At 41.5% G+C, this 144179-nt stretch overlaps 6 protein-coding genes and 2 pseudogenes across 8 annotated transcripts in view; all 8 read right to left on the minus strand.

Annotated features, from left to right (window-relative positions):
• Window positions 1–7506: 7506 nt before the first annotated feature.
• On the minus strand, window positions 7507–15319 carry LOC121158423 (glutathione S-transferase Yc-like). Its single transcript, XM_040983128.1, has 6 exons — window positions 15233–15319; window positions 13429–13480; window positions 11885–12017; window positions 9285–9426; window positions 8433–8564; window positions 7507–7626 (listed from the first exon to the last, which is right to left on the minus strand). The coding sequence occupies exons 1-6, from the start codon at window positions 15317–15319 to the stop codon at window positions 7507–7509; spliced, it is 666 nt and encodes a 221-aa protein (XP_040839062.1).
• A 20054-nt stretch (window positions 15320–35373) lies between these two features.
• On the minus strand, window positions 35374–45080 carry LOC121158424 (glutathione S-transferase Yc-like). The gene is made up of 6 exons (XM_040983129.1): window positions 44982–45080; window positions 41744–41795; window positions 40399–40531; window positions 39284–39425; window positions 36335–36466; window positions 35374–35493 (listed from the first exon to the last, which is right to left on the minus strand). The coding sequence occupies exons 1-6, from the start codon at window positions 45066–45068 to the stop codon at window positions 35374–35376; spliced, it is 666 nt and encodes a 221-aa protein (XP_040839063.1). The 5' UTR covers window positions 45069–45080.
• An 8224-nt stretch (window positions 45081–53304) lies between these two features.
• On the minus strand, window positions 53305–64820 carry LOC121158428 (annotated as a pseudogene).
• Window positions 64821–72747: 7927 nt separating this feature from the next.
• Window positions 72748–80922, minus strand: LOC121158315 (glutathione S-transferase Yc-like). The gene is made up of 6 exons (XM_040983012.1): window positions 80836–80922; window positions 78348–78399; window positions 77339–77471; window positions 76372–76513; window positions 74185–74316; window positions 72748–73289 (listed from the first exon to the last, which is right to left on the minus strand). The coding sequence occupies exons 1-6, from the start codon at window positions 80920–80922 to the stop codon at window positions 73203–73205; spliced, it is 633 nt and encodes a 210-aa protein (XP_040838946.1). The 3' UTR covers window positions 72748–73202.
• An 18739-nt stretch (window positions 80923–99661) lies between these two features.
• On the minus strand, window positions 99662–120398 carry LOC121158673 (glutathione S-transferase alpha-3-like). 3 transcript variants are annotated; one of them, XM_040983547.1, is made up of 7 exons: window positions 120104–120398; window positions 108362–108468; window positions 106358–106409; window positions 105373–105505; window positions 103508–103649; window positions 100814–100945; window positions 99662–99903 (listed from the first exon to the last, which is right to left on the minus strand). In XM_040983547.1, the coding sequence occupies exons 2-7, from the start codon at window positions 108446–108448 to the stop codon at window positions 99784–99786; spliced, it is 666 nt and encodes a 221-aa protein (XP_040839481.1). In that variant the 5' UTR covers window positions 108449–108468; window positions 120104–120398; the 3' UTR covers window positions 99662–99783. The 3 variants fall into 3 exon arrangements, with proteins under 3 accessions (XP_040839481.1, XP_040839480.1, XP_040839482.1); XM_040983546.1 differs by having other exon boundaries at window positions 120096–120398; XM_040983548.1 differs by lacking the exon at window positions 99662–99903 and adding an exon at window positions 99949–100461 and having other exon boundaries at window positions 120096–120398.
• A 4896-nt stretch (window positions 120399–125294) lies between these two features.
• On the minus strand, window positions 125295–135721 carry LOC121158674 (glutathione S-transferase A6-like). Its single transcript, XM_040983550.1, has 7 exons — window positions 135598–135721; window positions 133844–133950; window positions 131837–131888; window positions 130840–130972; window positions 128992–129133; window positions 126263–126394; window positions 125295–125533 (listed from the first exon to the last, which is right to left on the minus strand). The coding sequence occupies exons 2-7, from the start codon at window positions 133928–133930 to the stop codon at window positions 125414–125416; spliced, it is 666 nt and encodes a 221-aa protein (XP_040839484.1). The 5' UTR covers window positions 133931–133950; window positions 135598–135721; the 3' UTR covers window positions 125295–125413.
• Window positions 135722–137207: 1486 nt separating this feature from the next.
• Window positions 137208–139725, minus strand: LOC121158429 (annotated as a pseudogene).
• A 2324-nt stretch (window positions 139726–142049) lies between these two features.
• Window positions 142050–144179, minus strand: part of LOC121158672 (glutathione S-transferase alpha I-like) — a 7749-nt gene continuing 5619 nt past the window's right edge. The window contains exons 5-6 of the mRNA XM_040983545.1: window positions 143403–143534; window positions 142050–142175 (exon numbers count right to left, since the gene is read on the minus strand). Coding sequence (XP_040839479.1) covers window positions 142050–142175; window positions 143403–143534 — 258 coding nt within the window. The remainder of the gene's footprint in view (window positions 142176–143402; window positions 143535–144179) is intronic.

A 144179-nucleotide genomic window follows, 5' to 3' on the forward strand; every position in this document is an offset into this window, starting at 1 on the left:
TGCTCTGAACTCAGCAAGAACTCACTGAACTCAGGTCATTGCACTGGTTCCCACAGGAAAATAATAGCGACTGTTGCATCGTATGGGTCAAATTAGGTCCTTGTAGCCCTCAGACCTAACCATCAACAGATTCTGGCAAGATCAGCACCATCAACAACCTAGCTATATAGGACACCTGTTGTCTCCCTAATCCTGGGACCTGCTTGAAACAAAAGTGGAAGAAAGGTTGTAGAGACAACCTCAGCACTGTATTACACCATGTGAAGACTGGTAAGCTGGGGCAGAGACCTTGGTGGAAATCTAACATAAGAACCCAGACCTGCGTCTCGCTGGAGGGAGTTGCACAACTGACTGCAAACAAATAACCATGTACCAACTGCAATAGGTAAAATCGAACTGTAGGCCTGTGGGTGGCACAGCTTAGAAAATTGCTGCCAGAGAAAAATCTGGCAACCAGTGCAATGACCAAGAGCAGAAGAAGAGACAAAGGCACAATGAATGTCACTGAAGACTCCCCTGCAAGGGAAAATCTTAGGGCCTATATAACTGTATCATAAAATGATAGTAACAAGAAGAAATTAAAAAAAAAAAGAGCCAGGCAGCATGCATTCATGCAAATCTCTCTGATCATTTCTGATTTCTGGAGCATGAATCAGATCCTTTAAATTATTTTTGATCTAAGTCTTCATCTCTCAATACCGCCTCTTCTTATAAGCTGTGCATCCTTATAACCTATGTACCTAGAATTGTGTTTCTTCCATCCTCCTCACTTCATGGTTCAGCAGTATCTGCAAGCCTCTGTCTCTGGGATGTGTCTATGGACTGCATTGTGTCTATGGTTCACACTCTCCTGAATCCATTACCAAAATACTCCACTCAACCTCAAAGGACGCTGCTACAGTAGAACTCAGTGCATGCACATATCCCCATTGCTGTGGATTCTAATCCCCTGACATGTTCCTCCTCACTCATGTCATCCTTGTGTTATCTGCTAATGTAGGAACAGAAATGCACCATACAAGGCTCTCTCCTTTATGTCTTTCCCATAGAGGTTGTGTTTGTTGGCAATGTAGTTGAGAATGGCTCTGGTTTGAACCAGCTTTATCCCACCAATCTCAACCAGGGGCAATTGCTGGAACATCAGCACTCCATCTTTTGAAAGAAAAAAAGAAAGTAAAATATCTTTGAGTCAAGTCTTTCAAAACAAAGAAACAAAAAAATACTTGCTAGAAAGACTGAGTGGGTAAAGTGAAATCAGAAGGATAACCTAGTTGGCTTTCACATGAAATAAACTTTTGTTTTTAATTTCCTGCAGTCCTTCTTTTGCTTTTGAACTCTTATTTCATTGAAGTTTTAACTTCAACAAGAGAGACTGCAGGCACTCTTTTTGGAATTTACTTCATCTCATGCAAATGCTTTGCAGAATTGAGAAATGTTACAACTGGGAAACATTCAGATTCCATATAATAGGAAATTATCAAGTTCTCAGGCTGTTTGTGACATCAAGGCCAGCTCAGAGAAACATTTTTACATGTTGCTCTTAAAATAGCTGCACTGCATGTCATGTGCAAGGAGCCCTTGTGATCTTGAACCGTGGCAGCTGGTCCTTCTCCTTTTCCTGTTTTACACTCTGATCTGGACTTAGCTAATTAAGTGTTCTAACGAAGCCCAAAATATTTCAAAGATATTGCCTTGCCACATATGTGATAGTAAATAATTCAGGGTACCTGCTAGTCCTGCAGTTCCTCATTTTATCTAACGCACATGTGCTTGTGTTCTTGGATAGCGAAGCCAATGTGGCAGCCTGAGGAGTTCTCATGTCATTCACAGTGCAAACAACAGGGAAAGATAAAAGAGAGTCATCCCAGGGTATCGGGACATGCATTTGTTTGATACTCAGTTAGATCTCGTTGTATTTCTCTTTGTGGTTTCAATATAGCTAGAAATTGCAGAACTAATCTGAAAGGCATCCTCGGCCGAGGCATTTAGATGACTGTCCTTACCATTTCTAATCTTCTGCAAGTCTTCTCGAGAGGTGATGAATTTCTCTTCAAACTAGAAGCAGAAAGAGTCAAAGGATCCTTGTTATTTCACTCCATAACATTACAGGTTGTTAAGCAAGGATGGTCCCTCTCTGGCACCTAATATGGAGAAGGTGGGAATCTGCACACGGCCCTGGGATTTTAGATGAGCTCCTTGAAGGAAAAGGCATGGGCATAGCCAATTGCTGCTTGTTTAGGCAGCTTCCTTCACCTCTACTCTGACCCATGGCCATTCAATAGGCCTAGATTTGGGAGCAAATGTCATTGGAATAGAAAAACAGATGAACTTCTGGTGATAGAATTTCTGTTCTTGGGGATGCCTTGTTTTCCTATGTGGTAAGAAAGGACTATGATGGGCCCATCACAAAAGCCTAGTGGTTAAGTCCTTGCTTTGCATGGGCCAGGACCCAGTACAGTGCTGGTTCATGTTCCAGCTGCTCCACTTACACTTCCCTTCCAGCTCCCAGCTTGTGGCCTGGGAAACCAGTGGAGAACAGCTTAAAGCTCCTGGACCCTGCTCATTCATGGGAGACCCAGAAGAAGCTCCTGGTTCCTGGCTTTAGATTTGGCTCATCTCCAGCTATTGCAGCCATCTGGTGAGTGAACCAGAGGATGAAAGATCTTTCTCTGTTTCTTCTTTGTGTAAATCTACCTTTCCAATAAAAATAAATAAATCTTAATTTTAAAAGGAAACCTTAGTTGCTGCTAACACGGAATACAACATGGAGCAATGGACACCAAAGTTCCTGGCATCAAATAATCCTGCCCTAATTTCTGTCACTTCATTCCCAGGAGCCCAGACCTGGATGAAATGGGTCTTGGTTGTTACACACCCTTGACTTTCAGAATGGAAAGTCTTAAGCTGCAAATGTTTGACTCATTGGGATGGAATGACCAGGTTTATGGGGGGAAAAAATCCTTAAATTCCAAACCTTACTTCTGGCCTTGGATTTGAAGGCACAGAATCTCATCCAACTGTGTGTTTTGCTCTTGCACAACACCAACTGAACAACTTCAGCCAATGGCCTGAATTCGGGACCCCAATGTTCTAGATAATCTTGATGACTTCCTCTGACAGATTGGCAAGCGGTCAGAGGTTTCCTATGCCCAACCTCTACTTATATTCCTCCTTCAGACAGCGCTTTTCTTCTATTACACGACTCTATGTCCATAGTTGAATCTGGATGTGTCCGCTGCCTTCCTAACACCTTCTCACTCACTGTCTGAGACCCCGAGTATCCACTCCTCTTCTGCAAAGGGGACATTTGAATCAAGGTTTCTGTGAGCCTGGCTTGTTCTCCCACTCCATCCCTGCTCCATGTCCTTGATTACTTTCCTGCCTTTTAAGTAGATGACATTCTTGCTATGAAGCAATAAATTTTATTATTGCAACTTTTACAAAAACAGGAAAGAGCAAATGCTGGAAGAAATTTTTTAAAAATACAGTGTGACTTGATAAGAAAGAGCAGGACAGACTGTGCCTGAAAGCTTGAGTTCACAGACTGCCGGTGCCTGACATCAAGGTCAAACTCTGCCGGTGATGGTCTGCAGCTGGACAATGATTCAAACCACATCACTGTGTGCTTTAACATATCCTTGAGACAGTCACGTACTGACTTCTGTACTTGGGTCACACTCTGGTTTTTTGATTATCAAGCATTGGCTGGTTAACATCAACATGAGATGAGCTTTAAGTACAGAAAAAAAGTCAATACTGTAGAGTACTTGTTACTCAGAGGAGAGCTATTGAAGACCCAGGAAAAGATTCAATGAGGTTTCTATTTTTGAGCATGATGCTTGGTTTCCTAAATTCATTGTTTTAAATCTTTCAGGTTGGAAAAGGGTAGAAGTAATGCTAAACAACAGGGTAAGAAGTTGCCTTCTTTAACTTTTTCTTTGTGGGTCCATGTAAATCAGGTCCTGGAACCTTGTAGCTAGAGGAGAGGGGGACGCCTGTGAATCAAGGAAAATTGGCTTTTTCTCACCCGTCACTAGTCTGTAACTGCTCTGACTCGAAGAGTCCATGTTGTTTCACTTGCTAAATTACGGACGTTTCTCTGACCACACATTTAATATTTCTGCTCTCTTTTTTTGTCAATGTATGACTTGGTAAACCACAGAGCCCTCTGTTTGTCACTGCCATAAAATGTGTAAAGATCTATAAAATTCTGCTATACTTCCTAAGATGATATAAACTCTAAATTATTGTAAATTATGCTTAGTTTAAGTCTTTTAACATCCATGATGTGATTCTCAAAAATATTTATGTCTTTTAGCAAAACATTTGTTGGTATTAGGCTGAAATGTCCTGTCTTGTAGGCTAAATATTTCGCTGAAATGCTGAGATAAAAACACTTGGGTAGAGTATAGTTATGTAAAAATTAATTCTTTATTTCCTACCTGGATTAAAAAATTTGCTTAAAAGTATTCAAATATCAAAGCTTATTTAAACTAAGTATGGATCTTACACTTTCCAAGTGCTTACACTTTCCAAGTGCTTTTGAAACCTAGCTTAACAGGACTTGCCTCTAGTCATGGCACTTGCCAGCTGATGCTGTAACAAAGCCCAGCCAGCCTTCACTTACTCTGGCTCGTGCATACGCCAGTGGACAGTCACTTAGTCTCGCCTGTCTCTCCCACTATTCCAGATCACATGTAGACCAACAGGTGTTGCAATCCTGTTTAGCCTGTTCTGTCCCTGGTCCCTGTTCTCATGCTCACTAGTAGGAGCAGTCTCCCAGCAGGGGAATCCCCACTGTCCCCAACTGGATCCGTCACCCCCACTGGGAATCTCATGTGTATGCTGGTGGGTGCTGTAGCCCAGTCTGGCATGATCCGCCTCACCTTAGCATTTGCTGGTGGGTGATGCAACCTGGCCCAGCCTGGCCTGTCCCTCGCTCCAGCTTATGCTGGCAGGTGCTTCAGTCCAGCCTAGACTGCCACAGCCTTGCCCCTAATGTAAACTGGCTGGTGCTGTGGCCCAACCCAGCCTGTCCTGCACCCCATTGTGGTTCTCACATCTGCCAATGGGTGTTATGCACTGGCCCAGTTTGGCCTGCCACAAACCTGAGCCACACTGAGCCCGGTCTGGGCTGCCCCTAGCCTTGGTTGTTGTGCTCACTACAGGGATTGCATCCTAACAGAGGAGTTCCCCAAGCTCCTCTATCAGATCACCTCCCAATGGCAGATCTTGAGCACACTGGTTGGTCATTGGCCCAGACTTACTTATTCTACCTCCTGTCCTGGCAGAAACAGTAGCCTTACCCAACCAGTACATACCCAATCTGTCCCTTATTCTTGAGTGCTACAGCCCAGCCACATCTGGTCCATACCCAGACATAGCTCTTACATGGTTCAGCAGGGGCAGGGACCTAGCTAAGCTTGTTCTACAACCACCCTGGCTCTCACGAGCACCAGCAGGTGCTGGAGCTTAGCCTAGACTGGCATACCGCAGACCCAGTTTATATCCATGATGAGGTATACTGCAGTCATGCCCATTTCAGTTCACCACCCCCCATTCTGGCTCTTGCCCTCACCAGTGGAAACCATAACCCAGCTGGGTTGTCCCCTTAGCTTTCCAACCAGCTCTCTTCCCAGCCACAGATCTTGTGTATGCCAGAGGTTGCTCTAATCCAGCCTGGAAAAAACCCTCCCATCTTGGCCTTTGCCATCAGATGCTGCAGCCTGGCCTCATCTCAATCTCAATACTCTCTGGTGGGTGCTGCAGCCAAGCTCTGCCCAGTATGCCCTATTCATGGTTTTCATGCAAACTGGTAGGTGTGATAACCTAGTTCTACATGGCCCACATGCCGTTCTGGTTCATGCCCAAACCAGTATGCTAAGGCTTGGCATGGCTTTTCCTGACCTGTCCCCTACCAGAACCAACCCACACACTTGTTGACAAGTGGAGCTGCCTTCCCTGGCCTGACCAACATTCAGCCTTGACTCACTCACCAGTGGGAGCTACAGCCCCACCAGGGAAATTTCCCAAGTTCCCCTACCAGACCCATCCCCAGACCCAGATCTCACATGTACCAGACAGTGCTAGGCCATTACCAGATGTAGTTAGTCTGCCTTGTCTGTCTCAGCCTCTGTCTGTTTTGGTGGATGTGTAGCCCACCCTACCCCACACCCTAATCTTGGGTGTGCCTCTGGGTGCCACAACCTGGACCAACCAGCCTGTTTCCAACCCCAGTACCCATGAGTGTCAGAGGGTTCCATGGACATGTCTAGCTCAACCTGGCACTATCCTCAGCTTTTGAGCAAACCAGTGGATATTGCAGTACTACAGGAGTGAGCCCACAAATCTCCCATAAAAACTGCTCCCAGACCTGGTTCTTTCACATGCTGATTAGTGCTATGCTCAAGCCTTACATTTTTGTCCTCTGTTATATAACTCTGACTGGTAGATACTGTGATCTACAAGGTAGGCTCCCAGTCCTAAATTCAGTGTGTGTCCATGAGTGATGTCAGTGTTGGTTGATGTTAACTAGCCCAACTCAGGTCTCCCTTGTGGACAGGTGCTTTGGTATGACCCAGAAAGGTCCTCCAGCTTCCTTCCTCCAAACTGGTCAGTCTCTTCCCCCTCATTTATGTGCAAGTAGAGTGCCTTTTTAATGGGAGTGCTGCAGCAGTCATTCCTTGTCTGCAATCTTCTCCCTCAGTATTCCTCTCTCCCATACCTTTCCCAACTCCTTATCCATAGTCCCTGCTCTCTGGAGTGTATGGGATCTCCAGGTCATTCTTTCCAAGCCCAGTCTTCCCATGGGGTGGTATGTTGGCCTGAGACAAGGCTTGTGGGTGTGGACTTGATGGTGTGCTGCCCACCAAACTCATAGATTGGTTCCCAGACGTGGTCCTCTGGTATTCATGCTTGCATGGGATCCTACCCCTCTGCCCACCTGAGACTCAAGCATGTTCACTGTTCCCCAAGCCTGGTCCACCAGCACAACATGTCAGCATGCTACCTAAGGCAATCCCCGACCCACCCCCACTCCATCCTGTATCAAGTATTTGACAAATTCCTCAGGCTTGCTCCACCTCCCTGGGTTTCGAGCCCTCAGGTCTCCACATGCCTGTATCCCCCAGCCCCATGAGCCTGCTGGTGGAAGCCAGGTGCTCGTGCCAGCAGAAACCCAAAGATGAATTTTTCAACTTGATAGACATTAGCAAATATACTTGGAAAAAGTAAAAAAAAAAAAAAAAAGTTAACACTTTTCTTCTCCATTATGTAATATCAAAAAAGATACTATAACACATTGGAAATCTGATTTTATGTCAGACAATAGTGAAAAGAAATATATTCACATTCATTCTTTTCTGAAGAGTTTATTGCATTATCAACACATTTGAAACACTCTGATGGCATCATAATAGCCAGGAGCAACATATAAGGGATTCTCTTCATTGGTGTGAAACATCACAAGACAAGTTTGCAAAGGATTATTTTTAACACCCACTTAACTTAATGTAAAATCTTGATTATTTCTTGTCTAGCTTTCTCATCCGGAGAAGGTTTCCTCTGGCTGCCAGGCTGCAGGAACTTCTTCACGGTGGGGAGGTTGCTGATTCTCGTCTTCAGAGCCTGCAGGGCACAGATCACAGCTTCAGGGACGAGCAAAGAGCACCCACCAGAGGCACAGCCAAGGAAGATAAAGACCAGCTGAGTCCCCTCCATCAGCACCAGCCTGGAAGCTGGGAAATAAATTGCAGTGGGAATGAAGAAGGAGGTAATTCAGTGAATATTTTCTAAGAAATCACTAAGTCTTTATATCCAGTTTGTCCCTGAATTATTACTTACACAGTAAGTCTCAAACTTTATGACTCTCTTACAGTGAAAATCAATATGTCAAACATCAGCACCTAGAAGTCTCTGGCATGACAAATTAAAATTTGTGGAAAATGGAGTTGGTATACGAGACATGAAATATTACAGGTTCTAGAAAGGAGTGGGACAAGCATTTCACTGAGAGAAATACAAGCGCCAACAACAGCTGGAGGCAGAGCTGACCAAGCAAAATCACATGAGGAAACCTGCTCCATTAGCCTCCGTTCAGAAAGACAACGACCACGTGGGTAGAAGGGAACCACTGAGAAATCAGGCATAGAGAGTACAGTGGAAGATGCCATTCTGGAGAGATTAGTGGGGTACTGGATCCTTCCCTTAAAAGGCTAATATTTGAAGAGTTTCAGGGACCTCCATCAAATATTTCCTTCTCAGCACAATTTCTTCTTGCACTGAACTAAGGTCTTGAAGCTCATTTTAGAGTTCCAGGAGGGAAAGAGGAATAAAGGAATGAATGCTGAAATGTCCCCAACCCAGATGCTAGATATTATGTTCTAAAATGGGATATGTGAATCCTGCCCTCACATGACTGTGAGGTAGGTCACCTGAAGCAGAGGAAAGTTGGCTGTGGCACTGGGGTCAATCTCTTCCACGTTGTAGATAAGTTCAACCAGGTGGATGTCAGCCTTGCTCAGCTTGTTACCAACAAGGTAGTCTTGTCCGTGGCTCTTCAATACCTGGTGATTGTAAAGAAGCAGATCTTGGTCACAGGCACGATCAGGCTGAGACTCTGCCTCTCCCTTGCACTCTCCAACCTTACTCACAGCTCCTACTGCCTCACTGAGAGGTAATGAAATTCAGAACACTCTCCAGAGCCACCACTGCATGAGAGAAAGTGGAAAATAGGTTCTGTCTACAATTCAGTAAAAGCTCAGTTCTCACTCTCCCTCCCACATCCCTGTGGCAGCCCCACTGCTCACCCTTCTCAGGGCTTAGCTCCTGAAGAATGCATTAACTTCTCCTCATTGAATGTCAGAATGAAAGATATCACGCTGTGCAAGATAGGAGTTAAGCAGCTGATCCTTCATCCACAAATTTCTTGCACATCTTGCAAGTATATTTTGATTTATCAATTTTGTTTAGAGAGGTATGATCATGATAAATTATTTTACATTCCAGCAGGAATTTCAGGAAATTCTCTTGGCCTCTCTACCATGCTAGGGCCTTGTCAGTAGTTCTTCATTTATGACTCAAGAAGAGGTCCTAAGCAGACCTCATGTTCTGCAGGTATCTTGGATTTGCACACCTCATCTCCAGAGCTGGAGAAGCCAACATCTAGGTTGGAACCCATTCAGTCTGGGACATTTTTGCAGTATCAGTCCACTCTGCTAAGACATGTTCTTGGGACTGAGACAGCCTATAAGCCCCTCAGCTCCCCTTAAAGGTGAAGCACCTACCTTTTCAAACGCAGAAAAGTAGCGGTTTTTTGTTTTATCCTTGATCTGAGCAAGGTTTGTCTCTTGTTCCACAGGTGGAAGAAATGGGTAATGAAGAACCATTATATTCAAATCTGCTATGCCTTCTGTGTACATATCGATCCTGAGAGACAAAAGGAACCTAATTGTCCAGTGCCTCCCATGTTAGAATTTATAGTTTAAAAAAATTAGTAGAATTAGTAGTAACATAGGGGACCCGAGTAATTTGTCTTCCATATGGGCCTTTCATCTGCTAGTCATTGTGCTATGGCTTTTTACTTACACATTCACATTTATTTACGAGGCAAACTAAGAGTCTCAAATATTTCCTACACTCGTGGTCAAATGCAGTTCCAAAAACGTCAGTGACCTACTCATAGCTACAGTCATGAGAGCACCTGGTGGGTCCCTGAGTGTGACCACAGATGCTACACTTAGGGTTTGCATCTCCACTGTACTGTGTCCTGTGCACAGACATACCATGACTGAACAATTGCTTGTTCTCATCTCAGAGGACTTAACCCGGCACACCATCCTGACGCATGTTCCTCCTTCTTGCACGTTACGTTTCCCACAATACTTTATGCACAATATTATAAATACATCCCATTATTCCATTGACTTACTTCTATCTATTTCAAATGCAAAGAAACACACAATAAGGGAGAAAAAAGAGATTCTCTGTACACTAGTTCATTACCCAAATTTGGCAACATTCTGACCCTATTATGCAAAATGCAGAACCAGACCTCTGTTACATATGTGACAGGATCCAAACTACTAGAGTCTTCTCATGTTGCCTCCTAGAATGTAATTCAGCAGGAAAATCAAATCAAAAACAAACTTGAACCCAGGTGGTTCTTCTCTTTCAAGATATACTACCTTTAAAATGTAAATAGAGTGGACAAATTTCATCTATCACTTTATAGATTGAGGAAGTTACTGGCACTTCCCATCTCACTCTTCCTCCTGCCTGCCTTTTCCAACCTATCCTTCTTCCTCCTTATGTATTTTCCCCCTAGTTTTTACATACTTTCATTTTCTTTGCAATCACTGGTTTAACAGTCATTTAGGTCAAGTTATCAATACCTGGCAAGTAGAAAGTGATAACATAACACAGAATAAAAAAACAAACAAACAAAATGTCACAAGCCTACTGTTGCTCAGGAGTATTAAAAAAAGTAATATACTCTATTCATACTCTATAATGTCATCTGCATAAATAGATTGTATTTTTGTACTCTGTATGTTAGTTATCTCAGATTAGGGGGAAATATGATATTTTTCTTTTTGAGATTGGCTTATTTCACTAAGCTTCATGATTTCCAATCATATCTGTTTAGTTGCAAAAGACAAAAACCCCTTCTTGTTTATGACTGTAGTAGTATTCTATAGTGCATATATGCCATATTTTCTTTATTCAGTTATTCATTGATGGGCACTTGGGTTGGTTGCATTTCTTAGGTATTGATGATTGAACTGCTATAAACATGGGGGTACTCTCAGAAGGTGATTCCTTTACTTGGATAAATTCCCAGGGGTGGCAGAACCCAGGCAGCCTTATGTGGGATATAGACAACACTAGTGCATTTTAACTTCTACACAATTTTGTGGGCATTTTATGCGACACAGGTGACTCATATAATGTACTGTTCTGTTTGATTTTTTGTTTGTTTTTGTTTTTGCAGTGTGAAGTTCTCAAGATTCATGTGCTTTGTCATGCCCATCAGATATTCATCACTGATTGTGGAAAAACTCCTCAATAACTGTATAATTTATCAGTGCATTCCACATGAATATTTGATATGTTTGTCATTGAAAGATGATAGATAATGCTGCCAAGTACATTTCTGTCCCAAAACTAGATAGGAAGTATTTTCATTTTTCTTGAGCAAAAATCTAGAAGTAGAATGTCATGTTCCTGGTGACAAAATGCTTAAACTTTATGAGCAACTGCCAATAGTTTCACATAAGACTTTGTCTTCAGTCAAGCAGTACCATCACATCCAGAAGGTGATTCCTCAAACTTTGTAGCATTGATTCAGTTTGACTACTTGAGTCCTGAGTGAAACGCTTCAAATCTCTGGAATCTTGGGCACCACACTCTGCTGTTTTCTCTCCACTTATGCATAAAACAGGCACATACTATACATTCATGAAAGTCTGATAGTTTCTGGAGCATGATCATCAATCCTTTAAATTATTCCTGATCTAAGTCATCATCTCCTGACTCTCACACATTGACTCTTCTCACCAGCGATCCACACTACAACCTATGAAACTGGAATTGCGTTTCCTCCATCATCCTCATTTCATGAATCAGCAGTGTCTGGAAACCTTTGCCTCCAGGATGTGTCTATGAACTGGACTGTGTCTATGGACTGCATTGTGTCACATTCTCCTGAATCCATCCCCAAAATACTCCCCTCAACCTCAAAGGACGCTGCTACAGTAGACCTCAGTACAGGCCCATATCCTCACTGCTATTGGGTCCTGTTTTAACTTTCTGCAGTCCTCACTCAAGTGTGGTCCCACATCATCCCTGTGATATTTGCTAATGTAGAAACAGAAATGCACCATACAAGGCTCTTTCCTTCATGTCTTTCCCATAGAGGTTGTATTTGTTGGCAATGTAGTTGAGAATGGCTCTGGTTTGAACCAGCTTCATCCCATCAATCTCAACCAGGGGCAATTGCTGGAACATCAGCACTCCATCTTTTGAAAGAAAAAAAGAAAGCAAAATATCTTTGAGTCAAGTCTTTCAAAACAAAGAAACAAAAAATATTTGCTGGAAGGACTGAGTGGGTAAAGTGAAATCAGAAGGATAACCTAGTTGGCTTTCACATGAAATAAACTTTTGTTATGAATCTTCCGCAGTCTTTCTTTTATTTATGAATTCTATTTTTGCTTTACATGATATAAACTTTTTTTTCAATTTGTTGCAGTTCTTCTTTCGCTTATGAACTCTTTTTTGCTCCTATTTTGTTATTTCATTAAAATTTTAATTTCCCATTTAGACAGACTACAGGCCCCCCATTTTGGTATTTCATCTTCACGCAAATGCATTGCAGAATTGAGAGATACAACAACTGGGAGCTATTTAGATTCTATTTATAGTAAGAAATTTCCAAATTCTCAGGCTGTTCATCACATCCAGACCAGCTCAGAGAAATATTTCTACATCATGCTGTGTAAGTGCACTTCAAATAACTACACTGCAAATCATGTTGAAGATGTCCTTGTGACCTTGATTCAGGACAGCATTTCCCACTTTACACTCTGATCTGGACTTGCTTAATTAAATACAGTATTCTAACCAAGCCTGAAATATTTCAAAGTCATTGCTTTGAGACATATTTAATAGAAAGGAATTCTGGGTACCTGCTAGTCCTACAGTTCCTCCTTTCATGTAATGCACATGTACTTGTGTTCTTGGATGGCAAAGCCAATGTGGCACCCTGAGGAATTCTCGTGTCATTCACAGTGCAGACAGCAGGAGAAAATATGAGATAGCCTTCCTGGGACAGTGGGACATTCACTTCTTTAGTACTTGGTGAGATTTGCAAGCTTACCTTGTGGATTCCTGGGGAGGAGATGCGACCGAAAAGAAATGGGGGACATGGCTCTCTTAGGCAACTGACAAAGATTATTTCTTATACACTTGGTAAAACAATAGTTCAGACACAACTGAGAATTAGATCATGCCTGGGAGCAGAGCTCAAGGAGGCTAATAAGACAACTTGGTCAAAGCATTATTGAAGTTGGAAGTAGATAAGGGATACTGTCTGTCTTCGACTAATTGACTAGATAGAGTACAGATGTTCTGTCATCAGGGAGCGCATGAAAACACATCCAAGGACTCACTGGGGGCAAGAGGGTACTTTGGGTGAGAGGCCCTCTGCCTCCTTTTTCCTGGAGCCTCATTTCAACAGGATCCCACAGGCCTTTGCTGTCCTCACTATCCTGTTGCATGCATTCTGACAGAGATTATCTGTTTTTCTTCCTTAGAGGTTTCAATATTGGTTCAATAAACCCATGCCCACTTTCACTCCCAGTGTGTGTTCATCCTCAAATACTACTTGGTGAATATCTAGAAATTGCACAACATTCAGATGATTATCCTTACCATTTCTCATCTTCTGCAAGTCTTCTTTAGAGGTGATGAATTTCTCTTCAAACTAGAAGCAGAAAGAGTCAAAGGATCCTTGTTATTTCACTCCATAACATTACAGGTTGTTAAACAAGGATGGTTCCTCTCTGGCACCTAATATGGAGAAGGTGGGAATCTGCACACGGCCCTGGGATTTTAGATGAGCTCCTTGAAGGAAAAGGCATGGGCATAGCCAATTGCTGCTTGTTTAGGTAGCTTCTTTCACCTCTACTCTGACCCATGGCCATTCAATAGGCCTAGATTTGGGAGCAAATGTCGCTGGAACAGAGAAGCAGATGAACTTCTTAGGACAGAGTTTCTGTTCTTGGGGATGCCTTGTTTTCCTATGAGGTAGAGGGGAATCTTGAGTGCTGCCAGCATGGAGTATATGATGGGGAAATGACCACCCAAGTTCCTGCCACAAAATAAGTCTTGCTCTAGTTTCTGTCACTTCATTCCCAGGAACTCAGTCCTGAATGAAATGAGTCCTAGTTGTTGTACAACTTTAATTAATTGCAAATGAAACTTCTTCAGCTGCAAGTGTGGGACTCAGTGAGATGGATTTCGCAAGCTACGGGAGAAACTAGAATTCTCACACTTACTTGCTTTTCACAAATTTTTTTGCTTTCTAGTCTGATAAAGCACTTAATATCACTACATTTATGTAACAAAATCTCGACCTTTGTCACACTGCTATTTATGATCCTAACCCTGGAGAGGGCTAAACTAATGTATGTGTTTGTGTCTTAGGTTTTATCAAAGAAGGGTTAAAAATAAAGAAATACAAAGAAGAAATTTTAAGCTTAAAACTGAATACAGAGAAACAAACAAAAAAAGAAAACCTTTTATATAGCTGGTAACATATTTGTATTTTAGGCTAAGAGACATTAGAAGGAGAGAAGCTTAAAAATTAGTGCATTAAGTAAAAATGTGACAGTAAGCTGAGGTTAATTTATTAATACAGAAAAAAATGTTTCATGAATTGAGTGTAGCCCAGGTTCAAGTGTTCAACAGATCTACAGTAGTGTACAGAAATGTCCCAGCTTCACACTCATTCACTTACTGACTCACCCAAAGCAACTTCCATTCTAGAAGTTCTACTTAACCTCTGTTCTAGAAATTTTAATCATGTTCAGTGTCATATATAGCTGTACTATTTTTTGAGTCTTTAGTAACCTGTTTTATGTAATATTTTTATATTTATAGATGATTAGGTAGATGGTGCCTACTGTGATGTTCTAACTTCCTGAATGATTCATGCAGTAACTTCCTGCACAGGCTTGTAGCATAGAAGCAATGGACTATCCCCGTGACCTATCTAGTAGTTTTACTTTTAGGCTTGTGTGGGTACACACTTTGAGGGTCTCCTTATGAAAATGAAAAATACATTTCTCAAATATCTCTGTTACTAGGAGACACGTGACTGCATTTTATACTTAAACATTCAATGTGTCTTTGTAAACATTAAGAACTGCTAGGCATAACCACTAAATAATTTTCTAATATCATCCATAGTTAATCAATATTATTTATAATTACTATATAAATGATTAGAACTGTTTTTAATGCTTTATGAAATTCAAATCTACATATTAGGACTAGTATCTTAAATTTATCAAACATGTTCCTTGGTGAGAAGAAATAGTAGCAACTTACCAGATCAAATCTGCTCATCACTTTATAATTAGTAGTTTATATTTAAGTCATCAATTTTTCAGGTCATTCCTGTTTATGTGCAGCCAATTTTGTACAACTGAAGATGACATAATGCAGAACCTACCTCTACTCCAGCTGCAGCCAAAAGCCACCGGATGGACTCCGCCCTGCCCCGGGCATCCAAGTAGTGGAGCACAGGCTTTCCCGCCATGATAGCAGTTGCTCAATATCCCTAACACGAATAAACAAATGAAATTATGAAATAAAAATGTATTTATAATGTGATTAAATAACACTAAAAATACTAGAGAAATATCTGTCTTTTACATTTTTTGTATTTTTTTATTTAGAAGACAAAGGCAGAGATTAATAGAAACATATACCCGAAGATTGTCCATGTGCCATTTTTCCTCTCCAAATGTGTGAAGCATGCAGGGGAGAGCCAGGCCAGGATCAGATACTGGGAATTCAATCTAGTTCTCCCACAAGGGATTCAGGGAAGCAACTATTGCACTTGCCTTTCCCAAGTTTTACATCAGCAGGAGGTTCAAAATGGGATGGACAAGGGAATCACCAGTGGTACTTTAAAAAATAATAAATTTAAGTTAGTTATTAAAAAGACAGAGTTATAGAGAAGCAATGGAAGAGATGGAGATCTTCCACCTGCTGATCCAGTCATTAAAGGGCTCCAGTGTTCAGAGCCACACCATGACAATCCCAGGAGTCAGGAGCTTCATCAGGGTATCCTATACGGGTTCACAAGCCCAAGGACTTGAGCCATTTTTGGTGCATCAGCAGGGAGCTGGATCAGAAACGGAGCAGCCAGGACCCTAATCATGACCACATAGAACTCATTAAATGCAGATGACCTAGGGAGCAACAGTTGCAGTTTCCTTTCAAACCTAAATACTATAATAAAGATTATTGTTTAAATTGTTGCTGCTGTTGTGTTTGGAATGAACATATGCTTGTATTCACCTTTTTGATAGGTATATGTGAATTTAATTTTAGAGGTTAACATGCTGTAAATATCCACTTTTTAAAATATGAAGCATAGGAGAGTTCCTTGCAGGAGGAGTTAAGAGGCCTCTTGGGACACCCACATCCCATACTGCAATGCCTGGGTCTGAGTTCCAGTGCCGATCCCAACTGCAGCTTCCTCTAATGTGTACCCTTGAAGGAAACACATGAGAGATTCAGTACTAGAGTCCCTGCCATCCATGAGGAAGACCCGGATTGAGCCCTGCACTCATATTTTAAACCTGTTCATTTAGGGGTCAAACAAGCAAATGAAAGATCTCTCTCTCCTTTCTCTCTGTGTCTCTTCTCGACTCTCCCTCACAAGTGTATTTGTGTGTGGCTTCCTTTAAAAAAAAAAACAATGTTTAAAGATCTTTTTTAGTGTTGGACTCAATAATCTAACCTTCGGAAAAGTTAAAGTATTTTATAAACATGCACAAATGATTGGGCTTACAATTGGAGGTGATGCATACGCTGCTTCCTGTCAGGAAACAGAAGTGGCATAGAACAACAAATGAAAGAGAGAGTGAAGCTCACCCTAGTTTATGGTTCTACAATTGTGAGTCCAAAGTTCACAGAGTTAATGATGCTGATACTTTATCTGTCAACTGAGGATCATGTTATAAAGGCAAACGGGATTTGCTCTCCTATAATATTCATCATAATTGATCTCTAGATACATAGCTATATTCCCTTTTTGAAAATGAAGTTACACTGCTTTCAAACAAAAGATGGATTCCCAATGAAACTGTAGGGCATGTGTAGACAATGGGATGCTGGACTGTCTGACATTGTCTGTACCAATAATGTTGGGGTAACTAAAATAAGAGATTGATAGAATTATGATTTCTTATGAAGAACTACACTATTGTAGTAAAATGGGAAAAATCTGTCAGGGTGTGAGTTTGTGGTGGGGGGAATCCCAGCCTATACAAAATTGTACCACATAATTCAAAATTCAAAATAAAAATCTATTTTGAAAAATGAGGTTACATAAACCTGGCCAAGAATAAGACAAAGGTCACCACAAAACACTGTTGGGTCAGAGAGAATGAGAAGAAAAGAAACTCCCACCTTGGTCCTCCTTCAGGGCCAGCCTCTAGGCAGTGATTCTCTGCAGTATAGTAATCATGGGGAAAAACGCCTAGTCTTCCCCACAGAGAAGTCTGAGTATCAGAAACAAAGCAGCTCCCCAGCCACACCCTGCGTGGTACTGGGCCAGTGAGAACTCTTGCTTCTGACTTTTAGTCCGGCCTCTGGGCTTCTCTCTGGGGATCTGTTTTGTGTCTTCCCATTCCCACAGTTTAATATTGGAAGAGAGAATAAGATAGGATCATGTAATTCCAGAGCTGATAATATGTTAGAGACTCTAGAAATTTAACTGAAGGGTAAAACAAAATAAATGTGCTTCTCACTTTACTTTTACCATATGAAAAACTGAAAAGTGAGACTACTTAGAGTTATATCTCAAGTAGAAATGGACCTCTCTTGAAAGATATGTGGTATTTCCTAATTAGAATAGTAACATATGAATTATGTTGGCCAGACAGATCCAATTGACTATTTCTTAGCAGAAAGAAGGAAGACTTACAAATAAGTCACAACTCATCCTTCATGATGTGCATAAATATGGTGGATTTTTAATATGATTCTCCTTTATTTTTTCAAAAGTAGACATAGTTATTGCTTTCTTTTTTTATTGGCTAGGAAGAGAGAGCAGTAGAAAGAGAATAACAGACAGAGAGCACTCCAATGTACTTGTTTACTTCCAAATGCACACAAATCTAAAAATATCTCAGGCTGAAGTCAGCAGCTAGGAATAACACTAGAGGCAGGTGTCTCCCAGTACCAGCATTAACAGTAAGCTTAATTTTGGAGTCTAGATTCAAACTTACATTTTTAAAGATGAAATATAGGCATCTTAACCAACATTTTACCTGCCAGGTCAAATTCCTCCTCCTGTATCTAACTTTGAGTACTGTTGAGAACATTTAATGATGTGATGCATATAACACTCACAACAATAAGTCAATAAATAAGTGTTCCTTCTTATCCCAAATCCTGGGAAAATGGCAAGTCTCTTAACATAATGCAGCATATGTCTTCCCTTTCATATCGGTGTCACTGACTGGCCAGCTTTAATCTCCTCACCATTCCACAACCTACCCATCCATGTATTCATTCATATTTGCAATTTTCTACATTCTCTCTATATATATTCATCTATCCAAATATCGCTCCCTATCACTCTTTCTATAATTTTCTCATTAATCTCCAATAGGAATGAAGCTTATGCCTACTCAGATGCTTTTGAATACAAAATTTAGAAATTTTTTTGATAAGTTTTACATGTTTGAATAGGATTCAAAGGGCTTTTTTCCTTCCTATATCTGGGGGAAGGGGAGCTACAAGGAAAGCACCACACCCAACCTCCTAACATCACAGGGTCCCCGATGTGGGGCATGTTCCGAGGGTCCTGTTTAAGTGGTTTTAATAGTTCAACAGTTCTGTATTGCTGCTGATCTTACCACTCCAATCACAATAAAATCTCTCCAAAATCCACTGGCTGACATAGTTTACCTTAGAGCCTCTGTTTGCCCAGGTATTCACTGACACTTTTGGCTGGGGTAGTTGATTGAATTGTTTGACTTCCCCCACCGCCCCCGTCCTCTGATAAGGTACCAGGTGTCCTCTGCACGTTCCAATGTACTGCCATATCATCCATGTGCATCTGGATATGCTGTCTACTGCTCCATCTAAGCCATTGAGGAGGTCCAGCTGTGATAACGCAGCCCATAGTCAGACCATGGAACCTGCAATTCTCTCCATGGTTGAAACTCTTGGGTCCAGCAGTTCAGTTGGGGGGATTCCCAAAGAAACCTCATCTGAAGTGATCCCAGACCTGGTTCTTTTGTGTGTGCATGCCGTTATAGGGTCCAGCACAGTCTGTCACCCAAATTAGCAGATGCACACACTGGTAGTTGCAATTGCTGGGTCAGTTCTGTTTCCAGCCCTGTCTTCTATACAACCGAATGAGGATTGCAGTCAAGCCCAATCCTGCCCACTGCACATTTGTCCCTCACACAAACCAGTGGGAGCTGCAGCCTAGTTAGAGCAACCCACAATAACCCTAACCAAACCCGCCCCTGCCTTGGTTTCTGTGCTTGCCAGTATGTACAGCAGACGGATCCAGTCTATCCCACATCCCATTTCATTCTCATACATGTCAATGGGTATTGAAACCTAGTTCAACCCAACCAGGCACCTATCCAGCCCACATACATGCCAGTGGGTGCCACTCTCTGTCTAGCCATTCCTGTCCTAGCCCTTGTTTCTATGCTCACTAGTGGGAGTTGTGGCCCATCAGAATGGTGCCCACTATTTCCCTAGTGGGCTCACTCACACTCTCAGATCTTGCACTCCTCAGGTGGCACTACAGTTTAGCTTGACAGAATTTGTCCCTCATGCCAGCATCTGCTAGCTGATGCTGTGGCAAAGCCCAACCCACCCAAACCCACTCTGGCTTATACATGTACCAGTAAGTACAGTCTGCCCAGCCTGGCTTTCCCCTAATCCAGCTCACATGTAAGTCAACAGGGGTTGTATTCCTGCCTGGCCTGGTCTGCCCCCAATCCCAGCTCTCACTCTCACCAGCTGGGGTAGCCCTCCACATTCCCCCTACTGAGTTCACCTGCTCTCCTCCAGATCTCACATGTGCTGGTTGAGCACTGTGGCCCAGTCTGACATGGCCTGCCACATCTCAGCATCTGCCAGTGTGTGCTGTAGCCTGGCCCAGCCTAGAGAACCCCCAGTTCCAGCTCATACTGGTGTAGCCTACTGCCTAGCCAACCCAGCCAGCCCCCAGTCTCTGCCCGAATGTGAACTGACTGATATTATGTCCTGACCTGGCATGACCCAGACATTATTCTGGGTCTCAGATTTGCCGGCAGATGATATGAACTGGCCCAGTCTGACTCATCCCAGACCTGAGCCAAAGGTAAGCTCATGGGTAACCTTACCTGGCCTGATCTGGGCTGCTCCCTATTGTGGTTCTTGCACTCACCTGCAGGGATTGTGTCCCTACAGAGGAGTTCCCCAAGATCCTCCATCAGAACTTCTCCCAATGCCAGATCTTGAGCACACCAGTGGACCCATGGGCCAGCTCCGCTTAATACACTTTTTGTCCTAGCAGGAGCAGTAGCCTTTGCTGACTGGTCTTCACCCATTGTGATTCTTACTCTTGGGTGCTACAGCTGAGCCAGCCTAGTCCACACTCAGACACAGCTCTCGTATAGCTCAGTAGGGGTAGAGGCCTAGCCCAGTCTGTCTTGCAGCCACCCTGATTCTCATGAGCACCAAGGGGGCTAGAGTCTAGCCCAGTCTGGCACACCCTAGACCCAGCCCACACCCGTGTCGAGGACACTGAAGCCATGTTAACATGAGATCACAGCCATCACTCTGGCCCTCATGCTCACCAGTGGGAACCACAACCAAGCCAGGGTATCCCCTTAGCTCCCAACCAGGCCTGTTCCCAACCACAGATCTCGTGCTTGCCCATGGTTGCTTTAACTCAGGTTGGCATAGCCCTTCACCTGTCTTGGTTTTTGCTTTTGTTTGCTGCAGCCTCGTCTGGCCCAGCCAGCCCCCAGACCTCTCATTGGCAGGTGCTGCAACTTGGCCCTGCAGTCTGCTCCCATTCCTGCTCATGCAAGCTGGTAGGTGTGACAGCCTAGCTTGGCATAACTTGCACTCCATCCTGGTTTCTGCACTTACCAGTGGGTTATGATTTGTTCAGCCCAGCCAGGTCCGCCCCCTTCCAAAATCAACTTGCACATTGGCTGACAATGGAGCTACCCTGCCTAGCCTGGCAACACCCAAGTCTGAACCATGTGCTCACCAGTGGGAGCTATGACCCACTAAGGGAGTTTCTCAAGTTTTCCTGCTCGGGCCACTCCCAGACCCAGATCTCACACATGCCAGTGGATGCTAGGTTTTTACCCAGCATGGCCTGCCCCAGCCATCTCAGCCTTTGTATGAGCTGGTGGGTGTTACGTCTTAGCCCACACCACACCCTGTTTTAGGGTGCTCACATGAGCACTGTAGTCTGGACCTTCCTCACTTGTTTCTAGCCCCAGTACCCACGAGTTTTGGTGAGTTCCATGATCATGCCTAGTTCAGCCCATCACCATCCCAACTCCTCAGCTAACCAGCAGGACTTACCTGGCCTATCCTAGCAGGAGCGGTAGCTCCAAAGGATTGGACCCACATATCTCCCACAGAATCCACCCCTGGACCTGGTTCTCTTACATGCTGGTTGGTGTATTGGTCCAGCTTAATGTGACCCATCCCATGATCCAACACTCAAATCCTGTACTGGAATCTAGCTCCATCATACAGGTCCCCAGCAATAACTTGCGTGTGGGCTGGTGTGTGGTGATCAGCAATGTTCCATGCTGACAAGCCCAGCTTAGGTCTCACATGTGGGCAGGGGCATTGTTCTGACTGATAAAGGTTCTTTGATCTCTCCCCTCCAAACCACCATGTCTCAGTCCCCTTGCTTACCTACGAGTTCTGTGGCCTTGACGCTGGTAGTCCCTCAGGAGTCATTCCTCACCTGCAAGATACTCCCAAGATGGTCTTCCATACCCCAAAGCCCCTTACTCCTTTCCCTAATCAATCCACAATCCTTGTGCCCAGCCCAGCCTTCTGAAGTCCATTGGGTGGTGTGCTGGTCTAGTGCTCTGCTGCCCACCAGAGTCCCAAGCTCCTGGCACATGTACTGGCCTGGTGCCTTACCCCTCTACACACCCAAGATCCATGCCCATTGAAGTTTCCATGCCAGGTCCGCCAGCACACCAGAGCAGCATGCTGACAAGGGGCTCTTCTCTTTGCTCTCCTCACCTCACCCAGGACCAAGCACATAAGGAAATTTCCAGTTTCGCTCCACCTGCCTAGAGGTGAGCTCCCTGGTCCCCACATGCCAACTGGTGTTACGCCCCTAGTCTTTCCCTGACTCAAGCCTGCATCTTCAGACCCATCGCCACCATTCTCTGGCACCCTCAATATAACCTTATCCTGGCTGTTTCTTTTTATTTCTGTGTTAAGGTTAATGATATTCATTAATTGCAATCAGAATGAGGAAGAAACTTTTGATTAGTGTTCCTAGAGATATGGCACCTATTAACACAGAATTCCATAGCTCTGAGAATACAACAGGTTACTAATACAACTTTCCCTGTCTCTTCAGATGCAGCATCTTGTGTCACTCGCCCCTCTGTGCTCACTCTGAACCATTCCATGTTTTCTGTAATTTAGATTCCAGCCAAGGGACTATGGAACACACTGTCTCTATCTCAGGCTATTCAAAGACCAGTGTTGGAATCTCACCTCTGGCACTTAATAAAAATCATCTGTTCTCTTTAAAAATCTGTTCTTTACTGGGAAATGCACTTCCTTCATTTCCTTGTTTTTATTGTAGGTCAAAATCTTTCTTATAAAAGGTTCCAATAAAATCTACTAAACAATATTCATTCAGCTGATTTAACTATTAAGCCATAATGAACCTTGGCAAGTAATAAGACCCCAATCTAATTTGTCCCCTTCTCTAAAGAAGCTTAATCTGGTCAGCACCATTGGCTTGTAGACACCTGCACAGCAAAATGTGCTTGACATTGACTTCACTCAGTGGGTTCCTGGAATTTCAACCCAGGAATGGCAGTTGTTTAGCAAAGCAAATCAGAACAAGGTGAGAGAGCTGCCAGTGTAAAAGAAACTAGGACCCTGGCAGTGTAGCCAGGGTAATATCCCAATCAGATACTTCAGTGGATCTCATACCCTCTAATATTTTCCCACCTCTTCTTTAGAGTACAATCTCACCTTTTATTCATCTAACCAGTTATCCCTAAAGCATCTTTCTACTGCCTTTATTCATTAATATTTTATTAATATTTCTCCTAAGATTATTATTTCCTGGAAATTATTAGATTCTGGTTCTCTGACAACTGAAATTTCAGTGATATCACAGTGTTTTCTTTATAAGAATTTTTCCAATATTATCAGTTATTTCAGGACACTAGTGATTCCAACATTCTAATTTTACTAACTTGTGCATTGCAAAATGGTGTTTGCATGGCTTTTTTAAAGTAGTTACGTGCTTCAGTGATTTATTTTTCTAATTCTTTTCTCAACTATTCTGTGTTCGAGCACTTGGGTCCTATAGTCCAGTGGTTCTCAATAAGGGGAAATTTTGTTTCCTGACACCAGAGAACATTCAGTGCTTTAGCTACCATCACATGAGCAATGGGAAGGGTGCACTGCTCTGCTGGAGCACTGGATGCCGAAAAGTCAGGGAAGCGTCTAAGCATGAAAAGACAGCTCTCCACATAAAGAATTAACCAATCAGAAAAAGGAAGCAGTACTAAGTTTCAGTAACCCTGCCTCAGCCATTCTCCAGGTTTGTCATGATTTGCTTGAATCTCAGAGAGAGAGAGAGAGAGAGAGACTTGTCATATAACTAATTGGTGGCTAAGGAGGAATTAGAATCTAGCTCCACATTCAGAGTAATCCATTCCTACTAATATTGACTTTAATTTAAATCTTCCCAGCCTAGGGGCTATTGCAGCATCATAATTGTGTTGACTACTGCTATAGAGATAGCACTTTTAAAACAAACTCTCATACCTCCTGCTTAACTCATGTTCTCAGTTGTCTAAAAGGCTACCATCATTTTTCTCCTCATAATGTTGATGTTGCTATACTTTTACTGCTTCATGCTTAGTTTTCTGCATCTTTCGTGTTTGCATTTCTGAATTATATGTATTCAACAGAAAAGAACAAACTGATGCATGAAATATTACATAATCACAGTAAGCAGGTACAAAGGACATATTTTCCCCCAATGCCCACAAGACACATATTTTTAAAATATTTTTCTGTACCTAGAGAGGAAAATAAGGAGAAATGTAGAAAAATTAAAAAGATCAACACTCACCTCACAAAAAGCTGTCTCTGCCTTGGCCCAAAATCTCAGTATCAGTTTCTCATGTATTGATGGGCTATATATTCATTTCAATAACTCGCTTCCTCTGAAAGCAGTTTGGTCAGTTAGAATAAAGCCACTCCCTAAGTATAGAGGGTACAGAGCTTCTCACTTAACTGAAAGGAAAGTGCAAAGTCATGCTGCTATCAGGATATACCTGATTGGTATGTTTCCTTTAATTACTGACAACAAAAGCTTAAGCAAACTGCTTTTCGCAATCACGGTAATGGCTTTTTGAAGAAAGAAATCTTCATGGGATGAGTAAAGGACAAACATGGAAAATTGTGATTATAAGCTTAGATGGGAGAGGACGGTCTGTGAAGAGTAAAGAACCACATATTGAAAACTTCATACTGGTTTGCCAGGTAAAATAATGAATATTCAAGTATGGGTGAATTCTAACCAAGTAATAAGTAGCATTTGGGTAACTATGTAGTTACCTTGTATGGTAAATCGTTACACTGAAAATATTGATTGTTTCAAATTCACCTTTGCCTGGCTAGCTTCTATTTTATCTGTAAAATCTAGCAATGTTACTCACATGGTTCCTGATGTAGCCTGTCTTCCTGACCTAGCCTAAGATCTTTGCACACACTTTTCATTCTGATTCAATTTCCCTACCTACACCTTCTATTTAACTTTATTCACATGTTTTTATCATTATTTGCCTCTTGTATTTCTTATCAATTTCCTCCATAGACTTTGAGCTCTTAGTGATATCACATAACTAGGCAAATACTTTGAGTTCAGATGTGCTGGGATTCTTGTACTCCTGAAATGTTAACCTGTCTCTTTCATCAGTAGGGTTAATACAATCACCTCCCAGGATGTACCAGTCATTCCTGGCATCAGGAAACTTGCTAAGATCCCAGATCATTTGTATATCTGATTGGTGCACTCATGCCTTCTTATAAAAGAGGTGGAGAAAAGGGGAGATGTCTCAATTCACTAGGGACCATGCTTGGAAGCACAGATCTCATTTTCACCTTCTCCCAGGTCATCCTCTTGATGTGATGGTTATTTCTCTGTAAGGTGGCCCACACTTTCTTGTGAATGTATGTTCACTACTTTATTATGAAAGAAATCCTGCTCATATTTGTACACATTATTAATCTAAACTTAGCATTTTTATTACTGTGAGAGATAAGAACTCAGGTTGGAAATTAATATGCTCATTACCCACATATCATTACTGATGAACCAGCAGTCAGGAGTTTGCATTTGTTAGAATAGGAGTAACCCCCCAAAAAGCAGTGCATGAATGAAATCCCATTCCCCCTTTGGTGGCAGTTGTCTCAGGTTTTGCAGAAACAGCTTGGTCAGTATTGGGTATATTTCTCTGTTCTTAAAGCCATCTACAGGCCACCAATTATATGTGAGTACCCACCATCCGGCAACAATGAGACAGTGTCTGCTAGAATTTAGGTCAGCTTTTATTTATTTATTTTTTTTTTGCATTTTTTTTTTAATTTTTATTTTATTATCATTGTATTATGTGAATCAGTTTTATAAGCATTGGGGAGTCCCCCCGCCCCTCCCACACCCCTCCTCCCATAGTGGATTGCTCCATCTTGCTGCACAACGGTTCAAGTTCAGTTGAAATTCCTACATTGTGAGCATGTACCTAGCATAAAGTCCAGCGTCTCATTGTCCAGACAAGTTCAGTGGCCTCTTGGGGAGACCCTCTCTGGTCTGAAGGTAGAGCCAACAGAGCAAAGTTCCGGTCAGTTAAAACCCCCAACAAAACTTCAGCGTCGATATACAATGTTATGGGGTTAATTGGTATAGTGTTGAGTGAACAATATGTTAAAAAAAAAAAAAAAAGTTCAATTCTTCCACACCTTTGGGTTTAGACAGTATCAGTGACAGGTTCAAAAAAGTAACAATCAACCAAGCATAAATTACAGGTTAAATCCAGGCAAACATTAGGTGTCTGACATAGTGTTGAGTTGACATTATGTAAAAATTACATGTAAGTTCTTGATTACCTTCTACAACTATTTCGATGTCACCTCCTCAATTGAGGTGTGTAACGATTTTGGGGGGTGTTGCAGAGAAATCTCTCATACCTTGCTAATGAGTTCTTGTTCTTTATGTTCCATCTAATAGTATATGAGTGAGTCCTTGGTGACCTATCTTTATTGTTCTTTGGTAATCTCATCCTATTAGTGTGTGTATATGAGTGTGTGTGTAAGTGTGTGTGTGTGAAGGGGGGAGGGGGGTTTAGGAGGAACCTTGTTGGTCATTATAGGGGGTGGAGGCCCAGAGCTTAAACTAGGTAAGGACTGGAGAGGATTCCTCCCCCACTGTCCCGCCGGAAGTTTATTGATCTTCTGGTTCTGATGACCAATCGTGGTTCCTAGTCGTTGTTCTGATGTCGTTGGTTCCTGTGTGGAAGGACTCGGGCTTCCTCCATCTCGTGTAGTTGGTCCAAAGAGAGGGGGTGTCTGTCCTCTGGGTTCACAGCATTCGAAAGCATTCCAGGTCCCCGTATTCTCTTTGGCAGTTGCGTTGACGTTCTTGTGTCCGTTCTGATAGACCTTGGTGAGAGTCTGGGAGTCCTTACGGGTGGGGGATAAGCCTCCTCCAGTCCCCCTGTTCCGCTCTGGGGTTCTCCCCTATTCTGTGCATATGACCACTTGTTAATAGACTGTTTGGGTCGTTCCTAATTCCCCTGTGTGTCGTTGTAGCTTTTGCTGTTGTCTAGTGCTGATCTGGATCTATCAACTTTAAGATACTTATCTAGTTCCCGCAGGTTACACTACGTGGATTCCTAGCTTTTTCAAGGGAAATGAGAGATTTCTCTGTATTCCCACCCAGTTACTGTGTATCATAAGGAATTGGCATTGTATTGGGAGTTACAATCATTCGGAACTTATGGAGTGAAACCATGATAGCAGCAGATTCGTCTGAGGGAGATTTACAGCCATTGGAAAATTTAGGGTGGCTAGGTGTCCCCAAAACGCTATAGCTTCAGCATGAAGCCGTCTTGAGCAGCATACAGAGAACCAATTTCTCAGGGCTCTCTGGCCGGGCGGCCAGCAGGCGAAGCCTGGCGCCAACTGGCGCACTGGCCGCCCCAAAGCAGCCTTCCTAGTGGGCGCGAAGACTGCTGGGAAAACTGAGCTATGAAAGCAGAACTACATATGTGTGACTCTTTGGCCTACATATTGTCTTCACTTCAAGATGCAGATACTTAGGAGGTGGAGGGTAGAGAAATCATTTCCTGTTACCTAGTAACTACATCCAGGTGTTGGAGATGATACTTCCTACTGTAACAGAGATTGCTCTGTCATGCTGTATGGGAAAGAATTCCTGCTTTAGAGGAAGTAAGGTAGCCATACTTCCCTTAAGCTGTGGGGCAGTAGCCCAGAACTTGTCATGTCTGGGTGCCAGCCATCCTATTCACAGTCTAGCTGGGGATTGAATACCATACAACTTCTGCTAGCAGATGTCTAGTAGCAACAAAGAAGGCAGGTTTAAAATACAGCTGTCTCTGACTCCTGGCCTGTGTATGTGGCTTTTGCTGACAACCCAGACCCAATATTCTCTATTTGAGTCCTTGAACCATTACTTCAGGGGTCAGCTTTGAGAAATCTGAATGCTGGGTTTCCTTGGTACCAACACCCATAAATGCTAGGATGAGGTGCAGACTCTGTAAATGAGTTCAATATTCCCTAGAGATCAAAATTCCTAATTGTGGTGGTGTAGGTGGTATAGGCTCACAGAACATTCAGGGAGCTGGGGCTTTGGGATTCAAACAACTAAGTGCTGGTTTTAGCTTCAAGCATGTCTTGAAGCTGGTACAACCCTGAAGCATAAACTAAAGGCCTAGATGATGTTCCCTAAAATTAGAAGCTCTAGGTGCTGTGGTGCAACCCGAATATATCTAGGACACTGAAAAGACACCTGCATTGCAGGTGCTCAATGATTACCTTCTCATGTTCACCACAAATTTAGGGCACAGTGGTGCTGCCAACTGGAAGCATAGGTGATGACAGATGTCACAGATAAGGATATTAGTTTTTCAATAAGAGTCACTCTGTACTAACTTCCCATACACAATCCTAATCTTCAAGAACTTTGTTCTTATTGGAACTGGTGGTGACCTTTGTTCTCAGAGTTTTACTACACCCTTAGTTTGTCAAATAGAAAATTGATTATCTCTCACCAGGGTTGGTGCTGACTGTCCCATTGTTTCGCTTGTGAAAGATTTATCATCATCCCTAGATACTTCTCTCAAGTCAGTTGTTCCCAAGTTCAGGTTGTTGTTTATGATGTTAGGAAGCACTGAGGCATACCCCAGCCTGGATGACCCTCCTGTTATAGTAAGATATAGAGTAAGTTCTCAAGTCTGGAATCATGCAATACCTAAAAGGTCTACCATGCTATTCCTGCTGGAGTCCTCATAAAAGACAAAATGTCTTTTCCTCATAGTACCAAATAAAGCCAGAAATTAAATTAAGGTTGGCAGGTTCCAGCCTTAACTGATATGTTTCTTAAACATGGAGTCCTGGATCAATGCCAGTCTCTCTATAATATCCCAGTTCTAACTCTACTGAATATTTGAGAAAAAAAAAAACAAAACAAAACACAACATGTTCATCTTACCTAAAGAGGGATCCCACATACACTCTGTCTTTTACCAATTACATTCACCTTTATTGACAAATTTGTTTCCTTCGGAGCTCAACAACTTCCCAAAGTAAAGATAAGCATACAGGAATCTCACTCTTTGGAAATAAGTTATAAAAATTTCCCAGCCCTTGAGGCAGACTTGTGGGATGAGATAAACAAAGGTTTTCATACCCAGAAATGGCAAAACCTACGGTACTAATCAGCAGTAAGCAGCTCTATAAAATGGAACTTCCTCTTGAAACCTCCTCTTAAGATTTAGCAATGAAAATCTGAGAATCAAGAATAGGGTAAGGACATGTTTAAATGATGGAAAAACATTTAATCAGGATGAAGCAGAGAGGACACATTCCAGGAAATAGGAGAGGACACAACAACAGCAGAGGGGCCCCTCGAAACTGACAGACACAGGCAAGCAGCGGACACCACAATGTGGTATTGCAGTGACTGATACTCCAGCGGCATTCAGCTAACAGCGATCAGAACTCCACCAGCAGTCGGAATTTCACCAGCAACCAGGTGGGAAAGAACTTTCAGTGGGAGCCTGGGAGGTAAAGCCAGACAAAAAATTATCCATCCTGCTGGTTTGTTTGATTTGACCACGAGCAGAGACAAACAGGCAGATCCCAGAGGGGCAGTAGGAGAACAGGGTGGATTTCACAGCCCAGTCACCCCCCTAGAGCCATTTTGGGAGACATTTTGCTTAAGAAGGCAGCCAAGTGAAAGGACTGAGCATATGCTGAGCTGAGAGTGAACTCATTTCTGACTCAGTGAACTGTATCAATGTGGCTTTCTGCAGGTTCTACCCATGATAGGTCTGGGTAGTGCTCAGACCTGAAGGCCAGCAGATCAAGAACTCTAGTAGTGGTACGCCAGGTACCATTTTATACACTGTGACAAAAGCTTTAGGACTGCAGGGGACAACAATGAACTGCGCATGTGCTGAGCTTGTGAGAACTCACTGAGTTCAGCGGATTGCACTGGTCCCACAGGAAAATAATACCAACCGTGGCACTGTATGGGTCAAAATAGGTCCATGTGGCACCCAGACCTAACATCTAACAGGTTCTGGCAAGTTCAGTGTCACCAACAACCTAGCTATATAGGACACCTGGGACCTGCTCCAACCAGAAGTGGGAGAAAGGTTGTGCAGACAACAGTGCAGCCTCAGCATGGAATCACAGGAGGTGGAGACTGGTGAGCGAGGAGTTGGGGCTATGGAGACCATGTGGAAATCTAACATAGGAACCCAGACCTGTAACTTGCTGGAGAAAGTGACACAAGTGGCTGCAAGCAAAGAGTTGTGTAGCAACTGCAATAAGTAAAATCAAACTGTAGACCTGTGGGTGACACAGCTTAGAAACCTACCCAAGGAGAAGTTCTAGTAACCAGAAGTGCAATGACCAAGAGCAAAAGAAGAGACAAAGGCACAATGAATAGTACTGAAAACTCTCCTGCAAAGGAGCAAAACCCTCTGCCAACCCCAGAGTTCACTGAAGAAAACATCGAGAAAATGGGGCACACAGAATTCAAAAAACTCATTATAAATGTTCTGATCAACAATGAGAAGCACATACAAGAGTTCAAAGAATTTAAGGAATATATTACACAAGCAATAGCAATAATAAAGCAAATCAAGGCTGATATATCAGAAATTAAGAATACAGTAGGGCAAATTGAAAGTACAGTGGAGAGTCTCCAAAATAGAATGAAGCAAGCAGAAGACAGAATCTCAGAATTGGACGATATTTTCTGTCATCAGGGGGAAACAAACAAAAAGCTGGAAACAGAGCTGGATCAGGCCAAAAAAAGTATTCAAGAATTGAAAGACATTATTAAGAGGCCAAAAAGAAGAGTTATGGGAGTCCCACATGGTGCAGAAAGAGAAACTTATTTTACAAATATATTTAATGAAATAATAAAGGAAAATTTCCCTAATCTAGAGAAAGAATTGGGAAACAACATCCAGGAGGGCACAAAACTCCCAACAGGCCTGATCAAAAGCGATCTTCACCACGACATATGATCATCAAGCTCTCTTCAATTGAACATAAGGAAAAGATCCTTAAATGTGCATGTGGAAAAAATCAATTGACATATAAAGGAATGCCAATTAAACTCACAGGAGATCTCTCACAGGAAACTCTACAGGCAAGAAGAGAATAAAGAGACATAGTCCAGATTCTAAAAGAAAAAAATTGTTAGTCTAGGATAACATATCCAGCAAAGCTTTCTTTTGTCTTTGAAAATAAAATAAAATTCTTCCACAGTAAAGAAAAGTTAAAAGAATTTGCCTCTTTCAAACCTGCCCTACAAATAATACTTCAAAATGTTCTCTTGACAGAGAAGAGGAATAGTACCCAACAAAACCAAAGGCAAACAGGAAGAACATCCCAGTAAAATGACAACAGAGGACTAAACTAATGAACAATCCTTCCCTAAAATGACAGGACCAAAGTACCATCCATACATATTAACCCTGAATATAAATTGATTAAGCTCAATCAAACATCATAGATTAGTAAGCTGGATTAAAAAACAAAACCCATTTATTTTTTGTCTGGAAGAGACACATTTCACCAACAAAAAATCAGCAGAAATGATATTGCATGGGTTTTGATGTTTTCTGTTAGTTTCATCTCTTCAAAAACACTTTCTTTTGATTGAATTCTTCAATGACTCACACATCATACAGTAGCATCATTTTCTTCGAGAAGGTTTTTGATTTTCATTTCTTCAGCTACATGCTAATCATTTAGTAGCATGTTATTTAACTTCATGGTGTTGTTAATTTCTTTTTTCTTCCTGTTGTTGATTTTGTTTTGTTGCCTTTCATTTAAGGTTTGTTATAGTAGTTGTGCAATGGAGACTGTCATATCTAGTAACATGTTAATGGCATTGTAAATTTCTACTTTTCTTTCAATTGTTGATTTTGTATTATGACTTTTCATTTAAGGGGATGTACAATAGCTATGAAATGGAGACTAACATCCAGATGTGAGGATACAATGTAGTATGCATTTCTACCTCCTGACGAAGATGGACTTACAATGAAACTGTTTACTATACCTTGACAATAGGCTGTTAGACTCTGCCATTGTCCATGCCTGCAATGATGGACATATGACTGTGTATGAAGAACTATACTGTAGTAATGATATAGAGGAACTAGGTGATGGGGGAAGGGGAATTTGGGGTTGGGCTAAGGGAAATTCCAGTAGCCTATGGCTCTGTATCATAAAGTGATAATAATAATAATAATAGTAATAATAATAAAATGTGAAATGTAAATAAAATTTAGTAATGAAAATCTCTACGAGAGAAATTATGGAATACTACCAGGCAGTTAGTTAAAATTAAGGTGAGCTGAAATTGTGGTACTTTGCAGTGTAATCCTGTTACTTTAACTACTAGTTAGATATATCCATCTCCCCAATATGCACCTGTCACATCTGGGACCTGGATGCATGCTAAAAATGTATCCCCTATCCATGTACAACTGAGGTACTTCATTAAGAGAGGTTTAGAGCAGAGGCAACACCTCAGTTCAACAAGTACCATGCTCACTGATATTGTCATTCTCTTCCTTTCCCAAGAAATCTTCCAGCCCACATCATTGAGTGGGTTCAGTCACAAAAGCCTCCTCAACAATGAGTTCATGTTTCAATCCCTTGCAGTACTTTGTTGTTTTGTGTTTGTGTTTATGTGTGTGTACATGTATGTGCATGTGTCCACATGAATGCGACCTTATCAGGGAAGAGAATTTTTTCAGATATCTTTTATCAGAAAAGATTATCCTGAATTATTAGTGAAGATACTATATCAGATCACATATACTCTGATAATGTTGAGAACAGAGAAAACAAACAGGCAAAAGAGAGAAGGTAGAAGGCAGAGACTTGATTAGTGTGATCTGGGGATAGACTCAGGAGCCACGGAGTGCAGTAATCATTAGAAGCTGGGAGAAATTAGAAGGGACCTGACCTAAAGCTTCCTAATTTTTGAGACCCCACCAACACTATCTTCTTCGTCTTCTCAGGGACACGGTATGGCTGAACACAGCTCTGGATTCTCAACCACCCAACCTAAAACAAGACATCCAAGAACCCCTTAACCATTCCCAGGGATTTTTCCCCATCACTGTGAGATTATTTTGAAGCAATACCAGATATCATAGAACTTTGCCTACAAATCCCCTTTTTTACCTTTTAAAAGCAAGCATTTTCTAAACAAAATCACTCTGTTATGCTATAACAATATTGCATAATTCCTTGAAGTCATGAAATGTGAACTATCCTAGTTTCCTCAGTTGTGTTATACTGATTATTTTACCTTTGGTTTACTAGCATTGGCATCTTGTAAATGTCCAAAAATCATTTGACATATATGAATAAAAATTTTTATAGGAAACTGAGTGGTTACAGAGAATCAGGACATGTAAGGAATCCTCAGCACCCATAAGCTTGTGCCTGTGCCCTTGAGCTGTGCATGGGCTTGTGCATGCTGTCGTTAATCACTTGCGATGAAGCAATTGGGACACATTTGCTGTGATCAACACCACAAGGTCGCAGAACAATGAGACAGGCATGATGGTCTACAGAAGTACTCTGGTGTTCAATGGAGGGCAAAGATGGGAGAGCAAGGCTCCCTGGGAAGTAATGAGGTGGGGAGTTAGTGTGACCAGGTGAGAAGGACCAGCCAGGTAGGGGTGATTGACATGACAGTATCAGAGGGAAAAGGCTTGCAGTGAGGTGCATTTTTTAATGTTAGGAATTTTGAATGTAAGTTAATTGGTATATAAATCATGATTGATATGACTCTGCTTTTGTAGTGCTAACTCCATTTTGAGCTTTTAGTTGTAACACAAGCTCTTAACAGAGCCCAGGGGCCATCTGATGGCAAGGAGGCCTTGTGCTAACATTCATGCACTGATAAGCCCACTCAGTCATGTCCTACATGCACATTAGGTAGTTGAGGTCCAGGAAATTCCTCTCCAAGACATTTGGTAGCTAAAAGGATACACTTTCTCAGACAATAAATGATGGAACCCTCAAACTGTACCTTGAGACATGATTTGCTCTCACTCAACTTCCTGTGAGAATTCACTCTGAGAAGAAATCAGTTTGCAGGAGGCTCTGTAAGGGTCAAAGTCCTTTCACTTCAATGTTAGTGTCTGGTTGATATCTGGAACTCAGGAACACCGTCTTAAGGAGTGTTCCCCTAAACCACTTGGACCGTTTCTTCAGTACTTGATCACTATAAGTACTCAGAGATTAAGTATTTTTTAATCTATATTCATCTATCTTTTCATTTGCTCTTTTTCCCCATTTGCACACCTGCTTTATTGTGCATTTCAATTATTAATATATTCAGAACTGTCTTTGCTTTATGTGGCTCATTATTTGATTGAAGGATAAAAAAAAGTCTGGCACTCTTGGAAACATATAATTTCTGAGGTTGAAATTGTCACCAGATACTTCAGAATCCTTGCCAATCTGGCTGGTCTACCATGTCAAGGCTATACAAGGCTAGTGAGGGATTAGAATGGGGGTCAAGGAGTAAGGAAGAATGTGAGGTCACATTAAAGAAACATGAACTCACTGAAGGATCTAAGGAAAGCAGAAATATTGACACACGTGCACTGTAGGCAAACCACTTGGTTGGTAAGTAGAGAGGAGACTGGGAGGAGTTAAGCTTGCAGTCAGCATGCATCATGAGTTTGCTCACTTGTCCCCTTTCCCTGTGGGGAAACCCACTCTGGAGAAGGAGAACTCTATGTGCCACAGCCCAGACTACCTGAGAGAAATGAACGTGGGTTCAGTTTGTTAGGGAGGCGAGAAATTGCTCTCTACCTGTGGATTCTGGCCCAAACACATGCCAGGGGAAATGGCTGTTACATCCACATTCTTTACACATGTTCTTATAAAGAATATGTGTCTTGGAAGCCCATGTTTGAGTGACACAAGGAATTGAGAATAACACCTATGTCTGTGCCCCACTGAACATTAAGGGACACAGTGAAAGATTAGATGCACATGCACTGCGATGGACCACAGAATCACCTGAGATCACAGTTTTGGTTTGTATAACTTTGCATTTCCCAGAATACTGAAGAGTTCATGGTTGACAAAACAGATTCTTAAAATTTAGCAAGAATAACAATTATTGCTATCAAGACTGAAGTAGCTTTTCAAGAAAAAAAGATTATAATTATGTAGTTCTTCAGATAACTATAATGCTGTGCTTCTCTAAGAATTTCAAAAGTGTATTTCTATACTTGATTCTTCATTATCATATACCATATTATCAGAGTAAACCTGGAAAGCTTAAAGCAAATACTATATATTTTTCTTCTTGTTGTTCTTAAAAATGCCAAGAAAGAGATAGACATTGGAAATTGGATTTAATACTAGATCCTAATAAAAACAACATATTTTAATTGTCTATTCAGATGATCTTATTTTATTATTAATATCATTTGAAACAGTTTATTGATGTCACAGTAGAGCATCCGTTTCATTCTTGTAAAGCTTCAGAGGACTGATTAAATGGGCTGTGAGTCCACACCAACTTTACATGAAAATCTTCTTCACTTCTTCTCTGAGTCTATCGTCTACAGGTGGCTTCCTCTGGCTGCCAGGCTGCAGGAACTTCTTCACAGTGGGGAGGTTGCTGACTCTTGTCTTGAGTGCCTGCAAGGCACAGATCACAGTCTTAGAGAAGAACAAAGAGCACCCACCATGGGCACATCCCAGGAAGACTGCACCTTGCTAGACAAAGACCAACTGAGTCCCCTCCATCAGCACCAGAATGGAGACTGAAAAACAGACCCTACTGAGATTAGATGAAAGGAAGAAAACATAGCTTGATAACATATTCCCTAAGGCATTATCAACTCTTTATATTCCAATTGTCCCTATATTCTTACTATACACTATGCACCAAACTAAATCTTTAAAATTATAGTGAAGATCATTGTGTCATATCAACACTGAGAAGTTTCCAACATGACAAATGAAAATTTACAAAAATTGATTTGGAATTAGAGGTATAAAATATTAAAACCTAACCAGGAACCAGTCACAATCAGAAATTCACAATGAAAGAGAGACAATTTTAAGACAGGAGATTGAGGAGAAAAGCTTACAGAGAGAAACACAGGGCTGAACACTGGATACAAAACTGAGAGAAGCAAATCACAAAGAAAGAGAACTGCTGATGGCCTCAGTGTAGACAGACAAGGACACATCTGAGATGCAGAAAATCATAGAAAGGAGCCAGCTGGAGAGAGCTGGGTCAGTGTCATAAAATGCTAATATTCTGCTATGTCAACCACCAACTATTTTCAACTACTTCTTTCTTAAAAGGGCTTTCCTTGTGCCAGAACTAAGCTCTTGAAGTTTATTTTGGAGACCCAGGCGGGAGAATTCACAAAAGCACTAGGGCTCACAGTATCTCCAGCAAAGTTCTAAACATCAAATTTTAAAATGTGAAATGTGAATCCTGTCCTCCTAGGATGATGAAGTCCGTCACCTGAAGCAGAGGGAAGTTGGCAATGGCACTGGGGTCCAGCTCCTCCACATGGTACAGAAGCTCAACCAGGTGAATGTCAGCCTTGCTCAGCTTGTTGCCAACCAAGTAGTCTTGTCCGTGGCTCTTCAACACCTGGTGAATTAGAGGAATCAGAACATGATCACAGGCACAGTCAGTCTGGGATTCCAACTCTCCTCCAGCCCCGCAAGTCTGTACAGCCAAAGGATTCTACCTCTGCTGCTCACTGGAGAGTTCAGAGATGCAGAAATTCCTCCATGGCTATTGTTATATAGAGCAGATTGGGTTGTTCTTGCTTAAAGTTTGGTGAAAGCCCAGGCTCCCCTTTCACTAGTTTCCACATCACTATGGTACAAACCAGCAACTTTGACTCCATCTTTTGCATGTGCCAAAGACTTAGCCCCTGCAGCCCCAAGTCCTGTTTGCCCCATGCCCTAGAGGGTGCAGCCTTGTTTGGTACCTCAGGCTCAACCTCTGCATTCTGATCTCTTTCCAGCATCCCGTGGGCAGCTGCTCTCTCTTCACCACTACTCTCTTTTCACAAAAGACTAGTTAAGACTCTAATATTCTCCTTTTCCTGCTTTATGTCTGGAATTTGAAGTTATCTAGGCAAATGTGAATTCATCACTACATTTCAGCATTGTCTCTGACCCTTAATTTGCACTGCTGTGTATTTTCAGCTGATTTGTCCATGAGTAGATTGCATTACTTCCTGAAACTACTTTAAAATGGAGAAATTGTGCAGTGTTCAACTGATGGAGAGGAGCTGTAAGGTTAGGGCATGTGAAGAATCAAGCATAATGGGTTTATTTTAAGTGGCAGGAATCTAATGTGTCCACTAAACATTTCTTTCAACTTATCATTATGTATTAAACATCTCATAAAGTGGTTCTGGGATAACATTTGATGTTTGTGAAAATAATCCAGCAATATCTAAATTGGAAAGAATAAGAAAGAAAAGCAACCAAGGCATCAGCAATATAGATAATGTTTGGCAAAGAAAGACCCCATTGGGATTTGTACACATGGCAAAGCTTAAAGAGTCATTTGATACCAAAAACACAACAATATCAAACACTACATTATAATATACTATGTTCTCTCATGACTCTGGATCTGATTTTCTTATGTACCATTATTAAATTCTGGAAGCTACAGACCTGTCACTATGTGAATATGCCCTAAACTGTTAGTATCACCAATAAGGGGGTCTACTTGAGGAATCAACTGCTCTTAAATTCTTTATTTCTTCATAAGCTCTGATATCTGAACAGTGAATTTATTTCTGTTAAATGGATGACAGAGAAAATTATATCTTACTTTTTATTCAATATGATTTCAGGTAGGGATAATCCTGACATGTTCTTTTAAAGAGTGATTTCGGTTATGATATATGCTATGTGGCACATATATATCAACTGATGAAATGACAGAACTTAATTTTCATTTTTTTACACAGTATTCCAACGATTCTGAGTGCCATGTCCCAGATTCCATCTCCTATCCCTCCCTTAGGTGCCATTATATTTGGATCTATACCGTCCCCTCCTGAAATATTACCACATTCGGACAGGTAGCTGCTCTCCTGTATCTCTGCATATGGTGCCAGAAAGCTTTATAATGTTCCTTTCATCAAGCAGAGTGTCCACATGTTCATCCTCAATCTCTAGTCTGACTCTAAGCCTTCTACAGAATAAGTTCCAGAAATGTTCTTGAAATTCTAAAGAATTCTAGATTGGATCCTAGTAAATTGCATTTTATTGACAAAGTTTAACTGACGGTATTCTACTTCAACTGTGTTTTTATACAATTTATTGAGCATTCCTGTGTTACACTAATACTAAGGGAAGTCATTTGACAACGAAGGTCAATGCTCCAGAAAAGCCAGGCAACTGTTTCTATTTGTCTTTCGTAATAGACTGGATGTCTGCGTCCCAATAAAACCATATGTTGAAATTCTAATTCCCCCAAGGTGTTGTTGGTAGCTGCAGCCTTTGGAACATGATTAGGTTTGGAGGGTGGAACCCTCGTGAATGGCATTAACACCTTTATGAAAGGAAACCCCGAAGAGCTCCCTTGGCCTCTCCTCCATGTTAGAGCACAGCCAGAAGTTGGCAAGGAACAGGCCCTCATTGGATGCTGGATCTTTCAGTGCCTCAAACCTGGACATCTCATCTCCAGAACTGGATAAGTGTACTCCTGAAGTTAAAGCCACTCCATCTCTGTTGAAGACTTGATCCCCAAAAACCAGACCACCTGCCCTGAGGACCCCAAATCTCAAATGTTTCCGGCAGACTGAGAATTCTGCTGGAAGTAAACTTCCTGCTGAGATTCTGGGCCACCTAGCTAGTAAAGCGTGACTGAGGAGGTGTGAGGCATCCTTACCAACTACTTCTTTTAGTGATTGTGGCATAAACATATCCAAGTACAAACAAAGTTCTGTTAGATTCCTTTTCGAGTTAGATCCGGGTTTTGTTTGTTTGTTTGTTTGTTTTGTTTTTGTTTTGTTTCGTTTTGTCTTTTTACAAGTATTGGTTCCTGGTAACTCATACTTACTTATCTTATTGTTTGGAACCTGGTGATTGTTTCCCAAATTCCTTGTGATCTATCATTGGAGTAGCTTGTATGCTATTGTTTAGTTAACTAGTAACTTTTGCCTACCTGCTTGCCTTGCAAAAATCGTGGCATAAGTTGCACAGTAAAACTCAATAAAGTGCGCATTGGTTCATCTTGCCTTTGCATACCCTGTATCCCAATTATTCTAGGCGCGGTCATCACACCTCAAGTTCCGGTCGCCACTAGAGGAACCCCCAAAACATCTCTGCTGTTTTCACTGTACTGCTCTACACTGCAAGACTTACCACTTATTCTTAGGACTAAGACAACATCTAAGCTCTTAGTGCCTTGAAATGTGAGGCAGCTTCCATTTACCTTTTCAAAGGCAGGAAAATAACGGTTTTTTGTTTTTTCTTTTATCTGAGTAAGACTTCCTTCTAGTTGCTCTTGTGGAAGAAATGGATGATGAATAATCAGTTCATTCAAATCTGCTATGCCTTCTGTATACATATCAATCCTGGATGTAAAAACAACCAAATGGTCCATTGCACCCATGTTAGCATTTGCAGTTTTAAAATGTAGGTGGTACCACAATGATTCATCACCTGCAAGACCCTTTCATGCCAGGCTTTTACTTATTTATGTCATTACTAAGGAGTAAATAAATATCTTGAATTATTTTTATACCCATGGCCAAATGGAGTTCCAAGGTGTCAAAGTACTATCTAGAGCCATGATTATGCAAGGAAGTGGTTGAGCTCTGTATGTGACCATTGATGCTACAAAAGGGGTTTGTATCTACTACGTCTGGTGCACAAATACATCATGGCTGCTGACTCACTTTGGTCATCATCTCAGGAAGCTTCCTTTTCACATCCACTTGATGTGTCATGTCCCTCTTACTATGTGCTGTCCATAAAGGCTCATTCTATGCCCCAAATGAAAAATCTTCATGGTTATTTCACTCACTCACTCACTTACTCACTCACTCACTCTCATTCATTCATTCATTCATAATCAATGAGAAAGAGAGAGACACAGAAAGATCTTCCATCCATTGGTTCAGAAAAATCTGCAATCTTTCATGTCAAATCCGGGAGCCTGGAATTTAGTTCCTCTGTGTCTCTCAATTGTGTGCTTTAAAAGAAAACTAGAATCAAAATCAGAGGGGGAACTTCCATTCCAGACATTGACTCTTCTCACAAGCTGTCCACCCCTATAAGTCTGTGCACCTGAAATCATGCTTCCTCCATCCTGCTCACCTCATGGCTCAGCAGTGTCTGGAAGCTTCTGTCTCTGGAATATGTCCATGAACTGCACTGCATGTATGGTCACAGTTCCCTGAATCCACCCCACAAATACTCCCCTCATCCCCACAAGACTTTGCTACAGTAGATCTCAGTGTGTGTCCACATCCCCACTGCTGTGGGTCCTGCTCACTCAATAGACCCTATGTCATTACCACGTCATCTGCATAAAATATACCGTACAGGGCTCTCTCCTTCATGTCCTTCCCGTAGAGGTTGTGTTTGTTGGCAAAGTAGTTGAGAATGGCTCTGGTCTGCACCAACTTCATCCCATCAATCTCAACCATGGGCACTTGCTGGAACATAAAACTAGAATCTTTTGAAGGAAGAAAAAAAAGAGTAAAATGTCTCTGCATTTCATTGTCTCAGAAAAAAATTAATCACAATTAAAGTATAAAGATTACCTTATTGCCTTTCAAGTAAAATAGCCTTTTGTTTTTATCCTCCTGAAGTCCTTCTGTTTCTCCTATTCTGTTATACTACTGATATCTATTTCTTATCTAAATACATTGTAGATATTTGTCTTTTTTTATGATTCATGGAGATCATACGTGGAGTTAGGAGGTGCTGCAATTGTAAGTCATTCAGATGCATTTTTAATAGGAAATTCTAGTTTTGAGGTGATTCTAACATCAAGGCCAGTTCTGAGAGTTAATTTTGTGTGAAACTTTCATATATTTCTTAAGTAGTCAGTACGTGCAAAGTGGGCCTGTGTGCTTGACCCTAAGGCAGCTAGCCCTTTCTTTTCCTCTCTCCTCACACTCTGATCTGAAACTTCAACTAATTCTGCATGGATTACAAACACACTTAATATATTCCATGAATATTACATTGTCACAAATGTAATAGAAGTAACTCAAGATACCTCGGGACTTCTTTCTCCTCTTTTTTTCAGCTAATGCACAACTTGTGGGTTCTTGTATATGGTTGACAGTGTGGCATCCCACTTGCTTGCATCATATTTGCAGTGAAGAGAACAGAACAAAGCAAAGAAAGGGCAGTTCTGGGGCCTACGTGATATCATTTCTTTTGTAATCACAGAGGTCTAGCTCTTTTTTCTATCCCTCAGACTTTAACTAGACTCCTTCTGTGTCTCTCCACACCCAGATGTGATGTTACAAACCCATAGGTCTTTAAAGATTTATTTATTTTTATTGCAAAGTCAGATATACAGAGAGGAGGAGAGCCATAAAGGAAGATCTTCCATCTGAAGATTCACTCCCCAAGTAATCTCAACGGCCAGTGCTGGGCCAATCCAAAGCCAGGAGCCAGGAACCTCCTCCACATCTCCCATGTGGATGCAGGGTCCTAAGGCTCTGGTCCGTCCTCCACTGCTTTCTCAGACTACAAGCAGGGAGCTGGATGGGAAGCGGGGCTGCCAAGATTAGAACTGGCACCCATATGGGATCAACGCAAGAACTTAGGCCACTAGGCCACCACGCTGGGCCCAGGAACCCATAGGTCTTATATGGCTCTCAATCCTCTGCAAAATACCCTTATTAGTAGTCATGTAGATGATTGTACTTACCACTTCTCATCTTTTGCAAGTCTTCTCGAGTTTTTATGTATTTCTCTTCAAACTGGAAGAAGAAACATGTTAGTTCATTCTATAGCATTACAAACTATTACAATTGAATACCTGTCTGATACATACTGTGTACAAAGTAAGAATCTGATAATGGCCATTGAGAATTTGAGATTAGACCCTTTTAAGAAAAGTCATGGTCCAGAGCCCATTGATACTCATCTAGGTGGTGTCTTTCCTCTCCCCTCTAACCCTGCCACTGACCAAGGTTAATTCCAGATTTGGGAGATGTCACTGGAGGGAAACAACCAACCTGGAATGGCACTACACTTTGCTTTCTTGTATACTGTTTCTTCATAAAATTGAGAAAAGATGTAGCTGAAGTCCCACATGGCATGAAGCAATCAAGAAAGACCAAGCAAGCTCCACTTCGCTGGGAGGCTGCAGGAAGGGCTCTGGGACTTTCAGGTGCAAAGTGCCACATCAGAGATGTAGTTGTGGCTGTGGTCACTACTTGAAATGTCCATATCATGTATCACAGTGCCAACTGAACTTTTGCTTACTTTGCTTCTAATCCAGCTTCCTACTATTTTTATCGCTCCATCTTCTTCCATCTATAAATTCTGCCTTTCCAGTAAAAATAAACAAATCTTTAAAAAAAAAAAAGTGGGGGAAGGCTACCATGATAGCTTAATTGGCTAATCCTGCTCGACCTTACACTTTGTGAGCACTGGGATCCTGTATGGGTGCAGGTTCTTGTCCCAATTGCTCTACATTCCATCCAACTCCCTGCATGTGGCCTGGAAAATCAGTTGAGGGTGGGCCAAAGCCTTGGGACCCTGCACCCACATGGGAAACCTGGAAGAAGTTCCTGGCTCCTGACTTCAGATTGGCTCAGCTCCAGCTGTTGTGGCCACTTAGGAAGTGAACCAGTGGATGGAAGATCTTTCTCTCTGTGTCTCCTTCTGTCTAAATCTGCTGTTCCAGTAAAAATAAATGAATCTTTAATCTAACTTCCTACTAATGCATCCCGGGAAACAGTAGTTGGTAGCTGAAGTACTTGGATCTGCCACCCACATGAGAGATCCAGATGGAGTCCAAACCTAGCTGTTGTAACTGGGGAATGACCAAGATACAATATTTTGCTCACACTCATTCTATTGCACATTCTTTCAGTTAACAGTTGGAGAATCTCTCTCCCCCTTTCTCTCTCCCCTGCCCTAATTTTCAAGTAGATTTTTAAAAATAAACAAATTAGCTTTAAACAGATACCAGTTGACCAGGAAATCCTCCTTTTCTGCTGCCATCTGGGGCATAAGAACTCCTGGGACTGACACATTTGAGTTCCTGTGGTCTGAGCTAGATTTCTGTTTGTAGAGGGCAGCACTTGGCAGGGTCACTCAGACATCTGCCCGCATTGCCTATTTAACAGCAGGAAGAATGACAGTTTAACACTTGGGTTTCTAGTTGTCCTGCCTCTCATGTGAGCCACTGAATCAACTTTCTGCAGCCTGGTGTGCATACAGGCCAAGAGCAGGGACCTTATTTTCTTCCACAGCCTTGCACTTAACTTGTACCCTACACAATGATTGTGGAATGAATGGATTTCTAAACAGTTTGTTACAGTCTATTACCTCCTGCCTCCCGTTCATTACCTGCAAGTTAACTTTAATAACATCCACTGCCTACACATCACCTATTGATTATCACCAAATCCACCCACTGTCTCCTTGGTAATCATTTGAAGGGCATTCTATATGTTCTATACAGACATGCAGGGCACAATGACATATCTGTCAATCACAAATGACACATAAGATGGATGATCAGAAACTCAAAGGAAAAAATGCATTCATATTTTACAACTTCAACATTTTATAAAATTTAAAACTTTTGCTTGAGGATAAATTACCATTTAATTTCACCTTTCCATGTACTTCTTGGACAATCCTTATACAATGGTTTCCTATAAGATTATAATAGAACTAAAAAATTCCTGCTTGTCACCTATACAGAGGGAAGAGTAATGAAAATATGCAAAAAAAAGTGGGGGGATGAAAAAGCTCCAACAAAATTCACAGTGGAGGGTTTAACAGAAAAGAGTGACACATTTCCAAGAGTCTCACGAAGGTCCTTCAGAAGGGACCCAGAACAAGACATGACAACCACAGGCAGCAGTCCCATGAATGCTATTACCTGGAAATCTTCCAGTAGGACCAGATATGGACATGGAAAATTATGACAATGGTAACCTTGACCCTGGATAGGTCTAGGCCGATGTGTGTGCTTGTGTCTTAGATGTTTAAAAATGTTTTAAAAGTAAAAGAATGCAAATAAACAAGACATTTAAAATTAAAAATGTTGATAGAAAGAGCATGTAGAGAAAAATTTTGAATAGACCTTCAATGTGCTTATAGTTTAAGTGAAGCATTATTGTCACAAAGCAATGATAAATTTTTGAAAATTGAGTTTAAACAGCAAAAGAGCTAGCTAAAGTGAAAGTTAATCTACTACCGAAGAAAGACGTTCTTATGAATTGAATGTAGCCCAGGTTCAAGTGCTGCTCAGCCTCAGAAATGAAGAGCAATGCTTCAGCTTTCACTTACACTTAGTGACTCACCTAGAGCCATTTCTGGTTCTGGAAATTCTACCCATAGGAATTGCCCTATACAGGTTCGTAACCTTTTTGTTTTTTGTCTTTCATGTATCTTTAACGTATCACTATGTTGCAACTGACTAAATGATCAGTACAGAATCATCCTTAACATACTGTATACAACCATAGCATAGGAAAAATAGACTGTGCTGTATGATAGAGGGATGTAATAGTTGCATCATCTAAATTTATCTGAACATACACGGTGACATTCCTATGAAATCACCCAATGACACATGTCTCAGAATGTATCCCTGCTGCCAAGATTTCATCCTTAAATAATCAATGTGTTTCTCTACACTATTAAACTGGTTAACAGTTATGTAATTGCAAGAACTATTTGACATTATCACACTTTAAATATGAATAGTAATTCTTCAATGCCATTAATATTCTATTCATATTATACTAATTATTATATGAATGAAAATTATTTTTTACTATCTCAAAAACACAAATTCACATAACACCACATATTAAGAACAGTGCATTAAATTCATTTTATTTTTAGTTATCAGACCATTCCAAGAAAAAACGATTCAGTCAGTCTTAGATTCTCAGAAAATGAACCAATGCAGCACCTACCTCTACCCCCGCTGCAGCCAAGAACCATCGGATGGACTCCGCCCTGCCCCGTCCGTCAAAGTAGTGAAGTATGGGCTTCCCTGCCATAATAATAGTATCCTTGTTTCTATAACATAAATAAATGAAAGAATGAGTGAAACTATGGAATGAAAAGTGTATTTGGAGTATGCTTAAACAGCAGTACCAATACTTAAGAAATATATTGCTTTTTTAATTTTTAAAATATTTGTTTATTAAAGATTTGCTCATTTTATTTGACAGACAGCTAAAGAGGGACACACACAAATACACATCTATCTGCTGGTTCATTTTCCAAATGGCTGCAATGGTAGAAACCAGGAACCAACAATTTCATCCAGACCTCCCACATGGAGACAGGGAGGAGCTCAAATACTTACGCTGTTGCCTGTTACTTTCCCCGGTGCATCATCAGTAGCCTGGATTGGAAACAGAGAAGCCAGGACTCCAGCTAATGCCCATTGTGGTGTCAGTGTTGCAGTTGGCAGCTCAATCCACTACCACACAATTCCAGCCTCACAAAATTTGATTCATTTGAAAAATAGAGACTCAGAGAGACAGGGAGAGAGGAAGAGAAAGAGCTCCCATTTGCTGGTTCACTCTTCAAATGCTTGCTGCAGTCATGGTTGAGCGAGGCCAATGCTAGAAACTGGGAATTCACTCCTATTCTCTCACTTGGTGGCAAAAACAAAGCTACCCGAACCATTGCCTGCTGTTATCCAAGCTGAGCCTTAATAGGAGTATGGAATCTGGTGTTGAGCTGGTGCTCTCTAATGACGAATGTGAATATCCCAGCAGTGTCATAACCATATTATGAAGATTGGAGAAGCTCCTGGAAGGTCTCTCTTGGTTCAAATTATTACCAATCAGTAGCCGTGCTCACATAGACCAGACTAGTCTCAAGACCCCATTGCTTACAATATGACTGTTCCTGGGTAGTCAATGCATGAGACTTTGTGGTGACAGTGCCATATGGGAATTAATAGGAGGAAAAGGAACTAGAAAATGATAATTTTTGCAGATGAATTAATAATAACTGCTACAGTCATTGCCTTTTTTGTTGCACTACTTATTTAATCTTCAAAACAGTCTTCCTGAACTAGATAATATGGACTCCAATATCCAGGTAATGAAATTGTTAGAGAGGTCACATGCAACATACACCATCATACTCTCTCAGTGATAGACACAGTCATCCATGCAAAGAATAAAAAGAATGTCCAAGTCCACAAAAGTGAATACCCTGAGACTCTGGAGTGTTTGAGGTCAGTTGGTCTCTGATAGGGAGGGCCAGAAAGAAGCAAAGTTCCCCTTCAGCTCTTTGGCTACGAGGCCACATTTCATCAAAAGTAGAAATTAGGATCCCAAGTTGCCTTAAATATAGCTCACCAAATCCAAAATCTTTAGAGTAACAAAGTATACTAGTTCATTTCTCCTTTTGCAATATATATGCAATCTGCAATGTAGCTATTTTATTTTGTAATCTAGAAAAAAAGAGACACCACTAAATTGGCTGCTGCATGTCATAATGAATGGAGCCAGCCCTTTGATTAACATCTATTACCCCATGCATAGTCTAACAGACATGTCTTCATTCAGTCTAACCAGGATCTCCAAAGGTGAGGTGGACCTAGTACTGCAGGAGATGATACTACTGCTTCATATGCCTTCATTCCACATCAGAATGCTGGTTCAACTCTTGGTTACTCCACTTCTAATCCAGTTTCCAGCTAGCACAACCTGGGAGGCAGAAGAAATGCCTCAAGTGCATGGGCCCCTGCTGTTCACACAGGAGATCTGAATGGAGTTCTGGGATACTATCTTGCCCTTCCCCAATCCCAGCTATTGTGAGTCTTTGGGGAGTGATCCAGAAGATACAAAGCTCTCTCTCTATATCGTATATATATTTTTAATTACCTATAGTGAATTCGGTTCAAATTCTAATTATACAGATGTGAATGCCAATGATTCTGGAGTAACTTATTCACAGTAAGTGGCAGGCGGGCATTCAAACTTTTCTATTTAAAACCAAAGATTAAGATAATTTTTCTCTGTTGGTATCTTGCAAAGTATGCATGACAATACTTCAGTGCATGAAAAGCCAATAATTTTTTTGATTTATTTATTTTTATTACAAAGTCAGATATACAGAGAGGAGGAGAGATAGAGAGGAAGATCTTCCGTCCGATGACTCACTCCCCAAGTGAGCGCAATGGCCGGTGTTGTATCGATCTGGAGCCAGGAGCCAGGAGCCAGGAACCTCCTCCAGGCCTCCCACATGGGTGCAGGATCCCAAAGCATTGGGCTGTCCTCAACTGCCTTCCCAAGCCACAAGCAGGGAGCTGGATGGGAAGTGGAGCTGCCGGGATTAGAACCGGCGCCCATATGGGATCCCTGCACATTCAAGGCGAGGACTTTAGCCACTAAGCCAATAATTTTTAAAGTTATGTTATGGGTGTGAATAAAAACATTAAGTGTAGGAGTTCCAATGTCAGGATATAAGGAGGAATAGCTGGATTTTCTCTCCAAACCTTAAGCTCTATTAGAAATATGAAAATTAGGCTTCAAATTTTTCTGTTGTTGATTATTTTGAAATAAAAAAATATATATATTTGTGCTTATCTTTCTGAAGAGATGCATTTCTAAAAATAAAAAGCTTTATATGACTTGAATTTTAAACCTTAAGCTGTTTTAAACAGCTACATTTTAAAATGTGGAATGCAGGACAGTTATTTGATATAGGAATAAAGTACCACTTGGGACACTGCATCTGTATTGTTTTGCCTGTGTTTGAGTTCCAGCTATTCCCAATTGCAGCTTCCTATTAAATGCACGCTGGGAGGCTGCAGGTGACAGCTCAAGATCTTAGGCCAATTTTTGCCACCCATGAAAGAACTGCATTGAGTTCTGGGCTTGTGATTTCAACCTGTCTCAATTGGAGACATTGCTGGAATTTGGAGAGTGAACAAGTGGATGAAGGATATCTCTCTCTGTCTCTCTCCCTCTGTTTTTTCAAATTAAAAAAAATTATTTCTTAATGTGGAGCTCAATAATCTAATCTTTATAAAGTAAAAGTCTTTTAGAATTATAATCATGGGGCCCAATTAGCCTGGTGGCTAAAGTCCTCACCTTGCATACCTGAGATCCCATGTGAGTTCCGATTCTAATCCTGGATGCTCCACTTCCCTTCTATTTCCCTGCTTGTGACCTAGGAAACAGTAAAGGATGGCCCAAAGCCTTGGGACCCTGCACCTACATGAGAGACCCGATAAAAGCTTCTGGCTCCTGCCTTCGGATCAGCTCAGTTGCAGCCATTGTGGCAACTTGAGGAATGAACAAGTGGATGGAAGATCTTTCTGTCTCTCCTTCACTCTGTAAATCTGATTTTCCAATAAAAATAAATCTTTAAATAAATAAATAAATATAACCACATAAATCATCACTCTTACATTTGAGATGATGTATCCTGTGCTTTCTTATAAACTGAAGTGACACTGACTAGCAGAACGAAAAGGACCATTGAGACTCATACCCAATTAAACTAAGTGTTTAGTTGTGAAGGTCCAGAGTTCAGGGATTACTTAATCTGCTTCCATGATAAACTTCCTTTTGAAAGTAAATAGAACTTGATCTTGCTTAATATTTATGATAACATTTTTATCAGTAACTTTCCAGTGCTTCCAAATATGAGATTTCCAAAGATCTGGCAAAGAATTTGGCCAAAGGTCAGTGCAGTCTTGGTAGATCAACAATGAAGGAGCATAGCTTGAATATTTTGCCATGAATCACCCTCCCATGCTGCTCTTTCACAGAGGGCTGCTGTGGGGTGGCTTTCCACTCTACTACAACTCTGGGTCATCAGCTCCTAATATCTTTCTTGCTCAGGGGTCTCAAAATTGAGAGAGAGAGAGAATGAATAGGTGGTACTGGAAGTGGAAGCTAACTCCTTCTGATTCCAGACTCGGGGCTTTTCTGCTCATTATGGAGACTTACACATCCTCTCTGCTTCTCTCAAATGACCTGCATTAAGTTTTCACATCTAGAACTCATTAACCAACTTACAGTTGGAAGCAGAGCAAAGACAGGGTCATGCCGTTCCTGAGTCTCAACCTGTTAAAGAACTCTTTAAAAGCTTCATTGAGGGCCCAGCATGGTAGCCTAGTGGCTGGAATTCTTGCTTTGTACTCACCAAGATCCCATATGGGTATAAGTTCATGTCCCAGCTACCCCACTTCCCACCCAGATCCCTGTTTGCGGCCTGGGAAAGCAGTAGAGGACAGCCCAAAGCCTTGGAACCCTGTACCTGCATGGGAGACCCAGAAGAGGTTCCTAGCTCCTGGCTTTGGATCAGGCTCGGCCCTGGCTGTTGTGGACACTTGGGGAGTGAATCAGTGGATGGAAAACCTTTCTCTCTGCTTCTCCTCCTCTCTATATATCTCACTTTCCAACAAAAAAAAAAAATGAGAAATTTTATTAGCCTGCTACAATTCCTTATTTGTGCTGTATAGGGGAATTCAATTTATTCTTTTCCAAAGTTCAAATAAAACCCTGCTCAATAACATTCATTTAGCAGTTCCTGTGTATCAAACTGTAACAAACATTCATAAGGAACAAGATACCAGTCTTGGTATCCTGCCCCTTGTGTCCAGGTGATCCTGACCTGCCAGGTTAATATCTCAACCAGCAGCTTCAGTAGATTTTGCACCTATGAATGTTTCCCTTCACTCCCTTCAAACTAGGATCTTCACTAACAAACATCTTACAACAGTTTTTTCTTCACTGTCATTTCAATAAATGAGTGCTGTGTTTTTCCTGTGAATTGTTAGACTCTAGTTGTTCTGATATATAGATTTTCAATGAATTTCACTTTCGTCCACAATATTTTCTTTCTAAGAACTTATTTTTTTCTTTCTGATATCACAGGTTATTTCAGGACATTGCTGACTCTAACATTCTAATTCAATTATACATTCAACTTTTTTGTATAATTTTTTAAAAGTTATATGCTCTAGCAGTTTTCTTACTTCTCTCCTCATCTATTCTGAGTCTGGGCACTTAGCCTGGTGATTCTTAGCAAGGGGTGATTCTGCAACCAGAATGCCAGAGGATGTTTGGCAATGCCTTGTGACATTTTTTGATTGTCATAATAAAGGGATATGAATGGTTGTGGCACTACAGAATCAGATGGAGAGAAACCAAGGTAACATCTAACCATGTTACTATGGACATATCATACCTCTCCCCAAAAAATTAACCAATCAGAAAATGGTAATCATACCAGACTAGAAATACCCCACCTTAACCATTCCATAGGTTATCCAAGAATTGCTTGAATTTCAGAGAGAATTAAACTTGTCATCTGATCATTGGCTAAGGCTGAATTAGAGTCTAGCTCTACATTCAGAGCAATTCATTCTTACTAGAAATAATTTTACCTTTGACCCATCCCAGCCTCCATAGCGTCACAATATCACAGTTTATAACTGTTATAGAGAAAGAACTGCTATAGCATGAACTCTCACATTCTTTTTGCTCAGGGAGTATTCTCAGTTGTCTAAAATGCCATTATCTCTTTTTCTCCTAGTCTCATGCTCTAGTTTCCTACATTTTTATTTTTTTAGATTTGTATGAAGATTTATTCAATAGGGGAAGAAGAAATAGTGTTTGAAATACCTTGTAAAGATATAGAATAACCATAAATAACCTTTCCTTCTGCTAAGAACATATTTTAGAGTATTTTTCTGGGTACCTTGAGAAGAAAATGTAAGGAAACACAGGAAAATTTAGTAGCCAAGTACTTACCTTATAAGAAGACTGTCTTTGGCCAAAAACTCATTAGCAGTTTTCTGATGTGCTAATCAGCTATTTATTCACTACAGTAAACCATCCTCGTTGCAAGGGGCAGAGTCCAGTTAGAGAGAAACTGCTGGGCCACAGGATTTCTCATTGGAGTGGAAGGAAAATGCTAAGTCATGTTCCTATCAGGAGAAAGCTAGTTAATATGTTTCCTTTCAAGGTTAGCAAAAAAAGTTTTTAAAAAAATCAGATAAATTGCACTACTTTTGCCATAAGGAAGGGTTTGGCTTTTTTTGAAAAAGACTTTGGTGACTTCATGAGGTGGATAAAGAGCTAAGATGAAAATCACCATTGTTAGCAAGGCTGGAAGGTGAACACCTGTAGAAGACCACTGAGGCCTCTTGCTTAACTCTTGTCCTCATGGTGTGAACACTATCTGAAAATATAGAGCCTGTAATTAAAATAATTCAAAAATTTGGGGTAGAAAAATTCTAGCAAATATGAAAGAAGGAAAAATAACTCACATCAGCAATTGCTGATAAACTTTTTCATTCTACCTAAGAATGGGTTCATTCTAGTAACCCCTGGAAGATAAATCCTGTCAAAACCCCACGAGTATGTGCATAAGTGTGTGTGTGAATGAACTTATCTGGGAAAGTAGCCTTTTCAGATGTAACTTTTATGGAAATTAAAATAAGATTATTTTGGACTATCAGTGAAAGCAGTAAATCCAAGGTCAATTGTGCTTTTAACAGATGGCAATGAATACCCAAAAAGGTTAGGTGAGGAGGTGGAAAAGAATGATGTGTGTAATATGGCCACAGTCTCAGAAACATGGAATGCAAAGGTCACTAGATCTGGGAGAAGCTGAGAAGGAGCTTCCACTAACACTTTTTGTAGAATGAGTGCAGTAGTGTCAGTCTTCTAGCCTTCACTCACCATTTATTCCAGCCCTAAACTGGAGCAGTCTGTGACTAAAGCCATAAAAGCTTCAATTATGTTGTACAGATTATGTTACAATCAGATTATTAGCACTGGTACCCAGAAACATCCAGGCATAGCTTTTGATATGTGTGAATAAACACACATTATAGAATAACAGAGTATCCAACATGGTAGCATATATACTATCCTCTGCCTAGAGAGTCACATCTCATGTGGGCACCAGTTTGTGTCCTGGCTGCTCTAATTTTGATTCAGCTCTCTTCTAATGTCCTGAGAAAGACGTAGATGATGGCCCATGGGAAAAACCTGGAAGAAGTTCCAGGCTTCTGGATTTGGATAAGCTCAGCTCTGGCTGTTATAGCCAGCCAATTGAGGGGTGAGCCAGAAGATGGGAACCTCTCTGCCTCTTCTCTCTCTGTAGAAGCAGTTTTTTCAAATAAAAATAAATAAATCTTAAAAAAAAAAAAAGGAATAGCAAGATGACTATGGAATCAGGCAGAGTGTGTATGTAGCTTATGTAAGGAACTTTCAATGCCTCCATGCTTCTCCCTAGGTGTTTGCATGAAATTGAGCTTGGTGTCATTACCCAGTTGTGACAAAACACTGAAGACACATACAATAGAACTAAAAGTACAGTAAAGGAGACTCAGTGGCCTTCAAGTATTAGTAGAGGTTTCCTAGTGATCTATGAAGGCAAAAGGGGAATACTAAGCTCCTTGGGAAGTAACAAGATGGGTAGTTGAGTTGGCCAGGTGGGAACAACTAGTCACCTAAGGAGAGCAATGTACCAGGGCCACAGAGGAAAGTGATCCATAGTGATGTATGTTTTGCTGTTAAGTATTTCTTGAGACTAAGTAAACTGTTAATTATGATTGATGTGACCATGCTTTGATCATGCTAATTCCATTTTGAGTTCCATGTCTATTTAATCGCTTATCCTGTCTCCCACTGCAGGGAACCTCACTCTAGAAAAGGAGAACTCGAGGTGCCAAACCCAGACATTCTCAAAGGGGTCAGATGCACATGCATTACAAGGGAGAATAGGATCACCTGAGAGCAAAGGTTGTATCTGTTAGATTTCTCACCTCCTAGAGCATTGAGTCCATGGATAACCTAACAGCTTTGATATTGAATAAGAAAACATACTTTTAGTATTGGAAAGATATCAGGAAGCTTTCATTATGCCATTCCTCAGAATGGAAGGCATATCCTGGGCATACCTGAGACTTTCAGAAGCGAATTTCTACACTGGATTCTTTCACTGACCATATGCCAGACATCATCGGTTAGTATTAAGAAAGTTAAAGCAAATAGTCTGCATTTTCTTTCCCCCTGCAATATTTATTTCAATAAATAGGACAGAAGGACATTGGGAATCTGATTTCACATCAGGTCCTGAACAAAAGGAATAAATTTTAATTAAGTGTACTCAGAATGAGTATTTCATTATCACCACAATTTTAACCCATTTGTTAGTTTCTCAATAGCAAGAGTCAGTGTACAGAGGGACTGGACCTCATTGACACATAACTTCAGAAGATTGTTTTGTGAACTTGTTTTTCTTTCACATGAAAATTTTCTTTATTTCTTCAAATGTCTTCTCATCCACAGGCGGCTTCCTCTGACTGCCAGGCTGCAGGAACTTCTTCACTGTGGGGAGGCTGCTGACTCTGCTCTTGAGGACCTGGAGGGCACAGATCACACCAAAGAGCACCCTACCCCCAACATGGGCACAGCCCAGCAAGTGTGATCCATCTTAAACACAGAACAGGGCCCCCCTAACAGCACTATTATGGAGGCTTACAAACAAATCCCCAAGGAGAATGAAGATAAAAGAAAATATAGCTCTGCAGCATATTCCACCAATGCGTCATTAAGACTTCATGGTCCAGTTATCCCTAAATTCCTCCTTACACATTAATTCTGTACCTTCTGGGCTCTTTCAGAATATAGTGAAGATCAATAGATCAATGTGTCAGATACCAAGACCTAGAAGTCCCCAACATTGCTATCTGTAACATGAAAAATTTTAAAGAATTGATATGGAATGAAAGATACAAACATTAAAAGCTAACCAAGGGCCAATCACAACCAATGCCCACACTAAGAGGTGGAGGCAAGGTTTGTAGGATTGGAGAGTGAGGAAAGTCACATACAAGGGCTGACTGTAGGAGACAGAGCTGAGAAAGAGAAATCACATGGAAAGAGACATGCTCAAACAGACACCCCGGGATGGAAGGAATCACAGTGAAATACAGAACAGGGAGCAGAGCACAGAGGAAGAGGGAATAAGGGAAAGACATGGTGGGCCCTGAGTCTTTTTCTTAAAGGTTGATGTTCTAGGATGGTTTCCCTTAACAGTTCCCTTGCTCAACAAGATATTTCATGCAACAAAAGTAAGACCTTGAAGCTTGATTTTGGAATCACAAGGAGAAATGTGAAGAACTGGAAAAGCCTTAGTCCCAGACCCTCTCCACATTCTGAGATTTCAAGTGGGAGATGTGAGCCCTATCTTCCAGAGGTTAGGAGTAAAATCACCTTCAGAAAAAAAAAAGGATGATTGATAGATAGATAGATAGATAGATAGATAGATAGATAGATAGATAGATAGATAGATAGATCACCTGCAGCAGAGGGAAGCTGGTCATGATGGTGGGGTCAATCTCTTCCATGTGGTACAGAAGTTCAACCATGTGAATGTCAGCCTTGCTCAACCTGCTACCAACCAGGTAATTTTGTCCATGGCTCTTCAACACCTGAATTAGAGGAATCAGAACATGGTCACAGCACAAGCAGACCGGGGTGCTACTCTTCTCTGATCTCTTCCAGTCTGTCTCACCTCTGTTGCTTCCCTGTGTGGTGTGGAGATGCAGATCATTCTTCAGGTCCCTGTCTCATGAAGGGCAGTGACAAAGGAGCTGTGCTTATTCCCTAGTGAAAGTTCAGACTTCCCTTTCACTCTCACTCCCTCCTCCTTGTGACATCCACACCACCCACCTTCACTTGCACCTTCCCAGTGTGCTAAGGGCTTAGCTCCTGCTACACTAGGCCTGCCCCATGCCTTGAAGGGTGCAGCCCTGGCATTTTGGGATGCACCTCTTCACTCTGCCCTCTCTCCAATCTCCCATGGATAATAGCTCCTCCTCCATTACAGATCTCTCCCCGTAAAGAATATTTCAGATTCAATAGTTTTATCTTTTTCCCACTCTGTCTCTAGGTTCTGAAGTAGATCTGGGTGCAATTTATATTCATCATACTTTTTCACTACAGTGTTACTCATCTGCAGCTTTCTTGTCTGTGAGTGAACTGCATTGCTATCTGTAACTGATTTTGCAGTGCTTGAAACTACAGCGTTTAATTGAAGGAGAAGGACAGACTAGTTGGAGATCTCCCCAATCAAAATGCTGGACTCAGAACCCTAACCAAGAAAAGAGAGAAGACAGAACAGGTCAACCAACCATCTCAGCTACATCTTGGCAGCGAAATATGGGGCAAACAGAGACTCTATGATGGACCAAGTCAATCAGTGGATTCTTCAAGAACCTCATAGTGCTTGGAGTGGCAAGATTGGCAGCAATTCATAACTGGTGAAATATCAAATCCACTTGAGCAAGAACCTCAGAGCATACCCTACATGCGGGACCTGGGGAGGGTGGGAAATTGAATGGGCCTTCTCCCTTAATGCCCCCCTTAAAACATGAAGGAAACAATATGGAAAAAATAATAAGTAAATAAGCAAAAAGTCAACAAAATAGGTTAATTTTGCTACTTAGGCAGTTGGTATCTTGTGTTTATTAAACTTTGCTTTTAATCTCTCTAGCCTAGATGTGGTAAGACTTTATAATAAATTCTGGCTAGACTAACATCAAATGTTTATGAAAACACTCTGACAATATTTAAATCACAATGAATAGGAAATTAAAGTAGACATCATCATTAGAAACAATTACAAATAATGTTTGGCAAAGACCTTATTAGACTCCATGTACAGAGAAATACTAGTTATTTGGTACAAAAACAGATCAGCCCCATGTGCTATGTTGTAATATATTTGTTCACTTACGTTCTGGGGTTTAGATTCCAGAGAATGTTAGTAATAAACTGTGGCTACTGGAGGCTCATCATCATGTGAGCATGCGCTAAATCGTTAGTACCAGGAAAAGAGCTGTATTTGAGGATCTGGCTCCTCTTCACTTTTTCATCCCTTCATTCACTGTGCAAGGTCTAATACCAAACAATGAACTAGCTTCTTCTCAATGTATGAAGAAAGCATTGATTTCATGCTCTATCCCTTAGGAATTAAACAGTTGGCCTTTCATTCATAAATCTCACATCTCTTGCAAAATATTTTTGGGTTTGTGACTTTCACACAATATAATTTCTTGATATATTCGTTTACCTCAAGATAGAAGATATAAAGACTATATAGAAATTAACTGGTGAAATTACAGAACTTTATTTCCTTATTTTGGTACAACTTTTCTAAAACTCTGACAGCTATGTCGCCAGATTCTGTAGATAATTGCCCTGAATATCACTTCATCCATCCCCTTGACTCTCTCTGCAAACTTCCCTATTTAGACTGCAGTGTGTATTCCTGAAACAGTATCAGGAATGGACAATATCTGACACGTGGGCCATATAAAGCTGGCCAAATCATTTGGTTTGACTCTCCCAAGGCAACCAAAGGTGAGACCCAAATTCAATAAATCCATAGCAGTTAATTTCAAGATAAAAAAAAAAAATTTCTATGGCCTGTGAATCATGTTTCAAATATCCAAATTACCTTTCATAAAAAAAAATTCCAACATTTGGAATATTTTCTCCTGATGGCCAGCTGCTCATCTGTCTCCCTACACATGATATTTGCATATTTTGTGATGTTGCTTTTGTCACATTGCCTTGACTCAAATAGTTGGGTTTCTACATGGTCTATCCCAACCTCTCACATGATTCAGCAACTTCTACACTTCAAATTCTAGCAATACCCTCAAAATCTTATCTAAAAGAGTATTCTACATTGGTTTCCAGTAAATTAAATATTACTGGCAAAATTTAACTTTAGCTTTTCTGATACAATTCTTTTTCAAGTGCTATTCTTTTTCTTTTTCTATGCTATTTCCTGGGAATTTGTGCTAAATTGATATTAAGGAAGGTCCTGGAAATCCAGGTCACTGTTTCTCTGTTGCCTTTTGTGATCAACTGAATTTCTGAGTCCCAGTGACATCCTGTGTTGAGATCCTGACCTCCAAAGGGTTGCTGTTGGTAGGTGGTCAGATTTAGGGGATGAAACTCTTGGGAATGACATTAGCACCCTTAAAAGAAGGAAAGAAAGAAAGAAAGAAAGAAAGAAAGAAAGAAAGAAAGAAAGAAAGAAAGAAAGAAAGAAAGAAAGAAAGAAAGAGAAAGAGAGAGAGAGAAAGAAAAGAAAAAAGAAAAGAAAGAAAAAGCAGCGGGAAAAGACTGCTAGAGGGCTCAGCGGGGTGGCTCAATGGCTAAATTCTAACCTTGCATGTGCTGGGATGCCCTTTGGGTGTCAATTTGTGTCCTAGGTACTCTACTTCCCTTCCAGCTCCTTCTTGTGGCCTGGGAAAGCAGTAGAGGATGATCCAAAACCTTGGGACCCTGTACCCACATGGGACACCCAGAAGAAACTCCTGGCTCCTGGCTTCTGACTCCAGGCCTCAGATCGGTTCAGCTCCAGCCATTGTGGCCACCTGGCAAGTGAACCAGTAGATGGAGTATCATTGTCTCTGTCTCTCCTTGTCTCTCTAAATCTGTTCTGCCTTTCCAAGAAAAATAAATAAATCTTTTTTAAAAGCCTGTAAAGAACTCTGAGCTCTCTACCATGTTAGGATACATCCAGAAGTAAGCCATCTGTGAACCAAGAACAGGCACTCATCATGTCAGATGTCAGTGCCTTGACCTTGCAATCACCTCCAGAACTGGAGAATTAAACATCCATGGTTAGAGCCACCCAGTCTCCAGTACTTTCAGTACAGTAACTCACATTGTGAAGATATACTTTTCAAGACTAAGACAACCTCTAAATTCTTAATGCCCTTAAAGATGAAGCGCTTCCACTCACTTTTTCAAAGGCAGGAAAATAACGGTTTCTTGCTTTATCTTTAATCAGAGCAAGGCTTGCCTCTTTTTCCTCATGTGGAAGGAATTGGTGATGAAGAATTAATTCAGTCAAATCTTCCATGCCTTCTGCATACATATCAATCCTACAAGATAATAACAGTCACATGCCTCTTACATTAGAGTTTACAGTTAAAAAAAAACTTAACAGAATGATATATAAGTAGGTCAAAAGGAATTCACCTTCTGAGGGACCTTTCTTATGCTAATCATTATGCCACAGCCTTTACTTACACATTAATATTTCTGAGATGACATAAAGAATAAATAAGTATATAAAATGTTTGCTATGCCTGGGACAAATATGCAGTTCCAATCAGTGTCATAGGAAAATGTGGCAGAATCACTCCTTATAACCAATGCTACCAGTAGAGATTTCATCTCTGCCGTGCTGTGTCTTATACACAAATATAGCATGGCTCATACAGTCGAAGACCCGGCCTCCAGCTCATTCCATGCGGGATTGCCTGCCACAGTATCTCACATATGCTGTCTTTCTGTCCCATTGGATATGCATTTGATGGTCATTAAATGCCCAGGATTAGAAGTCTGTCTAACTTTCTTTTTTAAGATTCATATATTTTTATTGAAAATGCAAATTTAGAGAGAGAAAGAGAGACAGAGAGAATGATACTACATCTGCTGGTTTACTCGCCACACGGCCGCAATTGCTGGAGCTGAACCAATCTGAAGCCAGGAGCCAGAAGCTTAATCTGGGTATCCCACATGGACACAGAGTCCTAAGGCTTTGGGTCACCCTTTACACCCTTTACTGCTTTCCCAGGTCACAAGTTGGGAGCTGGATAGGAAGTAGAGAAGCCAGAACATGAACTGGTGCCAATATGGGACCAGTTGAAAGGTGAGAATTTAGGGCCCGGCGCGGTGGCGCAAGTGGTTAAGTCCTCGCCTTGCACGCCCGGGATCCCATATGGGCGCCGGTTCTAATCCCGGCAGCCCCGCTTCCCTTCCAGCTCCCTGCCTGTGGCCTGGGAAAGCAGTTGAGGACGGCCCAAAGCTTTGGGACCCTGCACCCGCGTGGGAGACCCGGAAGAGGCTCCTGGCTTCGGATCGGCATAGTATCGGCCCGTTGTGGCTCACTTGGGGAGTGAATCATCGGATGGAAGATCTTCCTCTCTGTCTCTCCTCTCTGTATATCCACCTTTCCAATAAAAAATAATAAAAAAAAAAAAAAAAAAGAAAGGTGAGAATTTAACCATTGAGTCAATGCACTAGGCCTCTTCCAATTTTCTAATTATTTATTAATCTATTATTTGTATATAAAAGGCAGAGATAGAGAAAGGAAGAAAAAGGAGAAGAGAGGCAGACAAAGTAAGGCATTGTTTCCGCTGGTTCACTGCCAAGATGTCCACACCAGTCTGGGTTAGGTCACATAAAAGCTCAAGAACCCAGAACTCAATTTAGGTCTCTCACATGTATGGCAGAAAACAAGCCTTTTGAGCCTCCAACAGCTCTCTCTGTGGGTATGTATTAAAGAAACTTGGAAAGAAAAGCAGGGTCAGAACTTGGACTCAGGCATGGTTATATGTGGTGTTGGGAACCCGAGTATGATCTCACTGCTGTGCCAAATACCTATACCACTCAAATTTTTTTCTCATAAAATGTGACGCATAGTTCTTTGCACAGCTATAAACCTAGAAGTAGAATTTCTGTGTTATTACTGACATTATGTGTCATTTTTAAAGAAATTATACAGATTTATTTCATTCAAGCAATATTGTAACAAAAAGGAGATTCCTCAAGCATTGGCAGTGCTCAGCTTGACTTCCTCAGTCCTGTATGAAATTCTTCAAATATCCTGCAGTAACTTGGACTTAGTGCTTGCACTACTATTACCTACTCACTCATCCATGGGATAGGCTGGCGTCGTGGGTGTCTAGAGATCACTCTGATAATTCCTAGAAAACGAAAATTAGCAACTTGGATTTTTTCCCTCTGGAAGTAGGGGAAAGAAAAGAGATTATTCACTTCTAGCACCGCAGACAACTTGCCCTTCTCACAAGCTGTTCACTCCTGTAAGTCTGTGCACCTGAAATCATGCTTCTTCCATACTGCTCACCTCATGGCTCAGCAGTGTCTGGAAGCTTCTGTCTCTGGAATGTGTCCATGAACTGCACTGCATCTATGGTCACAGTTCCTTGAATCCACCCCACAAATACTCCCCTCATCCTCACAAGACTCTGCTACAGTAGATCTCAGGTGTGTATCTACATCCCCACTGCTGTGGGTCCTGCTCACTCAACAGACCCCATGTCATTACCACGTACAGGGCTCTCTCCTTCATGTCCTTCCCATACAGGTTGTGTTTGTTGGCAATGTAGTTGAGAATGGCTCTGGTCTGCACCAGTTTCATCCCATCAATCTCAACCATGGGTACTTGCTGGAACATCAATTATCCATCTTTTGGGAAAAAAAAAAAGAAAAAAACAGATAGTGTAATATTTATGGTTCCCACTCTATCAGAAAGAAAAAAAAAAGTTTATTGAAGTGACTTAATAAACAAAATTGAAACTTAAGGATTGCCTTTCAAGTAAAATAACCTTTTGTATTTTGCTGAAATCCTTCTTTTCCTTACTTCTTTTACTTTCTCTCTCCTTTCACACTCCAACCTGGACTTCCAGCTAATGTAGCACCATCACAGTAGTCAAGCTTAATGCACTTTAAGGATATTACCTTGTCACGTGTATAACAGAAAAGAACTCAGAGAGACTGCTGGATTTATTTTTCTTCCTGTCATCTACGCGTGATTCCCAGATGGGGAATGCAGTGTGGGAATCTGAGCCTAATGCACCTCATTCACAGTGCAGAAAGCAGGAGAAAAGTAAGTCAATCCCAGTGCAGTGGAGTGATTCGTTCTTCAATACTCAGAATGTCTAGCTCTTTTTCCTCTTAGACAGAAGCTCAAGAGCCTCACTTTTCACACTTTAACCAATCTCTCTCTCATACACACCCTTTTCTCCCTGTCTTTCACCATCACCAGATTCCACATTATGAACACATAGAAATTGCACAATATTTAACCATCTACAAGATACTTTAATCAAAGTTATTTAAATGCTTGTTTTTACCATTTCTTAACTTTTCCAAGTCTTCACGGGTGTTCAAAAATTTCTCTTCAAACTGGAAGAAGAAGCAATAAGTAGGTCCTTGTTAGTTAATTCTATTAAAGTTGAATGGCCCCTATGTAACACATGTTATGGTGAAGGTCAAAAGCTGCTCATGGCCTTTTGAGAATTTTAGATTAAATCCTTAGAATAAAGCACACAGGCCACACAGGCCACAAAGCCCATTGCTGGTCATTTAGATATTGTCTTTCCCTTCCACCCTGACTCACCACTGTCCATGATTTGACAGGGTATGTAATAAGAACAAATGTACTGCTTGTGCTTCTAATTGTGGGTTCTGGGAACTCAGGAAAACATTGTTTTCATGTGAGGTGAGACGAGAACGTTGGTGCCCCCAGCATGAGATATGGCATGGGTCAATGGCTAGTGAAGATTTTGCAAATACAGAGCCTGTGCCTCAAGCCACAGGAGTCCAGTCACAAATGAAATGGGTCATGGTTGGAGCATATTTGTAACACCTGGATCTCACAGAGCAACTAGGTACTCTGAGAAGAGGTCCAATTGACTCATGCCCATCATCTTCTCCCATTGGGCCAGGGTAAAGAAGTAACAGCTCTGGGCTGTGGCCAGAGCCACCCTCTTTCCCTCAGCAGCTCTGAGTATGTCTATAATCACAAAGCTAAGGACTGGATGATGGTGAAACTTTATTATACATTTACAGAGGGAAACCAACCTGGAATGGAACTACTGTGTTTGTGATTGCTTGTGTGCTGTTTCTTCATAAAACTGAGAAAGATGAGACTAAAGTCCCACACAGCATGAGACAAGGATGAGACTAAAGTCCCACACAGCATGAGGCAATCAAGAAAAACCAATTCCAGGTTCAGGAGAACAGCCTGCTAGGAGGCTGCAGAAAGTGCACTGGAATTTCCCTGCACCAGGAGCCACCTTAGGCGGGCATAACTTGAGACAATCACATGCCCTATCAGGATGCCAGTTAGCATCTCAGCCACTCTGCTCCCTATCTAGACTCCTCCCTTTGCATCTTGGGAATGAATATAAATGTTGGCTCAAATGTCTGGGCCTCTCATTGGGAGACCCTGTTGGAGTTTCTGGCTTTGCTTGTGGTGAGAATTTGGGAAATGAAAAGCAGACAAAAGTAACTCTTCCCTCCCCCCTTCCCTTCCTCTCTGTTTCCTCCCTCTCTCTCATTCTACCTTTCAAGTACATGAAACAAATTTTAAAAATCACCTTGCCACAAAATTCTCCTTTTCTGATCCGACTTGAGAGACAAAAACTACTGAGAGACTACAAGACTGGCTGGACAGGAAAAGCCTCACCTCAGTTCCCACCATCTGGCTGAGGCCATGTTTTTTTGTTGTGGTGGTGGCTTTGGGGTTTTGTTTTGTTTTGTTTTGTTTTTTTAAGTGACATCTTTAGAGATCAGCTCTCAGCAAACACTAACACATTTGTCAGCCTTGATGCCAAGAATGGCTTTTCCCAAGCTGAAATAGCTCAGCTGGGAGAGCGTTAGACTGAAGAATGGCTTTTCCCAGTGGTGTACCACACTAATCCTCTACCTGTGGTGCTGGCATCTCATATGGGCACCAGTTTTTGAGTCTCAGCAGCTCCATTTATGGTCCAGCTCTCTGCTAATGGCCTGGAAAAGCAGTGTAGGTCCAAGTCCTTGGGCTCCTGCACCTGCATAGGAAACTTTTAAGAAACTTCAGGCTTCCAGCTTCAGATCAACTCAGCTCTGGCTGTTGTAACCATTTGAGCAATGAACCAGCAGATAGAAAATTTCTCTGACTCTGAGGTCACCCACCCTCATTTGGATCTACCACATGGGATGGAAGAAGCCCAACTCCTTCCTTGTAGGATCCAAGGTCATTGGAACGATAACCAGGGGCTCTGAGGGTCTGCAGAAACAGAAGAACAGTACATTTTCTTCGGGACTAGGGAGAGGAGCTGTCTCTGGTCCTTGCCTGGTTCCGACTTTGGGTCTCCACCCTCTCTCATAATGACCATCAGGATTGCTCCAGAAACCCCTCAAAACAAATAAAGAAACAAAAAAATCTGGAAGAGATAGAGAACAACAAGGAAGGCTTGGAATCAGACAGGAAACGGTCAGCGGGGATGCACTTATAACTCACTGGGTGGGACACAAAGATTAGTTACTCCTCACTAGGGTATTGAAGATTTCTCTGCACACCCCTCCTAAAACTGGTCACCTAAACTGTTGACATGTCTTGTTAGAGTTATAAGCCAGTTTAGACTACCCAAAAACAGCCAGGTTCAGCAAAATCATGCTTCAACACTATAAACTGCTAAATACTAAAATGAAAATCCCAGTACCTATAAAACTGTCACATAATGCAATGTAATCAATTTAAAAAAAGAAAATTTCTCTGCAATTCTGACTTTGAAGTAAAACAAATAAATCCCCCCCCCCATTTTTTTAAGTATGACTTTGGGTTTTTAGATGCTCCATCTCTCTTTTTAGTTGCCTGTTTACTTGTCTGCACCCTCAGAATTGTGCAGACAGGCCAAACGCAAGGACCCTGCCACTTTTGTGTGCTGTGCATTTCACAACCTATCTGCCCTAGAACATGGCACTCACTAGGTACTTAGCAAAACAACTACTAAATGAACAAAGTTCATCAGTAACAAGCTACCCAGAGCATCCTCCAGGCAGGCTCCCCTCACAGTCAGTGCCCTTTTTCATATTTTATCTTTTATTGCCATTTTCTATCTTTTATACCATATTCACTGTATACTTTCTCTATTTGGATATGTTTAGATACTTAAGTTCATACTGCTATGTTCCAATTGCTTACATGATTCAGTCCAGTAGATCCTGTGTAGATTTGTGCACAGGTGGCCATACAGCAGCTCGAGTTTGTTACATCTGTGCCATCTAAGTTTAGGTGGTACACATTGCCATGTTCCCTAAATGAAAAATATCCCTGTCAATAAGCGATAGATGGTAATATTTTACCCTTAAATATTCAATGTATTTATCTAAATCGTAAGATCTGTTTAAAGTAATATCATATCCAAAGCATTAATAACTATCTAATGTCATGAATTAATCAGTGTTCTTTACAGTTTCTGTAAAATATGACATAAATCATTTCTTACAGTTTAAAATTCAAATGCACATAAAATCCATAAATATTAAGAATAGTATCTTAAATTTACTTAAATAAATCTGATTTTTTTGTTTTTTGGGGTTTTTCTTAAAAGACTTATTTTGTTTTCATTACAAAGTCACATATACACAGAGGAAGAGAGGCAGAGAGGAAGATCTTCCATCTGATGATTCACTCCCCAAGTGAGCGCAATGGCCAGTGCTGCGCCGATCCAAAGCCAGGAGCCAGGAACCTCCTCCAGGTCTCCCACACAGGTGCAGGGTCCCAAGGTTTTGGGCAGTCCTCAACTGCTTTCCCAGGCCACAAGCAGGGAGCTGGATGGGAATTGGATCTGCCGGGATTAGAACCGGCACCCGTATGGGATCTCGGCGTGTTCAAGGCGAGGACTTTAGCCACTAAGCCATGGCGCCGGGCCCAAATTTACTTAAATAAATCTGCTCCCTGATAAAAAGAAATGTTATTAGTTTACTGAATCAAATCTGCTAATCCCTTTGTAATTATCAACACTACTTTAATAGTTTATTCAGTGAGAAAAATCTCCTAGCTTATGTGAGAAAAGCATCTGATGCAGTCAATTTTAGATTCAACTGAAGATAACCTCATGCCAAACTTACCTCTACTCCAGCTGCAGCCAAGAGCCAACGCTCAGACTCCATCTTGCCCCGTACATTGAAGTAATAAATTATGGGTTTCCCAGCCATGATAGTTAATTCTCTGAGTATATCTAAACAAGCATGAATAAAACCATGGAATAAATGAATGTGTTTTTATCATGTAAGGTTAGTTAGCACTAGTAGTAAGCAAAGAAATATCTTTCTTCTTCATTTCATTTTTTACATTTATTTAAAAATGAGAGAGAGAGATTGGTCTTCCATTCATTAATCCATTCTCCAAATGCTTTCAAGAGTCAGGGCTGAGCCAGGTCAAAGCCAAAAACTGGCAATTAAATCCCATTTCCCCAGTAAGATGGCAGGAACTTTACTTGAACCATCACCTGTTGGCACCCAAGATGAGCATCAAAAAGAAGATGGATCAGGCACAGAGCATGGACTTGAACATAGGTTCTTTGATGAGGGATGTGAGTATCCCAATGGCTTCTTAACTACTATTCTAAATACCTTCCCTAGTATCTATCTTCTTTGGGCCAGAGTTGGAGAAACTCCTGAAAGATGTCCTTGGATCAAATTGTGGCCAATCAATAGCTATCCTCACATGGGCCAGATCAGTCTCTAGTTCCCATTGGCTACAACATTACTGTTCTTGGCAGGCTAATACACAACAATCTGTGGTAACGGTGCTGTATGGGAGTTTGTGGGAGGAGGAACAACTAGGTGACTGAGATTCATTGGAAATCCACTAATGCTCCAATCCAGTCACTTTTGATGCATTACATGTTTTTTACATGATGTGTTTATAACAATCCCCTGTGCTAGTCATTACAACCTCCAACATTCAGTTAATGAAACTCTCCTTCTGAGAGGTCACATGCAAGGGACACAGGGACACAATGGTCACCAGTGTTGAACATGAGAAGCTGCATGAAGAATAGAAAGAGAACATGTGTGGAGCCCAACACAGTGTAGATCTTTAGGACATGGATGGTGTCCTTGAACCAGAGGCCATCACTGAAGGGGAGAATGAGAGGTGAAGCAAAGTCATTCTTAAAGTTATTTTTATTAATTTTATTGGAAAGGCAATTATACAGAGAAAAGGAGAGACAGAGAGAAAGATCTTCCATCTTCCAATTCACTCCCCAAGTGGCCACAACAACCAGAGCTAAGCCAATCTGAAGCCAGGAGCCAGGAACTTCTTCTGGGTCTCCTACTTGGGTGCAGGGTCCCAAGACTTTGGGCCATCCTCTACTGCTTTCCCAAGATACAAGCAGGGAGTTGGATGGAAAGTGGGATATGAACTGACACCCATATCAGAACCCAGTGCATGCAAGGCAAGGATTTAGCCACTAGGATATTGTGCTGGGCCTGAAGCAAAGTCACTCTTCAACTCCATGGCTATGAGGCTGGTATGATCAAAAGCAGAAATAAGGCCCCAAACCGACTTAACTTGCAGTTCAAAATCCCAAATCTTCTCACCAATAGAGGATGGTCATTCCTTTCTTCTTTTGGATTCTGTATTCCAACTTCTTTCAAGTTTGAAAAAATCTTTAATAAGTCTCATTTCATGAGTATTTACTCTTAATTAAATGGATGCTGTGTGTATGGATGTGTGCACCTGTGCATATTTGTTTTGTCATTGTCAATAGTAAGACATACTGATTGAGTCTCTCAAAGGAAATTTGATGCCTTTATTTTATCTGAAGAAGCTTGAGAAGCAGAGTATAGCAAAGGCTCAGAGATTATATTACAGTAGCTCATCAAATTACATAACCAACTCTGTCTGGAGGCATAAATAAAATCATATAGGAATCACTACCTGGGTATTGTTCAATGGTAGACCAGAATTAACCCTGGGTCTGAAATCAGAAAAAGGAGTTTGCACTGATCAAGCCTGACACAGGGTGTGGAAGGGCAGCTGCTCTCTGAATTGTAAGGCTCTATGTAAGCACAAAATTGAAGCCTGTTTCCCAGGGTTCCTGTGATGGAAAAATTTCACTCCCTTGATGTTGAAGTTGAAGAAGAAATACAGGTGTATGACTCGGAGTAAATTGAGTTTCCCTGTTGACCCAGCACAGCTATGTCACGACACTTGTCAAAATATTAGACCTTAGAAACCTTGTAAGTGGATGGGCAGGAAAGTTACTTACCAGGATGTATGTTATCATAAATACCACAGAAGATACAACTTTATTTCCCTTTATAATATAATGTTCAGTGCTGGAACTCAGCCCTGGGCACTCCAATATGAAATATGGATGCTTCAGTGGCGTTTTTTAGTGCTGCTTGTATCAGCTGCTCCACACTTTGAAAATGTGGAATTTATGTAAACTTTAAATATTTTAATATTAAAATTCAAGTCACACATGCCTTTTCAGGAATAAATCTGCTGGGAAAGACCAAAACAAGTATATTTTTCATTCTAAACTCAGCATCAACAACAGTCTTTAAGAATAATCTTGGGGGGTCCAGCGCGATGGCCTAGCAGCTAAAGTCCTCGCCTTGAACATGCTGGGATCCTATATGGGTGCCGGTTCTAATCCCGGCAGATCCAATTCCCATCCCTGCTTGTGGCCTGGGAATACAGTCGAAAACAGCCCAAAGCCTTGGGACCCTGCACCTGTGTGGGAGACATGGAGGAGATTCCTGGCTCCTGGCTTTGGATCGGCGCAGCACCGGCCATTGCGCTCACTTGGGGAGTGAATCATCAGATGGAAGATCTTCCTCTCTGCCTCTCCTCCTCTATGTGTATCTTACTTCGCAATAAAAACAAAATAACTCTTTAAAAAAAAAAAAAGAATAATTGGGGTCAGAGTTGTGGTGAAGCGAGTTAAAGTCCTTATGATCCTGCTAATGTCCCCAGCAGGCAATGTAGGTTGGACCATATGGCAGGGCTGTTGAAATTCACATGCTTCATTTTAGATCAGCCCTGACTGCTGCAGGCATTTAGGGAGTTAACCAGAGGATGGAAGATTTCTCTACCTACTCTATTTCTGTTGTCAAGTTCAGAGCATGTGGTTTGGCCCTGTATTGTTTTTATTTGCATCCCAGAAAGAACTGGTTGTCTAATTTGACTGGGAGACTCATTACATCTACAGCTCTCCCTCCATCTAGGATCTCACATTCAGCACCCGATGAAAGTGACCACTTCTCTACAACAACCTGTTACCTACATTGGAGTGCAGACATGGATCCACGCAATCACGGATCTTGCCACATGATTCCCTGTTTCTACTGTACATGAGAACTGCATTCCTTTTCCAGTGTTGCAAATTTCCTAAATAGTTGTCACTCACCAATTTCTGTGTATCAAACAATTACAAAGATTGGTAAGGAACAAGAAACCGGTCTAACCTGGCTCCTGTGTAAAGGTTTTGTCAACAGTATAGGTTTTCAGACACCTGACATAGCAATGTGCCTTACAGTGACTTTGCTCTATGGGTTCCTGGAAATTCCAATACAGAAATAATGGAGCCTTATCAAGGCAAATTAGATCAAGGTGAGAAAAGTGCCAGGGTAAGAGAAACCAAGACCCTGCCCCTTGTGTCCAGGTAACTCCTACTTGCCAGGGTAGGTTCTCAATCTATGGTAACAGCCCCTAAGTGCTTGCCTTCCTCCCCTTTAAATTAGGATCACATCCTATCTTCATCCAGACAGCTCTCCATGAAGCATCTTACACTGTTTTGCTGTCACCATCTCAACATCTTCCCCAATGGGTACACTGTTCTTTCCTGTGAATTCTCAGACACTGGTTGCTCTGAAACCTAGATTTTCAGGGAATTTTATACTCACCATATGTTCTTTTTAAGAGTTTCTTTTTTCAAAATATTGCCAATTTTCAGGATATTCTAATCCTATTAATATGTGTGTTCCAATCAGGCATTAGTACAAATTTTAAGAGTAGTTTTGTGTTCCAGTGGTCATCTAGTGCTCTCCTCAATTGTTCTGAGTCTCAATATTTAAGACCAAGAGTCCAGTGAGTCTAGAGAACATTTGTAAATATCTAGAAATATTTTTAAAAGACTTATCTATTTATTTATTTGAAAAGCAGAGTTACAGGGGAGAGGGGCACAGATAGGGATTTATCTTCCAATCTGTGGCTCATCTCCAAATGACAACAATGACCAGGACTCAGCTGAACTGAATCCAGGAACCAGGAATTCACTCTGGGTCTTCTCTGTAAGTGGCAAGGACCCAGATATTTGGCTGTCTTTCACTGTCTCTCTGGCACATTAACAGGGAGCCGAGTCAGAAATTGAACAACTGAGACATGAACCAGTGCCTACATGGAATGTCAGCACCACAGGTAATAGCTTCACACACTGTCTACACACTAACCCCCTGGAGATACTTTTATTGTCATAACCTGGGGCTGAGAATGGTATAATGCTACAGCATTAGATGGAGAGAACCCAAGGAAGTATCTAAACATCCTATGATTGGCAGGTCAGAGAATGAACCAATCAGAAAGATAATAGCACCAAGTTTAAGAAACCCTGCCTTAGCTATTCTCTAGATTTGCCTGGAGTTGTTTGAATCACAGAGATCATGACTTGTTATTCAAATAATTAGGAGTTAAAGCAGAATTTAAGTCTAGTTCGTCTGAAATTTAAACTAATTTAATCCTATTCGAATTTTAACTTTTTTGTCTTTCCAGTCTAAATACTCTTACAGTATTATAATTTACCGCAATTACATGTTGACTTGTTCAGAAAAAGCAATCTTAGCATTTCTCTTGCTCTGGACAAATTCACAGTTGTCTAAAAGGCTACTATCATGTTTTCTCCTCATGGTGTTAAGGTTCTCATACTATGACTGTCTGATGCTCTTGCTGTATAAATTTTATAGATTTTGCATTTTTTTACATTTCTGTAAAGATGTATTCAACAGAAACAGGATAATCAGTTCCTGAACTATCATCAAAACACATCAGAAAGATGTGAAGTGAGCATAAAATGACTTTTTCTTGTGTTAAGAATATATTTTGAGTGCTTTTCCAGAGAGAAAAATGTGAGGAAATGTAGGAAGATTTTAAGGTCGGTACTCACCTTATAAAAGGTTGTCTCCTTGACCCAAAACCTTAATGCCAATTCCTTGTATGTCAATTAGATATTTATTCATTTCAATAACTCATTTCCTCTAAAAGCAGTAGCTCAAGTTAGATTAAAGCCACTCCCACAGAGTTCATAGATACAGTTTCTGTGTTTCTACTGGACTAGAAGCAAAATGCCAAGTCATGCTCCCATTGAGATAGAAGTGATTAGTACATTTCTTTGAAAGTCTGACAACAAAAGCTTAGACAGAAATATCAAATGGTTTACTCCTTTTGCCAGTTAGGAATTGCTTTTTGGAAGAAAAAAAATTTATTTTGAGTTTTCACAAATTGGATAAATGGATAAAAGAGGAAGATAAAAAAAATATGCCACCAGAAGACAGCTTGAGAGGTGTTGGTCTGTAAAGAGTAGCTGGCCGCATGTTGGAATATTAATCATGCTTGCCTGCCATTAAAAAAAAAAACAGTCACTCAGTCACAAGGGATTTCAGCCAAGTAATAAATTGTCAGTATAATTTTGTCCCTAAAAGTGCATGGTAAATGGTTACTGTAAAAACTATTTTACATTCCTCTGATGTCCTCTGTTTTTATCTGTTAAATCTAGCAATGTGACTTCCTTTGTCTTCCTGCCTCAGTCACTTTGGCCTTCCTAGCTTTTTAGCTCTTTGCTCTGATTAGAATATTTTATTTACATGTCCCATTATGTTTTTCTGTATTTTCAAACATCCCCTTGCTTTTATATAATTCATATTAGTTCTCTCCACAGACTGAGCTCCCACGAGTAGTCATCATCTTGTGTGAGTCTTGTCCCCACAGTTTGAGCACGACCTGAAAATAGCAGGAACTCTATGTAACTCAAATTGTAATATAAAGTTTCTCAATTATTCAACATACCTCCAAACTAGACATTAATTTACAGCAATAATTGACAACAAATTTTTTTCATTAGACCAGAGCGTGCTCCATTAGGATAATCAGCTGAAAGATGGGCCCATGTGCAAATGCCTTAATAAGACCTCATTTGAGAAAAGAATCTTTTCATATGTTATTTACTTAGGAAAATTAAGTTAAAATCATCCTGGATTAGCAGTGAAGGTGGTATATCAAATAACAAAGAGAAGAAGCAAATAAGCCAAAGCAAGATGGCAGAGACAGAAGTGAGTGTAATGTAGCGATGGTCTTAGAAGCCTTGGAAGACAAAAGCAACCAAATGCCAGGAGAGACTGGAGAAGATTCTCTCCAAGAGCTACGTGTAGAGAGGGGATCCCCTGACCCCTTCCCCTTGGTCTTCTGGTTTTGTACAATGACAGAATCCAGCTCTTCTTTCTGGTCACCCAGTCCAGAGCAATCTATGACAAGAGCAACTTGAGATGTATGAATAAATGCATGATACAGAATAGCAGAGTGACTACAGTGTCAGGCAGAGTGTACAGGTTGAGTGTGGGACTCCAATACCCACTTGCTTGTCCCTGGGTGATGGCATGGAGTCGTGTTTGATATTATTATCCATTTGTGATGAGGCACTGAGGGGCACGTTTGTCATGACACATTACAGAACTCTCAGGACAGTGAAGGAGACACAACAGCCAGAAATTGTTATTAAAGGTTTTGCGGAGCTCTGTGGAGGCACAGAGGGGACATCGAGGCTTCCTGGGAGCTTTCGATTGTAACACAAGCTCTAACAGATCCCACAGGAGCTCTGTGTAGACAGGAGGTCCACTACTTACGCTAGTGCAGATAGTGGCACTGACAACTGTGTGCCCATGTGCAAACGGGATACCTTAGGTCCAGAACATTTCCCATCCAGAGTGACAGCTGGAAGCCAAAATGATGCAGTCTTTTGAGCAAAGAATATCAGAATCATCTAGCTGCACTCTGAGCACAGTTTGCTGATTCCACCCCCTGTGAGATCTCACTCTGAAAAGCCACCAGTTGCCAGAGCCTCTGCTGGAGTAGAAGCCCAGTGACTTCGAGGCTGACATCTGGAGCCTCTGAACATCATCTTGGAGGGGTGTATTGTGCCAGACCACCCAGACAATGTCTACCCTTGACCTGTGATGTTTGATTCACTGTTAGAACTCTGATCTCTAATTTTAAATTTATTTTTTCCTCTCTTTTAATGTAACTTTTTCCTATGTTTTTCTTATTTTGCTTTTCTGTGCATTGCAAATAATTAATGGAGTCAAGAGCCGTGTAAAGATAAAAAGTAATGTAAAGCATTACTTTGCATAGTTTTGTACTTATTAAAGAGTAAAGAACCTCACATTCTTAGAAAAATTTTCATCCCTGAGGTTGTGATTATCATCTTGTATATCATGACTAGCCCTCACAAAATCAGGAGCTAAGAATCAAGGAATGTAGAGGAATGTGAGATTCATTCAACTGGAAACAGGGAGTCACTGAAGGATTCGCAGAGAGGCAATGACAGTCATGTTGATGTTTTGGAAATAAAAACACTTTGGTTGCAAACAGAAAAAGACTGGAATGAAGAGACACTCCAGGCAAGCTGTGCCATGTGCCTGTCTGCTTCCCCATCCTCCTCTCCCCCCACTCTAGGGAAGCTCACTAGAGAAGAACTCCCTATGTGAAAGCCCAGATTTCCTGTGGAAAATAAACACAAGGTGTCTTGTTTATCAGGGAAGTGAGAAATTGCTCCTCAGCTCTGCAATCTGACTCAGGGACGTGCCCCAGGAAATGAATTAACACCCACATTCATTATACGTAATTCTCATATAGAATCTACATCTGGCAAAACCAGGTTTCAGTGTTCCAGACAGTAGGACTGCTGTGTGTGCCCCACTTAGCATCATGGGACACAGCGAGGAGGAGCTGAGTACACACCTGCTGTAGGGGACAGCAGGCTCCTTTGAGAGCAAAGTTAGGTCTGCTTTGGTTCTCACTTCCTAGACCACTGAAGACTGCATAGTTGTTGCATAACTGCTTGACATTAAATAAGAACACACATTTTATGATCAGTAATAAGATGGTTCTTCAATAAAAAAAGATTTTATTGTGCTGTTTCTCGTAATGGTAAATATATCCTAGGTGCACCTAAGGATGGTGAAGGTGAATTTCTACCCTTGATTCTTTCATAAAACATATGGGAGACATTGCCAGGCAAACCAATTATCTGCATTTTCTTTTCTTCAATATTTAATTCCAACACAGAGATTGCTTACAAGGACATTGGAAATTGGACTTATACCAAATTCCAATTAAAAGGAAGAAATTTTAATGAAATCTTCTCAAATTATTTTCACTAATTACCAACGTCACTTGAAAATTATTTACTATCTTGGTCAACATACAAGGAATATATTTCAATGGTATGAATTTCAGAATACTGGTTGACATGAGCTAATTTTCTTCTACACCTGCTATATTTACATGAAAAGTTTCTTTGCTTCTCCCAACATTTTCTAATTCACAGGTGATGGCTTCCTCTGGCTGCCAGGCTGCAGGAACTTCTTCACAGTGGGAAGGCTGCTGACTCTGGTCTTGAGGGCCTGCAGGGCACAGATCACAGCTTCAGGGTGGAGCAAAGAGCGCCCACCCTATCACTAGCACAACCCAAGAAGTCTGAACTCTCCTAGGCAAAGACCATCAGCACCAGTGTTGAGACTGGAAAATGGTTCCTAGTTAGTAGGAATACAGAAAATATATAGAAAGAAATAAAATAAAATAAAGAAAATATGGTTCAATAATATATTCCCCAAGATATCATTATGACCTCTCATTCCAGTTATCCCTTTTCCTCCTTATACCATAACTGTGCCTTCTTGCCTCTGTTAGGATATGGTAGAGATCAATGTGTCTATCAGCTGTCAACTCACAGAAGTTTTCACCAAGACTACTTAGGGGAAAACTAATTAACAATTGGAGACATAAAAATTAAAGGCTAACCAGGTGCAGGACACAACCAGTTTCCATACTGTAATATAACAGCAGGAGTTGTGGGAGAGGAAGGTAGGAAGAAAACTGTGCAGCAACACAAATTCTGCCATGTGGAGGCAAGATCTGAAAAAGGGAAACTGCATGGAAAAAGACTTATACAGGTAGACTTAGTGGAACACACAAAGACACACCAGGTTGAAGGGCTTCATGGGGCAATAAGGAATAGCACAAAGTAAGAGGGGACTTGGAAGGGAAGACATGATATGCTCTGGGTCCTTCTCTTAAAACGCAAATAATCTTCAGTGGCATCCACCTATGACTCTCATGTAGCAAGCTTAGTGTTTGTGCACCAGATCTAGAGCTTGGAATTTCTTGGCGCAGAGAAGAAGATGAAGAACATGAGAAGATGAAGATGAAGACTCAGGACAACTTCCATGCAGAGTCTAAATATTAGACTCTAAGTTGGAAATGTGTGTTGTGCCTTTCTAACACTGTAGGACAGGTCACCTGCAGCAGAGGAAAGTTGGTGATGGCGCTGGAATCCAGCTCTTCCACATTGTAGAGCAGCTCCACCAGGAGAATATCAGCCTTGCTCAGCTTGTTGCCAACCAGGTAGTCTTGTCCATGGCTCTTGAGCACCTGAAGAATTGCAGAAATTATAGTCAGGCTGGGTCCCTTCCCCTCCAGCCAGACTCTCCCAACTCTGCTGCCTGGCTGGTTGAAGGAAGGAAAGATGGAGATGCAGGCCTTTCTCCAGAGCCTTTGCTTCACAAAGGAGAGAATGAAATGTGTCTGCGCTCACTCGTCGCTTGGGGTCCAGACTCTCGTTTCACTCTCACCTCCTTCTCCCTATGGCATCCACATTGCCCATTCTCATTTGCTTCTTCCTATGGTGCCAAGGCTTAGTCCCTGCTGTCCCATACTGCCATGTGCCCCACATCACAAAATGTGCAGCCCTGACATTTCAGGACACGCTTCCCCCATCCGTTCTGCCTGCACTCCCCATTTTGGCAGGTGCTCCAACTTTATGGCAGCTATTTTCCAAGGAGGAGACTATTTCAGATGCTACAAGTTTTGCCTTCCTGCTCTATATATTTGGAATCTAAAGTAAACATGGCTGAACTTGATTTAATCATCTTTCTAGTGGTATTGGTTCTGACTCCTAACTCACAATGTGTTATTTTTCAGCTGCCATTGATGTCTGCAACGTACTTCAAAGAGCATGAAAAAAAAATGATTTTTAGTTGACAAATGGGTGGAAAGACACATGGTGACAATTGAACAGAATAAGATACGAAGTTTGATATCTAGGTGACAAGAATATATGTTCATCTTCAATCTATTTCATCTCTGGATGATGTATGGAATTTTATACAATATAATTTTATGGTTATGTGTGATATTAACTATTCCAATAATAGTAAAATAATAAAGTTGACCAGTGTCATGATGTGGTAGGCTAACCTGCTCCCTTTGACACTGACATCTCATATGAGCTCCAGTTCAAGTCCCAGCTGTTCCACTTCTGATCTAACTCTTAGCTTATAACCTGGGGAAGCAGAGGATAATGGTCCAAGTGCCCAGTGGCCCGATGGGCACCTGCAACAACATGAGAAACTTGAATGAGGCTCCTGGAACCTGGCTTCAAATCAGCTCTGGCCATTGCAGCAATTTGGGGAATTAAGTAGTGAATGAAATATCTCCATGTATGTGTGTCTCTCCATCTCTCTGTAACTTTACCTTTCAAGTGAAGATAAAATAAATCTGAAAATAATAATAATAGTAAAGTTTAAAAAGCACACCTGCATCATCGAATAAAGTGAATATCTTGACAAATATTCTTTCATACCTTGTATACATATAAAATCTGGATAGCTTCCTGGTATAAAACAATGCATTGCATTATATACTTTGCATGTGTTTTCTTGAGTTTTTTGATTTCTGATAATGGATCAAATGTCTGTGTCATCCTACAAACTCACATGTTGAGCTCCTAACCCCCTATGTGATTCTGCAGTAGGTGGAACCTATGGGAGATGATTGGGTTATGAGAGTGGAGCAGCCCTGAGTGGCATAAAAGGAACCACAAGAACCTTTGTGGTCATCCACCATGGGAGAACACAGCCAAAGTGGACCATCCATCAGCCGGGAAGCAAGTCCTCAATAGTTACTGGATCTGCCAGTGGCTTGATCTTGTTCTTCCCATCCTCTAGTTCTAGAAGAATCATCTGCTAGACTCACTCAGTCTGTGGTATTTTGTTACAGCAGCCTAAACTGCTAAAATGATCTGTTAGAACTAAGACACACTTTGCATTCTTAGTGTCCTCAGAAGTTAAATGACTGGGGGTCCGGTATTGTGGTGCAGTGGGTAACACCAAGAATCCTGTATGAGGGCTGGTTGAAGTCTTCGCTGCTCCACTTTTGGTCTAACTCCCTGATAATGCTCCTGCGAAAGCAGTAGATCAAGGTCCCAGTGTATGGGGCTCTGCTACCCACATTGGATTCCTGGATCCTGGCTTCAGCCTGGCTGAGCTCTGGCCATTGGAACTATTTTGGGAGTGAACCAGCACATAAAAGATCCAGGCTCTCACAGTCTCTCCTGTTCACTCTCTCTCTCTTCCTGTCTTTACTTTTCTGACTTTCTGACTTTCAAATAAATAAATCTTCTTTAAAAATCGAAAGATTTCCACTCACCTTTTCAAAGGCAGGAAAATAACGGTTCTTTGCTTTGTCTTTGATCTCTGCAAGTTTTGTCTCTCTTACGCCAGGTGGTTGCATAGGGAAAACAATGATCATTTCATTCAAATCTGCCACGCCTTCCGTATACATATCAATCCTGGGAGACAAAGGCAACCAAGGGTCAGATGATTCCCCCCCCCTTTAGATCTCCTTAAAGTCTTCAGAAATATTGACTTAAATAATTCATTAAATTATAAGTTTTTTCCAAAGAATTAAAATTCTACCTTCCATATAAATGTTTATGACACACTTTGTTACTTATCAGCCCTTAAGATTTTGACAAAGGCACCCCTTGACCAAGCTTTATTCAGGATCCTCTGAGCACTTTTTGCAAGTGAACTTTATCTTTGGGTCAAGATTGGTTAACCTTGCACTGCTGTATCATGAACCCTCTTCAGTTCTGTGAGAACCCACCCTCCCTTGATATCTGTTTGCATTTCATATCTGATCAAATTTTTCATTCTCCCCACAGGATATCTGCTCACCCTGGATTGCTTTGAGCAAGAATTTTGCTCATTGGCTTAACAAAGATCTCCATAACTGGATGTCTCCTTTTAGCAGTTTTTTGAGTTGTGCCTTAACATATAATACTTGGGCAAAATATCTGATCCCATGCAGTATTTCCACTCAAAGAAGCAGCATAAACCAAGCATATGGCAACTAGCCCATTCCACTACCAGCTCCTCCTTGCTAGTTCTGTATACAGAAGTTGATATACTTGTAAATCATAGTTATTTGCACTGTGCTGTAGATGACCTGAGCCCAAAGGTTTTGGCACACATTTTCCAGGTCCATTTATGTAGCCAGCCTTCCCATATCTCCAAAGGAGTTCACTACAGTAAACCTCCTAATCCCCCTGATGTGTTCCTGCTCACATGATCCCTGTGTTATTTGCTGATGTAAGAACAAGAATACAGCTTACAGAGCTCTCTCCTTTATGTCTTTCCCATAGAGGTTGTGTTTGTTGGAAATGTAGTTGAGAATGGCTCTGGTTTGCACTAGCTTCATTCCATCAATCTCAACCATGGGCACTTGCTGGAACATGTAACTTTCATCTTTGGAAAGAAGAAAATAAAAACAGAGTGAGATGTCTGTGAATCCCATCCTTTGAAGATGAAACCATGCTTTAGAAATGACTGAGGATATAAAAGTAAAATTTTTACTCGATAAACTTTCAGCAAACTAAGATTTTATTTTTAGCTTTCTGTAATCTTTTTACCCTGTTACTTGAGTGATTTTTTATTTCTTATCCAGATATATTGCACATCCAAATATATCTTCTTTACTTTATCGTCATGGATATCATAGAAGGAATTTTGCAGAAGCAGTTCCAAGGCAGTCAGGTATCATTTAAGAGTGCAGCATTCTCAGGGTTTTGCTGGTGTTCATGACACAAAGGTTTTGAGAGTCTTCTACGAAGGATCCTTTGTGTGCTCTTAAGACAACACCACTGGGGTCTGGTGCAATAGCCTATCACCTTGCATGTACTGAGATCCCATATGGGTGCTGGTTTGTGCCCTGGCTGCTCCATTTCCCATCCAGCTTCCTGCTTCTGGCCTGGGAAAGTAATAGAGGATGGCCCAAGACCTTGCAACCTTGCACCTGCTTGCGTGACCAAGAGGAAGTTCCTGGCTCCTGACTTCAGATTGGCTAAGTTCTGGAAATTGAGACCATTTGGGGAGAGAATCAGCAGATAGAATATCTTTGTCTCTCCTCTCTGTATATCTGCCTTTCCAATAAAAATTAATAAACCTTTTTTCAAAAGAGGGGGGGATTGCTTTATTTGAGAGAGGTCAGAACTGCTCTAGTAGTTTAATGTTTTGCATTGTAAACACTCTTTCCCTCCCACCAACCCCAAAACTGCAGTAAAAATGGGTAGGCTGGTGTCTAAACGTCATACTCGTATCAGTCATTTAAATAGATGATCTTACCATTTTTTATCCTATTCAAGTCTTCTCGACCATATATAAACTCCTCTTCAAACTAAATGTAGAAAGAGTAAATAAGTTCTTATTAGTTAATTCCATGGCATTACAGGCTTTCCCACGTGCATGAACACTGAATAGTGCATACTGTGAAAAAGCTAAGATTTCTGAATTTGACAGATGCATGAAGGAATCTGGTCACAGTCATTTGGGAACTTTATATCAAGACAGGGAGGGAAAGGCAAGAATCTCTATACCTATAAAATCATGTCACGGAAAACAGTAAAAGTAATTTTTTAGAAAATGAAAGAAAAAGAACATGGATCATAGACCATAGCTGCTCATCCTTTTAAATTCACTTCTTTTGCACGTTGACCTCACAGATGCCCATCATTAGGCCTTAATTTAGGAGATGACATTGAAGGAAGCAGCTGGGAACATTTTCTAATTCTTCCGTTGTGGATCTCAGGAATGTCTGTGTCTCACATGAGAAAATAACAGAACCTGCTGTGTACCCCGTATAAGATCTGCCATGGGCCAGGAGCCATTTAAGATTTTGAAATAATGGGCAGCCTACAGCAGAACCACACAGACACATGCTGGCATTTCTTGCTCAAACCCAAGGAAGAACAACCTTTAACTTCTTGGGTTTTCAGATGCCCCATCTTTCGCTTCAGTCATATCTGTACTTGTCTGCCTTTTCCTAGATGTACAGATAAGCTAAGGAAATGTGTCTATCTTGTTTACTATGTATCCCTGATACAGATGCTGACCCTCATCAGAGGCTCAACAAAATAACTGCAAGGTAAATGCTTTGCTTCCTTAACAGGTAGTTGTTGTAATACATTCCTCTTGCTGCCCAATATTACACATTTTGATCCACTTATTAGGAACAATTCTGCTATATATTGAAGAGAAGGTATTGTATTGATCCTTGTACACTCAACCATCTTCAATCATCTCAAAAGTCATTGTCTTTTCACCTATCTGCACACCCTCCTTGAGTGTGATGGGCACCCCAGGTACTTTATGCAGTGATGCATTGAGTATGACGTTTCTATAAATGACAAACTATATTGCAGAAGAGTCATCCATGAGGCCATGGAAAATAGAGATTCCTATTTCAAAACTTCTTGGAGTTGAATAATTTTTTGCACCAAAATAAATTATCTTTTAGTTTTCTGTTTCCATGCAGTTACTGCAGTTTGCTCAGACTATGATTTTCCCAGAATATTACAAAAGAACTGGAATATTCCTAGGTCTCAGTGAGCGCATGACTAGTGCAGAGGCCTGAGGAAAGAAAAACATAAAGAAGAGAAAGAAGAAAGTTCACAGTTAGAAATGAGTAGAAAGTTGTGCAGAGTTCAACAAATTCTTCAAGAAGTTTGAAACACAGAACCCAACAAAATATTCTCATTAGTAGAGAAGGTTGATCATGGTACACTGTTCACAGGCCAATCTGTGAAGCAAAATGAAAAAAATCACCACGAACATGTGTCAGGAAACATGACACACTCCCAGGCAGAGTCTCAGGCAGGTCTGTCAGAGGGAATCCAGGAGAAATTCCTGTAACCACTGAGACGACAACCCCATGAATGGTTCTTGCACCTGAAGATCTTCCAGATGGGCAGGATGCAAAGGTGCAAGACAGTGATATTTATGGTCCTAGTTCAATGTGGGTGTTTGTGGAAAAAAGATACAAATACTTTTTAAAAATGTAATTTCCTAAGAGAATACAAAACTTTAAAAAACTAAGAGCTTTACAAAAGTCAGAATAGAGAGAAAAATCTTTTATACAGTTGTACAATTGTTTGTATTTTAAGCTGTCATTGTAACCACGAAATAAAGTTAATTTCACGAAACTGAAATTACTTTGTTATTAAAGAAGGAACTGTTTTTGTGAACTGAATGTAGCTTGGTTCAAGCTTTTGTAGGCCAACAGAAGTACGCCACAGTGCCCCAGTCCGTCACACCCACTTCCTCACTAACTCACCCAGAGCAACTTCCAGTTCACTTCTGCTAAGTACACTTTATAGGTATACCATTTTTCAATCTTTTTATCACATATATACTTAGTATTTTCTAGGCTTAGAAATTCTTATACACACAAATCTTTGCACTATGTTCCAACTGCACATTAGCACATATGATTACACATTATTAATAATAATGCTTTAATATCATCAAATATATAATCAACACTATATCATGTAAGTGACATAAATTACTTTTGTGGTTTTAAAATCTAACTTCACTTATTATCCACATATTACAAGTAGTAAATTTATTTTAGCTATTATTTAGTTGTGCTTCTGGATGACAAAAATATTATCAATTTATTTAGTCAAAGCTGTTATTCTCCTTATCATTAGCAATTCATATTTAAGGTACCACATTTTCAGGTCATTGAGTAAAGAAATCTAGCTTATAGGAAAAAAGTATCTGACTTAGTCAATTTTAGCTTCAAGTGCAAACATCCTAGAGTAGAATCTACCTCCACCCCAACTGCAGCCAACAGCCACCGGATGGACTCCATCCTGCCCCGGCCATTGAAGTAGTGAAGTTTGGGCTTTCCAGCCATGGTAGTGGTGTCCTGGGTTCTCTAAAGATGAATAAATAAAACACCAAATAAAAACATGAAACAAAAATGCACATTTTATGGTGTATGATTAAATAACTCTAAACATACCAAAGGAGTATTTTCTTTCTTTTTTTTACTTCTGAAAAAAAAAAGGTTTAAAAACAAAATAAACACACACAGGGAGAAACAGACAGGTCTTCCATTCACTGATTCACTCTTCAAATACCTTCAACAGCCAGAGTTGGGCCAGCCAAAGACAGACTCTGGGAATTCAATCTAGATGGCAAGGACCAACCATGTGAACCATCATCTGCTGACTCCCAAAGGGAGCATCAGCAGGAAAATGATATCAGAGGTGAAGCACTGAAAAGGCTGTGGGCATCCTAGATGGTGTCTTACTCACTATGCCAAACATTCGCCCCAGAAATACTTTCTTTATGACAGGGTTGGAAAAACTCCCTTGAGATCTATCTTGGCTCAACTTGTAGCCATCCTTACATGAACCAAAATCAGTCTCAAATCCCCATTTGCTAAGATTTGACTGTTTTCAGCAGACTAACAGTGAGAACCTGTGTGTTGGTGCTGTGAGGAAGTAGAAACAGGAAGAATAGGAGAACTGAGACTGCATCTCCTTAATTCTTTTAGGAGGATGATTTGTTTAGTCCTCATAATAGTGCCCTGAGCTAATTGTTGTAATCTGCATTGTTCAGCTAATATAGGTAAGAACCAGAAGTGTTGTGTGCAATGTGCATGGTTATCAGGGATGAATATGGGAATCCACATTAAGACTGAAAAGAGGTCAAGTTTGGAACTCACACAGTGAAGCTCTTGGGACCTGAGCAAACATCACTGGGAATTATCAGAAAAGGATCAAAGTTATGCTTTAGCTCTTCACATTTGACCTGAAGTACAAATTAGGTCCCAGACTGGTTTAATAATTTATAGTTCAAAAGATGGAAACTCTTTCCACCAATAGAAGATTCTGTTTATTTGCCCTTTTGGGCATTATATATTCTACCTCTATGAGAATTTTCATTTTCTTATTTAAGAAAAAAATCTTAATGCATTGACTTCACATCAAATTGAAAGGAGTGAACTTTGGACTAGTGCCTAGCTCACATTTGCAGTCTCAAGAATATATCTTCCCTGTATCCAACATAAATCACCCATGGCAAATTGTGCTACAATTCTCAATTTAGATGTGGAGTATAACGATTTCAAAGTGACTTGCCCAATGTATATTTTGCACCAAAGAGTCAAATCCACTTCTATTTAAATAAAAGAAAAATGAATTTTATTTTGTATGACAATTCTGAGCAGTGTGAAAACTGTTGTTTTAAAACTAAAGAGAACACAAGAAGAGTCCATTACATATAGAAAGAACAATTTGTCTCACAAACTTTTAGTTGCAGTTAGGAGAATGTTGCTTGTATTGTTGTGTGCAACTATTCAGGCTGATTTCTTCATTGTCAGTGATATTACTGACTGCCCTTGCTCTATCCCAGCACGCTTTGAGGTGGAACAATAGAAATTAGCAATAATTCCATCAAATGGCATAACCAGTTCTAACACAGGGATGAATCAAAACTTCCAGCACTCATTAAATGGCATCCCAGTGCAAAGGGAAGACTAAGATAGTTGCATTTTCTCTCTAAAGCTCAAATTCTGTTATAAAATATTAAGATGTCTGTGTAATATATTGTGCCTGAGTTTGAGTTCCTCTCTCAGTTTCACATCTCTGATAGTGTGCATCCTGGGAGGCAGCAGATTCTACTCACCTGAAACACCAAAACTCAGTCCTGACTTTGCACTTGCCCAGCCCTAGACTTTTTTTTTAAAGCCTTATATATTTTTATTGGAAAGTCAGATATACAGAGAGGAGGAGAGACAGAGAGAAAGATTTTTCATCCGCTGACTCACATCCAAGAGGCCACAACAGCTGGAGCTGAGCTGATCCAAAGCCAGGAGCCAGGAACATCTTCCAGGTCTCCAACATGGGTGCAAGATTCCAAGGCTTTGGGCCATTCTCTATTGTTTTCCCAGGCCATAAGCAGGGAGATGTATGGGAAACAGGGCTGCTGGGATTAGAACCGGCACCCCTATAGCATCCTGGCACGTGCAAGGTCAAGACATTAGCCGCTAGGCTATTGTGCCAGACCCTCCCAGCCCTAGTTTTTGCAGGCAATTGAGGAATGAGCCAGAGGATGATGAATTTCTGTGTATATCTTTCAAGTATAAACAAAAATTAAAAATAAACTATGGAGCTCAGTAATTTGACTTTTAGGAACTAAAATCTTTCTTTTTTAAGAGTTCATTTATTTCCGCTTCCTCCCTCAATCCTTTAAAAAAAAAATAAGCATACTTACTTAACTCATCTGCCTTAAAAGGGAAACCTGTCAGGGAAAGGGAGCTCACGTGGACCAGCACAATGAAACAAGAGAATGAGCGCCACACTGTGGAGGCAGATGTGGGACTGAGAGTTCACAGTGATTCGTTCTCACACTGAAACTCCTTTAGCTGTTGACTGAGGATCACATTGCCAAGGGGATGAGCTTTGATCTTTACCTAGCATTTATGATAACGTTATTCCTGGTAAATAACTTTCTCATCTTCCTTAATGTGAGGTTTTCCAAAGCCAGTCATGAGTGGGACACTGGTCACCATGAAGCCTTGCTGGTTTGTGATGTAACCTACTTGGTTTCTCCTTCATTGCCAGCAGGGAATGAGCCTGGTCCCCAAAGTAGTCCTGGGAAGCAGCTCCTAATTTCCCCCTGATGGATGACCCTTCAAGGTCAGAGAGACAATGAAACTGGGTCAGTGGGAACACCTCCTTTTGGTTTCAGGTCGATGGAGTTTGTGCTCCACCATGGAATTTTATCCATTTCTTTGGCTCCTTTCTGTGGACCTGATTTATGTTTTTCCATTCAGAGGCCATTAGTCAACCAAGAGTTGATCATGAGAGATGGAAACACCTAATACATGACTGTCTCTATGTTCTGGGCTCTTATAAAACTTTATTGAAATTGTAAAATTAGTAGAAGCATGTCTTGCTTTAACTTGACAACGGACAAGTGTCCAAGACTTTAAGCCAGTCACTCCAATATGGGATGAAAGCTGCCCAAGTGGAATCTTAACTGCTACATTAAAAAATGTCATAAATTCTGCAATTTAAAATGTGTGTGCTTAAACCATATCTCAGTTTACCAATGGGCTTGTTCTAAAAAGCATCTGACTTAGGACAGTTGCTGTGATGAAGACGTTGTGTTGCCTGAATGGTTCTAATTGCCCCCTCTTTCAGCAAAGAGAAGAGGGACTTAGGGGTAAATCACAACCTCTCCTTACAGGAAGAACAGAAACTTAGTGCATTGTTTCATTTGAGTTTTATTTGCTATTTTGAGTATATAGTTATGTCTCCTTTATCTGAATTTGAGACATAAGAGAGGAGGCTAGCAAGAGCACTGTCACTTGCTGGTTTACTCCCAAAATGTCCACATGGGCCACAACTAGATCAGACCATAGCTGTGACCAGAAACTCAATCCAGGTTTCCCACATGGTGGCAAGTACCTAACTGCTTATGGTATCACCTGTTGCTTTGCAACATGTACATGAGCAGGAAATCAAGAGCTGTACCAGGTCTTTAGGTTTGGCATGTGGGCATCATAACAGGATCTTACCTGGTGGGTCTACTTTTGAGTGCTACTGAGTGCTATTGAGTGCAAAATTCACAAAAGGGAATCAGCAAACGAGTGTTTATTCCCTCCAAGTTCTTGAGAGATTAATGGATCTCTGAACACACTAAGTAATATGTTCAGTATGTGTCCTCCCTGGTCTATCTATCTTTACATCCATCCATCTTTCTATAATTCTGTCTCCCTGCCCTAACCATTCTTCAAGTTTTCCAAGGGTTGATTAAACCCCAGATAGAAAATGTCATCTAATTAGTAGTTAGCCTCCTACCTTCACACTATTTTTTCTTATAATAAATTTTGATTGTGAGCTTTCCTAACTTAGTGTTACAATGTCACAATTCACAACAGTATGTGTTAACTACTCCTTTAGAAAAAAACAGTTTCAGCATAAATTACCACATTCCTCTTGTTTTGGTCATGTTCCCAGTTGAATACAAGGCTGCTATATCTTTTTTTTCTCATACTATTAATATTTCTCATCTTATCCATATCTCAAGCTTTAGCTTTCTAAACTTTTCACTTTTACATCTCTGTTAAGATTTATTCAAAGGGAGGATAAACAATTCTTGAATTAGCATCTAAACATAGCAAGAAGGTTAAATGGAAGTATAAAATAGCATTTTCTTATCCTAAAGACACACCTTTAAGTTTCTTTTTTCATTGCCTAGTGAGGAAAATGTGAGGATTTAGAAGATCAGTACTTACCTTGTGAAACTGTCACTGTCTTGCCTCCGACTCAGCACCAGTCCCTGATGTGTGCAGCAACTATTTATTCAACCCACTAAATTATTTCCACCAGTTCAGAAGAAGCCACTCCCTGAAGTAAAAGAGTTCCAAGGCTTGAACAGAAGGAAAACATTTAGTCCTACTTTAATCAGGTCAAGTCACAACTGGTTAATATGTAACTTTTTAAAGTTAATAATAAAAGTTGCAAGAAGAAATTCCCAGAGAATGCTTTATTCCTTTCTGCCAGTTAGAGATGACATTTTGAAGAGACTTACTTGGGGGTTTTCATAAATTGGAAAAATCACTAAGATGAGAAATTGGCCCATGAGCAAGGCTGGGAGGTGACAGTCTGTAAAGGACAGCCAATGTCATGCTCTGTTACAGGTGCATTTCAACCATACAGTAAGCGGCTTTACAGAATAATTATGCCCTTGCATTGTATAGTAAATGGTTGCACAAAAAAACTATAGTTGATTCAAAATTCACATTTAGCAGAGTGTCCATTTTGCCTGCTAACTGTAGTAATGCTGATTACACAGTTTCTCTCCCTATCTCATTCACATTGGACTTCCCAGTCAGTGGAACTCCTTGCACAAGCCTTTTGTACTGATGTTATGCTTTATCTATGCCTGCTATTATAGTTTCTCTAGACTATCTTTTCAAATACTTCTTTGTGCTATGTCTTTCCTGTCTGTTTCCTCCGTAGACTTTCTTTTCAGTTTCTTTGTATCTCAACTTTAATTTGAAGTAATCTTTTGATCTTCTGAATGTGGCCTTATTAAAAACAGTTGTTCCATGTGCAATTTGCTGAAGTGATTTAACATAAATCCCCCCAGGATTGTACATGAAGACCCTGTTGTATCAAACTGAGCCGACACAGAGGAGTACTGATTAGATTTGAAAGTAGCTTGTTACCAATGCTACAGAGAGAGCTCATGCCACAAATATCTCTTGACCTTGAACTATGAAAGAGCAGGGTTTATAAAGGCAAAACCACACACTGGGAGGGGCTCAGGGGGCTGAATTAATGCAGGACTACCTTAGGGATAAAATAATTATGAACTTTGAAGCCTTTATTGTTGAATCAGGTGAAACTCATTTTTCTCCTACTCGCTTGAACAGCCTAGCCAAGACATGAGGATTCTTGCTAACTGGGATGTGGTTTTCTCAGCTGGGCTACAGTCTTCCACATTGGGAGTGGAGGGGTGCCTCACCTAAGATGAAGCCCAGCTCAACATGGAATCCCTCATATCAGGCCTGGTATTTCAGTCTTAAACCAAAGGATAAATGTCCCCATAACAAGAAGAAATAGACAAGAGTGAGCAGGTGGAAGACAGAAGCAATAGTTAGCATCAATTGGCCACAGCATCAGAAGCCAAGGCATGCAGAGGCCACCAGAGCCTGTCAGGGGCTGGAAGTATCCTCCCCTGGGGCTCCAGGGGACCCAAGCCCCAGGGACTACTCTGCTCTGTGTCTTCTGACCCTCAAAGGGTGACAGATCGGTGTTTTGCTGTCTCAGTTCCAATCTGTAACAATCTGTTACTGGAGCCCCTGGAAACGAATAACCTCTCCCAGCTACTCCCTCCACTACCTCAAGATTATTGTGAAGCAAATGCCTGACCCCACAACTCTTTATCTACAAACAGCAATACTTAACTGTAAAAAGTAATCACTCACTTTCCAAGCATAATCACATCATTCTCCTACCTCAACAATATTTAGTATCAGTATTCACCATTCTAATTTCCTCCATTAGGTCTTACAGATTATTTTACACTGGGATCCAAATAAGATCTCCACATGATTTTTGAGGTATGTGAATAAGTATACATTGTAGACTACATGTGAGCTAAAGTTAGGGTGTGTGGATTGTGTGAGGGCTCTAACTATACGCATGTCCCTAGGTCCTCTGGGTGAGCATGGACTTAGGCATGGTGTCACTATCTCTGTATGAAGTGGCACTGGAGACACAGCCAACCATGACGCACACCACTGGCCTCACAGGACAGTTTCAATTCTGGCAGCCCCGCTTTCCATCCAGCTCCCTGTTTGTGGCCTGGGAAAGCAGTCAAGGATGACCCAAAGCCTTGGGACCCTGGGGCCCAGCAGCGTGGCCTAGCGGCTAAAGTCCTTGCCTTGAACGCACCAGGATCCCATATGGGGGCCGGTTCTAATCCCAGCAGCTCCGCTTCCCATCCAGCTCCCTGCTTGTGGCCTGGGAAAGCAGTTGAGGACAGCCCAAAGCTTTGGGACCCTGCCCCCATGTGGGATACCCAGAAGAAGTTCCTGGATCCTGTCTTCGGATCGGCATAGCATTGGCCATTGCGCTCACTTGGGGAGTGAATCATCAGACGGAAGATTCTCCTCTCTGTATATCTGACTTTCCAATAGATAAATAAATCTTTAAAAAAAAAAAAAAAAAAAAGCAAAAAGCCTTGGGACCCTGCATCCACGTGGGAGACCTGGAGGAAATTCCTGGCTCCTGGCTTCGGACAGGTTCACTTCCAGCCGTTGCGGCCACTTGGGAAGTGGATTATCAGATGGAAGATCTCCCTCTCTGTCTTTCCTCCTCTCTGTGTATTTCACTTTCCAATAAAAATAAATAAATCTTTAAAAAATGGTAATAGTTCCCCTCCTGAGGCCATAAACACTAGAATCTTCCAGCTTCCATATGGGACACACCTTGGTAACAGGGAGAATTTTCTCTAAAAATGCATGAGCCTCCAGAGGCTCTGCAGGAGTGAAAGTCCTTTTGCTTCATTGCTGACAATTTCCTGGCATCTAGAATTGCCAGACATAAACTTGAAGGGGGGTTTTGTCCTAGATTATTGGAAAATGCCTCCATAGAAGCACAGTGTTGGATTCACAATTAGCACTGGACTCAAGTAATTCTTTAAAATCTACTTTTGTGTATTATTTCATATATTCCTTCTACTGATGATGCTTTTCTGTGCCTGTCAATGAAGTGATCAATTTGCTAAGTATCTTTGCTTGCCTAGCTTGTTATCTGAATAAAAAGTAAAAGGATTTGATCATCTTAAAAAAGCTATAATATCTAAGTTTAACATTTTCACAAAGTATTTCAGAATCCAGGCTATTCTGTCTGGTCCAGTGTGATGAGGCACACAAGCTCAGAGCAGGATCTGGAGTAAAGGGAGGTGGTAGTATGGTCCCATTCTGCAGGAAACATGAACTCACCACAAGGTTTTAGAAAAGAAGATGATATTTATATTTACACTTTAGGAAAATCAACCTGGCAATAAATGTAGAAGAGACTGGAAGGAAGTAAAGCAGCAATCAGCGTGTCCTATGTATCTCTCTGATCCCTCACCCTCTCTCCCACTGTGTGCAAACACTCTACAGAAGAAAACTCCATGGGTCAAAACCCAGACTTCCAGAAGGAAAGGGCCCTTTGTTTGGATTCTTGCCTCCTGATATGTGGAAGAATCTGTGAATGATACAACAGTTTTTGAAACTGAATGGTAGAAAACATGTTTTTCAATTTAATGAAAAAAATGGGTATTATGTAAAAACTATTAATGAACTTCAAATTTTACATGAAAATAAACTTACATTTTATTATACTTTTGTGAACTTATTTGAATTTATTTTTTGATGATATTTACATAGTTGAGAAGGATGCATGCCCATGTGGACCACTGATTATGGTAAGAAGGGTAGAGGAATAGGATGATACCATTATTCCCAAATTTTCTTTTTCTTCTTTCTGTATCTGGGGGAAGAGGGGAGAAAAGAGGGGAAACTGCACCCAGCATCCGAACTGCATCAGTACCCAGGGATGGAGAATGGCCACCCAATGTCAACCCAGGATCCCCGATGTGGAGCTTGCTCTGAGGGTTCTGCTTAAGTGGTTTTGATAGTTCTGAAATGCTGTTGATCTCACCAATCCAAGGATGAGGAAATCTTTCCAAGGTCCATCAGTAGACATAGTGCACCTTAAAGTCTCCATTCACCCAAATATTTGTTATAACACTTCACTGGGATAGTTGTCTAATTTATTCTGCCCTCCAGCCTCTGCTATGGTACCAAATATTATCTGCAGGCCCCAGTGGAATACAATATCCTCCATGTACATTTGGGCTTGCCAACTACTGCTCTGTCTTCAGCAGCTGAGGCAGCCCAGTTCTGACACATGCACTCTCTGGTCAGACCACAAATCCTGTGATTCTCCCCATAATTGGAGTTCTGAATCTGTGGTTCAGTTGGGGAGGGTCCCCAAAGAAAGTTCATCTGAGGTGATCCCAGACCTAATACTTGTATGTGGTTGCCATTATGGGGGCTGTCTCAGTCCATCACCCAAATCATCTTATGCACACACTAGTGGCTGCAGTCACGTGGTCAGTTCTGACTCCAGCCCAATCTCTTACGTAAACCAATGGATGTTGCAGCCCAGCTTAACCCTACCCACCACACACCTGGCCCTCATGTACACCAGTGGGAACTGAACCCAGTCAAAGCAATCCCTATAATCTCCACTAGAACCACCCTCAGCCCTGGTTACAGTGTATGCCAATGTGTGTAGCAGACTGGTCTAGTCTGTCTCACATCCCATTTAGCTCTTGTACACATGAATGAGAGTTGGAGCCTAGCTCACTCCAACCAGCCTCACTATTGTGCCCACACTCATACTGGCAGATGCCACTGCCTATCTTGTCAGGCTCATCCCAGCCCTAGATCTCAATGCTTACCAGTAGGAGCTGCAGCCCATTAGAGAGATGCCCACAGTTTCCATACTGGGCCCATTCCCAGTCTTGGATCTTGCACTTTCCAGGTGGTTCTTCAGTCTAGCTTGACAAGGTTTTCCTCCAGTTCTAGCACTTGCCAGCTGATGCTACAGCAAGGCCCAACCAGCCTGCACTTACTCTGTCTTATATATGCACCAAATGACTATAGTTACTATAGCTCTCCACATAACCAGTTCTCATGCAGGCCAACGTGTGTTGTAACCCTGCCCATCTTGTTCTGTGCTTGGTCCCAGTGCTCATACTTACCAAAAACAGTGGCCTAGTAGGAGAGCCCACGCTGGCCCCCTATCAGGCTCACATTCCTGCTTGGTGTGTCACATGTGCTGGTTGGTGCTGTGGCCCAGTCTGGCATGACCTGTCTTACCTCTGCATTTGTCAGTAGATATTGTAGCCTAGTCTGGCCCAGTCTGCCCATAAATTCAGTTCATGCTGATAGGTGCTCCAGCCCAACCCATCCCAGCCATCTTAAATTTTTTTTATTATCATTTTATGATACAGTTCCAAGGGTTCTAGTATTTCCCTTATCCCAGCCCCAATTACCGCCCCACCACCACCTAGTTCCCCTATATCATTACTAAAGTATAGTTCTTCATACACAGTTATATGTCCATCATGGTGGGCATGGACAATGGCAGAAAGTCCAGCATCCTATTGTCAAGATATAGTAAACAGTTTCATTGTAAGTCCAACTTTGTCTGGAAGTAGCAATGCATACTGCATTGTATCCTCATATCTAGATATGTTAGTCTCCATTGCACAGCTACTGTATATCCCCTCAAAAGAAAAGTCATAATACAAATTCAACAATTGAAAGAAAAGTAGAAATTTGCAATGCCATGAAGTTAAACAACATGTTACTAAATATGACAGTCTCCATTGCACAACTACTATACAAACCTTAAATGAAAAGTCACAAAACAAAATCAACAACAGGAAGAAAAAAGAAATTAACAACACCATGAAGTTAAATAACATGCTACTAAATGACTAACATACAGCTGAAGAAATGAAAATCAAGAACCTTCTCGAAGAAAATGATGCTACTGTATGATGTATGAGTCATTGAAGAATTCAATCAAAAGAAAGTGTTTTTGAAGAGATGAAACTAATGGAAAATATCAAAACCCATGCAATATCGTTTCTGCTGATTTTTGTTGGTGAAATGTGTCTTGTCCAGCCAAAAAATAGATGGGTTTTGTTTTTTAATCCAGCCTACTAATCTATGATGTTTGATTGAGCTTAATCAATTTATATTCAGGGTTAATATGTATGGATGGTACTTTGGTCCTGTCATTTTAGGGATGGATTGTTCATTAGTTTAGTCCTCTGTTGTCATTTTACTGGGATGTTCTTCCTGTTTGCCTTTGGTTTTGTTGGGTACTATTCCTCTTCTCTGTCAAGAGAACATTTTGAAGTATCATTTGTAGGGCAGGTTTGAAAGAGGCAAATTCTTTTAACTTTCCTTTACTGTGGAAGAATTTTACTTTATTTTCAAAGACAAAAGAAAGCTTTGCTGGATATGTTTGCTTTTAGATTCTGGACTGTGTCTCTTTATTCTCTTCTTGCCTGTAGAGTTTCCTGTGAGAGATCTCCTGTGAGTTTAATTGGCATTCCTTTATATGTCAATTGATTTTTTTTCACCTGCACATTTAAGGATCTTTTCCTCATGCTCAATTGAAGAGAGCTTGATGATAATGTGTCTTGGTGAAAATCATTTTTGATCAGGCCTGTTGGGAGTTTTGTGCCCTCCTGGATGTTGTTTCCCGATTTTTTCTCTAGATTAGGGAAATTTCCCTTACTATTTCATTGAATACATCTTTAATCCCAGGTTCTCTTTCTGCACCTTGTGGGACTCCCATAACTCTTATATTAGGCCTCTTAAATATGTCTTTCAGTTCTTGAATCCTTTCTTTTTTTTTTTTTTTTTTTTCTTGGCCTGATCCAGCTCTGCTTCCATTTTTGGTGGTTTTTTGTTTGTTTGTTTTGGCTTCCCCCTGATGACAGGAAATATCTTCCAATTCTGAGATTCTGTCTTCTGCTTGCTTCATTCTATTTTGGAGACTCTCCACTGTACTTTTAATTTGCCCTACTGTGTTCTTAATTTCTGATATATCAGCCTTGATTTGCTTTACTGCTTCCTTAAATTCTTTGAACTCTTGTATGTGCTTCTCATTGTTGAGCAGAACATTTATAATGAGTTTTCTGAATTCTGTGTGCCCCATTTTCACGATGTCTTCTTCAGTGAACTCTGAGGTTGGCATAGGGTTTTGCTCCTTTGCAGGGGAGTTTTCAGTACTATTCATTGTGCCTTTGTCTCTTCTTTTGCTCTTGGTCACTGCACTTCTGATTACTAGAACTTCTCCTTGGGTAGGTTTCTAAGCTGTGTCACCCACTGGTCTACAGTTTGATTTTACTTATTGCAGTTGGTACATAACTCTTTGCTTGCAGCCACTTGTGTCACTGCCTCCAGCAAGTTACAGTCTGGGTTCTTATGTTAGATTTCCACCATGATCTCCATAGCCCCAACTCCTCGCTCATCAATCTCCACCTCCAGTGGTGTCCTGCTGAGACTGCACCATTGTCTGTACAACCTTTCTCCCACTTCTGGTTGGAGCAGGTCCCAGGATTAGGGAGACACAAGGTGTCCTATATAGCTAGGTTGTTGGTGACACTGATCTTGCCAGAACCTGTTAGATGTTAGGTCTGGGTGCCACATGGACCTATTTTGACCCATACAGTGCCACGGTCGGTATTATTTTCCTGTGGGACCAGTGCAATCCGCTGAACTCAGTGAGTTCTCACAAGCTCAGCACATGCGCAGTTCACTGTTCTCCTCTGCAGTCCTAAAGCTTTTGCCACACTGTACAAAATGGCGCCTAACATACCACTACTAGAGTTCTTTATCTGCTATCCTTCAAGTCCGAGGGCTACCCAGACCTGTCTTGAAGGGAACCTGCAGAATGCCATGTCATTGCAGTTCCCTGAGCCAGAAATGAGTTCACTCCCAGCTCAGTGTATGCTCAGTCCTTTCTCTTGCCTTTGCCTCCTTAAGCAAAGTGGCGCCCAATTCAGCTCTAGGGGGCTGACTGGGCTGTGAAATCCACCCTGTTCTCGCAATGCCCATCTGAGATCTGCTGTTCTGTCTTTGCTCTTACTCAAATTTTACAAACCAGCAGGATGGACAGTTCTTTGTCTGGGTTTACCTCCTGGGCTCCCACTGAAAGTTCTTTCCCACTTGGTTGCTGGTGAAATTCTGGCTGCCGGTGGAGTTCGGATAACCGTTCAGTGAATGCTGCTGGGAATCAGTAACTGTAACACCACACTGCTGTTATTGCTAATTTCCTGTGTCTGTCAGTCTCCAGGTACTCCTCTGCTGTTGTTCTGTCCTCACCTATTTCCTGGAATGTGCTGTCTGCTTCATACTGGTTAATGTTTCTCTGTCCATTTAAATGTGTCCTTACCCTATTCTGCCATGTTGCTTCTCTGAAAACATATTTTATTTTTAATCTATACCCAGATATTTAAACCTTGCCCTGAAGCAAATCATTTTGGTCCAAGTGGTAGATAGTAGAAAGCTGTGGCAGGCTCCTCAGAGATTCTGTGTAGCTTCCAATATTTAACATAAATGTGAAATTCAATTTTTACATAAAGATATAATTTAATTAATAGGCAGAATGTATGGAAACACAAGTCTAAGGAAATAGTCCAAGATTTCCTGGATTTAGATATTGTCAATATCTTGTGGGTTTACAATTTACCCTTGAAACCATTTATTGTGAATATACATGACGACAGAGAATCAGGTTGTAGAGACAAGATGTGATATGTGCCTGCCTACCATTGCGACAGCATCCAACTGAGAAAAAAAGATAAGAGATGCTAAGTGGCTGCCACAAGAGACTGACAAACATATTCCTTATGAGGCTGATGGTGATGGGTTGGATTACAGAGAACCCACCAGCTCTAGCAAGGAGTCCAATCAGTCCTTCCACCTCTCTCCTCCTTAAAGCTGAGGAAGAAGAATCATTGGGCTGTGGCTATCGCCCTTGCATCCATCCCCCTGTGCTGAACTGCTCCGGCCCAAAGACTCCAAATTTATCCCTGATCCACTGTACTGAGGTCTGGACAAGAGAAAAAAATCCATTCACAGCAGATGCAAAATATTCATAAGAGGCACAAAGATTGTCGCATTCATCATGAGCTTGAGGACTTAGCAAGGAACCTGATACTAACTGGTTGATGAGCCTAACAATTACTGAATGATGAAATTTCATATTTTTTAAAGATTTATTTTTATCACAAACTCAGATATACAGAGAGAAGGAAAGATAGAGAGGAAGATCTTCAGTCCGATGACTCACTCCCAAAGTGAGCGCAACGGTCTATGCTATGCCGATATGAAGCCAGGAGCAAGGGACTTCCTCTGGATCTCCAAAACATGTGCAGCATCCGCAAGAATTGGGCCATCCTCAACGCTTTCCCAGGCCACAAGCAGGGAGCTGAATGGGAAGTGGAGCTGCCAGGATTAGAACCAGAACCCATATGGGTTCCCAGTCGGTTCAAGGGAGGACATTAGCCGCTAGGCCACGGCACCATACTGGTCACGTGGAGAGTAAATCTGTCTCTCTGACTCTCTTCCCCTCTGTATAACTAACTTTGCAAAAGAGTAAACAAATCTTTTTTAAAAAAATAATTTCTTCACAAGATTTCAGTTCCAGATATGCATATGCTGTTTGTGTGGACCTGTGCACCTCTACATGTTCACTTGATAAGAGAGTTGCTGACGCTCCAGTCAGGAAATTTGTTGCCCTTGATCTAGCCCAGGATGTGTAGGGGATGGAACACAGCTGAGAATCAGAGAATGCAGCAGAGTGGCTCCAAAAAAGGACCTCTCAGTTCTGTCCTGGTGTGTGGTAAGAAACTCTCAGGGCTCAGTGAAAAACAGGAATCCCAGTGCCAGGACTTAGAAAGGACCATCCTCTGCCTGAAACCGACACTGCCATAAAACATCAAGATTATTCCCAAGAAGATTTGTTGTCGATGAGGCTGGAACAGATATAGACTTCTTTTACTCAATGGGTATGGTTCTGAAAAAGTACATGTAACCAACCTCAAATTTAGACATCAAAACCTTTCAACATTCAAACACTAACGCAGGAAGGGCTTGGGCCAGAGTTGTGGCATGGTGAACTGAACAACTGCCTACAATCACAAGGATCCCACATGAGCCCTGCTTTGGGTCTGGCCCAGCTCCTTGCTAACATCCTGGAAAGGCAGTTGAAGACAGTCCTAGTATGTGGACCCCTGCCATCCAGGGTTCTGACTTACCCAGGCCTACCAAATGCAGGACTGTTCACTGTGGAATCAACAATTAGACAAAAGGCCAATCTGCATGTGAGTGTGGGGGGGGTGTGTATGTGTGTGCATTTGTACATGCGCACATGCACGTGGGTAACTGTGCCTTTCAAATAAGTAAATATATCTTTTATAAAAATGTGAAATGTCATAGTCTAGTTTTTAGACAATAACTGTTCTCTTAGAAGCATATGCAATCACCTGTTGTGTAACTGCAGATTCTGTACACTGTACTTCTTGGCAAAGAAATCCAAGTAGACAAACAGTAGAACAAAAGGGATTGTGAGGCTCACAGCTGTGCAGACTGTGTCTAAGTATGCGGGACTCTAGTTCCCCAAGCCAAGTGATTCCAATACTCTCATTCAGCTCTGTTACCGACTGCCCAAGTATCATGCTATGGTGGACATGAAGTCTGACCTTCAATAATCTTTATCATATAACCCTTCCTGATAATAACTTTCTCCTCCTTCCAACTGCAAGGTTTGTGTGTGGTGGTTACCTGGGCACCTGGCAATAAAGAAGTCACTGTTACAAATCTCCAGCAATACCTCAATCACTACTGATTACAAAGAAAAGCCGCTATAAAGATTATGGGTAGGGCAATACATCTACTTATCTCCCACATTATAATCTATGTCACAACAGTTGCTACTTTCCAGCTGGCCTTCTCCCTTTCCTTCTCTTTCCATGACTGTTGATGAACTCCTTTGTCACCTGCTAAACTGCCCTCAAGGCCAGGCCCAACACTTGGACAAAAGTTACCACAAAGCCTTGCTGAGTCAACAGAAAATGAGAAGAAAGACTTGGTGACTCTACATTCCACTGACAGAAACTCTCATATTCTCATTGCTTCTCCCTAAAAACCTGTGTTTCCATGACACTGTAGGTATAGACAATGAGAAATTGTCCAGCATCCTATTGTCAAGATATATTTAACAGTTTCAGTGGGAATACATCTGTTATTCTGGAAGAGATGCACATTACAATGTATCTTGACTTCTTGGTATGCTAGTCTCCCTTACACAATTCCTCTAGATAAACAGATGTGTATACTTGTGGTTTTTCTTTTCTATTTTTTTTTTTTGCATGCAGGTTGCCTTATATCAGAGAGAACATATGATATTTGTCCTTTCTATAGAGTCTTTTAAAAATTAGTTTCACGCACCAGTAGCTACCCAGTTTTTCCAACAGGATTTCTGACTTGTAGGCTGGTGTTGCCCTGGAATACACTGCTTCTCAATGAGAGAAGAGTCTGCTCATTCACCTCACAGGACATTAAGCAATGTCTTGGGATACTTTTGCTTGTTAAAAACTTGGGAATGAGGATGGGTGGTACCAAAGCTTCCACTGGATAAAAGCTAGGAAGCTTGTTGACTTCCTGCAACGGACAGAAACCCACTCACTGCAAAGTGTCACTCTTCCCTGAAAGGAAGCAGTGCTGAGGATGAGAGACATGCCTTAACCATTCTCTAGGTTACCCATGACTGGATTCATCCTCAGAGAGAGAACAGGACCTGTCATCTAACAAATTAGTGGCAAAAATGGAGTTAAGATCTAGTTCTGACATTCAGATTATTTTAGCTCTGTTAGAATAAATCTTGGGTTCAGAACAATTGTTTCGTGGCTGAAATCCTCACCTTGCAAGTGCCAGGATCCCATTTGCTCACTGCTTCACATCCCAGTTGCTTCACACTACATTCTGCTCCATGCCTGTGTCCTGGGAAAGCCATAGAAGATGGCCCAAAGCCTTGGGACTCTCTATCCTTGGGGGAAACCTGGAAGAAACTCCAGACTCCTGGATTTGGAACAGCTCAGCTCCAGCCATTACAGCCACTTAGGGAGTGAATCAGCAGATGGCAGGTCTTTCTCTCTGTCTCTCCATCTCTCTGTAAATCTGCCTTTCCCACAAAAAAGAACAGATATTTGAAAATAAAGAATCAATCTTGATTTTAATGTGCACAAACTCCGGAGCATTATGGGTTCGCAACATGAAGCGATTATACCTTGACTATTCTTATAGAGAAAGCAACTCCAGAATTATGGATTCTTTCCTCTTGCTCTGGACATAGTCTCAACTGATCTAAAACAAACTCTGTCATTTTAGACACAATTTGAAGTATTTTCCTAGTGATCTACATCAAAGAGTGTGAGGTAATGTAGAAAGATTTGCAAGATCAGCACTTACCTTGCTATCTCCTTCTTGACCCCAAGAATCAGTAGAAGGCCCTGACCTGTTTAGCAGTTCTGTGTTAATAAATAACTTCTGCCCAACAAAAGGGGTAGAGTCCAACTACGGAAATGCCACTCCCATGGCTTTCAAGGAACACGGCTGTCCACATTAGATTGCAAAGAAAATGATAACCAGAAAAACTTGTCTACATGTTACATTTCAAGGTCAACACGAAAAACTTTAAGAAAGCAAATATTAGCTAGATTTTACTCTCAGTGGGGACTGATTTAGAAGGAAACTTAGGCAAGTATTCATAAGCCCAAAGAGGATGGAGGCAGGTGAAGTACCCACACATGAGTTGAGCCTGACAACAGCAAGCTGCTGGCTCTCTAGAAAACTTTATTGGAGTGATAACGCAATGTAAGATACCCTGGTAAGGGGAACTGCAGATGAAACATTGTATGGAACATGCTAGAAGTAGGAAATTATTGTGTGGCCAGCACTGTGGCATAGTAGGGAGTGTTGCCACCTGCAATGCCAGCATCCCATACAAGCCCCAGTTTGGATCCCAGATGCTCCACTTCTGATCCAGCTTCCTGGTAATGGCCTGGGAGAAGAGCATGTGATGGTCCACATGCTTGGGCCCCTGTGCACATACAGGAGACCCAGATCAAGCTCCTGCATCCTGTCTTCAGCTTATCCCTACCCTGGCCATTGCAGCCACATGGGGAGTAAAACAGTGGATAAAGCATAGCAAGTCTCACCTCTTTCCCTGTAATTCTTTCAAATAAGTGAATAAAATATTTTTAAAATCTTATTCTTTATCAGTAAGTGCTATTTCACCTGTGAAAGCTAGCAAGCCTACTGGCCTAATCTTCCTTCTCTACCTCACTCAAAGTACCTTCCCGAGCCCGGGTACTTTTACATTTGCTCTTGGTTGTGATTGGAACAATATGCTTCTGCCACTACTGTCTTTACTATGCTTTCCTCACTTTATTTTGAAACTGTCTGGTTCATGTCAGTATCCCTCTGATCCTGGGGACAGAGCCTTCATCCAGTCCCCAAGAATAAGAATGAAATCTGACCATGGTTACAGCCCAATAGATAAGTTAGGTTCACACGGGAGATTACCAACAAATACTAAAGTAGAGAAAAGAGTCTAACAAACCATTATGTATTCATGATTGTGACTCAACAATTGCCAGCAACCTTTCATCATCCAAATTACATTGAGCTGTGGTGAGTCCCCCTAAAGCAAAAGTCCATGTCCAAATCCCTGGCTCCTATAAAGGTGAACTTATAGGTGGAGAAGGGACCTAGCAATATAGAAACCCAAAATGCGGTGTCCCCCAGAAGCAGGCAGAGGAAGGAAAGGACCCTCTGCTGGAGCACCACATCAGTGAGGGCCTTCTTAGTCTTTCCCCTTGGCTTTCTAGCCCTCACAGATAACAGTTCTGCTATCACTCTACCGCTCGTAGCAATTTGTGATAGAAACCCCAGGAAACTCATATGCACTCCCAGTTCTTCTTCAATCATGGAATTACACTCAAGCAAATGAGCAATAGATTAGCACTTTGTCTTAAAGAATGAAAATAACACATCATTTAAATAGTAAGAACTCTATTAACATAATCATGCAATCCTCCAAACACACTGATGTTTTTAACTCCTTAAGGTCATGTAACATTCAGCCATGCCAATTTCTCTGTTGTCTTGTGGGTGTTTGTTTCATGGCAATCTGATTATTTGCATCTTCCTCTAGACAAGGGCCATACAAGCACCCAGGTACGTGATTCAATACCCTGTGAAGGAATGGGTGAAGGACTATGCTGTTATGTAGAGTTTGGGGTTGTGGTGAGTATTCAAAACCCAAGCCTGTACCCCTACATCCTTCAGGAGGACATGGACTTGAGCACAGTGTCATTATCCATTGTGATGGAACACTGGAGCACACCAGCTAGGACCCATACCACCAGCTCACACAGACACATCTTACTCAGTATGCTCAGAGTATTTTCCTGGTTTCATTAAATAATTTGGAAAAAGAAAAAAGGTTTATTGGTTGCAAAATGGCTAGGATTAACATTTAGGGAAATTGCTTCATGCTGAGAAACTTCAGAAAAGTGATTTACAACTGCTTCATGTGCCCTTTATTTAATGGAAAATCCGGAATACTTTTTTCACACATTCCTCATCCACAGGTGGCTTCCTCTGGCTGCCAGGCTGCAAGAACTTCTTCACAGTGGGGAGGCTGCTGATTCTGGTCTTGAAAGCCTGCAAGGCACAGATCACAGCCTCAGGGAGGAACAAAAAGCACCCAGGCCATCAATAGCACAGCCCAGGAAGACCTAGCCCTCCTCCACAAAAACACTGAGTCCCCTCCATCAGCACCAGCATGGAGGCTGGGAAATGAACCCCAGTGAGCATGCAATGAGGGGAGAAACCTACAGTTCAAGAACATTCTCTCATGCCACATGCCATGTTTAAGGAGTAATTCAATTTATGTCAACACTGTCTTCCTCATGCTTTTTTAAAATTGCACATTCATAGTTCTTAAGCAATACAATGAGGAAGATGTGTGTATCATATATTCAAACACAGAAATTTCTACAAAGGAGAAAATGAAGGTAAGTGAAAACTGTTGGAATGGAAGACAGAAAATACTAAGTTAGCCTGAAGCCACTTACACTGATTTCAACACTGAGCACTGAGGCAGAGATTGTGGGAAGAGAAAGTAGGAGAGAGAGAGGAATACAACATCTGATTGTTGGAGTCAGTGCTGAGGGAGGCAAATCATAAGGAAGGCACCTGCTTAGATGGACAAATACGCATCTGGAATGAAGGGAATTACAGAGGAATCAGGACAGGATACCACACTGGAAAACGTATTGGGGAAAGACATGCTGGGCCATGGGACGCTTTCTTAAAATGCAAAATAACAAATATGCATCTTGGAAAAATATACATCTACATTTACTTGCAAAGCAAGGTCCTTTTCATGACTCAGAGCCAGAGTCTAGAAGCTCATGTTCAAGTGTATGTGTATATGTGAGTGTGTATCTGCTTGAACAAATGTTTATATGTACAAAGATTAAGAATAGGGTTCAGAACATCACAATTCCAGAGACTAGATGTTATATGAGAAACACGGGCCCTGCCCTCCAAGGCCAGTGAGGCAGGTCACCTGCAGCAGAGGGAAGCTGGTGATGATGGTGGGGTCCACCTCCTCCACATGATACAGAAGCTCAACCAGGCGAACGTCAGCCTTGCTCAGCTGGTTGCCAACCAGGTAGTCTTGTCCATGGCTCTTCAACACCTGGTCAATCACCAAAATGAAATCCTGGTCACAGGCTAGTGGGGCTCAACTCTGCTCCTCCCTGAGCTTCTCCAGCCCCATAGTCCCACTTCTGCTGTTCCCCCGTACACACATGGGGAACCAGACCTTTCTCCAGGGCCCTGGCTCATGAGGAAGACGAGTGGGCACTGCTCACTCCTCAGTGAAAGCCCAGGACATCCTTTCATTCTCACTCCCATTTCACTGAGGTGTGCACACCACACACCTTCACTTGCACCTTCCCCCTATGCCAAGGACTTAGCCCCTGCTGCCCCGTTTTCCCATCTCTCCATGCTCTGATGGCTGCAGCCCTGACATTTCAAAACCCATCTCTACCCTACACTCTCTCCAATCCACCCTGGGATGTCCCTTCCCCCAATCACAGTTCTCTTTCCTGTGAGGAGACAATTTCTAACTACAGATCCCCTCTTATCTGCTACCTTCACTCCATTTCAGGGATGTGGGACACATATGGATGAACTTGAAGTCATCTTTGTCTCCTAAATTACAGTTCAGGAACTACCCTGAGTCAGGTCTGCAACATACTTCAAAATGCACAAAAATAACACATTTTTTGATAGAGAAATAGCTGAAAGGAAAAATGTTACTTTTCCCATCTAGGTAGTGGGTATCCTTGTGTTCTCTGAATTGCTTTCACATTTTATAACATTAAAATTTTCCAAAAAGTTTTAGGGTAACATGAGATGCACATGAAAATATTTCAACAATTTAGTAATCGTGGAGAAGAAAGAGAAGAAGTATACATTGTGCATCCCCCTAAAGAAAAACCCCATTGAACATTTCTGGAAATGCCCTTTTAGACTATACAAACCACATCACTAGGAGAAGTGCAAGTGCAGTGTCAAACCCTATGTTATAATATACTTTGCTCATTGATGCTCACAGGACTCTGACATCAGTGCTTATGTGCTTGCACCAAGGACTAGAGAGCTTGTTATCAGCCCAATATGTCCTAAGCCGTCAGCACAGGTGGGGTCAGGACAGAGCACTTAAAGACTGGATTCCTTTCAATTCTTCATTCCTTGCATAGGTAAAGTAAACAATGTTAGTCCTTATGTGATGAATAAAACAATGATTCAAGGATTTACAAAATGGGTGTTGCCTTTTAGTCTTTGGATTATTTTTAACAGTCTACATCTTTCTAATAGCTTTTAATATTATTTTGGGACCTGCGCATTTCACTTAGCATATTTGCAAGTAGTTTAGTTCTTGAAATGTTCTCCTTTTTGATATCAAGGAAAAATGTTGAATTAGTGCTACATATTATGGAATAGGTTTTTTTTTTTTTTGGTCTCCACTGCTTTCCCCTAACATATGAGTGCCGTATTCTCATATTTTATCCATAATTTTTGGTAGGCTTCTCTTAACTATCTTTTCCTTTCCATCCTTATGCAAACATCTCTGTCATCCAGGGCTGACATCATAGCATACCAGGCTAAGCCTCCACTGGTGGTGCCAGCATCCTGTTTGAGAACTTGCACACATTCTGGCTGCTCCACTTCCAATCCAGCTCTCTACTACTACTCTGGGAAAACAACAGAGGATAGCTCAAAGCCTTGTGCCCCTGCATGCATGTGGGGAGCCCAGAAGAGACTCCTGGCTCCTGGCTTTGGACCAACCCAGCTTGAACCATTGTGGCCACTTGGGAAGCGAACAAGTAAATGAAAAATTTAACTCTCTCTCCCTCTCTCCACCTCTTTCTCTCTCTCTGTCTCCATTCTCTCTATAAATCTGCTTTTCTTATAGAAATAAATAAATCTTTAAAAAAAAAAAAAAAAAGAAAGTCTCATCCATCCCTGAATCATTACAACATTCTACTGATGGGCCACTTACCTTCCTCTCCTTCAGTGGTGTCTGCATATTCTGTAAACCTCTTAGTATGCTTGTAAGGTCCAAATGTATTTAGGACTGTGAACTCTTGCCAAAGAGAGAATTCTAGATTGGATACCAATAAATTTAAATCTTCTTTAAAATATCACCTCTGTTATACATGGTACAATTTTTCTTATATTCTATTAGACCCAATGGCCGAAATGTTAAGGTGCTAAAGGACTATTAAGGGAAGTTCCTTTGGAAGTAGCTGTCAATGCCCCAGGGAGTTCAGACCATCTGGTGTAGCACAAGATTGTGTATTCTGAGATTTTGAATGTTGACATCCAAACACTCACTGGTATTCTCCTCCTAAGTGAGAATCTCAAGACGCGATTAAGTTCTTGGGAAGAAAATATACAGATACTATTAATATTATTATAAAAGAGATACCAGAGTTCCCCTAACCTGACCACAAAAAGACAACAAAGCTCAAAGTTAGCCAAATTTGAAGTGTAACTTTGAAATGACCCTTTCATGTGCTGCCTAAGTCTTGTGCATTGTGTGTTCATGCTTCCCAACAGTGAGAAGTAAATGTCAAAGCCCGCCAGTTTGTTATTTTCCTTCTGGAACCCAAGCTCCTAAGGCATCCTCTCAGCACAGATGTAGCCTTTCAACTCTGAGTGCCCCAAAAGACCAAGAACTTCCATTTACCTTTTCAAAGGCAGGAAAGTAACGATTTCTTGCTTTATCTTTGATCTGAGCAATTGTTGCTTCTTTTACTCCTGGATCAGAGTATGGGTAACGAATAATCAGTTGGTTCAGGTCTGCTATGCCTTCATCATACATGTCAATCCTAAGAGACAAAACAAGCAGTCAGTTGCCTCCAGTCTTTTATGATTTCCTAGTTGAAAACCGTAACAAACTATGTAGTAAAGACATCCTGTGGAGGCATTGTTTGGAAGCCAGCATGCTATGAACTGTTAACATGTATGTCCTTAAACAGCCTACAGGGTAGCAATATATCTCATATTTTTCTTAGACTCGTGACCAAATACAGTTAAAACAAGCATTGTTCAGGGTCATTGTATTGAGAGAAGGCCACACGATCCCTGCCTGTGGCCACTGATGCTACCAATAGAATTGGATCTTTCTCATATTGTGTCCTGTGCACAATCACCAGCATTGTGCATGTGACTGGAGCTCTGCTGCCTGCATCATCGCAGAGACATCGCTGGTATGGCTGTTTCACACCTGTTCCTCCTCATCTTCTATCCACCATAATTCACAGGTTCATTTGTGGTGCCCAATGTGATAAGTTCTCCAAACTACTTCCCAGAAGCCGTTTGACAGGCTGCTGCCCACCTCTAGTCGGTCTACATGTCTTACATTTCCACTTAAAACGCCCCATTACATAGTGCAATTCCATAAAAGCCAATGCGTGTGACAGCAAGCCTTGTTTCTTTTCTTCACACTGATTTTTCTATAACATATTTTAACATGAGATTGTTAAATGACCACATACCACAGTTGTAATTCCTCTAAAGTACTATACCCAATATTTCACACATTCACAGATTCCCAAAGTATATAATTCCAAAACACTTTCACTACCATTTTTTTTTTAAGAAGAGAACCCTGCATTCTTTGGCAACCACTGGCCCATCATCCTTTCCTCTGTCCCCAGAACATCACAAACCTAATTTCTTTCTCTGCGGATTTGCATATTATAAACATTTCATACAAAAGAAATCATGCAATATGCATCCTTTGTTGTCCATCTTCTTTTATGGAACACAATCTTTACAAGGCTTCTCATGTTGTAGCTTGCATCAGTGTAGCATCCCTTTTCATTGCCAAATCCTATTCTATTTTATGACTATAGCACACTTGGTTTATTCATCTGCTGATTGACATTCAGTTTATTTCATGGCAACTAATTATGACGATACATTTTTGTTTCACTCGGATACATAGCTAGCAGCAGAATCACTGGGCGATTGGTTACTTTACACTTTACCTTTCCAATAGCTGCCCAGAGCTCTGGATGATATTTTATGTTCAATCATGCAGTACCATCAAGACAAGGAGGGGACCTGCCACTATTGGTAGTATTGAGTCAGTAACGACCCTTTTCCAAACTGATCAGTTCAAATAAGCATCCTTATCATTTCTGGAACCTGAGAAATCAGCTGTTGGGATCCCACCTTTCCAGGCCTTGAGCTTGACATTTTCTGTCTTGTTGCAAGCCATGGCGTGGAATGCACGCCATGAAAGCTTGAACTCCTAGAACCATGATTCCTCCATCCTCTGACTTCATTTGTCATCAGGCTTTGGGAACTGCTGCTGCTGGACTGTGTCCACAAACCGCATCCTTTGCCATGATCACATTCACCTAAATCCATCCCAAATGTTCCCTTCCTGTGCTTCCCTGAGACTCTGCTGCACTGGACCCCAGTGCATGTTCACATCCCCACTGCTGCTGCTTCTGCTCCCTCTGAATTGGCCCTGGTCACTCCAAGAAGGACCTCATCATCCCTGTACTATCTGCTGATGTATGAACACAAATTATACCGTACAGGGCTCTCTCCTTTATGTCTTTCCCATAGAGGTTGTGCTTGTTGGCAATGTAGTTGAGAATGGCTCGGGTCTGCACCAGCTTCATCCCATCAATCTCAACCAGGGGCACTTGCTGGAACATCAGCACTCCATCTTTGCAAGGAAGAAAACAGAGCAAAATGTCTATAGGTACACTCTTTGATGAAGAAGAAAGCATGTTGAAACTAATAAAACTTAAATTTCTTAAAGTTTTCAACAAATAGTATTTTAATTGAGATATCATTCTCAATTTTCCCTTCTGCTTTTTTAGCCCTTTATTGATTCTTTCATTTCCACTGAGTACATTCTAGTTCTGGGGATTTTTCACTTATCTTCATGGATAATTTAGGTGGAAATTGGCAGAGGGTTCAGTACGGCCACCAGCTGAGCATCATTTAGAAGAACACCTTTCTCAAATTGTGTGATGTTTGTGACATCAACGCCAACTCTGTCATGCCCTCGGTGTGTTTTTCAACCTACACCTGTGGACACTGTGTGCAAGGTGGGACTGTGTCCTTGACCCCATGGCAGCTGATCATTGTTCTCTCTCTACCTCCTCACACACTTACCTGCACTTCCAACTACCTCAGTGCTATCTCATTAAGCAGCCCACACTTTTTGCTGGGCTCAACAGAAAATGGAAAGGAAGTAAAGATAACTGCTGAAGATATCTCCTCTCATTTCCTCTCATGCATGTCCCTGTACATAATGGGATTGGAGGGCAGCGTGGTGTCAAATACAGAAAACAAGAACAGAGCATTCCCAATGTACAGCGTTGTTCCAGAAATTACTTTAGAAACGTTTAGTCCTGTGTAGCTTTTACAAAATTTTCTGCTCTGCTCATGGATAGTACACGTATGCTTTACCTAATCCTAACCTTTCTCTCATTACCAGATGCCACCCATACATTGGCAATGTTTGTTGTCTGGACACTGTGTTTAGAAGCATTTAGATGCTTGAACTCACCATTCATTAACTTTTCCAGATCTTCTCGAGTTTCTATGTATTCCTCTTCAAACTGGAAGTAGAAACAGTATACAAACATTAATTAGTTCATTCTATGAATTACAGGCTTTTAAACCTGATGATTCTTGTTATTTAACATTAAGAGGGCAAGCTTTCTCAATCTGACACCTGGTGATTCTTGAACCTGCATTTCACCTGCACCCTGACCCCAAGGTAATTTGTGGGTGACCCTAGATCTATGAGGTGTCCATGGAGGAAAGGGCTGTGACGTTTTTCTAGATACAGAGTTGTATCAGTAGCTCAGGAACAGCAGAGTGATGCAGCAGAAGTGTGCTACGACCATAACCCAGAGTTGTAGTAGCTCAAGAGAGCCAGTGCCTTTCCCTGAGATGAGAACAGAGCCTACCAAGTCCCCAGCAGGGGATATGCCAAAGCAGTAGCCAGCTACCATTCTGCTGCCAGGGGCCTTCTCCTACAATTTACATCATCCCACTCTCCAGGAGCTCAGCCATGAGTGAAATGGATCTATGTGGTTGCCCAGCGGGAAGTCTTGCAATCAGAACTCCTTTGGCAAATATGGAGCATAGCAGGATATACAGATTTTGAATTCAATGATGGAGTCACCCACTCAAGTTTCAGCAAAGTTAACCTTTGTGAGTGCTGTTTGGACAAGTTCCCACACAGAGTTAAATGGAACCATTTTGATATCTGAGATGGTTGCACAAGTTTCATATCGCCTAACCATGGACACATTACTAAATCTCTTTGTGTGTCAATATCCCAATTTCTAAAATGAGTCTAGTTATCATGCTGATGCTAAAGATCTCCATGAGGATTAAATTACTAAGGCCTGTACTACAATTAGTAAAGTACCATGCATAGTGGTGTAGGACAAACTCAACAATCTAAGTTTTCCTTAGGATTTTGACAGAAATCTATTTCATCCATGATTGGCTGCCCAGGAACAACTCCAGCAGCTGTGTCCCTTTGGTGTGCAGGGACAGGTTTTTTCTCAGTGCCATCTCTAGAGGGCAGCACTCAGAAGAATCACATAGACCCCTGCTGGGGGCACATGCTGGGAAGAAAGGCCTGCTAACACTCTTTAACACTCTGAAGTGCTCTCTCAAAAGCTCCTGCACTTCTTTCAACTCACCCATTTATAACACTTAAGAGCAGGGATCATGTCTGTCTTGTTCACTGTGTATCCCAAAACTTGGCATTTCCTAGGTGCTCAGCAGAAATCATTGCTGAATGAAGGTAAGCCACTGTTGCCAGGCAGTTTGAAGCTATCCACCCCTTCCTGCTTCTCAGGCTGAACTTTAAGTGCTTTCATTTCTCAATATTATAATTAAATCCTCTAATTATGTAAATGTATCACATGTACTAGATCAATAAGAAATTGTAAACTGCTCCTTGAACCCCTCACCTTAATAATTATTCCAACATCCTTTTATTTCTTTGTTCACCCACTTTCCCCTCCTTGCAGTGATTTGAACAGTATCCCAGATGTCACCTATTTCTTTCTATAATGATTTAAGGGTTTCCCTAAAGCAAAAGACATATTTCAAATATCCACAACAAATAATCATATCTAAGACATTAGTACTTTTAATGTTATCCATATTAAGTCAACACTTGTGTTACTGCTTATATAAATGCCTTAAGTTGGTTTTACAATTTCTCCAAATCCAGCTATGCTCCACACATTATAACTGGCCATTTCAAATTCTGATGAGAAGAAAGGATAAACATGAATTAGGTGAAATCTGTTCATCTCTTTCTTCAGAACTGGTCATTTCTTTCTTTTCAACTATTTATTTCAGAATCATTTAAAGTTGACAAAACTGTGAAGTAATACCAAGAGTTCCCCATAAATCCCACATGCATCTTTCTCTTCTGTTAATGTCTCCTGCTCATAACTGTAGCATGTCTCCCTAGCTTATCTGAGCAATGTTGGCAACAGAAGTTAAGATCCATTTTGAAGACAAGTTCACTAGAACCTACCTCCACTCCAGCTGCAGCCAAGAGCCACCGGATCGATTCCATATTGCCCCGGTCATTGGAATAGTGGAGGATGGGCTTCCCTGCCATGGTGAGAGTTCCTGCTTTCTCTAAACATAAAAAAAAAAAAATCAATGCAACTGAGGAAAGAGACTGAACTTGTGATGACTGCTTCGATAGCATGAACAGTTTAGAAGAAGGTTCTGCCTTGCTTATGACATTTCCTTAGCCCAACAGTAGCAGTCCTCAAGTGGACCAAACCAGTCTCATGTCCCTGTTAGCTAAAATGTGACTATTCTTGAGCAGTTAAATGGAGTGCACAAGAGCTAGTGGAAACAGAAAGAAGCTAAGAATTAAGATTTATTGAAATTTCCAGGATGATCCCACCTCCAAACTTGCTTCTTTTGAAGTATTGCATCTTAGACTTCAACATTTTTCCAAGAACTACTATCTGCATTAATCAACTAATGAGAATGAGCACGAGAGATGATAAATACTCTCACATATCTGCAAATGGCAATGTCAAAATCTACAACCTTTCCACCAAAAGGATGCTAATCCTATACTTTCTACAGGCTCAATATCTGCTGTTGATATTTCAGTTAATAATACAGCAAGATGCATGTTTCTTCATTGACTTTAAAACAGAAGAAATGGAAGTAACATTTGCTCAAAGGCTGTCACACGCTGAATTATCCCACAAATATCTACATTTATTCCAAGACATGGCTGATAATCTCCAATTCCAATAATGCTGTGTTTCTTGCTTGATGACATGCTATGCTTTTTAAAATGCAGGTGATGGTCTACTTCTCTCACCAAGACTTCTAAGTGTCTTCCCTGAGAAATCCTATACTTTAGGGAATCTCAATCAAGGGAGACTTGAGTCCCTGGCTGAAGGGGAAATTAAGCAATGTGTTGAGACATTTTTGGTTGTCACTCTGTGTGAGTGAATAATAGTCTGGTGACATGTGGAAGGGAATGAGAGTGATACGTCTGTATATCCTATAAGGGACAAGATATAATCATACTCAATGCATCAACTGGTCCCGAAGAGCAGCAGTGCCAAGGGTAAGACACCTGCCTTGGCCATTCTTTAGCTTTCCTCAGATAAAGAACAGGATTTGTAACCTAACTGGTTAGTGACAAAGGATAGATTAGAATCAGATCCGCATATTCAGACTAACTTATTCCTTAAGCAATAAGTCTGAATTTTGAATGTTTCAAACTTGTTTGAGACGGCACTGTTAAAATATTTATGTGCAGATTTCTTTATTAATTTTCATTAATTACATTACATTATGTTACACAGTTTCATAGGCTCTGGGGTTCCCCCAACTCCTTCCCGTGCCCTCCTCCACGGTGGATTGCTCCACCTTGTTGCAGTATTACAGTTCAAATTCAGTCAATATTCTTTCATTGCAAGCATATACCAAGCAGAGTCCAGGTTCTTTTTTTCCAGATACATTCAACAGTTTCTTGGGGAGACCATCTCTGGTCTGAAGGCACAGCTGGCAGAATATATCCCAATCAATGAAAAGCTACAACATAACATCAACAACAATTTACAACATTATGGAATTATTTGACACGGTATTGAGTAACCAATATGTTAAAATACACAAGTTCATAACCACATCCTGTGACTACTTCATTGACATCTCAATTTTTGTTTACACAGAACCGGCTGCTATACACCTTAAAATGGCTAAAGGGTACTATTCAGCTGTCTCATGTCTATTTTCATTTTAGTATTTAGCACTTTATTGTGTTGAAGCATAATTTTGCAGAACTTGGCAGATTTTTGGATAGTCTAAACTGGCTTATAACACTAACAAGGCATATGTCAACAGTTGAGGTGAAGAACAGTTTTAGGAGGGGTGTGCAGGGAAACCTTCAATAACTGAGTGAGGAGTAACTAATCTTTGTGTCCTACACCCCTATGATCATAGCAGCATAATCAATAATTGCAAAAACTTGCAAGCAACCGAAATACCCATCAAAAGAAGACTAGATAGGAAAGCTATAGTTTATTTATTCCATGGAATACTACTCAGCTATTAAAAAAAATGCTGGAAACCATTATGCTAAGGGAAATGAGCCAAGCCCAAAGGTTAGATACCATATATTTGCCTTAATTTAAGATGAAATGATGTCAATCCGAAACACAACACCTGTAGACTGTAATATTATTTCAATCCCAACAGCCTGTATCTCATGCAATAAGATATTGTGATGTAACCAATGAACCAAAAATCAACGTGAGTCAGACTGTATATGATCTACATCAAAGAATTATAAAACCTAATATACGTTTTTTTAAGTTTTATTTGTTTGTTTTAATTGTTATTAACATTGTATTATGTGATACAGTTTTATAGGCACTGGGATTCCCCCCACCCCTCCCACAACCCTCCCCCCATAGTGGATTCCTCCACCTTGCTGCATAACCACAGTTCAAGTTCAGTTGAGATTCCTTCATTGCAAGCATATACCTAGCATAAAGTCCAGCATCTTATTGTCCAGATAAGTTCAGTGGCTTCTTTAAGACCCTATGCTACTCGGAAATGAGGCGGGAGAGCAGAGAAATCTTCCATCTCCTTAGAATGTGTGAGGAAGATGTGAAGTATAACATACCAGGAACATAATAGGTAACTTACACACAAGACTCCAATCAGCATTAGACAATAGTGAAACTACAAAGACATACGGGGGGATCAAAGGTAATCCTGACAACCTCTTAACAGGAGGTCATATGCACAGAGCCGGGCGGGGGGGACCCCAGAGTGGAGCAGGTAGACAGGAGGAGGCTTGTATCCCAACCCTGGAGACTCCCAGATCCTCACCAAGGACTACATCCCAACTGCCAAGGAGACCACGGGGAATTGGAGTGTCTTCGGAGGCTGAGAACTCTGAGGTCATCCACACCTATTTGGATCTACCACATGGGATGGAAGAAGCCCAAATCCTTCCAAGCAGGATCCAAGGACATCGGAACAACATCCAGGAGCCCTGAGCAGTCCACAGAAACAGAGGAACAGTAAGCTTCCTTCAGGACTAGGGAGAGGAGCCTTCTCTGGTCCTTACTTAGTTCCAACTTTGGATCCCCACCCTCTCTTGCAGTGACCATCAGGATCGCTCCAGAGGCTCCCCCTTCCAAACAAAAGAGAATAGATAGTCAGAGAACAACAAGAAAGCTTAGAACCAGAAAGGAAACGGTCAGTGTGGACTCACACATACCTGACTAGGTACTGTTATAATTGATAACAATTCTGTACTATATTGGAGAGAATGAGATTTAACACAAATGTTGGGAAAGGAGACAGGCATAAGAATATGTGTGTGTGTGGAAGACAGTGGGAGGGAAATAGAGAAAAAGAGAAAAGAAAGGAAAGCAAGGGAAGAACACACAGGTGTTTCTGCAAATAAGTGAAGGAAGAGACCCAGATGACTTAGAAGCATGCCTTCAACCATTTACTCAGGTGTCAGAAAATCTAAGAGCTTTCTCTTCATGCTGCCAATTTTCCTTTGGCCATCATAATCTCACACCCTAGCTTTCCTAATTCTTCATACTACATTTTTATAAAGGTGTATTCAAGAGATACTGACCCTAGAATTATTATCTAAGCACAGTAAGAAGGTATGAAGTGTGCACAAACAAACTTTTACTTGTAAGAGCACACTTTAAAGAGCAGAACACAACATGGAGAGATTTATGAGATCAGTACTTACACTGCTAATGCCTGTCGCCCTCCAAGTTCCACAGCCCAGTCAAGTCTGATGTGTCAATCAGCTATTTATTCATTTGAATAACTCCTTCCCACTAATAAGGGTAGAGTCCAATAAGGGAAAAACCACGCCCATAGTTTCAGGGATCACGGGGTTACCCATAGTAATAAAAAGGAAGCAGTGAGTCAATATTTTGTGGAAACACCAGATTGATGAGTTACTTCTCAAGGTCAGCAATAGAAGTTTAAGAAAACCATTTTGAATAGACTTTATTGCTCTACAGTCCACTAGGACCGGTCTTGTGAATAAACTCATTTTGGTGTCACCACCAACTGCATGAAAGATTGAGACAGCGGAATAGTCTGCACTGTGAGCTCTGCCTGTGAACAACAAGCTGGCAGCCTTCTGGAATGCTCTGCTTCTGGAGAGGCAGAACTACAATAGGATACTCTGGCAAATGGAAATTTCCTACAGAGAACTGGTGTGAGTTCATGTCAAGTAATTTGGATATTTCCTACACTCATATTAGCTTGTGTGTTTGATGGCTTATCTGCTAAAGTCAGTAAGTTTATTGGCGTAATCTTCCCTCTCTGCTTTATCCTCAACTTAACCTCCTTTGCCTGTAGACCTTTGCATGTGCTGTTTGCTCTGAGGAACAATAATCTTTAACTACTATGGTCTCTTTGCTCACCTTACATCATCTTACCATTGCATGTTTCATATTTGTGTCCTCTGTGCACTTTCATCTCCTGGGAACAGAACCATTCTATTCAAATATGTATTAAAATGTGTTTCAAGAGAAGAAAAAATTCCAAAAATGCAAATTTAGGGTGATTTATCAAACAGAATTCAAAATATTTGTGACTCTAATTGAGAAATTGGCCATGATTTCTTTTTATTACTACTATAAAATGGATTTGTTTTTATTGGTCTTCCTGTCTCCCAAATACATAGGAGCTTTTCCAAATCCCTGGGTGCTGTGACAATGGCATTGTTTGGGGAAAGTGTCGTTGCGAGTGTAACGACTCTAATAAACATGAGGTGTAATCATCCCACACTATCCAGGTGGGCCCTGAATGAGGGGCGTGCCCACAGTTCAGAGAAGTGAAGACCTACACAGGCACAGGGTGCTCTTACAGCCTCTTTCCACTTTCTCTTCAAACATAACATGCTGATCTGCTCATTGATACCTATCTCCTCGTCTCTTCACAACTGAAAAAATTTGCATTAACTCATTGTTGTGTATTGTTGTTTTCATTTTTTTTCCACTGGAAAGGCAGATTTAGAGAGGAAAGACAGAGGGAAAGATCTCTGTCTGCTGGTTTACTCTTTGAGTGGCCACAATGGCCAAAGCTGAGCTGATCCAAAACCAGGAGCCAGGTGCTTCTTCCAGGTCTCCTATGTGGGTGCATTGTCCCAAGACTGAGCCACCATGACTGCATTCTCTGGCCACAAATGGGGAACTGGATGAGAAGTGGAGAAGCCAGAAGAAAACTCAGTGCCCATATGGGATCCCATCATGTGCAAGATGAGGATTTAACACAACAGACATTGCACTGGACCCACATTCCCTGTTTTGAATATTTTCTACACTCACTGTGTAGTGCACTTATATCTCTACTCTGAATCCTTACCTCTGAGGGGGAAAGTTTTTATGACAAAAATGAAAATATTTATGCACAAAACAGAAACAATCTAGAGAGAATAGCACTTGTCCCTCAAAACTCGGAACTTTTATGAACACAGTCACATGATTCCGCTACCATGGCACTGTTTCATAAATCCTTATTTCTTCAACTGTTCAGCTCTCTAATTTCCCCAAATGTCTCATGGCTGTTTCTTTGCAGTTGGATCATTAGCAAAGCAATCAAGGAAGTTTTGTATCTAGCAACTGGAGACTATCAGTAGAGTCACTCATATATGAAATCATCATATGTTACATCACAAATATATAACTGACCATAGATCTCAGACAGGTCATAAGGGTTGTCTGAGGAGTTCAAAACCCAGACCCTCACACCAGGGCCTGATGGACTTGTGCTGTGTGTTGTTATCTACTTGTAATAAACTGCTAAGGACATAGTGGCTCCAACCTTTCCCTCAGGCCTCCTTGGACTGTGAAAGAGACCCAGTTGCTTGCAGGTGTCATCATGAGTTTCTGAGGCTCTAGAAAAGGCACATGGAGACCCCATGGGGAGTCCTAGGAACCTGCAACAAAGTAAAGAATTGAATGTGGTCAGGTGGGAAGGATGGGCCAGGCTGAATGAATAGGAAAAGCACCCCATCATGTTCAGAGGTTGAGATCTGGAGGCAAAGACTGTGTCAGGTAGTGTTGTGCAAGCAAAGTGGATTGCCTGAAAGATGTGAAGAAATGCCATGCTCACGTTCAGGTTTGCACTCCAAAACATCTGCTCAGGTTGTTGATATGGAACACACTGGGTGGAAGGGTATTCTGTCAGGGTGCACTGCATGCCCTTGCTCTGTCTCCCACTGCAGGGAGATTCCCGATGAGATGCACACAAAGGGACCAGATTGCAGATAGAGTAGGACACTGCTCCTCTCTCCTACACTCTAGCACAGTGACAACCCAGGGACAATGAACTCTTTCATGCACACACACACACACTCAGTGTAAATGATCTTGATTAAGAAATTGTGTACTGGGCCCGGTGTGGTGGCGCAAGTGGTTAAGGTCCTCGCCTTGCACGCCCGGGATCCCATATGGGCACCGGTTCTAATCCCAGCAGCCCCACTTCCCTTCCAGCTCCCTGCTTGTGGCCCGGGAAAGCAGTCGAGGACGGCCCAAAGCTTTGGGACCCTGCACCCGCGTGGGAGACCCAGAAGAGGCTCCTGGCTTCGGATTGGCATAGCATTGGCCGTTGTGATCACTTGGGGAGTGAATCATCGGATGGAAGCTCTTCCTCTCTGTCTCTCCTCTCTGTATATCTGCCTTTCCGGTAAAAATAAAATAAATCTTAAAAAAAAAAAAAAAGAAAGAAAGAAATTGTGCACTGTAGACCAAGGTCCAAGTGACACTGGGAGAATTGATAGAGATTCCTGTCTGTACACCCACAGAGCATTCAAAGCAAAGGGAGGATGAGCCAGGGCAGCCACCCTGTAGGGACCATCACAGCACAGTCCTCCAAGAGCGCAGGCCGGTCTGCCCGGTTCCTCACTGTTTTCTCCTCCTAGAACACAAAGTCTGCACAAACGCTACAACTTTGTAAAAATTCACAAGAGAACACTTTGTCAAATTGAAAATGACTTAAGAAAGAAAGAAAATATCATTAGACATTATGTAGAGAGGTGTCAAAACTCACAGGCAGCTGTTTTCCTATGTTAATCCAAGACTGTCACACATCAACTTCTTTCTTATTTCAAGATTTTTTTATATTTATTGGAAAGGCAGATTGGTAGAGAGAAAGATCTTCTATTTGCTAATTCACTCCCCAAATGGCCACAACAGCTGGAGTTGAGCCAATCTGAAGCCAGAAGCCAGGAGCTTCTTTTGAGTCTCCATGTTGGTACAGGGTCCCAAGCACCTGGGCCATCCTTTGCTGTTTTCCAGGCCATAGCAGAAAGTGAATTGGAAGTATAGTAGTTGGGACACAAATTGGCGCCTATTTGGGATGCCAACACTTCCAGTAGAGGATTAGACTGTTGAACCAACATGCCAGCTCTCAGACAAGAAAACACAAACTTCTTTTTTTTTTATTTCTTATACCGCAGATGTTAATGTAAGGGAAATGGTGGTGACGGTCCAGCTGATTTCATCATCTATATTTTTTTCACATTTCACTCTTAATTAGGTTTGAAAAGCTGACATTGTGTTAGACCTAGTCACACACAAAAAATTATTGTTATATTGGCAAGAGGAGTTTTATTATTTAATCATCACATATGAAAAGATTGTGGGAAGACAGAGAAGTGTCACATTAGACAAGCATCACTCCATGGATGACCACTACAGGTCTCTACGCTAGCATGACTACAGCTGCAAAATAGACATATTTATAAATACTTAGCTCCCGACTCCAGGCCTATGGGCAAGACTTCTGTAGGCTAGCTTTGTCCTCACGTTCCGTAACCAAGTTCCTAAACCCTCTCTCCCAGAATCAGCTTCAGCTAATTCAAACAGTGCAGGTTTTTCAGCTCTAAGACCCAAACAAGCATGGAAGTTAGTTTCAGTCCCCAAAGGCATAGCATCCTTGGAAATGCATGCCAAGCATGGCTTCAGTGGCCCCTAGGTATTAACTGCATTGCATGTGGCGGTACAAGCCCCAAATATATTCATGCAACTCAGTGTAAGGAGGGAGGACATCTCCCCCTGGATCTCCGCCTGCCTAGCTCATTTGGGAGGCCATAGGCATATGGCACACCGTGTCCTTAACTAACTGAGGTCCCAACATGGCCTGTTCACTGGGCATGAATCAAGAGTGCTGGGCTGCACTCCAGTCTCTCTTCTGTGCCCTTTAACAAGCTGTGCTAAGACTTCCTTGTAAACAACTCTAGGAAGTCAAATGTTACATTCATCCTGCTTTTCAGTGGGTAACAAGTTTGTGCTGGGACACACAGCCTTCCTGTACTTCCTGTGTTTCCTGAACTTTTCCTTCATTGGAAGGTCCAGAGAGACAGACATCCGTGTTAGCCAGTCACAATGTCGTTGGCAGGAAGTATTGCCAGGACCAGCCTTCTCCTATACAAGCTTGTGACTTCCTCAAATATACGGACACCCTTCACCACCAGTTTGTCTCCAGTGTTTCTGATGCAGAAGAATGCTGCCATCTCCCCCATCGGTGCTCTTGGGGCCTGCGAGACAAAAGACCCCTGAAATGTGTGCATTTGAGTGTGTGTGTGTGTGTGTGACTCAGGTGAGACACAGGTGAGCTTCCTCTGGTTCACTTGGGACTTTTGAAATGACGATACCACTAGACACAAAAAGTGAAGTGTAAAAAGCCACCAGGAATATTGCTAGAGCTGGGCAAATTATTCCTGGTCTGGAGCACCCAAGATCTAGACAAGCCTACAGGGAGTCCTTAAGGGGTTCTGAACTGACAGGAAATCCTACATGCAGGTGTAGAAGGTAAATTCTGAGACTCCAGATCTCACCTCATGCATAGCACTCAAACCACATGCTTGAAAAAGCACTTGTGCAAAACCATCCCTACTCCTGTGTGTCGGGATGATACAAATGACTTTTCACCTGTAAATGACTGCCTCCATTCCTATGGACTCCATCGCTACGGATCCAGTTCTAGAAACTGACCACAGAACCCCAAACTCCCATGAGCCAGTAGATGGGACAAGGAATAGGGCTGAAGAGGAAAGGCTATTCCAGATGGCCAGCTTCCATGACCAGGACCATGCCAGGGGTCACAGGTGAGAGTGGTAACATTTTCTTTAACAGCATGAGCTACTTACTCTATACTAACTTCCTATGCAGGGCCCCTATTTTCCAAGAGCTGTATTATCATATGAGTACATGGTATTGACCAGTTAGCTTATGATTGTGTAGAAACAGTAAAGCAGGTATATTCTAGTGTTATGGGGTACAGCCATTGATGGCTCATACCTGCTTGACAGCACACAGGGCGTGGAAGCTTTCCACACCCCACCCTTTCTGCATCCACTCCTGCGATTCAAATTAAGTGAAGGAGCGACAAGTGCACTCTACTCCTCCTTCTGCACCATTCAGAACAAGTGACAGCACAAAACTTACTCGGGAGGTTTCCGTTCACCCGGCCCCTCCTGCCTCCTGCAGGTTAGTTAACTGTAACTTTGGGCTCTGGTAACTCCCTGTCAGCCTGAAACTTTGTACTGCATTGTTCTCAATCTTATCAGAGCAAAACAGTTTAAAAACCCCTGAATTTAGTGGCTCGTTACAGTGACTCCTGGAGTGTAGTAAGAGCTACCGACCCCCAAGCCTTGGAAATGAAGACTCCTAACATCCTACACTTGGGATCACTGTGATCTCTCTCACACTCCACAACACTAACAGACCTGTGGTGTGGATGAACTCCTGGACACTACAGGTGTAGAGTGTGTCACAGAAGACAGTAGCTTTATGAAAGAAGTTCAAAACACAAGATATGCCCTTCTGGATCATACTCTGGTGATAAAAGCTCAGGCAGTGCCAGCTAACACTTCAACTCAAAGAGCTGGTCTTACTGCTTTAGCGAGATTCAAGCCTTATAATTATAAAAGGCCAAAGAGTTAAAATTTACACAGACTCTGAATAAGTGTTCCTTGTATTACATGTACATTCAGCAACTTGTACTGACCACAAAGAACTCCTCTGTCAAACACAGGAGAGGAGGCTGATCATAGTCCTAAAGGGCCTCTGGCTAAGCTTTGCTAGGAGGCCTCAGCATCATGACTTCAGCTGTTGTCTGTTGGCCCCTCAGGTTGGTGACAGCACATCTGGCTGCTTTGAGAATTACTAAATGATGGGATTTTATAGTTTACATGCAGCTTGCTACTAACCGTTCTTTCCTGCCTCCATTTGTGGTTTGGATTTTCACTTTGTTTTTATTTTTAAATAAACATTTTAACCAATTTCTGTTGGAACTGAGTAGCATATGTAGAATTTTAATAAAACGAGAAAAACAAAAGTGTTACTTCTATATTCCTGAACAAGCTACAATAATGATCAACTCAAAACAAAGCCCTTTCATCTATCTGTAAGTCCCACTCATCATATATATTTATCCTTAAATACTATCAGTTCATGATAATATCTAAGTGAAAAATAAAGTTTTAACTTATTCTAATGTTCAACCAATATTTATATTACTGTGCGAAGCACAGTAACTTATCTTTTATAGTGAATTTACATCCAAATCCATATAATATCCATTCATTGTGATTAGCTTCTGAAATCAATTTTACTATTTGTACTTTCTGTGAAGGAAAAAAAAAAAAAAACAGCTTATTAGTTAAAATTCTGTTCATGCCTTTCTTCACAAGTGACCATTACTGTCAGACACTAGACATTCTCACTACTTTATCTCCATTTACTGGAAATAAAATCACCTTAGCTGAATTCTGTTATAACTATACAAGAGAATTTGAAGATTTCTTAAGCAACTTGACTCAAATGAGTAATACACCAGGATTCAAAATCATTTCCCTTTCAAACCAAAGAATGGTGTTTTTTTTTTCTTTTTGAAATATATTTATTCACAGGTAGAGAGCAAGAATGTGAACTCCCATCTCCTGGTTCACTCTATCAAATGGCTCTGCATGAACCCAGCTCCAGGAACTCAATCCAGATCTCCCATGTGGGTGGCAGGACGTCAATTACTTGAGTTGCCGTTGCTGTTTCCAGGGTCTTCAGAGGCAAAAAGCTGGAGTCAGAAGCCAGAGCTAGCACTTTGACATAAATGGTAACTACATTACCCAATGTCTTAAATCCGGGGATACACGCCCTGAAAATTTATTTTCATTGCCTCTGAAGAGTTTTAAAATTATTTTTTCTGAACTCCTGGTCTGATAGGTCATCAATTTCTTCATCTGGAATCTCTGCGATTGACCAGGCCTTTTGGTGACCTTTTGGGGTGGCACTGGCTCCTTCCTCTGACTCAGTTCTTTTCCTGTGACCTCACCCATGTCTATGTGATAGAACAAATTGCTGCCTTCAAGCCCTTGACCTCTGCTGCCACCTAGAGGGAAACCTGAGTTCTTGCTGACCTAGATTTTTTTGTTGTTTTTCTTCTTTGTGGCGCCTGGGTTCCCCCACCCCTACTTCTTCAGGCTGCGATCTTGTGGGCTCTATAAAACAGGCCATATTTATGGTAGCTTTAGGGTCTCCCTTCTCGTGGCCCTGGGACTGGCGCCGCCCAGGGAGCTCCAGTTCGCAGGATCGCCCAGGCTGTTCGTTTCTGTGCTTAGTCACCCTCTCCAGATCACGCCGTGAATTGCTCAATTCAGGCACCTTAAACCGCCTTTTGTCCCCGCCTGCCCCGAACCTCCTGCTAAGCGCGGGCACTTCCCTGTGTTAGCGACTCACCGACTCACTGAGGTTCACTCCCTGAATTTCAAATTTAGCTCGCCAAATTTCGCTGGAGTCTCCGCAGCCCAGGGCTCCCTCCTGGTCCTTCTCAGATTGCTGATCCCAGGCTTTCGCGTCTGTTTAGCTGCTGTATGCCGCCTTTCTCAGTCCTGGTGGCACTGGGGGATATCCCACGGTGTTCGCCGCGGTTCTTTTCCTCTCGGGCTCACTTCAGACTGCTACTGTCTCTAACTTTTAGGACCCTCAGTCATATCAGTCTAACTACGTCAGCCATCTTGACTCTTTACCGGAAATTTATTTTCTATGTTAATGGTTTCGAAAGTGTTCACAGAAATACTTCAGAGAGTGGTGAAAACCGTTAAGCTTTTAATAAAACAAGAAGGTGAATTGAATATCAGAGTACGTTTTCTTCAGAAAGAACAAGAATTTCTTCACAAGATTTCAGTTTCAGATATGCATATGCTGTTTGTGTGGACCTGTGCACCTCTACATGTTCACTTGATAAGAGAGTTACTGACTGGCTCCAGTCAGGAAATTTGTTGCCCTTGATCTAGCCCAGGATGTGTAGGGGATGGAACACAGCTGAGAATCAGAGAATGCAGCAGAGTGGCTCCAAAAAAGGACCTCTCAGTTCTGTCCTGGTGTGTGATAAGAAACTCTCAGGGCTCAGTGAAAAACAGGAATCCCAGTGCCAGGACTTAGGAAGAACCATCCTCTCCCTGAAACCGACACTGCCATAAAACATCAAGATTATTCCCAAGAAGATTTGTTGTCGATGAGTCTGGAACAGATATAGACTTCTTTTACTCAATGGGTATGGTTCTGAAAAAGTACATGTAACCAACCTCAAATTTAGACATCAAAACCTTTCAACATTCAAACACTAACGCAGGAAGGGCTTGGGCCAGAGTTGTGGCATGGTGAACTGAACAACTGCCTACAATCACAAGGATCCCACTTGAGCCCTGCTTTGGGTCTGGTCCAGCTCCTTGCTAACATCCTGGAAAGGCAGTTGAAGACGATCCTGGTATGTGGACCCCTGCCATCCAGGGTTCTGACTTACCCAGGCCTACCAAATGCAGGACTGTTCACTGTGGAATCAACAATTAGACAAAAGGCCAATCTGCATGTGAGTGGGGGGGGGTGTATGTATGTGCATTTGTACATGCGCACATGCACATGGGTAACTGTGCCTTTCAAATAAGTAAATATATCTTTTACAAAAATGTGAAATGTCATAGTCTAGTTTTTAGACAATAACTGTTCTCTTAGAAGCATATGCAATCACCTGTTGTGTAACTGCAGATTCTGTACACTGTACTTCTTGGCAAAGAAATCCAAGTAGACAAACAGTAGAACAAAAGGGATTGTGAGGCTCACAGCTGTGCAGACTGTGTCTAAGTATGCGGGACTCTAGTTCCCCAAGCCAAGTGATTCCAATACTCTCATTCAGCTCTGTTACCGACTGCCCAAGTATCATGCTATGGTGGACATGAAGTCTGACCTTCAATAATCTTTATCATATAACCCTTCCTGATAATAACTTTCTCCTCCTTCCAACTGCAAGGTTTGTTTGTGGTGGTTACCTGGGCACCTGGCAATAAAGAAGTCACTGTTACAAATCTCCAGCAATACCTCAATCACTACTGATTACAAAGAAAAGCCGCTATAAAGATTATGGGTAGGGCAATACATCTACTTATCCCCCACATTATAATCTATGTCACAACAGTTGCTACTTTCCAGCTGGCCTTCTCCCTTTCCTTCTCTTTCCATGACTCTCTTTCCATGAACTCCTTTGTCACCTGCTAAACTGCCCTCAAGGCCAGGCCCAACACTTGGACAAAAGTTACCACAAAGCCTTGCTGAGTCAACAGAAAATAAGAAAGACTTGGTGACTCTACATTCCACTGACAGAAACTCTCATATTCTCATTGCTTCTCCCTAAAAACCTGTGTTTCCGTGACACTGTAGGTATAGACAATGAGAAATTGTCCAGCATCCTATTGTCAAGATATATTTAACAGTTTCAGTGGGAATACATCTGTTATTCTGGAAGAGATGCACATTACAATGTATCTTGACTTCTTGGTATGCTAGTCTCCCTTACACAATTCCTCTAGATAAACAGATGTGTATACTTGTGGTTTTTCTTTTCTTTTTTTTCTTTTTTTTTGCATGCAGGTTGCCTTATATCAGAGAGAACATATGATATTTGTCCTTTCTATAGAGTCTTTTAAAAATTAGTTTCACGCACCAGTAGCTACCCAGTTTTTCCAACAGGATTTCTGAGTTGTAGGCTGGTGTTGCCCTGGAATACACTGCTTCTCAATGAGAGAAGAGTCTGCTCATTCACCTCACAGGACATTAAGCAATGTCTTGGGATACTTTTGCTTGTTAAAAACTTGGGAATGAGGATGGGTGGTACCAAAGCTTCCACTGGATAAAAGCTAGGAAGCTTGTTGACTTCCTGCAATGGACAGAAACCCACTCACTGCAAAGTGTCACTCTCCCCTGGAAGGAAGCAGTGCTGAAGATGAGAGACATGCCTTAGCCATTCTCTAGGTTACCCATGACTCGATTCATTCTCAGAGAGAGAAAGGAACCTGTCATCTAACAAATTAGTGGCAAAAATGGAGTTAAGATCTAGTTCTGACATTCAGATTATTTTAGCTCTGTTAGAATAAATCTTGGGTTCAGAACAATTGTTTCGTGGCTGAAATCCTCACCTTGCAAGTGCCAGGATCCCACTTGCTCACTGCTTCACATCCCAGTTGCTTCACACTACATTCTGCTCCATGCCTGTGTCCTGGGAAAGCCATAGAAGATGGCCCAAAGCCTTGGGACTCTCTATCCTTGGGGGAAACCTGGAAGAAACTCCAGACTCCTGGATTTGGAACAGCTCAGCTCCAGCCATTATAGCCACTTGGGGAGTGAATCAGCAGATGGCAGGTCTTTCTCTCTGTCTCTCCATCTCTCTGTAAATCTGCCTTTCCCACAAAAAAGAACAGATATTTGAAAATAAAGAATAAATCTTGATTTTAATGTGCACAAACTCCGGAGCATTATGGGTTCGCAACATGAAGCGATTATACCTTGACTATTCTTATAGAGAAAGCAACTCCAGAATTAGGTTATTCTAATTTGAAATGGATTCTTTCCTCTTGCTCTGGACATAGTCTCAACTGATCTAAAACAAACTCTGTCATTTTAGACACAATTTGAAGTATTTTCCTAGTGATCTACATCAAAGAGTGTGAGGTAATGTAGAAAGATTTGCAAGATCAGCACTTACCTTGCTATCTCCTTCTTGACCCCAAGAATCAGTAGAAGGCCCTGACCTGTTTAGCAGTTCTGTGTTAATAAATAACTTCTGCCCAACAAAAGGGGTAGAGTCCAACTAGGGAAATGCCACTCCCATGGCTTTCAAGGAACACGGCTGTCCACATTAGATTGCAAAGAAAATGATAACCAGAAAAACTTGTCTACATGTTACATTTCAAGGTCAACACGAAAAACTTTAAGAAAGCAAATATTAGCTAGATTTTACTCTCAGTGGGGACTGATTTAGAAGGAAACTTAGGCAAGTATTCATGAGCCCAAAGAGGATGGAGGCAGGTGAAGTACCCACACATGAGTTGAGCCTGACAACAGCAAGCTGCTGGCTCGCTAGAAAACATTATTGGAGTGATAAACGCAATGGGAGATACCCTGGTAAGGGGAACTGCAGATGAAACATTGTATGGAACATGCTAGAAGTAGGAAATTATTGTGTGGTCAGCACTGTGGCATAGTAGGGAGTGTTGCCACCTGCAATGCCAGCATCCCATACAAGCCCCAGTTTGGATCCCAGATGCTCCACTTCTGATCCAGCTTCCTGGTAATGGCCTGGGAGAAGAGCACGTGATGGTCCACATGCTTGGGCCCCTGTGTACACGCAGGAGACCCAGATCAAGCTCCTGAATCCTGTCTTCAGCCTATCCCTACCCTGGCCACTGCAGCCACATGGGGAGTAAAACAGTGGATAAAGCATAGCAAGTCTCACTTCTTTCCCTGTAATTCTTTCAAATAAGTGAATAAAATATTTTTAAATCTTATTCTTTATCAGTAATGGATAATGACTCAAATGCTATTTCACCTATGAAAGCTACCAAGCCTACTGACCTAATCTTCCTTCTCTACCTCACTCAAAGTACCTTCCCGAGCCCGGGTACTTTTACATTTGCTCTTGGTTGTGATTGGAACAATATGCTTCTGCCACTACTGTCTTTACTATGCTTTCCTCACTTTATTTTGAAACTGTCTGGTTCATGTCAGTATCCCTCTGATCCTGGGGACAGAGCCTTCATCCAGTCCCCAAGAATAAGAAATAAATCTAACCATGGTTACAAATTACATTGAGCTGTGGTGAGTCCCCCTAAAGCAAAAGTCCATGTCCAAATCCCTGGCTCCTATAAAGGTGAACTTAGTGGAGAAGGGACCTAGCAATATAGAAACCCAAAATGCGGTGTCCCCCAGAAGCAGGCAGAGGAAGGAAAGGACCCTCTGCTGGAGCACCACATCAGTGAGGGCCTTCTTAGTCTTTCCCCTTGGCTTTCTAGCCCTCACAGATAACAGTTCTGCTATCACTCTACCGCTCATTAGCAATTTGTGATAGAAACCCCAGGAAAATCATATGCACTCCCAGTTCTTCTTCAGTCATGGAATTACAGTCAAGCAAATGAGCAATAGAGTAGCACTTTGTCTATAAAGAATAACACATCATTTAAATAGTAAGAACTCTATTAACATAATCATGCAAACCTCCAAACACACTGATGTTTTTAACTCCTTAAGGTCATGTAACATTCAGCCATGCCAATTTCTCTGTTGTCTTGTGGGTGTTTGTTTCATGGCAATCTGATTATTTGCATCTTCCTCTAGACAAGGGCCATACAAGCACCCAGGTACGTGATTCAATACCCTGTGAAGGAATGGGTGAAGGACTATGCTGTTATGTAGAGTTTGGGGTTGTGGTGAGTATTCAAAACCCAAGCCTGTACCCCTACATCCTTCAGGAGGACATGGACTTGAGCACAGTGTCATTATCCACTGTGATGGAACACTGGAGCACACTAGCTAGGACCCATACCACCAGCTCACACAGACACATCTTACTCAGTATGCTCAAAACATTTTCCTGGTTTCATTAAATAATTTGGAAAAAGAAAAAAGGTTTATTGGTTGCAAAATGGCTAGGATTAACATTTAGGGAAATTGCTTCATGCTGAGAAACTTCAGAAAATTGATTTACAACTGCTTCTTGTGCCCTTTATTTAATGGAAAATCCGGAATACTTTTTTTACACATTCCTCATCCACAGGTGGCTTCCTCTGGCTGCCAGGCTGCAAGAACTTCTTCACGGTGGGGAGGCTGCTGATTCTGGTCTTGAAAGCCTGCAAGGCACAGATCACAGATCCTCAGGGAGGAACAAAGAGCACCCAGGCCATCAATAGCACAGCCCAGGAAGACCTAGCCCTCCTCCACAAAAACACTGAGTCCCCTCCATCAGCACCAGCATGGAGGCTGGGAAATGAACCCCAGTGAGCATGCAATGAGGGGAGAAACCTACAGTTCAAGAACATTCTCTCATGCCACATGCCATGTTTAAGGAGTAATTCAATTTATGTCAACACTGTCTTCCTCATGCTTTTTTAAAATTGCACATTCATAGTTCTTAAGCAATACAATGAGGAAGATGTGTGTATCATATATTCAAACACAGAAATTTCTACAAAGGAGAAAATGAAGGCAAGTGAAAACTGTTGGAATGGAAGACAGAAAATACTAAGTTAGCCTGAGGCCACAGACACTGATTTCAACACGGAGCTCTGAGACAGAGATTGTGGGAAGAGAAAGTAAGAGACAGAGAGGAATACAACATCAGATTGTTGGAGCCAATGCTGAGGGAAGCAAAACATAAGGAAGGCAAGATTCTTTTCATGACTCAGAGCCAGAGTCTAGAAGCTCATGTTCAAGTGCATGTGTATGTGAGTTTGTATCTGCTTGAACACATGTGTATATGTACAAAGATTAAGAATAGGGTTCAGAACATCACAATTCCAGAGACTAGATGTTATATGGAAACATGGGCCCTGCCCTCCAAGGCCAGTGAGGCAGGTCACCTGCAGCAGAGGGAAGCTGGTGATGATGGTGGGGTCCACCTCCTCCACATGATACAGAAGCTCAACCAGGTGAACGTCAGCCTTGCTCAGCTGATTGCCAACCAGGTAGTCTTGTCCATGGCTCTTCAACACCTGGTCAATCACCAAAATGAAATCCTGGTCACAGGCTAGTGGGGCTCAATTCTGCTCCTCCCTCAGCTTCTCCAGCCCCATAGTCCCACTTCTGCTGTTCCCCCGTACACACATATGGGGAACCAGACCTTTCTCCAGGGCCCTGGCTCATGAGGAAGACGAGTGGGCACTGCTCACTCCTCAGTGAAAGCCCAGGACATCCTTTCATTCTCACTCCCATTTCACTGAGGTGTGCACACCACACACCTTCACTTGCACCTTCCCCCTATGCCAAGGACTTAGCCCCTGCTGCCGCGTGTTCCCATCTCTCCATGCTCTGATGGCTGCAGCCCTGACATTTCAAAACCCATCTCTACCCTACACTCTCTCCAATCCACCCTGGGATGTCCCTTCCCCCAATCACAGTTCTCTTTCCTGTGAGGAGACAATTTCTAACTACAGATCCCCTCTTATCTGCTACCTTCACTCCATTTCAGGGATGTGGGACACATATGGATGAACTTGAAGTCATCATCTTTGTCTCCTAAATTACAGTTCAGGAACTACCCTGAGTCAGGTCTGCAACATACTTCAAAATGCACAAAAATAACACATTTTTTGATAGAGAAATAGCTGAAAGGAAAATGTTACTTTTCCCATCTAGGTAGTGGGTATCCTTGTGTTCTCTGAATTGCTTTCACATTTTATAACATTAAAGTTTTCCAAAAAGTTTTAGGGTAACACGAGATGCACATGAAAATATTTCAACAATTTAGTAATCGTGGAGAAGAAAGAGAAGAAGTATACATTGTGCACCCCCCTAAAGAAAAACCCCATTGAACATTTCTGGAAATGCCCTTTTAGACTATACAAACCACATCACTAGGAGAAGCGCAAGTGCAGTGTCAAACCCTATGTTATAATATAAACCAAATCACCATGTCATCACACATTACACATCCCACCTAATCAAAATTTAATCCCACCATTTTCCACTCTATAATAAAACCTCCCAAACATACACCTCATACCTCCCCTTATTTTACCTTCCCTCCTCACAACCCTCCATTCAACAAACCCAACACCAACAATCCACTTACCCCTACCTCCACATAACTACAACAAATCATCCACCCCCCCCATACCACTTCAAACCCCCCACCCTTAATAATCCAAACCTACAAATCTAACAAAAACCCCCTAACCCACAAACACCACTCAAAATCACACAAAATTTTCACATCTCCAAACCCAAGCTCCAAATCCCTACTAAACTACAATCCCCATAACACCAAAAATCACACCCTTCAACCCATAATCCAACTATACCACAAACATTCCACAATTACAATAAAAAAAAATTACAACCCCATCAAACCCCACCCAACATCTATCCCTACCAACACACAATAACACCAAACAAAAATTTACTTCATCACAACCCACACCCACAAACCCAAACCCATCCAACATCCCCCCCCCCACTTACAAACCACCTTTCATCCCACCTCTCCAACCCCTTACACCTCCCCCAAATTTTTACTCCTCCACCATAATTCATCCTATCCCCCCCCCAACATTCATCTCACACAACCCCACCATCACACACCAACTACCACTTTTTCCCCCCCCCTCTTCACTCACCAACTCCCATATCCCCATCATTCCATTACTTTCTCCCTCCTCTCACACCATTCACCATTCAAATTACCAACCCATCATAACCCCAATATTCCCAATTCTCTACAATTATTAAACAAATTAAACTCTACACCTCTCTCCCCCTGTAACACACTCTCTTTCACCATTCCTTCTCTTCACTCTTGACAAAATACCATGAAATTTAAATAATCTTTTATTTTAAAAAAAAAAAAAAGAAATTCTATCCATCCTGAAACAATACAACATTCTACTGATGGGCCACTTGCCTTCCTCCCCTTCAGTGGTGTCTGCATATTCTGTAAACCTCTTAGTATGCTTGTAAGGCCAAAATTTATTTAGGACTGTGAACTCTTGCCAAAGAGAGAATTCTAGATTGGATACCAATAAATTTAAATCTTCTTTAAAATATCACCTCTGTTATACATGGTACAATTTTTCTTATATTCTGTTAGACCCAATGGCCGAAATGTTAAGGTGCTAAAGGACTATTAAGGGAAGTTCCTTTGGAAGTAGCTGTCAATGCCCCAGGGAGTTCAGACCATCTGGTGTAGCACAAGATTGTATATTCTGAGATTTCGAATGTTGACATCCAAACACTCACTGGGATTCTCCTCCTAAGTGAGAATCTCAAGACACAATTAAGTTCTTGGGAAGAAAATATACGGATAATATTAATATTCTTATAAAAGGGATGCCAAAGTTCTCCTGACCTGTCCACAAAAAGACAACACAGCTCAAAGTTAGCCAAATTTGAAGCGTAACTTTGAAATGACCCTCTCATGTGCTGCCTAAATCTTATGCATTGTGTGTTCATGCTTCCCAACAGTGAGAAGTAAATGTTAAAGCATGCCAGTTTGTTATTTTCCTTCTGGAACCCAAGCTCCTAAGGCATCCTCTCAGCACAGATGTAGCCTTTCAACTCTGAGTGCCCCTAAAGACCAAGAACTTCCATTTACCTTTTCAAAGGCAGGAAAGTAACGATTTCTTGCTTTATCTTTGATCTGAGCAATTGTTGCTTCTTTTACTCCAGGATCACGGAACGGGTAAAGGATAATCAGCTCCTTCAGGTCTGCTATGCCTTCATCATACATGTCAATCCTAAGAGACAAGATAACCAGTCAGTTGCCTCCAGTCTTAGATGATTGCCTAGCTGAAAACCGTAACAAACTATGTAGTAAAGACATCTTGTGGAGGCATTGTTTGGAAGCCAGCATGCTATGAACTGTTAACATGTATGTCCTTAAACAGCCTACAGGGTAGCAATATATCTCATATTTTTCTTAGACTCGTGACCAAATACAGTTAAAACAGTTGTTCAGGGTCATTGTATTGAGAGAAAGCTATACGATCCCTGCCTGTGGCCACTGATGCTACCAATAGAATTGGATCTTTCTCATATTGTGTCCTGTGCACAATCACCAGCATTGTGCATGTGACTGGAGCTCTGCTGCCTGCATCATCACAGAGACATCACTGGTATGGCTGTTTCACACCTGTTCCTCCTCATCTTCTATCCAGCATAATTCCCAGGTTCATTAGTGGTGCCCAATGTGATAAGTTCTCCAAACTACCTCCCAGAAGCCATTTGACAGGCTGCTGCCCACCTCTAGTCGGTCTACATGTCTTACGTTTCCACAATGCCCCATTACATAGTGCAATTCCATAAAAGCCAATGTGTCAGCAAGCCTTGTTTCTTTTCTTCACACTGATTTTCTATAACATATTTTAACATGATATTGTTAAATGACCACATACCACAGTTGTAATTCCTCTAAAGTACTATACCCAGTGATTTTACACATTCACAGAATCCTGCAAAAATCCACAACTTATAATTCCAAAACACCTTTACTATCATTTTTTTTTAAGAAGAGAACCCTGCATTCTTTGGCAACCACTGGCCCATCATCCTTTCCTCTGTCCCCAGAACATCACAAACCTAATTTCTTTCTCTGCGGATTTGCATATTATAAACATTTCATACAAAAGAAATCATGCAATATGCATCCTTTGTTGTCCATCTTCTTTTATGGAACACAATCTTTACAAGGCTTGTCCATGTTGTAGCTTGCATCAGTGTAGCATCCCTTTTCATTGCCAAATCCTATTCTATTTTATGACTATAGCACACTTGGTTTATTCATCTGCTGATTGACATTCAGTTTATTTCATGGCAACACTTTTGTTTCACTCGGATACATAGCTAGCAGCAGAATCACTGGGCGATTGGTTACTTTACACTTTACCTTTCCAATAGCTGCCCAGAGCTCTGGATGATATTTTATGTTCAATCATGCAGTACCATCAAGACAAGGAGGGGACCTGCCACTATTGGTAGTATTGAGTCAGTAATGACCGTTTTACAAGCTGATCAGTTCAAATAAGCATCCTTATCATTTCTGGAACCTGAGAAATCAGCTGTTGGGATCCCACCTTTCCAGGCCTTGAGCTTGACATTTTCTGTCTTGTTGCAAGCCATGGAGTGGAATGCACGCCATGAAAGCTTGAACTCCTAGAACCATGATTCCTCCATCCTCTGACTTCATTTGTCATCAGGCTTTGGGAACTGCTGCTGCTGGACTGTGTCCACAAACCGCATCCTTTGCCATGATCACATTCACCTAAATCCATCCCAAATGTTCCCTTCCTGTGCTTCCCTGAGACTCTGCTGCACTGGACCCCAGTGCATGTTCACATCCCCACTGCTGCTGCTTCTGCTCCCTCTGAATTGGCCCTGTTCACTCCAAGAGGACCTCATCATCCCTGTACTATCTGCTGATGTATGAACACAAATTATACCGTACAGGGCTCTCTCCTTTATGTCTTTCCCATAGAGGTTGTGCTTGTTGGCAATGTAGTTGAGAATGGCTCGGGTCTGCACCAGCTTCATCCCATCAATCTCAACCAGGGGCACTTGCTGGAACATCAGCACTCCATCTTTGCAAGGAAGAAAACAGAGCAAAATGTCTATAGGTACACTCTTTGATGAAGAAGAAAGCATGTTGAAACTAATAAAACTTAAATTTCTTAAAGTTTTCAACAAATAGTATTTTAATTGAGATATCATTCTCAATTTTCCCTTCTGCTTTTTTAGCCCTTTATTGATTCTTTCATTTCCATTGAATACATTCTAGTTCTGGGGATTTTTCACTTATCTTCATGGATAATTTAGGTGGAAATTGGCAGAGGGTTCAGTAGGGCCACCAGCTGAGCATCATTTAGAAAAACACCTTTCTCAAATTGTGTGATGTTTGTGACATCAACGCCAACTCTGTCAGGCCCTCGGTGTGTTTTTCAACCTACACCTGTGGACACTGTGTGCAAGGTGGGACTGTGTCCTTGACCCCGTGGCAGCTGATCATTGTTCTCTCTCTACCTCCTCACACACTTACCTGGACTTCCAACTACCTCAGTGCTATCTCATTAAGCAGCCCACACTTTTTGCTGGGCTCAACAGAAAATGGAAAGGAAGTAAAGATAACTGCTGAAGATATCTCCTCTCATTTCCTCTCATGCATGTCCCTGTACATAATGGGATTGGAGGGCAGCGTGGTGTCAAATACAGACAACAAGAACAGAGCATTCCCAATGTACAGTGTTGTTCCAGAAATTACTTTAGAAACGTCTACTCCTGTGTAGCTTTTACAATATTTTCTGCTCTGCTCATGGACACGTATGCTCAAAGTACACGTATGCTTTACCTAATGCTAACCTTTCTCTCATTACCAGGTGCCACCCATACATTGGCAACGTCTGTTGTCTGGACACTGTGTTTAGAAGCATTTAGATGCTTGAACTCACCATTTCTTAACTTTTCCAGATCTTCTCGTGTTTCTATGTATATCTCTTCAAACTGGAAGTAGAAACAGTATACAAACATTAATTAGTTCATTCTATGAATTATAGGCTTTTAAACCTGATGATCCTTGTTATTTAACATAAAGAGGGCAAGCTTTCTCAATCTGACAGCTGGTGATTCTTGAACCTGCATTTCACCTGCACCCTGACCCCAAGGTAATTTGTGGGTGAGCCTAGATCTATGAGGTGTCCATGGAGGAAAGGGCTGTGACGATTTTCTAGATACAGAGTTGTATCAGTAGCTCAGGAACAGCAGAGTGATGCAGCAGAAGTGTGCTACGACCATAACCCAGAGTTGTAGTAGCTCAAGAGAGCCAGTGCCTTTCCCTGAGATGAGAACAGAGCCTACCAAGTCCCCAGCAGGGGATAAGCCAAAGCAGTAGCCAGCTACCATTCTGCTGCCAGGGGCCTTCTCCTACAATTTACATCATCCCACTCTCCAGGAGCTCAGCCATGAGTGAAATGGATCCATGTGGTTGCCCAGCGGGAAGTCTTGCAATCAGAACTCCTTTGGAAAATACGGGGCATCGCAGGATATACAGATTTTGAATTCAATGATGGAGTCACCCACTCAAGTTTCAGCAAAGTTAACCTTTGTGAGTGCTATTTGGGCAAGTTCCCAAACAAAGTTAAATGGAACCATTTTGATATCTGAGATGGTTGCACAAGTTTCATATCGCCTAACCATGGACACATTACTAAATCTCTTTGTGTGTCAATATCCCAATCTCTAAAATGAGTCTAGTTATCATGCTGATGCTAAAGATCTCCATGAGGATTAAATTACTAAGGCCTGTACTACAATTAGTAAAGTACCATGCATAGTGGTGTAGGACAAACTCAACAATCTAAGTTTTCCTTAGGATTTTGACAGAAATCTATTTCATCCATGATTGGCTGCCCAGGAACAACTCCAGCAGCTGTGTCCCTTTGGTGTGCAGCGACAGTTTTTTTCTCAGTGCCATCTCTAGAGGGCAGCACTCAGAAGAATCACATAGACCCCTGCTGGGGGCACATGCTGGGAAGAAAGGCCTGCTAACACTCTCAACACTCTGAAATGCTCTCTCAAAAGCTCCTGCACTTCTTTCAACTCACCCATTTATAACACTTGAGAGCAGGGACCATGTCTGTCTTGTTCACTGTGTATCCCAAAACTTGGCATTTCCTAGGTGCTCAGCAGAAATCATTGCTGAATGAAGGTAAGCCACTGTTGCCAGGCAGTTTGAAGCTATCCACCCCTTCCTGCTTCTCAGGCTGCACTTTAAGTGCTTTCATTTCTCAATATTATAATTAAATCCTCTAATTATGTAAATGTATCACATGTACTAGATCAATAAGAAATTGTAAACTGCTCCTTGAACCCCTCACCTTAATAATTATTCCAACATCCTTTTATTTCTTTGTTCACCCACTTTCCCCTCCTTGCAGTGATTTGAACAGTATCCCAGATGTCACCTATTTCTTTCTATAATGATTTAAGGGTTTCCCTAAAGTGAAAGACGTATTTATTTCAAATATCCACAACACATAATCTTATCTAAGACATTAGTACTTTTAATGTTATCCATATTAAGTCAACACTTGTGTTACTGCTTATATAAATGCCTTAAGTTGGTTTTACAATTTCTCCAAATCCAGCTATGCTCCACACATTATAACTGGCCATTTCAAATTCTGATGAGAAGAAAGGATAAACATGAATTAGGTGAAATCTGTTCATCTCTTTCTTCAGAACTGGTCATTTCTTTCTTTTCAACTATTTATTTCAGAATCATTTAAAGTTGACAAAACTGTGAAGTAATACCAAGAGTTCCCCATAAATCCCACATGCATCTTTCCCTTCTGTTAATGTCTCCTGCTCATAATTATAGCATGTCTCCCTAGCTTATCTGAGCAATGTTGGCAACAGAAGTTAAGATCCATTTTGAAGACAAGTTCACTAGAACCTACCTCCACTCCAGCTGCAGCCAAGAGCCACCGGATCGATTCCATTCTGCCCCGGTCGTTGGAATAGTGGAGAATGGGCTTCTCTGCCATGGTGAGAGTTCTTGCTTTCTCTAAACATTAAAATATATATATATATCAATGCAACTGAGGAAAGAGACTGAACTTGTGATGACTGCTTCGACAGTCATGAATGAACAATTTAGAAGAAGGTTCTGCCTTGCTTATGACATTTCCTTAGCCCAACAGTAGCAGTCCTCAAGTGGACCAAACCAGTCTCATGTCCCTGTTAGCTAAAATGTGACTATTCTTGAGCAGTTAAATGGAGTGGCTGTGCACAAGAGCTAGTGGAAACAGAAAGAAGCTAAGAATTAAGATTTATTGAAATTTCCAGGATGATCCCACCTCCAAACTTGCTTCTTTTGAAGTATTGCATCTTAGACTTCAACATTTTTCCAAGAACTACTATCTGCATTAATCAACTAATGAGAATGAGCACGAGAGATGATAAATACTCTCACATATCTGCAAATGGCAATGTCAAAATCTACAACCTTTCCACCAAAAGGATACTAATCCTATACTTTCTACAGGCTCAATATCTGCTGTTGGTATTTCAGTTAATAATACAGCAAGATGCATGTTTCTTCATTGACTTTAAAACAGAAGAAAGGGAAGTAACATTTGCTCAAAGGCTGTCACACACTGAACTATCACACAAATATCTACATTTATTCCAAGACATGGCTGATAATCTCCAATTCCAATGATGCTGTGTTTCTTGCTTGATGACATGCTATGCTTTTTTAAATGCAGGTGATGGTCTGCTTCTCTCACCAAGACTTCTAAGTGTCTTGCCTGAGAAATCCTATACTTCAGGGAATCTCAATCAAGGGAGACTTGAGTCCCTGGCTGAAGGGGAAATTAAGCAATGTGTTGAGACATTTTTGGTTGTCACTCTGTGTGAGCGAATAATAGTCTGGTGACATTTGGTAGGGAAGGACAGTGATACCTCTGTATATCCTATAAGGCACAAGATACGAGTGTACTCAACGCATCAACTGGTCCCAAAGGGCAGCAGTGCCAAGGGTATGACACCTGGCTTGGCCATTCTCTAGGTTTGTTATGAGTTTGTTGAATCCCAGATAAAGAACAAGATTTGTAATCTAACTGGTTAGTGACAAAGGATGGATTAGAATCAAGTTCTAGTACACAGACTAACTTATTCCTTTGGCAATAAATCTGAATTTTGAATGTTTCAAACTTATTGAGATTGCACTATTACAATTGATAACAATTCTGCACTATATTGGAGAGAATGAGATGTTAGCACAAATGTTGGGAAAGGAGACAGGCATAAGAATATGTGTGTGTGTGGAAGACAGTGGGAGGGAAATAGAGAAAAAGAGAAAAGAAAGGAAAGTAAGGGAAGAACACACAGGTGTTTCTGCAAATAAGTGAAGGAAGAGACCCAGATGACTTAGAAGCATGCCTTCAACCATTCACTCAGGTGTCAGAAAATCTAAGAGCTTTCTCTTCATGCTGCCAATTTTCCTTTGGCCATCATAATCTCACACCCTAGCTTTCCTAATTCTTCATACTATATTTTTATAAAGGTGTATTCAAGAGATACTGATCCTAGAATTATTATCTAAGCACAGTAAGAAGGTATGAAGTGTGCACAAACAAACTTTTACTTGTAAGAGCACACTTTAAAGAGCAGAACACAACATGGAGAGATTTATGAGATCAGTACTTACATTGCTAATGCCTGTCGCCCTCCTAGTTCCACAACTCAGTCAAGTCCGATGTGTCAATCAGCTATTTATTCATTTGAATAACTCCTTCCCACTAATAAGGGTAGAGTCCAGTGAGGGAAAAACCACGCCCACAATGTTCAGGATCAGGGGTTACCCATTAGGAATAGAAAGGAAGCAGTGAGTCAATATTTTGTGGAAACACCAGATTAATGAGTTACTTCTCAAGGTCAGCAATAGAAGTTTAAGAAAGCCATTGTGAATAGACTTTATTGCTCTACAGTCCACTAGGACTGGTCTTGTGAATAAACTCATTTTGGTGTCACCACCAACTGCATGAAAGATTGAGACAGCTGAATAGTCTGCACTGTGAGCTCTGCCTGTGAACAGCAAGCTGGCAGCCTTCTGAAATGCTCTGCTTCTAGAGAGGCAGAACTATAGGATAGCCTGGCAAATGGATTTTATTTAAATACCCTACAGTTGATTAAACGGGAATTCACGATAAAAATGAAAGATACTTGAGGAAAGATGTGGAAAAGCACTCTGCACACACGCTTTAGCCTCTAAAACTAATGATTATAGCAAAAAAAAAAAGTCTTCACATTAAAATACTGCTTTTTGTGGGTTTTTTTTTTCATTTTTTTCACAATTACAAAAGAAAAAAAATTGAAGCTCTAAGATCTTGATTATTTTTCCTGTTTTGGACCAAATACTCATTTTCTTCTAAATTTACTGACCTGTGGAAGTTTTTATATCATAAATACTTTCAAGACTGGAGTTTAAAAAGAAAAAGCTGGACATCTTATTGGGTGCAGAGAATGCTTAGAACAAAGGATGATGGGAAAATGGTTTCAGTCACTGATTATTTCATTATCCTTAGACTCATCCCTTCATCCCTCCCCAACCCAAATCTATATGATCTTTAAGATCAAGAAAAAGGTTTAAACATTTTAAAATAATTAAAAAGAAGTAAAAATTCACATTTAAAAGGGAACACTCAAGTCAGGAAATATTTCCCCATCATGCTTTTCTGTGAATAGGTGTCTGAACCAAAACATTGTCAATGTCACAAACGGCTTCAAGTTTAATGAAAACTGATTCCCATGACAATACAGAGTGACAACTCTAACAGGTGCGCTGGGTTTTTGTTCTACTTAATTTTTAATTCCTGAAATGGGGAAGAGGGAAAGGAAGTTAGGAATTCATTTCTATTAAAATATGGACGTTATTGCAAAACCCTAACTATAAAAACGCACCAATGTAATTGGACCTCGCCTACAATAGCTGAGAGTCCAAACGTTTCAGTGAAACAGTGAATTTGGCAGAATGCTGACCAGTTTCCATCCACTTGCCCTCTTGAAAATAAAAACAAAATTCAAAACAAATCATACAGCTAGAGTTTTGATATCTGAAATATTTTTAAATAAGTTGTCCATAGCACTACCGACTCAGCTCTCCCTTATAATATCTCCAGGTTTATCTTTTTGCAAAGATGATCTGTTAAGACTTTCTGCCTCTCTCCCTCAAGTTGGAGTGCAAGTGAGGCTCACAGTTGATCCATCTTCCCCAAACCACATCATTCCTTTTCACAGATCCCTGCCCTTTGAGACTGGCTAAAACTTGCAGTCCTCATCAGCCATATCGATAGCCCAGGCATACTTCTCCCGCTGGATTTTGTTCTAAATTTTCTCAATTGAGACACCCCTTTTCTTGCACCAAGCCACCGTGATCCTAGGGTCCAGATAATTGAGTTTGGAAGTTCCCAAGGCAATTTGTTTAGTCTCCTTTCAGTCTGTAGCCTGTACTTCCAGCTTCATTAGCTGCTCTTCCAGTATTTGCACAGCTTGCTTTTCTGACTCCACTACCTTCTTGGTCTTAGCATCCTTCATGACCTTAGCATCAGCCTTAGCGCTTTTTAGATCTCTTGGAGCATCTGCAAGCTGTTCCTTCTTGGCATCAATCTTAAACTGCAAGTTGATCATCGACTTCTCGAAAGTCTTGGGTGGTGCCCTCTGGTGGTTACAAAGAATGGCAACAGCTCGATTGGCACTGTTGTAAGAAAGGATTGTTGCTGGGATGTTTACACCTGGAACTGTGAGCTCTTTAGCTGCTGCTGTACCATAACGGAGGCATTGTATGTGCGGAATACCTTTGCTGTCAAGCCCTCCAAGAGATCCTGTAAGTGCTTATTTAGAATACTAGTATTCAGTTGGTCAAAAAGATCATCCTTAGGCTGCTTGTTCTCCATAAATAATTGTAGGTTCTTAAAAACTCTCTTCTCAACAGGGACTTTGTTGTAGTGTCTGATTGAGTCCTTCCCAAGGAAGTCAAATTTCACCATATACTCTTGGCCATCCAACTCTGGTTACGGATCAATGTGCTCCACACAAAGTGAGCAGCAGCCTACAGTGTCAGCTGTTTCTCCTTCTTTTCATTGCCTGCTGTCAGAGCAAGCTTGTCAATGAAGTACAGGGCTACAGCTCTCTGTTGAACTTTCATCTCTTTAGACTTCCAGTCTTCTCAATACTTGTTCCGGATCTTGTCCACACAGTTCTCCAGTTGTCAAGCAGTCTCATATTTCTGCCAGTCTTTTTCACCCTTGATCCGTGAACTGGGGTTCAGCATGATATGCTTAACAGAACCTTGAATGTTTTGCTTTCAGGAAACCAGCCATGTAACTTTGTTACCATGCCGAACCTCTTTCCACTTATGTCCTAGAGAAGAAAGAGGAACCTTGGAATCCTTGTTACAATTGATGATTATATCCTCTGGCATGATCCTCCTTTTCAGCATGCCCATCTTAGGATGGTTGCCACTCCCACAAAAAAGCCCAGGAGGCTCAATCTTGAAGTTGGCAATCCTCTCTCTGTGATTACCCATAATACAGAATCCATATTCTTTGAGTATTTTTTCTTTCTCTTCTTTGATTTTCTGTTTCTCTTTCTTGTTCATCTGTTTTCGAGCTTCTGATTGGGCTTTGAAATACTGGCTCATAGAGTTGAACTCACATTTGCTTAGAGTGGTTATAGCATTCTTCTCTTCATTGGTCATTTCCTTCCTCCAGTCCTTAAATAAATTTTTTCTAAATATATCATTAGTAGTATATTCATGGTCGAGTATTTTTGCAAAGAATGTAGCAACATTTTCTGCTTTGGGGCTTAGCTTCCTGGCTTTACCATCAGAGTAAAACTTGACACTCTCCGGAAGCGGCTCATGCCGGAGTCCAGCTCCAGCTGAGTTCGGAGCTCAAGAGTGAGTGGAGTCAGTGATAAAGAAAAGACACGGACACAGCTCAAGAAGAAGCTATCCTTTTTATTTACTTAGACACATCACAAGCCTCTGCACAAAAGTTTGATTTTACGATCTTTAGCTTCAGAACTAAGCCCACATGCACAGATGTTTGATTATTTATTTTTTACTTCATGGTCAACCAGATGCTCTTAAAGATAATTCTGTGAGTTACCATAACTATTTTCTTCAAAGCAAGCCTTTATTCATTCTTCAGTAGTGGCCGTTGAGTGACAGCCAGGGCTCCAAGGCCAAGGCACATGTGATTACTTGCTAATCAGTAGTAGATTCCTACCACATTTCTATTCCCACAACATGCCCCATCATTTAATGGGAGAAATATGTTACAAGGGAAAAAATACAAAAATCCAAGACAAAAGTTTCAAATGTTAGATACCCCCACAATTGCAGGGTCTATAACCCCATAAACAATCAAACAATAATCAAAAGCCTTTCTCTACGATATTAATAGGATCACCCTATAATTCCTCTAATAAAAAAATTGTAAAAACAGCTAAAACAGCTACATTTTTCTATGCTCCAAAGAAACTGCAAAAAGACAGGATTGCCTTTGAGATCATAGTAACTATATTTATTGCCATAGCAGTTTCAGCTCTCACTCCCATCACTTGCAATAATATTTAGGATATTTATCAAGTCCTTTCCCAGAAGGTGTGTTACATGTCTGGGCCAGGTTCTGAAGCAATGGCTAAGCACACAATAAAGGAATCCAGAAATGGCATGGGCTTAATTGTGCACCTGTGTGTAAATTGTCAAGGGCCCACTCACCAAGACATTATCAGAAACATTAATTCTCAAGCTCTTATTGGTTGCAAAAACCATGTCACAGGGGCAAACAACAATGCCCCAATAGATTAGAGAATTCTTAGTGGGGTGTTTGAGTGTCCATGCAAACAGGGGGTGAAACTGCATCAAGGTGGTCAGAGAGATATCCATCAGGCCTTGCCGAACAGCTGGAATCTGCCCTGGGCCCTGCCAAACAGGGGAGCTGATCTCTTCACAATTTCGTGTCATCCACACCTGTGCAAAAGGATGGGATTCCCAGTGGATCGCAAAGATAAGATTGCAGGCGGCAGGCCACAGATTCCTATAACAGCTGAGGCAGCCACAAGCGGTGATGCTGACAGACTGACCAACTGACTGCAAGGACAGACACCAGCATTTGTGGAACAGCCTAAGTTTGCATTTCCATGAATCTATTTTTTAACTCATGAAGCTCTGGTAGGAATAAAACTCTAGATGGGGAGGCATCCCCCACATCACCTGACCACTAAAAGTAGCCAGAAGCCAGAGCCCACTATAGCAGGGAGCTGTAGGGAAAGGGGGTTTGGGTGGGAGAAGAAGTATTTGACAGGTGAGGAATGACTTCTGGTGGCCTCCACAGACCAGGCCACTACACTTACAAGTAAGTGGGGAAGCTGAGATGGGTGGTTTAGAAACATGAAAACTGAAGGCATGTCTGGGTCAGACAAAGGCTCCTGTATAGAAGACGTGGGCATCACCCAGCACAAGTCTACATGTGTGAAAGCAAACTCTGTCTGGCCTGACTCACAGGATTAAATCCAAGTACCCAGCAGCAAGTATCAAGACAGGGAGTGAGCCATGTGGAGTTGGCAATGGCACGAAACAGCATGCAACAGAACCAGGTCTGGGGGCATATTTTGTAGATTTGTGGTCTCACCCTTGCAGGACAACAGCACCCCCTGGTTTGCACACAAGTTGCAGGTAGTGATGGTCTGAGCCAGTCATGACCAAGGAACTCATCAATACTCATGGGAGCTGGAGTTGAAAGCAGACCAGGCTGGTCCAGGCTGCAATACCTGCTGTCTTCGAGAGTGGGCTGGGCTTGATGCAGCATCCACTAAACATACACAAAAGCTGGGAATTAGGGCACACTGTGATAAACAAGGGATTAGCACCAGGTAGCACACATGAGATCTGGGGCTGAGAGTGGGCCTGGGAGAGGAGTTTGGGGATATTCCCTACCAGGCCACAGTTTGCACTGATGAGCACAAGAGACAGGGTTGGGGTGGATCAGGCTAAGCTGGGTAAGCACTAGTCGGCATGTGTGTGGGCTGGGTCTGAGGGCAAGCCAGGCTGGGCCAAGCCTAGCACCCACTGCCTTGCATGGGTGCCACAAGGTATGAGACATGCCAAACTATTATACCACACCTACTCATACATATGAGAGCTAGGCCTGGGGCAGGCCAGGTTGAGTTAGCTAGCAGCACCCATTTAAAAGTTGGTACTTGGAGTCTTTGCAACAAGTATCTGGGTATATGGATGCACTAAGGTAGATTTTGTCAACCTTGGAAAGATTTTCTCAACCCAGAGCAATGAAACCAACATCTGAGAGCTATCAAATCCAGTCAACTAACACTGTTGGAACACTTCTCCACATCATGTTCTCTAACGCATCATCAAATGACCATGCCCAAATATACAGGTGGTGATGTAGTTTGACAGTAAGGAGTGATCCTTTCTCTTTCCATCCCCGTCCTTCCCACCCCACACAACCCCTAGACACACACAGAAAAAGAAAAAAAGTTAAAATATTTATTCTACCGATCTTCCTCCATACCTCAACCCTTCCCACCTTAATCTGAGGCTCACATGGACATACATCCCACTCAAAAATGTGAACAATACTAAAAATAAAATTAAAAATTAAGTAAGTAAATAAATAAATACATAAATAAATAAATAAAATGCAGGGACCCCATTTAAATAAAATTTCAAGAAAAAAACTTATCAAATTATTTTAAGAAATAAAGTGGTATTTTAAGAAAAACAATTTCATTATGGCATTACCCAGGACAGTTACTTTCCTATGCTTTCCTACACTTTATGACAAGTGTTAAAGGGAAATTCTTGGGAAAGCTGAAAAATTCACATACTCCAAAATATTTTTATTTTATTTCTTTATTCCAGAGAAGACATAACAAGAAGGAGAATAGAAATCTATTTTCATATTGAATCCTAATTTTAGAAAATTTTAGTTCTGTTTGCACAGAAGAGCTTATTTCACTAGCATATATAATTTGAAGAAGTTTATTAGCTCTCATAGCCAAGACTGACATTTAAGTCAAGTCTTCCTTGATGCAAAAACAAAAGATGTTTTTGTGTGGACTCAGAGTCTTGCTCCTTTAAGGTAGACCATAAATCTTCTTTATTTTTTCTAAATTTTTCTCATCCAAAAGAGGCTTCCTCTGGCTGCCAGGCTGCAGGAACTTCTTCACGGTGGGGAGGCTGCTGACTCTGGTCTTGAGGGCCTGCAGGGCACAGATCAAAGAAAACAGCACCCGGGCCTAGCGAGGTGGCCTAGTGGCTAAAGTCCTCACCTTGAATGCCACAGGATCCCATATGGGCACCGGTTCTAATTCCAGCAGCTCCACTTCCCATCCGGTTCCCTGCTTGTGGCCTGGAAAAGCAGTCGAGGACAGCCCAAAGCCTTGGGACACTGCACCCGTGTGGGATACCCAGAAGAGGTTCCTGGTTCCTGGCTTTGGATCGGAATAGCATCGGCCGTTGCACTCACTTGGGGAGTGAATTATCGGACACATGATCTTCCTCTCTGTCTCTCCTCCTTTCTGTATATCTGACTTTCCAATAAATAACAAATCTTTAAAAAAAAAAAACAACAAACAAAGAAAACAGCCCCCACCCCATCACTAGCACAGCCCAGGCAGTCTGAGCCCTTCCTGACTCCTTATAGAGAAAACCAACTGGACCCGCTCCATCAGCAACAGCAGGGAGTCTGAGAAAAAGATGCCAAAGAGCATGAAGGTGTTGGGAGGTGAGTACAGCTCAGGGACATTCCACCAAAGACAGGCCATTCAGATGCTCACTCCTTCTTCTCACCAATAAACCCAGTAGATTCACGGCTCCTACCCAAAACAACGGAGACCAACCTATCTGTCAGATATCAATACAGGAAAGTTCCCAAGCAGAGGAATTCAAAATATGAAAAACTGAGTTCAAAATAGAGACAGAAAATGCTACAGGCTCACCTTAGGCCAGTCACAACCAATTTCTATACTGACAGATAACAGCACAGATTATGGGAGCAGAGGGTAATGTGGGGAGCTGTGTGGAAATAGAATCAAAGCTGGAACTGGAAGAAGGAAATCACAGGGAAGGCACCTGCTCACGTGGACTCAAGTGTGGACAAGCAGGACACACTTGGGATGAAGAGCATCAAACCGGTATCAGGAAAGAAGAGCACAGTGTGATAAGGGGTTGGGGAAGAGAGGTTGGGCTCTGGTTCCTTGAATTCATAATAAACAAAATATCACTCCAGTGTTGACTTCCACCTCCAATCTCCTTGGCATACAAAAAATTGTTCATGCTTCAAAGCCACAGCCTGGAAACTCATTTCAGAGAATGGGGGAACAGAAGTGGGTTTCAAGGCTAAGAGAGAGCTGGGTCAAAGAGACCAAATGTCAGATTCCAAGAAGACACATGTGGGGCTGCCCTCCAGGGGCTGTGAGATAGGTCACCTTCAGCAGAGGGAAGCTGGCGATGGCGCTAGGGTCCACCTCCTCCACATTGTAGAGCAGCTCCACCAGGAGAATGTCAGCCTTGCTCAGCCTGTTGCCAACCAGGTAATCTTGCCCATGGCTCTTCAACACCTGGTTAGAGGAATGAGACAAGGCCCTAAGTCTTACTTTGGTGGTAAGCTTTTCCTTTACACTCAATCAATAGTTCATAATTTAATCCAGCATTCTTTTAAGGAGTTTGGATCCTGAAATATTTCACTTTCATATTCAAAGAGAAGCCATAACTGAGACAGGTACTACTCATTCTACTATGAAACTTCATTTCCTTAGTTTGTCTGGCTTTTCTCTAGAGACTGAAACCTGTGGCCCTTTGTCCATGGATTCCTTTCTCCTTCACACCTTCTCATCTAGCTCCTCCCCTCTGTCCCTGCATCATCATCCTTCACTGTGCACACATCACCCAACCCTGCAGTCTACAATATTCCCCTGATGGGCATCTGGCCTCACGTCTCCTTCCACATGATGCCAGAATGTTTGGGGATGTGTTGCTCTCATCACAGATCTCAGAGATCTCATTACAGATCTCAGAGATCTCTGAGATTTCACACCCTATGTTCCAGCCATGACCATGGAATTCTTTTAAAGTTACAGCTGGACATACTTATCCTAAAAATCCATCAGCTGAATATCACTGGATTCTTATTCACACCATGTTTTTATGAAAACATGCCTTGTGAGTCATAATGCTGTATAGGTATTCAGAATTCCCATTAGACA

The sequence above is a fragment of the Ochotona curzoniae genome, unplaced genomic scaffold (genome assembly GCF_017591425.1).
Source record: "Ochotona curzoniae isolate NIBS_2020 unplaced genomic scaffold, NIBS_Ocur_1.0 contig_3819, whole genome shotgun sequence".
In the NCBI taxonomy this organism is placed as follows: Eukaryota; Metazoa; Chordata; class Mammalia; order Lagomorpha; family Ochotonidae; genus Ochotona; species Ochotona curzoniae.

What these genes read in the sequence shown, in the direction of transcription:
- LOC121158423 (XM_040983128.1), bottom strand. Translation starts at nt 15,319, where the DNA reads ATGGCGGGAAAGCCTGTGCTCCACTACTTGGATGCCCGGGGCAGGGCG. An exon ending in CTTGCAGAAGATGAGAAATG is followed by an intron (nt 12,018 to 13,428) that starts GTAAGGATAATC and finishes TTCTTTCAAAAG; the next exon opens with ATGGAGTGCTGATGTTCCAG. An exon ending in ACTTTTCTGCGTTTGAAAAG is followed by an intron (nt 8,565 to 9,284) that starts GTAGGTGCTTCA and finishes TACAATCACCAG; the next exon opens with GTATTGAAGAGCCACGGACA.
- LOC121158424 (XM_040983129.1), bottom strand. Translation starts at nt 45,068, where the DNA reads ATGGCAGGGAAGCCCATACTTCACTACTTTGACGGACGGGGCAGGGCG. An exon ending in ATTTTCCTGCCTTTGAAAAG is followed by an intron (nt 36,467 to 39,283) that starts GTAAATGGAAGC and finishes CTAATTCACCAG; the next exon opens with GTGTTGAAGAGCCACGGACA. An exon ending in CCAACTTCCCTCTGCTTCAG is followed by an intron (nt 35,494 to 36,334) that starts GTGACGGACTTC and finishes TGTGCCTTGCAG; the next exon opens with GCACTCAAGACAAGAGTCAG.
- LOC121158315 (XM_040983012.1), bottom strand. Translation starts at nt 80,922, where the DNA reads ATGGCTGGAAAGCCCAAACTTCACTACTTCAATGGCCGGGGCAGGATG. An exon ending in TGGCTGCAGTTGGGGTGGAG is followed by an intron (nt 78,400 to 80,835) that starts GTAGATTCTACT and finishes TTCTACATTTAG; the next exon opens with TTTGAAGAGGAGTTTATATA. An exon ending in ATTTTCCTGCCTTTGAAAAG is followed by an intron (nt 74,317 to 76,371) that starts GTGAGTGGAAAT and finishes GCAATTCTTCAG; the next exon opens with GTGCTCAAGAGCCATGGACA.
- LOC121158673 (XM_040983547.1), bottom strand. Translation starts at nt 108,448, where the DNA reads ATGGCAGGGAAGCCCATCCTCCACTATTCCAATGACCGGGGCAATATG. An exon ending in TGGCTGCAGCTGGAGTGGAG is followed by an intron (nt 106,410 to 108,361) that starts GTAGGTTCTAGT and finishes TTCTACTTCCAG; the next exon opens with TTTGAAGAGGAATACATAGA. An exon ending in TCTGGAAAAGTTAATGAATG is followed by an intron (nt 105,506 to 106,357) that starts GTGAGTTCAAGC and finishes TTCCTTGCAAAG; the next exon opens with ATGGAGTGCTGATGTTCCAG.
- LOC121158674 (XM_040983550.1), bottom strand. Translation starts at nt 133,930, where the DNA reads ATGGCAGAGAAGCCCATTCTCCACTATTCCAACGACCGGGGCAGAATG. An exon ending in TGGCTGCAGCTGGAGTGGAG is followed by an intron (nt 131,889 to 133,843) that starts GTAGGTTCTAGT and finishes TTCTACTTCCAG; the next exon opens with TTTGAAGAGATATACATAGA. An exon ending in ACTTTCCTGCCTTTGAAAAG is followed by an intron (nt 126,395 to 128,991) that starts GTAAATGGAAGT and finishes GTGATTGACCAG; the next exon opens with GTGTTGAAGAGCCATGGACA.